At 53.9% G+C, this 118,899-nt stretch overlaps 2 protein-coding genes and 1 long non-coding RNA gene across 3 annotated transcripts; all 3 read right to left on the bottom strand.

Annotated features, from left to right (window-relative positions):
- Nucleotides 1-12,275: 12,275 nt before the first annotated feature.
- PADI3 (peptidyl arginine deiminase 3) lies at nt 12,276-36,927 on the bottom strand. Its single transcript, XM_070403144.1, has 16 exons — nt 36,836-36,927; nt 31,146-31,326; nt 29,149-29,221; nt 25,474-25,535; nt 24,183-24,300; nt 23,729-23,854; nt 21,811-21,989; nt 21,517-21,620; nt 21,314-21,425; nt 19,531-19,638; nt 18,226-18,377; nt 16,487-16,631; nt 16,298-16,400; nt 14,910-14,989; nt 14,220-14,345; nt 12,276-12,509 (listed from the first exon to the last, which is right to left on the bottom strand). Exons 1-16 carry the CDS (start codon nt 36,925-36,927, stop codon nt 12,276-12,278), a joined length of 1,995 nt encoding a protein of 664 aa, XP_070259245.1.
- Nucleotides 36,928-38,944: 2,017 nt separating this feature from the next.
- PADI1 (peptidyl arginine deiminase 1) lies at nt 38,945-67,263 on the bottom strand. Its single transcript, XM_070404197.1, has 16 exons — nt 67,125-67,263; nt 58,153-58,333; nt 56,954-57,026; nt 56,057-56,115; nt 54,209-54,326; nt 53,952-54,077; nt 52,017-52,189; nt 51,820-51,923; nt 50,635-50,758; nt 50,126-50,233; nt 48,734-48,885; nt 46,144-46,288; nt 45,258-45,351; nt 44,118-44,197; nt 43,755-43,880; nt 38,945-41,008 (listed from the first exon to the last, which is right to left on the bottom strand). The coding sequence occupies exons 1-16, from the start codon at nt 67,214-67,216 to the stop codon at nt 40,775-40,777; spliced, it is 1,989 nt and encodes a 662-aa protein (XP_070260298.1). The 5' UTR covers nt 67,217-67,263; the 3' UTR covers nt 38,945-40,774.
- A 420-nt stretch (nt 67,264-67,683) lies between these two features.
- Nucleotides 67,684-68,581, bottom strand: LOC139001632 (uncharacterized). Its single transcript, XR_011470080.1, has 3 exons — nt 68,547-68,581; nt 67,888-67,917; nt 67,684-67,785 (listed from the first exon to the last, which is right to left on the bottom strand). It is a non-coding gene; the product is annotated as an uncharacterized lncRNA (long non-coding RNA).
- Between the last annotated feature and the right edge of the window lie 50,318 nt (nt 68,582-118,899).

Here is a 118,899-nt window from a genome sequence, read left to right as displayed (position 1 = left end):
GAGGGCAGAGGGCTCAGGACGCCTGGAGGCGGGGTCACAGGTCTGGGTCCTCATGTCCGTAGCCACCCCCCCCCCGCGCCCCCACCTGGGGCCGTGAACACCCAGGTGCAGCCAATCTTGCCTAACTAGGCCCAGCTGGGCTCTCAGAGAGGCGAAGGCTAGAACAGGGGGAGGTTTCAAGATTTTAGGCAACAGGTCACAGCCCGGGCTACACATGCAAAGGCCAGCCTGGCGTGGGGCAGGCCTCCCCCAGCTGGGTCACCCACATGGGTGCTGTCTGTGTGCGGGGCGCCTTGCCCTGCACTTGACGTGGAATAGCTCACGGAGACAGCTGTGTGGCAGGTGCTGCTACTCCCTCATCTCATTCCCACGGCAGCTCTCAGCCGTCAGGACGTTCTTATTCCCACTTTACAGAAGCAGCAGCTCAGACAGGAGGAGCGGCTAGCGGCAGAGCCAGCGTTTGAACCAAACATCCTGCTCCAGAGTATGAGACATATTAGCTGCCTGCCCGAGTGGCATGAGTTTTTCTGATTGTATAACATCTACTTTTGTTGTTGTTGTTGTTAATCCTCACCTGAGGATATTTTCCCATTGATTTCTAGAGAGAGTGGAAGGGAGGGGGAGAGAGAGAGAAACATCGATGTAAGAGAGACATTGATTGGTGGCCGGGGATCGAGCCTGCAACCAAGGTACGTGCCCTTGACCAGAATCGAACCCGGGATCCTTAGATCCACAGGGTGACACTCTATCCAAGGCGCCAAACCGGCTAGGGCTATAACATCTACTTCTTACTGCAGTACAAGGTATATAGGAGCTGATTGTGACTACCTACCCATTTTATAGAAGGGAAAATAGAGGCTCAGAGAAGAAAGGTGAGGTGCCCAAGGCGCCACAGCTAGCGTGTGGCAGAGCGGGAAGCCAGCGTTCCCTGCACATTGCAGGGTGCCTGCCTCTAGCCGGGGCCTCTGGCTGTCAGACTAGACATTGCAGGTGGGTCACATCTGCCAATGGGACACTCACTCGGCCACGGAGCTGTGCTTGCACCTGGGCCAGTGGTGGGAGAGGTGGGTGGATGGGCAGTCCCAGCAGGGAGCACCCAAAGGAGGCATCGTACCTGGGGATCAGAGGCTGTGGGGTTAGGCAGGCCTGAGTTCCAATCCTGCTTCCTGCAGCATCCCCAGGAGGTGGGTTCCAGCATGATGCCCACGTTATAGATGAGGTCTCTGAGGCTGATACTCCCTAGGCCCCACAGCCTATAACGTGGGTCCCAGGATCCAAAACCGCTTTCTCCAGGCTCAAATTCCATTTTCTGTGCCAGCAGCTGCCACAGCCAGACCTGGTACCCTGATGCATCCACAGGACTGCTTGCACACAGTAGGTCTTAATAAACCCATTTTTGTGGCTGGTCATATGATTAGGACTTGTTTGAGCTTCTAATGGAGGCTGGAGGAGGGCACCGTCAATTGTCAGAGTTAGGGGCCCTCAGAGCACACCAAGTCCAGGCCGAGTTCTGTGGATGGGAGACGAGGCACAGAGAGGGTGTGTGACACGCCCACGGTCACACAGCAAGTCAGCAGGAAGCCTGGGCTCTCCCCCAAGGCTGAGGTTCCTTGGGGGTAGTTTCCTTTTTTTCTTTCTTCCCTTTTTATCTTCAGCAAGTTGAAGGTTAAATCGGCTGTGAGTAAGCCACAAAGAGAAAAAACCAAAACAGGTTTGTTAATTCAACACATATTTATCGTGTGCCTACTGTGTGCCAGGCACTGTTCTAAGCACGGTGGGTACAAAGTGACCAAAACAGACCAACACCCTGCCTTCATGGAGTTCCTTTTTCTAGAAGAAAGAGGCAGCTAATAAACAGTGATCGTAATAAGGGAATTATATAGTCTGTTGGCTTTATGAAAAATGGCTCTTACCCTGCTCAACTTTTCATTTTTTCAGAGGTATAACTTGAACCCAGGAAAACAATCACCCTTCCAACACAAAGACCCTCCCGGCCTCTCCATAATATCAAGTAGAAAGTTGGGAGTGCATCGAGATTGTCCACATTTTCACATTTTAAGCAAGCGTAAGTCAGTTCTCTCTCTCTCTCTCTCTCTCTCTCTCTCTTTCTCTCTCTCTATTTTCTCTCTCTCTCTCTCTCTCTACCCAAATAAACATTTGCCTGAATAGAATTACTTCCTTGATCATTTTCCTAAAGGTAGAATTTCTAATATTTGAAACTGCTTCCCAGAGGTTTACTGCTCACGTCACCCTGGCCCTCCCAGCAATGAGTTTTCGTTTCTACTATTCTGATCGTGGTATTTGGTGTTTATTTAGTTCCTAATGAGATGAATACATGGTCCCGATGCTGGCCATTCTGTTGCTGTTACCTTAGGGCCATTTTGATCAGGAGGGATGTTAGGGAGGGAAAGGGCCAGAGCCGGTGTGTGGGGCCTGGCAGGCAATTCGGGACTTGCTTTTTCTGGTTGGCTATGGTTACATCTCTCCGGCAGCAACTTGAAGTTGGAACCGGAGCTCTGTTAAGACAACATTGCCACGCAATCTTGAACGTAGGCCTGGTTTAAAATAACACTGACACCCTGCATTCTCCTCTGCCAGGCTGGGGGGAGGACTCTTCCCAGATTTGTTTGCTTGATGGGTTTACAGAGGTCTTGGCAGAGCGTGCCTGCTCCTCCCGGTGCCGCGGGCCTCCCTGTGCCCCTCCTCACCGGGAGGTGGCAGGCATCTTCGGCTGCCACTCCAGGGCCCTGTGGGTCTGCATGAACATGCCTCTTGGCCCGGGAAGGCCAGAGCCCTCGGATGACGAGGATGCAGGATGACAAGGCGTGGGGCGGTCACACACCCTCGCGCTGTAGTGCTCTCCTCCTAGTTTTCATTGATCGGGCGCCAAATGGCCACAGCATTGTTTCTGCAACACCCCTTCGTGCAGTTCACTGAGCCCTGCTGGGTGCCAGACTCTCTCCCAGGCCTTAAGGAACCAGATCTTGATTGTGCTGGGATGTTCTGACTTTGAGGTTGGTCTCCCAACGTAGGGATTCCTTACGTGCCTTTGTGCAAGGAATATTAGGATCCTGTGGTCTGTGTTCCCAACCAGTAACAGTGACTACGGGACCCTGAGCTCTGGGCAGGGTCCAGGCTCAGCTGCTGACACGCACCATCTCACCAGACCCTCTTCTCGACCCCACGGGGAAGGGAGGATTAATCTCATTCTGTAGGCAAGGAAATGAGGCTCAGAGAGGGTGAATGACTAGACTAAGACCACACAGCTGGTAGTGAAAGAAGTCAGGGTTTGAACCCAGATCGAGCTGATTGCAAAGCCTTAACCACAAGGCTTTACCAGCCGATTGGGGAGGGGGGAATAAAAGACCCCAGGCTCCCCAGGCTTCTGATTCAGACTCATTCGACAGACATCTGCTGCGCGCCCCTCTGTGCCAGGCATGGTGCCAGGTATTAGCGACATAGAAGACAGACGTGTCATCATCAAAGAACACAACAGGAAGATCAAAGAAACAGAAGCCATAAGAGTCAACTCTCTCTCTAAGAATGTATACATCTGTGTTCCAACGTATAGATCCTGAGAGGGAGATTTCAAGGAATTGGCTCACAGGATGTGGAGGCTGGGGGTAGAGGGCAGGCAGGCTGGAGACCCCGGAAGAGCTGATGTTGCAGCCCAAGCCTGAAGGCCGCCTGTGGAAGAACCCCCTCGGCCCTGGAGGACGTCCAGTCATTGCTCTTAGCCCTTCAACTGGTTGGACGAGGCCCACCCACACGGTGGCGTCCACCGAGTTAAATGTGAGTCTCATCTCAGAAGCACCTTCCCCGCAACGTTCAGGCTGCTGTTTGACCACATATCCGAGTGCCCTGGCCTGGCCAAGCGGACACATAAAATCAGCTGTCCCAGAACACGCAGCTCGCAGGAGGTGCCCTGAACTCTTTGGCGTCACTCACCCTTTTGGGCACTTAAAGGGAGCAATAGAGATGCCCTTGGCGTTCCGTTCCTTGTGGATGGGGAAACTGAGGCTCGGGAGGGAGCTGTCACTGGCCTAAGGTCACGGGCAAGGTGGTGCAGAATCAAAACAAGTCTCTCCTCGCTCTCCACGCGCAAACCCCGTCTCCTGGGGTTTTTAGTCTGGGACCCCCAGGGGGAGACTCGGAGGCGAGAGTCTGAGTGGACGTAGTTTATCTGGGAGGCAGGGAAGGCAGGAAGCCAGTGAGGGTGTGAGGGTGAGCCCGTGACCACCGTAACCAGCGTGGTGATGAGCGGAACCCACTGGGGAGCACTGGAGAGTGGGGTGGGGCTGCACCCCAGAGCGAGCCGAGCCCAGGAGCAGGGGAGCTGGGCATTTACCCCCCTCCCCCACTGTCATTGCTGAGGGCTGCTCCTGGGGACATATTCCCTGCACTTTGGTCAGCAGGCTCTGGAGGAAGAGAAACTTTGGGCAGGTGCAGGTGCTGGGACAGGGTCCCTGGAACTGAGGAGGGAGGCAATGGGGGACACTGACAGCATCTGTCATAGGACAGGAGGCCCGTCCCCAACCTTCAAGGAGCCAAAGGCAGCTGAGGCCACATTCCCCCTGAAAAATGCACATGAAACATTTGCATGTAGTTTGCTGAGTTCGCTGACCTGGGAGACTGGATTAAGACCTCTACCCCAGTGACCCTTCCTTCCTCTGCCCTCCATGCCCACACATCCCCCTCCACCAGGAGGTAGCAAGGCTTTACTGCCACAGCTGCCCTCCACCCCCAGGCACTCAGGGACTCTTCCGGAGAGAGGCAGCTTGGCCGTGGCATCGTGGTGTGGTCACCGTGTGGGCCCCCTGCTCTTCCCTGAGCTCCCGGACTCCAGAGCAGCTGGCCCCGGCAGCCACCCACAGCAGCCCTCCCGAGGGTCAGCACAGCCTCTGCTCTTTCCCGCTGGAGGCCAGGATCGCCTCTTGCACAGTGGGGTTGTTTATGTATCCTAGATACTGGTCCACAAAGAACCAAATGATAAAGAAAAAGAATGATAAACTGAGCTCTATAGAAATTGAGAACTTCTGCCCTAGCAGGTTTGGCTCAGTGGACAGAACGCCAGCTTGTGGACTGAAGGGTCCCATGTTCGATTCTGGTCAAGGGCATGTACTTCAGTTGCAGGGCCGATCCCCGACCTGGGGCTGTGCAGAGGCGACCAATCGATGTGTCTCTCTCACATCGATGTTTCTCTCTGTCTGTCTCTCCCCCTCTCTTCCACTCTCTAAAATCAGTGGAAAAATATCCTCGAGAGAGGATTAACAAAACAAAAAAAATCAAAAACTTTTAGTTATTAAAAGACAGATTCAGAAAGAAAAAAGATAAGCCACTGCAAGAAAATAAAACATGTAATATATGTAAACGGTGATAGACCTGTATACCTATAGGGTTTATAAACAACTCCTTCTATTCAATAAGGAAATGCCTGTCCCTCTGGCCTATGAAATTGGTCTATTCATCTACGTCTGCTTAAGTTCTCCATTGTCTTCGCTACTACAGCTTTATAATAACTCTTAATACCTGGTAGAGCAACTCAGCTCACGTTTCGTCTTGAAGAGGGACTCAGTAATGTTTGGCTCTTAACACTTCTATATAAATTTTAAAATCCGATTACTATTTCTACATACACACACATACGTTACAGCCATTCTAATTGGGTTCGCATTAATTCATAAGAGAATTGACATCTCAATATTGAACTTTCAATCTAGGAACATGGTCTCTCTCTCCATTAGATCTTCTTGAATGTTTCCAGCACAGTTGCATACTGCACCCCATAAATATAGAGATGCAATTGAATTTTGTGTATTGGTTTTACAGCGATTGCCTTGCTAAACCATCTTATTGTTATAGATTAGATATTCTTTTGGATTTTCTACATATATCATCATTCCTTTCCAATCCTTAAAACTTGTATTTCCGCCATGGCCGGTGTGGCTCAGTTGGTTGGAACATCCTCCCGTGCACCATAAGGTGGCGGGTTTGATTCCCGGTCAGGGCGCACATACCCAGGTTGTGGATTTGATCCCCGGGGTCGGGCACCTGATTGATGTTTCTCTCTAATATCAATGTTTCTACCCTTCTCTCTCTCTAAAAAAAAAAATCAATAAAATTTATTTTTAAAAAAACCTTTATTTCCTTTTCTTGCCTCCCTGCACTGCATGAGCTTTCTGTTCAATGAACTTGCTGTTCAATAGAAGTGACGGCAGTGGGCACCCAGGTCTTGTTCTGATCCTAACATTCCATCATTAAGTATAGTCTGTGATGAGGGTTTCTTGTAGGTCAGTGGATCTCAAAGTCTAGCAGCACCAGGATTACCCGGAGGGCTTATTACAAAGCAGAAAGTGCCCAGCCGGCGGGGCTCAGTGTCTGAGTGTCGACCTATGAACCAGGAGATCAGGGTTCAATTCCCGGGAATCTATTTAATTTGATCTAACATTGTATAATCTGACATTGCATCCTTTTTGAATTTAATTTGCTAAGAGCTTTGCTTAGGATTTTTGTATGCATGGACCCCTTGCTGTGTCTGTGGGTTTTCTTCCTCAAGCTATTCTTGAAGAGTACAGGACCTAGCTCAGCTTAAGTGGTTAAAAAAGGGAAGCTATTGTAGTTACTATTATTCCTCAATAATTGTACTCACCATGCCATGCTGCCTTGTCTGTTTGCCAGCCCCGCTTCTCTACTCCTCTGTGAGCTTCCTCAGGTCAGGATCCACGGGTGCCCATTCCCGACTGGAGCGCCCGAATCCCTCCCTGAGCTGGCCCTCGGCCCGAGTACCTGTGCCGAATCACATAGCATGAGTGTTCCGTGGCCGCCTCGGAGACAGTGAGTGAGGCACCAGCGCTGTGGGACAGGGAAGGAGAGAAAGTGAAGAAAGGAATGTTCGTTGGGGGGCTTACTGTCTGCCAGGCCCCGGTCCAGTTCTCAACAGCCCAGGAAGGTGTGAATCATTCACCTTTTACAGACGAGCAGACAGGGCCCGGCCCCGGGAAACCGCTCATCGGATTCGCCGCTGCAAGGTCGCTGAGGACACTGACCACTCCGCGTCCTTTCACACAGGCTCCTGTGTGGCAGGAATGGTTGGCAGGCTGCCTTCCTCCTGACAGTGAGGGTGACATGGCTAATGCCGGTTCCCTTCTCTGCAGGGGCTGCTGGGAAGCTCAGCTCCTCATTCTCATCTTAACCACATTGATTCCCCCGGCCCATCTTTCCTAGATTCCGCTGCTTTGGTGTCTTTACTTTGCTATACTTTTTAGTCATCAGCTGGCTGACTTTTTATAAGTGGCCTTTTTATAAGTGGCCCCACATCCCTTGGGGATTGTGTCAAGTGAATAAAAAAATCCAGAACTCTAATGACTGAGCTGTCCAGTACCTTCTTGGGCGGTGTTACTCACATAAAAACGCGTTTCTGAACCATGCCCGGCCCCGCCCCGCTCAGGCCCCTGCTTGCCAGAGCCCTGGGAACTGCCTGGGGCAGCTATCATTTCTGTGATTGGGATGTTCCAGATTAATGTAATTAACACTGAGGTGCAGTTTCTCAGGATGCGGAGACTCCTTTAAAGACCCGAGAATGGTTCAAAGAGGAAACTGCGGAACTCACTTTCATGTTGGCCTTCAACTCTTCGGAGTTGCTTCAGAGACAGGCTCAGCGGTGGTTTCTTTTCATCTGGGTCACGGCAGACACTCTGCCGAGCGCCCGCAGGGACAGCGCCCACACTGGGTGCTCCGGGTGTGCGTTCCTTTCTAGGAATTCCAAGGGTGATTCCTGTCCCTGGCATCCTAGGAGCAACCATCCTTAATCCTTGCCACCATCACAAGAAAATGCTGGGAACCGGGAGATGAAGGTCTGGTGCCCAGAACGGGGGTGATTCACTTTGGGGAATGGGGGCCCCGCCCCTCGCCTACCCTGGGCCTGGTGGAAATCTGCCCACTGCTTGTTTGAGCTTCAAGTCGTAGGGGAGTGGCGGCCACGGGCACATCATTCTGGACGAACGGGAGACACCACAGCCCTCCTCCCAGGGGGTGGAAAGTGCCCAGACCTGCTGGTCAAGGCTTTGCTGGAGGCAGATTTCTCATATAAAGTCTATCAGAAACTTCAACTTTAAAAAAGGTCTATCATTAGCCCTGGCTGGTTTGGCTCAGTGGTTTGAGCATTGGCCCTCGGACCGAAGGGTCACGGGTTCGATTTCCAGTCAAGGGCACATACCTTGGTTGAAGGTTCGATGTGTCTCTCTCACATCGATGCTTCTCTCTCCCTTTCTCTCCCTCTCTCTCTCTCCTCCTCTCCTTCCTCCCTCCCTTCCACTCTCTCTCCAAAGATCAATGGAAAAAATATCCCCGGGTGAGGATTAAAAAAATGCTTATTATCAGCCGAAACTGGTTTGGCTCAGTGGATAGAGTGTTGGCCTGCGGACTGAAAGGTCCCGGGTTCGATTCTGGTCAAGGGCATGTACCTGGGTTGCGGGCACATCCCCAGTAGGAGATGTGCAGGAGGCAGCTGATCGATGTTTCTCTCTCATCGATGTTTCTAACTCTCTATCTCTCTCCCTTCCTCTCTGTAAAAAATCAATAAAATATATTTTTTTAAAAAATGCTTATTATCAGGAAAAAGTGTGCAACAGGCTCCTTGGATGGCCGTGCAGAAAACCGAGGCTTCAGAGCCCAGCACGTGGTGGCGGCCTGGGTACACAGGACGTGCTCAGTAAACACCTAATGCATGAAACGAGAGCGCGCGTGGGGGTCGGCTCCTGTTCCTTTCCCACCTGCAGACTCTCACTTCTGAGCCCCAGGCAGGTCCAGCCAAGGTGACAGATGAACCCCAACCTACTTCCACATGGACACATCAGCTGCTTCATCGCCACACACAGGGCAGCAGGAAAGCCAGACACCCACCCCCACACCTTCATCAGCCACCAGGCCCTTAAGGAGGGCCTTGTCTGCTCCCCCTGAAGACTCACTAATCTCTCTCCAGGTAACCCTGTTTACATGGTGAGCCCCAGAACCGCAGCCGGAGTGGGCCGGGGAGTGGGGCGAGGAGCAGGCAGAGAGGGACCTGCAGGGCTTGGGCCAGCACCGTGTGACCGTGACCGCAGCTAGGACTCTAATTCCCTGAAGGTGGGACAACATGAGATGAATAGAAATGCAAGTTGAGCCGAAAACTAAAGGCTGGGGCCGGGGTGCCTTATCCGTGAAAGAGGCCTTTTTTCTTCTTCTCTCTCTCTCACTCTCTCTCTCTCTCTCTCTCTCTCTCTCTCCTGGGTTTGCAGTGGCTGGCAGCCCTAAAGACTTCCTTTGTCTATAACGTGTACTCCACTCTGGGAGGCAGCTGCCCAGACAAGGACCGAATTTCCCAGAGTCCCTTGCACCCACATGTGGCCACGGAGTCCTCATGGTTGCTGATTCTTGATGGAGAAGTGGGTTACGAGGGAGGGGGAAGGAGAGGGATGCTTAGGAGGACAATGTGGGTGGGCCACTGATGCTGTATCCAGACAGAGTCTCTGAGAGCGGGGTCCCCACCCTGCTCGCTTTATAAAGCCTTCCGAGTGATTCTAATATGCAGACGGGCTGAGAACCGCTGGAGTGGCTGGTTAAGAAGCCGGGCAGTGGAGGTTTCCTGTCTAAGCTCACACCTGTCTCCCCCCTTAACCGCTCTGCGGCCCGGGCAAGTTCCTTCATTTCTCTGTGCCTCGGTCTCCTCATCTGTAATGTGCCGGTAGTAATAGTAACGGCCTGTCAGCCTGTTGTGATGAGCAAAGGAGATGATGTATGTTGTGTGTAAAGTGTCCAGCACATGGCCGGCACATGCCCGGCACGTGGCGCACACCCACCGTCATTACGCTGCACCGGCTGTGGGATGACATTGTTTTTGTAGTGACCGTTTTCACAGGCTCTGTGTGTCATCCAGAATTCCTTTCCTGCCATCTGCCCTGAGCCCCAGCCATCCCAGCCGCCCCAGCCTGACACCCCCGCCCTCCGGGGCCGCCGGCCAAGGTTCAGGAGACCAGCGTTGGGCAACCTCCTTCCACGGCCCTGCAGTCACTTATTCCTAATTCTGAATAAAGTGTGAGTCAGGCAGGCCCCGTGCCACCCAGAGCTGTAAATCCTCACAAGAAAGACAGGCCTTTGCTTCCTGCCTAGGGCGGAGCCTCCTCCCGGATTCATCTCTTAAAGCCGAGACCAGCAGGATGCGATCTGAAAGTTGCCAGGACAGTCTTCCCTTCCTTCCCTTCCACATCTGACCTCTGGATCTCAAAGGACCTTTGTCCCCGATTAGAATGCAGGAATTAGGAATTTATCTAAAGAGCAGTGGCTACAGGAGGGTCTGGGGGATGTTACATAGCAATAGTCATCATTTATGGAGCACCTACTATGTGCAGGCACTTAAATCATGTCACTAAACATGTCACTTAAACCTCATGCAAGCTCTGTGGGGCAGGCACAATTATGCTCATTTTGCAGAGGAGAAAACTGAGGCTCAGAGAAGTTAAGTGCACAGCTGAGAGTACCAGTTCAGCATGGGACCATTGGACTCTGAGGCACATGGCCTTTCCATTGTGCCGTGTTGCTTCACCTAGAGCCTGTGGTGTATGGGCAGAGTGCCTGGACATGGCCGAGCCCATCCTGCCCATCCCAGGGCCAACTGTTCTTACTGCCCTGCCCCACAGTCTTCCCAATCTCCCGGAATCCCCCAGATACTCTCATCTCCAAGAAACTCCAAGAAGTTTTTGTTCAAAGCCAGATTTCTGACTGGCAGCCTGATGGGGAGTGGATAAAGCTATCGGGGACGGTAAGAGCAGAGGCAGTGATTTCCTGGGCTCTGTAGCAAGCTCGCCTGGCCTTTTAGGGGCTCCTGAGGCCTCCCCAGGGGCAGGAAGGGGAAGCTGCCCAGGGCCCGAGGCAGGTTGCCCCATGCGCCACACACATCAGCTTCCCCCGTTGCCACACTCACAGCGCAACCTTCCGGCCACAGCCCAGCCCCCTGCCCAGCCATGCTCACTTGGTCCTGCAGCCTCGCGTCTGACCCTGCGCTTGCATTGATGTGTCCCTGCCAGCCCTACCACCCGTGGCCAAGGCAGAGCAGTCTCATACTAGTAGTTTCCTAAAACCTGGGCTTGGCGCCCCAAATTCTTCGGGGGCCAGGCAGGCCAATGCTTCAGCTGCAGGCAACTATTCTTACTGTCCTGTTCTAACCCCAGAGAAGGGCCAAAATTAGACGCAAACCATTTGTGATACTGTAGGTTTATTAGCCAGTGATGGAAACATAGCTGGACCCATACAGAACACATGTGTAACTGACACACATCTGGAGAACACCACCGCTCTCTCTCCCCCTCCCCCTGCACTCAGAGGGCTCATTCCCAGCGCTATCTCTACGGGTTGGACCCCTGTCGGCCCCTTCTGAGGCGTAGCAGGGCTAAATCCTGCCGGGGGTGTCCCCGCCTGCAGAGCGAGGTCCCCGGGCCCACGAAGCACCTATGAGTTAGGAAGGATGTTTCACCCCCGCACCCACAGTCTCCCAGTCTCCAGGAATTCCCCAGATACTTTCATCTCCAAGAAATCCCAGGAGGTTTGTGCACAAAATCGGATTTCTGGATGGCAGATGATGGGGAGTTTATAAAGCTAAGGGACAACTATCATTTCTTCAACCCACACCTAGAGCTCCTTCGACGAGAAAGCTCATGTTGGGCACTGGGCGGGGTAGAGTTCAAGATCTGGTCAGGAGCTAGGCAGTTGGAGTGATGGTCCCCCCTCAAGCGAGTGGGCCCCCAGCGCCTTCTCTGTGGGTGAGGCTATGGGCGGAATCTCTCCGCTGGGGGGAGAACTGACTTTGGGGCTGGTCCCTTGCAGAGAGAGAGAGGCAATCAGACCAGAGCGGAATCATGGGCCCTTCCTTCATCGGACACACAGGCCAAAGGGCAGGTGAGCTGCCTGGATGTTTCTAGACCCCAAAGAGAAGTTGGCTCCACGGGAAGGCTTTGGGGGTGGGGATGTGGGGAGGAGTCCCCATGGGCCCCGTTGATCTGCGTGAGAGGCCACAAGAAATGAGGTCCCCCTTGGAAGGCCAGGAGGCATCAAACCGAGAACCAAATGGGCTGCTGGTGAGGCGTGGACACTTGCAGGAAAACGGCTTCGGAGAGGGGCGGGTCCCGCTCGGCATTCCAGCTGAACACTTGGGGTCTCCTGACACTTCCTTAGGGGCCTGTCTCAGTCTCCATCACCCCGGCCCATGCCCCACCCCAGGGGGAGAGGGCGCCCGGGGGCCAGGCTCAGGGCACCATGTGCCACCACTTGAAGGAGAAGGGCTTCCGGCGCACGTTGGTCCCGCAGTGCACCTCCCCGTGCAGCATGTGGTACGGGGTGAAGTCGTCGATGAAGGTGCAGTGGAGGCCCAGCGGCTCCAGCAGGGACCGCACCTTCTCCTCCAGGCAGCAGCGGCCGTTGATGATGGGCCCGAAGGGCTTGGGGATGCCCAGGTACTTGCCCAGCACCAGCATGTTCACCTGCAGAGCGGGAGGTCCCAGGTCAGGGGCGGCAGTTCATCCTTGGCTCCTACCCCGACACCTTCCCTAGACCTGGTAGGACCTGAATTTGTCTCTGAGACAACCTTAAAAATCACTACTCGCCCTTTGAAGAAGCGGGAGAGGAACATGGGCTGGCAGGAACCCTAGCCAGCTGTGCATCCCCATGGAGCGTCTGCCCGGCTCACAGTCACTTATTCCTCTGGTAACTGCTCTTCTTATTGGGGGACTGTGGTGGCTGCCATGCTTGTGCTACCGACTCCCACCTCCTAGCCTGTGGGTCAAGGTAGACACCTGAGCCCAGCGGGACCCATCAGATTCTCTCTCTCGGACATTTGAAGCTGATGTGGCAGGAACCAAATCTATCTCTGTGCCTGTATCTCCAATGCGTGGTCCTACTCATATTCATCCCCAGGGAGAGAGGCAACAGAAGCCACGCAGGAGGCGGGGAGAGGAAGGAAGAGGGAGGGGATGAGTGATGGAAATGGACGCAGAGATGAGAGATGGTTCCAGGTGTCCTTGTATTACACCGTCCTCTCTGGCTGAGGCTGGCTCGGTGGCCCTCTGTTTCCTGCAAACACAAGTGTCTGAACCTGTGCACAAGCTCTGGGAGCACATACACAACTGCAAGGCCGCCCTGAACGTGCAGGAAGGAAGGGGAGTGATGAGAGGGCTTGCAGGTGGGGAAATGGAGGAAGGCAAAAAGGCAGGAAGAGGAAGGAAAGGGGATGAAGCAATGGCGATGTGGACAGGCTTTCTCTGCAAGGCTCTGATGATGGGAAAGTTGTGCTTCTCTGGAGGATGGGGGTGGAGGACGGAGAGGGAGGGGGTGGAGCGGGGAGGGGAAGGGATGGGAATGGGGGGAGGGGAACTGGGTGACCTCCAGTGGTGCTACTCAATGTGTGGTCCTCAGATAGCAGCATGGGTGGCACCTGGGTCCTGGTTGGGAAGGTAGCAGAGTCTAGGCCCTGCCTCAGACCCGCTGAATCAGAGCCCCTGGGGTGGAACCCCAGTGGTCCAGGCATTCCAGATGCAAGTTCAAATTTTGAACCCTCAGGGCGCAACCAAAGGCCACTTCTTCCATGAAGCCTTCTTGGATTTTCAGCTCTGCCTCTTGGGCTGCAAGTGCTTTGTCCGACCTCTGAACGGCCACATCACTTTATCATACAAGACAGGTCATTGGAACAGGTCCTCAGAGAGGGGCGGTTTCCCGTCTCGGGATTAGCTTGGAAGCTCCGTGAGAGCAGGGAGCAGCCTACATCATCCCCGCCTCTCCCACTGGGTGCCCGAATGTGTGGGGGATGGATGAAGCGCTGTGAGCCGGGACAAAGAGCAGAATGAAACCTCGGCCCAGCTGATGCCGCGGGCTTCACACACAGCTCCTCGGGTAACCATCCGTTCACTCCGCAAATACAAGGGGTCCCTGGGAGCAGGGCGGGGCCCTTCCCTGATGGCCCTTGAGCAAGGGGCGTGGCCAGTGAGCACCTGTCGTGACCATGACCATCAGCCAACTAGCAGCCCTTCTGCCGGCCATGATGGGACCCGGCTGCTCTCCGCCACCCCACCGGCCACCCCACCCCCACCCCCACCCCCATCCCCAACCATGGCAGCGACCATGCAGCGTGCCCCTCCGCAGAGGGGAGGCTAGACGCCCACCTGGAGGAAACCTTAGGTCATGGGGGGCGGCCTCACCAAGTCAGGGAAGAAGGCCACCGCCTTTCTCCTCTCGGTCTTGAAGAGCTGTGGGATGTCCACGATGTCCCGCTCCGTCAGGCCCAGCTCCCGCTTCAGCACCTCCCGGTTCCAGTCGATGCAGCTCTGGGGAGAGAGGGAGGCAGAGTTGCGGGCCCCAGGGGTCATGTCTGGTTAAGGAGAGGCGGGCTGCCCAGGTGCCAGTGGATCAACTCTCCACACGAACCTTATCTTTGCATCCCTTCATCAAATATACTGTCCTGTGTCCCCCTCCTCACAGTCCTGTCCCACTCGCGGGGCTCAACACGAGAGCATTCCAGAGGGTTCCGTCCTTGACCCTCTTCCTTCGCTAGACCCTACCCTCCTCAGGGAACTCCTTCAGTCTCACAGCCTGAACACCTTGGAGACTTCCCAGTGTCTGCCTCTCAGCCTGCCCGCCTCCTCCTGCACTCAGGGCCGGCCCTTCGTCTCCCCCAGCCACCCCCCTCTCCTGATACAGGCATTGTCCCTGACAAAAGCCTTGCTGTCCAACCCCATCTTGGCATCTGTGCCTACAGGGCCCAGGAGATTCTGTGTGTCCTTGCAGACACACTGTACACCTCTGCACCATGCCTGGGAGGCCCATCCTGGAGAATCAGGTCTCCCGTGCCACTGGCTTCCGGTTGGGTTCCGCCAATGGGGACACTGTACCTGCACGAACTTATTGTAGCTGATGAGGTTTTCATTGGAGAGGACCTGGTTGATGGAGATGGTGTTGACCTGGTTGTTACCTGTGAAGGCGAGAGGGAGGATGGGGGGCAGGAACAACGCCAGCCATGAGGGCCCTGCTCTGGGAAGCAGCCAGGCAGGGACCAAGTGCACAGCTACTGGTCTGGCAGAGCCAGCATCTCTCTGGCCTTTCTGGCTGGTGGGCACCAGCCAGCCGAGCTCAGCTTGACCACGGGGGCAAGTCTGGGTGTGGGAGGGTGGGAGGGGCCGGGGGACCACGGCGTTAGGAACTTAGACCTTTACATGAGTTCATCGGAAGTGGTAATGCCTTTAATTGGAAATTTACAAACCCCCTCCCCGCAGGGCACTGGGTGATGGTTCCTCTTCGTTGGTCTCATGGAGGGGCAGGGCTGGGCCACCCACCTGCCCACCACCGAACCCTGCCCCTGCCCTCCAAGGGGTGAAGCATGGAGCTCCCCGGAGGCCTGGCTTTCCTGCCTGCTGGATGGAGTGCCCGAGGAGACAGGGCTGGACAGGGAAGGGGAGGTTAGAGCCAGCAGCGCACAGTTCTCACAGCTGCTATTTATCCAGCTCTTACCTGGGGTCAGAGCTCTACCTTTAGGGCCTCATTTAACCCTCACTGCAACCCCGCCAGGCACGCATTATTGTCCCCCGCCACGTGCCCCATGGAGCTGCCAGTCCAGGACAGGGACGACTGGGGCCAGCCCCTCCCCCAGATGCTGAGGGGACGTGTGCCCAACCCTTCCACACCCAGGCTCCCACAGGGTCGGCAGGCTGCAGCAGTCACCTGGCAGGGGCGGGGAGGGGGAGCCTGGGGCTGGACTCCAAGGGGCAGAGGAGTTGGCAGAAGGGGCTCAACCCTGGGAGGTGGCAGGAGACGGGACTGTTCACGGGGCCATCATGAGCCCAGGCTCCAAGCCCCCGTTAGATGCTCCATCGATCAATGGGATTTCACTCACAAAGCACAAATTATTAAGAATTTCAAGACAGCGGCGGCCGAGCATTCAACCTCAAGGGAGGGGCCCTCTGAGCAGAGGGCCCTGTGGGGCTACCCTGGTCGCATGCCCATGAGGCTGGCCCTGTCTCCATGCTGTCCCTGCCCATCCCAAGCCCATCGTCCACCCGCTGTCCTGCCAGCTCTGTCCCCACCGTGGCCCATGGCAGCTGGAGGAGCAGGGCGAGCGGTGGCAGGGGTGAGGGCTCCTGAACCAGGGGGGGGGGGGGCGGGGGGGAGGCGGGGGTGGGAGGGACAGCCCTGCTTTAACATTTGCCATCCCTCTCTCAAGTCACGATGTGTCTTGCTTTCGGTGGAGGGGTGGAAGGCTGTGAGGAGGGACAGTGGTACCCACCAACAACCCCTTCGAACAGCAGGGCCCTGCCGTGGCCCCACTTCCGCTTTTCCTGGAAGAGCTTGAAGCAGGCGCCGGGGCTGGCCAGGAGCATCCGGAAGCCCTGCGTGGAGAGGGCAGACTCCTCAGCATAGGCCCTGGAGCTCATCCCCTGCCCAGATGCCAACAGTCATGTCACCAAGTCCTTACCTTCCCATCGGGGGCCGGGACGAAGCTCAGAAACTCATCCACGTGGCCCACGGCCAACCAGTCCACAAAGAGCTCCACGGGGGGCTGCACCCTCTGCGCGTGGAGGAAGTCCCGCACCACCTGGGTGACCCTGCGGCCACTTGACCTGGGGCCCAAGGGGTTTAAAAAGGGGTTGCTTAACTAAAAAAAAAATCTATGCAGAAATGGAAAGACAAGAGTTCAAGGTATCTGCAATATCTACCAAAAAGCATGCATTGCCTTTATAAGCAAGAAATACCATACATACATGCATACATACATACATACAGACAGCATGTGATCCCAAGTTTGACCCCAAGGTGAGTTCTCCAGGAGGCACACAGGACAGGTCCTCACACCAGGTCTCGCCATCCAGGCAAATCCTCAGAACCACCCCTGCACCCCATCCTCACATTCTCCAAGAGACTGACTTCACCCCTACATTCCACCCCCCATGGCTGGCGGTCCTTCCTTGAGTTGGCCTTACATTTCTCTCACTCCAGCCTCACGCTCTGCACAGGTGGGCCAGACCACCCTTGAGGGGCCTTTTGGCCCCAGCATTTTATGGTTGTGAATTTAAATCCCGTTCTTCTTTGCCTTCTGAAAAAGGATCTAATTTCCTCTTTCTGTGGGATCATATGTCTGAGGGCAGGTAGTCCCCCAGCCCCCAAAGCTTCTGAGTCACCTGCTATTTGATCCCAAGTCTGTTCTAACTGCTCTGCTGCATTGGGTTCACTCTATGTGTTGGTCTGTTGCGTAGCTAAAGACCATCCTATATAATAAAAGCCTAATATGCTAAGTATCTGACTGCTCCACTGTTTGACCAGTCGTTATGACCCACACTGACCACCAGGGGGCAGATGCTCCAACGGGTAGGTTAGCTTGCTGCTGGGATCCAGCCAATCGGGACTGGGCGAGAAGGGCCAGACACGCCCTAGAGCCCTCCCTCGGTCCCTCCCCAGGCCCCGATTGTGCACCCCAGTGGGGTCCCTCAGCCTGGCCTGCACCCTCTCGCAATCTGGGACCCCTCAGGGGATGTCGGAGAGCCGGTTTTGGCCCAATCCCCGCTGGCCAGGCCAAGGGACCCCATCGGTGCATGAATCCATGCACCGGACCTCTAGTTATCATATAATCCCTTCTGTTTTCCATTGGTACCGAGGTGTTACATTTAAATAAGACATAATCTGTTTTCTGTATGTGTTACTGCCATTTCAATTTTCATGTCCTATATCTCCCTTCTCCTGCTCTCAGGAAAAGATTTTATATTAGTCATTTACATCATAGTATAAACAAGCTCTGACTTAAATGCAGTTTCTCCCAGGACTGTTGAGACTTGGAGCTTTTTCTTCTTTTTTAATTGGTAGCAAAATCTATTTATTTTCTGAATGGGAAGACCTAAGTCTAGTTAAAACTTTGCATTCTGTGTTACCTTCCCAGGTCACTCACCCTCTCTGAGCCCACTTGTAAAATAAAAGGGCTAAATGACCTCTTGGGGCCCTGCTTGAGGCTACTTCTCAAACTCCCCAGATAATTGTGGATAGTGTCTGGTGAACAGCCCACTGCCTCCCCTGCCGCACCTCCCCTCTGCATCCAGGACTACGGTTTTATCATTCCTTTCTGGTTCTCTGTGAGGAGTGGAACAGCCCCTCACCCCCAGCCACCATCACCACCCCCACCCTCAGCCTCCATCCCAGCAACACCTCTCCCTGCTCCTCTCTCACCCAGGCAGGTTGCCCCCAATGAGGATCCTCCCCAGGGGGTACTCTTTCCCGTTGGCCACCACTGGGGGGCTGACCTCCAGGTTCCCGAAGGAGTCCAGGCCACACACAGAGCTGTCTTGCGGCTCCCGAGTCACATAGCCGAAATCTGGACCCTGATGGGGGAAACTGAGTCAGGGTGGCTGAGGCGGGCAGATGGCCATCATGAAGAGCTTGAAGCAACTTTCTGGGTTCCGAATTCCTTACAGGTGGGGTAGGGGTGGCTGCCCATTCTTCAGATGGAAATACTGAGTCAAAGACTGGGATCTGATCTAGTCAGTATTTCCGGTATGCACAAGGGCCAAGGTTGGGACACACACAGGCCCTCTGGCCCTGCTGCCATGTTAGAGCATGTCATTCCCCATGGTCGCAGGGGGACAGCAGAGAGGGCCCTGGCTGCTCTTGCACCCCCCATTAGGCACGGAGCCCGAGGCCATGGCCACCCCCTTACTCTGCACAGACTTTCTGCCAAGTCCAGCCCCAGGGCAGGCATCTGGCTGCTCTAGAGTGGCCTGTCTCTGGGGACCACGAGGCTGGTGATGGCTTTGTGAGCCTCAGCCTTTCATCTGTGGAAGAGGAGAGAGCTTCCTGGGCCACCGCTCAGAAGGATGTTAAGAGGTGAGAGCCCCTGCCACCTGTGTGATCCATGCGGGGGTTGGAGGGGCCCCCATGCTCTAGGCACCGATGGAATCTCCTCTCCTTCCTCGAGGAGATCCTGGTCAGCACCCATCATCCTCACGGTTACCCTGTTACCAACAACACCAGCAGACTCCCTCTGCAGAGAGAGAGAAGCCTCCAAACACCTGTGAGGCCAGGGCTAGCATATCAGTTCCACTGAAGAGGTAACAGGGGCTCAGAGAGGGAAAGTGACTCGGGCAAAGTCACACAGCATGTGAGTGGCAGAGCCGAGTTGTTCTGGCGCCAAAACCTGTGTTCTTAGCAGCTGCACTGCCCTGCTCCCCCACTAGACTGAGCAAATAGAAACACAGGATGCCCAGTTACATCTGAACCCCAGACGTAAGACAAATATATTTTAGTGTAAGTACGTCCCATGCAATGTTGGGGATATACTTTCATTTTCAAAAAATACTCATTGCTTATCTGAAATCCAAATGTAACTGGGCATCTCCTATATGTTACCTGGCAACGCTACTCCTGTTGTTAAAGATAGTGGTTCCCGGCGCTGCCCCCTGTCCTCCACACCCCGGTGCAGCCCTCGGAGTCATGTCCATGCACCCTCAGGGCTGGGCTGCCCCCGGGACCACTCACCAGGATTCTCTTGTAAGGGAAGTCCTGCAGCTCCCCGTTCCTGGGGGAGTCGAAGACCACCGGGAAGGTCTTGTGCGGCGCCTGGACGTAGCCCAGCTCCATCTCGTCCTGCGAACAAGAGAGTCGCCCAGCTGGGGACAGTCAACAACTTCCCACGCTTGCTTGACACTAGGCACGTCAGGGGAGACTGCGCACAGGCGTTCTCTGCCTTGGGGAACTCTGCCCTTGAGGGTGAAGGAGGTGGGGGTCGTGATGCCTGAGGGCTGTAGGAGGTGCTAGAGGCTCAGAGAGGGAGTGCAGTTGCCTAGGGTCACACAGCAAGAAAGACCAGGAATGAATAAGAACATGGACATAACCTTGGGGGTGTCCCCGTGCTGGGTCAGGGCAGAGTGGACACAGAGAAGGACTCAGGGTGGCCCGAGTTGGACAAGGAAGGCGGTGGGCGTCAGCCAGCACCTCTGGCCTCCACATGCAGTCATGACTGCTAGACAGGGCTGAGGGGACCTGAGGAGATACAGATCTGCCTCCTTCTCAGACTCATAAACGTGCCCAGGCCAATTCTGACCCCTTTGGCCCTGGAGGCAAAGATGGCCCAGCATAGACAACCTACAAACCCAATGAGAAGCTCACTGTTATGTGCCCTGCCCTCAGCTCTTGATGGATATTAACTCCATTAATCCCCCTGACACGCCTATATGGAGGCACTATTGTTACCCCGTGTTACAGACGAGGAAAGCAGAAAACGAGGAACAGAGAGGTTTAGTTATTTGTCCAAGGGTGCACAGCCAGTCAGCAGCACAGCCAGAATCCAATCCAACTTGTCTCATTAGATAAACTTGGTTCATTGGGTGAACCTCCAGCCATGACAGCTCCTAGCCTGGCAGTCAAAGTCTCCCTCCTCAACTCTTACCCTTGACAGAACCTTGGCCCTGGCCAAAGTGAGCACGTGACATTCTTTCTCATGCCTCCTACCTCTGGGCCTTTGCACATGCTGCTCCTCGGCCAGGACCACCATCCCCTGAGTCCCAGCATGGCCCTTACCAGCTGTTTGGCCCTGGGCATTTGCACCCCTGAGAGCTCCTCAGGTGGGTAATGACAGGGAGTTGTCAAGAAGATGGAGTGACACTATGGCAAGGACACATGGCTAGTGAGCGCTCACTGAATGGCACAAGTCACTACCCATCCATTTTACAAGTCTGGTCCAGCTCAGATGCCCTTCCTCCTGGAGGCCATCACTGATCCCCCGACAGAGGTGATGCCACCTCCTGCAAAGCCGGCTGGCACTTTGCTGGCGCCCCTGGCGCATATTAGATGGTGAGAGCTGGGACTTTACCACCTTGGGGCTTCTCGGCCTCGGCTCTATTGACATCTGGGGCCAGGTCATTCCTTTCCGTAGGGGCCGGGAGCCAGTAGCATCACCACTCCGTGTGGCCATCTAAAATGCCTCCGACAGCTCCCTATCCCTCAGGGGACAAAATCGCCATCCGTTGAGAACCACTGGTCCAGGCTGCTAAGGGCAGGGTGTGTGTGGCCAACCCAGTGCCTAGCCCAGATCCTGGGGGTGAATGGGTGTTGAACCCAGCGTCAGTGTGTTCCTGGGTCTCCAGAAAGTTCTGGAGAGAAGGGGCAAGCTCTAGGTCTATAGTGAGAAAGAGCGGGGGAGGGCGATCCAGCGCCCAGGTCCTCCTGGGTATTCCCCGTTAGCCCCACCCCACCTGGTGGAGAAGGGCCAGCCTCCCCTCGGGCTGGTGTCCTGGCTGGGCACTGCCCGGTGGCGCGGTACCTGGATCCAGCGGTCATTTCGGTTCTCGGCCTGCGGGCAGATGGTCAGCTTGCAGCCGGCCTTCATGGCCAGCTCCGCCACTGCGTTCACGAACTGCGTGTTGTTCCTCACCCTGCAGACAAGCCCAGGCAGAGTGGCTCAGGACAGAACCAGGCCAGGGGGGCCACCAGGGTCGGAAGGATGCCCTTGTTCCCCAGACTCACTGGCACACGTACACCTCGAGGGGCGGCAGGGTGCTGGGCGTCATGATCCAGGGGGCCACACGGAACACGACCGTGTCAGTGAAGATCGGGGACTCGGAGAAATCCTGCAGGGCAAGAGCAGAGAGGACAGAGCCGGGGCCCCCTCAGACCCGCGGGCCCTGAGCAAGCCTTCATTTCACGTTCTAGAGAGGACCTGGGGAGATGGTGGGGGCAGTCTGGGTCTTTCCCACCAGCAGTGCCCGTCTCTCCCAGGACAGAGCCTTTCTGTCTGCTTCTCTGCCCGGCCACCCCTACCTCATTGGAGTCGTCCAGCAGGGTGATGTGGAAGGAGACGAGCCCCGAGAAGCTGGCGTCGGGGAAGGAGAGGCCCTCCACGAAGAAGCGCTCCTCGTCCCCGTGGAAGCGGGGCACCTCGTAGGACACCTTGTCCCGGCCCAGCACATGCCTGTAGGCCTCGCACGAGTCCTCGGGACCTGGGAGGGGACCAGAGAAGCAGCTGTGGCTCCCTGCTGGGCCCGGGGAGCATGAGGGATGCAGGAGAGCCGTGTGACCTCCCCCAAAATGCAGGCCAGACAATCCCTGCGCCTCACCTCCCACTGGCAAAGGGGGGAAAGATGCTTAATACGCCGTGTGGGCCAGGCTGGGGGCGGCATCGAAAAAAGTCATGTGTTAGATGCCCTCTAACCAGCGATTCCACTTCTAGGTATCTTTTCTACAAAATACACACACAAGGGTCTTCACTGGTTATTCACATGTTCATCGAACACACATTTACTGAGCACCTACTATGTACCTCTGAGGCACGGCTGTGGACTCAGGATACAGCCATGAGCTAGGTCCCTGCCCTCAATGAACCTATTGTAAAATCAGCAGCCGAATGACCCAGGGGACAGGGTGGGTTACAGCATCTCTGTGCTTCAGGATGCTATGGAGCTGGGTAAAAGAATGAAGCAGCCCTAACTGGTTTGGCTCAGTGGATAGAGCGTCGGCCTGCAGACTCAAGGGTCCCAAGTTCGATTCCGGTCAAGGGCATGTACCTTGGTTGCGGGCACATACCCAGTAGGGAATGTGCAGGAGACAGCTGATCGATGTTTCTCTCTCAATGTTTCTCTCTCATTGATGTTTCTAACTCTCTATCCCTCTCCCTTCCTCTCTGTAAAAAATCAATAAAATATATTTTTAAAAAATTTAAAAAAAGAATGAAGCAGACCAGATAAATACACAGAAAGAGGGGTCGAGTATATAGTTCAGTGAAAGAAACAGGTTGGAAAGCAGAATATGCATACCACACACACACACACACACACACACACAGGCACATTTAGTACATACAGAAAGAGCAGTTAGAACACATACCAGATCCTTAACAGCGAACACATTTTAAGAGTCAGGTTTAGGGTTAGGGATAGGGAACTCTTATTTTTTACTCTAGATGCTTTTATATTGTTTGGTCTTTTTTAAAAAGTGAGCATCTTATTACTTGTGTCCATTTGTAATGTTTAAAGGTCTTCTACATCCTTGCTTGGACTTGCGATCATGGCATTGTGGCTACGTAAAGCAATAGTCATGGTTTTTTTCTCCGGGAAATGTCCACAGAATTCTGCAGGGCCAATGCCCGGGTGCCAGGACTGGCTGAGGAATACCTCGGTAAACAGCGAGGAATAGGTGAAGCAAGAAGGACGGAGAGTGACCACTGCTGAATCTGAGGGGTTGGCCTCTGGGGGTTCGTTACACTGTTCTCCCTGCTTTTGTGCACATTTGAAATATTTTGAGAACAAACATTTCTAAACATGCTTGAAATACATTTTAAAAATTCATTCATCCATGCCAAAACCGGTTTGGCTCAGTGGATAGAGCGTCGGCCTGCGGACTGAGGGGTCCCAGGTTCGATTCCAGTCAGGGGCATGTGCCTGGTTTGCGGGCACATCCCCAGTGGGAGATGTGCAGGAGGCAGCTGATCGATGTTTCTCTCTCATTGATGTTTCTAACTCTCTATCTCTCTCCCTTCCTCTCTGTAAAAAATCAATAAAATACATTTAAAAAAAATTTATTCATCCAATAAAACAAGCTTGGGCCACAGCTGTGCTGGCGATGCCAGCTGGCCAGGTCCAGAGCTCACGCATCTGACTGTTCCTCTGGCCCCCAAGGCACCCGGGAGCCTGAGCAGAGCTGTCCCCTGGCTCTGGGCAGCGGGGGAGGGGCGTGAACTCACCGCAGACATGGAAGACCCGTGCCCGCTTAGCGTCGTAGCTGGAGGTGTGGAGGACGAGTCTGTGGTCATCGAAGAGGGCAGCGGGGCCCTGGGTCCGCAGGACCATGACGGACATGTCTTCCAGGTCTGTGGGGCCAGACAGAGAATTTGGGGAAAGGGCCTGGCCCACAGTAGGTGCTCAGATAATGTTAGCATCCCCTGCTCCCCTGGAGGGAGAGGAAGGTGAGAGCTTATTTCTTGAGTTCCATCCTGGGGCGTGCATGGCACCGGGGAAGCTGCGAGGGGCACCTGCCAGCCCGAGGCAGGTTGGGAGAACCGTCAAGGTGTGTCTGGGAGCTGGGCCTCTGGCCCCGAGCTCCGCCTTCAGGGCCGTGCCTGTGGGTTGGAGTCCCTACAAACTAGGTGAGCAATGACCCTGGACACCCTGGGACACGGGCTACGCTGGGCCCCTCACCTTGCAGGCAGCACACGTGCTGGTCACAGTTGTCCCGGTCATCACAGGTCAGATCATCCCTGTCACAGTTCACTAGCAGGATGGCCCCATACCCATCGGGCCCCCAGACCCACTGGCGCTGCCAACGACAAAGCAAAGCTGGTGATGGGGGCCGGGACCAAGCCTGTGCCTCCCTCCCCAGCAACCTCTTGGCTGGCCAACCCCATCCTGCCCGCTGAGAACAGGTCCACTCTCACTGAAGCGCCTCCTGCTCAAGAAACAGCAATGGCCCGGCCGGTGTGGCTCAGTGATTGAGCATCAACCTACGAACCAGGAGTTCACGGTTTGACTCACAGTCAGGGCACATGCCTGGATTGCAGGCTCGATCCCCAGTGAGGAGCACTAGGAGGCAGCCAATCAATGATTCTCTCTCATCATTGATGTTTCTATCTCTCTCTTCCTCTCTAAACTCAATAAAAAAATATTTAAAAAGAAAGAAAATAAACAGCAATGGCTCCCTACTGCCCACACCATCAAGTCCAAACTGGTAGCTGCCTTTCGTGGCTGTCCGTCCTCTTTCTCAACAGGCAACCTCCTAATTCTAAGTCCATCCCTCCCTGCAGCCTTATCTCCTGCTGTTCCCTCCACCGGGAATACCCTCCCTTTTACATCCCTTTAGAGACCAGCTCAAGTGGACTTGCTTCCAGAAAACCCTCCTTGCTCACCCAGCCCACCTTGACCTTCTCCTCCAAACTCCTAACTACATGAAGTGCCACCACAATTCAGCCCAAGTTCTCTCACATTTCATACTTGGTAGATTTCCCTTTACACCTAGGTCAAGGAGTTAGCACACTATGGCCCATGGACCAAATCCGGCCCATGGCCTGTGTTTGTAAATAAAGTTTTATTGGAACACAGTCATATGCACTTGTTTACATACTGACTATAGCTCTTTCACACTACAGTGGCAGAATCAAGGTGCTGCCACAGAGACTGTGTGGCTTGTGAAGCCTAAAATATTTATTATCTTGGTTTTACAGAAAAGGTTTGCTGACCCCCAGCCTAGATGGAAAGTCCAGGAGAAAGTTCCCACAAAGCAAGACCTAGCCCAGGGCTGAGCACATGTGCGCTTCATCGTCCCTGGCGATGACTTTTCTCCTGGAAATAGAAGGTCCCCACCATGCCTGGCTCCCCTGACCTCGGCATCGGCTGGGAGGCAGGGGGATGCCTGTAACAACCTCGCCGCTATGAACCCGGCCTAGGGCAGTTCCAGACTCCACACCCCTTTCTGGGCCCAGGGGATATGTCCTACCTTGTCCACAAAGCTTCCGTTCTGCCTGCCCTCACAGTCCAGGTCGCAATCCAGGGTGATGTCTGCAAGGGAAGGGCAGAGGGAAGTCACCACAGGGTTCCCAGGAGATCAACACCGGCCTACGACCTTCACCTTTTACCTTCTGCTCTCAGGGCCCACCCGGGGCTGGGCAAATGGAAATAATTTCCAAGAAGACCCTGCCCAGAGGTAGGGGCATCCGGAGTCTCTCTCCCTGGGCTGGGGAAAGGCAGTGGCCTTGGGGAGGAAGCAGGTTCTGAGTAAAGGCCCAGGACAAATGTTGCCCCCTCCAGGAAGCCTTCCCTGATCCCTCCCTCTTCTGTATCTCTACAGGCCTCACTGTCTGGGGCACACCCTGCACTGAGCTCAGGTTGCCCTAGACATTCTTGGTCTGTGTGAAGCTGTCTCACATCCTTGGGATGGGGGGGTGAGCCTGGACTTGGGTGTCAGACAGACGTGGATGTGAAGCCAGGCTCCGCCATCTGCCGGCTGTGGCCTCTCTGGGCCTCACCTTCATCCCATACTCTTAAAATCCCAGCTTCCATCCCACCTTCTGAACGTGTCTCCCTAGAACTGGGGGAGATTTTATAACACAAATGGAGCATTCACGGGAGAGAGGTAGGGGGAGGGGGAAGAAGGAAACATTTGAAATAATTTTTAAACTTGAAAAGATGCCCAACCACCATGCAACAAGTGAATGAATGTATCCCACACACAGAATGTGGGCAAAAGAAGCCCCACCCCAAAAATAATATGTACAATGTGATTCCATCCATAGGAAGTTCAAAGAACGGCAATAATAGACTATATTATTTGGGTATGCATAATCAGGTGACAAAACCACCAAGAAAAGCAAGAGAATACTTATCACAAGGTTGTGGCTACCTCTACAGGAAGGAGGCCAGAGATCAGAGAGGGGTATATTTGGGGGAGACTTTGGGGTGCTAGTCATGTTCTATTTCTTGACCTGGGCGATGGCTGGTCATTTGTTTTGTAATTATTCATTAATGTGTGTGTATAAAATAAAGCTTTATTGCAGTGGTTCTCAACCTTCTGGCCCTTTAAATACAGTTCCTCATGTTGTGACCCCCAACCATAAAATTATTTTCGTTGCTACTTCATAACTGTAATGTTGCTACTGTCATGAATCGTCATGTAAATATCTGATATACAGGATGGTCTTAGGCGACCCCTGTGAAAGGGTCGTTCGACCGCCAAAGGGGTTGTGACCCACAGGTTGAGAACCGCTGCTTTTATTGTCTGGCCGGTGTGGCTCAGTGCTTGAGAGCTGACCTATGAACCAGGAGGTCACAGTTTGATTCCCAGACGGGATACATGCCAGGGTTGTGGGCTCGGTCTCAAGTGGGGGGTGTGCAGGATGATTCTCTCTCATCATTGATGTTTCTATCTCTCTCTCCCTCTCTTCCTCTCTGGAATCAATACAAAAATGCAGCTTTATGCACTTTTCTGTGTGATATTTTCCAATGAATGAGGCTGTATTGTGTGGTCAGGGAGGGGGAGGCAGGGAGATCCCCAACCTCAGCCCTAACTAAAGGAAGGCGAATTAAAGCAACCATGAGATACAACCTCTCTGATTGGCACAAAGGGAGAAGGCTGATGGCGCCCAGTGTTGGCAAGGCACTCCCACATGCTGCTGGCAGGTATACAAAGTGGTACTGTCTTTTTGGAGAGCGATTTGGCAATATCTATCAGAATTTACAAAGTGCATTTTCCATAACTCAGCAGTTCTGCTTCTAAAATGCCTCCTGAAGATGGAGCATTTTCAACTTTCTTGCTAATTGCTCTCCACGTGCTTGTAGCACCCATAGTTGGTACAAACTCCCACCCATAGTGCAAGGAGCTCCCCAGCTCCACATCCTTGGCAACACTAAGTTCAGCATCTTTTCCTTTGGGCTCTGAACACTGGGGCTTTCTCTTCTGTGAATTGCTTGTTCATATTTTTCGCCTATTTCTAGTCATTTGTCTTTTTTTTTTTCTTATTGATTGAAGTTTTCCATAATCGCTATGCTCCAAGTAAGCCATATGCATTGCAGATTTCTTCTCCCAGTCCAGAGCTGGATTCCTCTGTTGTACAGAAGTTTTGAATTTAAATACAGCCTAACTTATCAATCTTTCCTCTTATGATCTGTGCTATTGTTTTTCCTTGTTAAAGACACCCTTGACCTTGAGTTTACAGATATTCTCTTCTAAAAGCTCTAAAATATTGATTTCACCTTAAGATTTTGTACCCAGCCTAGCTGGTTTGGCTCAGTGGATAGAGTGTCGGCCTTCAGACCAAAGGGTCCCAGGTTCTTCCGGTCAAGGGCACATGCCCAGCACATGCTCAAGGTTGCAGGCTCGATCCCCAATAGGGGGCAGCCAATCAATGATTTTCTCTCATCATTGATGTTTCTATCTCTCGCTCCTTCTCCCTTCCTCTCTGAAATCAATAAAAAAAAATATTTAAAAAAAAAGATTTTTAACCCATCTGGAATTTATTTTTCAGTACAGTATAGTACGAGATATGGTTCCAGGTTTATTGATTCTCACATGATATCCACGTGAGCAGGGGTCTATGGCCAATTCTCTATTGGTTCTCTGGTCTGTATTTAATCATGCTGCCTCAAGTACTACAACTTGGAGAAAAGCTGTTGGTACCATGTATCCCTTCCTCTTGTTCTTCCTCAAAATTGTCTTGGCTATTCTTGCCCTTGGCTCTTCCATATGAGATTTAAGCTCAGCCCTATAAAGTTCTATTTAGACTGTTTGATACTGGCCCAGAGCTGTTGAATCTCTGTTCTGTTATTTTGTTTGCTTCATTCTTTCTTTCTCTTTGTGTTTCAGTTTAGGTAACTGTTGCCCTGTCTTCGAGTTCACCAGTTCTTTCTTCAGCTGTGCCACATCTACCTATGGACCCATCAAAAACATGTCTCATCGGATTTTTATTTCCAGCATTTCCATTTGAATCCTTCTTATAATTCTCATCTCTCTGCTGAAATTCCCCATATATTCATGCATGTTACCCACCTTTTCCTCTACAGCCTTTAACATATTAATCACTTTATATTTCCTGTCTGATAGTTGCATGGTTTATATATCAGTTTGTGGAGAATTAGTCCCCAAAAAATTTAAGTTGGGAAAAGCAAGGTTTAGTTATATGTCTATATATGCTTCCATTTGCTTACAAAAGGGGGGGGGGGGGGAATAAACATGTATGCATGTGTCTACTTATATGAGCACAGCATGTCTTAGAAGGGTGCTGGGCTTGGGGAACCTGGAGTCTTGGGTCAATTTGGAGGTTAGGGGCACTGACCTCACACATATAACTACAGTCAGCCCTCTGCAGACTCAGATTCCCAACCGTGGAGCTGACCCTTGAACAACACAGGTTTGAACTGCATGGGTCAATAGAACTGCGCAGATCAATTGAAAATAAAAATCCATATATAACTGGACCCATGCAGTTCAAACCCATGTTTTTTAAGGCTCAACTATATACTCTTTTGTTTGAATTTTTAAAATATGCACTTCTTACTTTAAAAAATATAAAACTCATTGATTTCGGTAACAAGACCCTTACTGTCATTCCCAACCACTTCCCATCCTGCCTTTGGCCAACGCCCCTTGGCCACACCCTCACCATGGCCCCCAACTTACCAACACAGGTGAGGTAGAGCACCGTGTATGCCAGGGGCTGGGGCTTATGTCTGGAGTAGTAGGAAATCTGAACCTGCGGAAAGAGGGGCCCAGGGTCATGTCGGCTGAAGCCAAGAGCCCCAACCCCAAAGGGCAGGCCTTGGAATATCTAGCAAGGGAGGGAGGAGATCTCTGTGCACTAAACTTGAGTTTACCAACTCAGCTCTACCTTTAGCCTTCTCTATGCCGTTTATTTGTCCATGCCTCGGTTGGCCCATCTGTAAAATGGGCCTATTTGTGAGGGATTCTATGGAGACCGGGCCCCAGTGCTGCCGATGACTACCGTGTGATATTGGCAAGCCCCTCTCCCCTCTGAGTCTCAGTCCCACCATGTGTACAATGAGGAGTTCAGACCGGGCAGGGTTTGGGACACTCTCCAAGCCAATGTTTTATCTCTGGGACTCAGACAGACCTGGACCTCAGACAGCCCAGCACCTCTGGGTTGCGTGACCTTGGCCAACGCCCTTCACCTTTCTCAGCCGCCTCAGTTTCCTCATCTGCAAACTGGGACCATACAGGTTCCTAGCTCAGAGGACTATGGTGCAGCCTAAAACAACACACGTAAAAGACGGATCCCACAGACAGCGCCCAGGAAACACCAGCTGTTGTAACACCAGGCGGCATTGTGTAAGGGCTCAGATTCTAGATGCAGCCGAGGAAATATCCTGGGAAAGGTTCCTATCTTCTCTGGGCCCCAATTTCCTCGGCTGGAGAGTGGGGATAATGACAGTTCCTACCTGCAGGAGTGATTATAGGCTGTGAGGATTAAGGGTGGAACGCGGGTGACATGCTCAGCATGGTGCCTGGCCCACAGCCAGCACCCAGTAACTGTCCCAGGCGGGGCCAGTGAGGATGACAGAGCAGTTGGAGCCTGATGCTTCAAAGCCACCTTGTTGTGAGGGCTGGATGGGCTCATGGGCAGCGCTCTTAAAGGGACAGTTTTCCAAAACATCGTTGCTGACATGGAGTGTAAATCCATCCCTCCGTACGACAAGTCCTGGTTCCCATCAGCCATCTAAGGTGGCATCGCCTGTGCCAAGCTCAGGGGCCACCCCATTTCTCCCACATTCTAAGTTATTTCCTGCCAGAATGTTGCCTACAGCTGGGGCAGGTGAAAGACACTCTCTAGCTGAGTGAGCCGAGAGGGGAGGGAAGGGAACTCGGACAGGAAGAGAGCAGATTAGAGGAAGAAGAGGCAAGTTGGGGAAATGTCACCTCGGGGAAGGGGTCTCACCAGAAAGAGCATCCCCTCCCCTGTCCCTGCTCCCTGAGCTCTCCTCCACGCAGAGCTGCAGGGACGCCCTCACCAGCCCTCAGCCCACAGGTGGGGAAACGGCTTGCCAGAGGACACACACTTGGCGTGTTGTTGTTTGTTCTTGTTTTTTGTTAATCCTCACCGGAGGATATTTTCCCCATTGCTTTTCAGAGAGAATGGAAAGGAAGAAGGGAAGGAGAGAGAGAGAGAAACATCGATGTGAGAGAGGCACACTGACTGGTTGCCCCGGGTACCTGCCCTCGACCAGGAATGGAACCTGCGGCCTTTCAGTGCGGGGGCCCAATGCTCTAACCACTTAGAAACACTGGCCACGGCCACACACTTGGCTTGCTTGTTTGTTTGTATGTTTTTGTTAATCCTCACCTGAGGATCTTTTTCTATTGATTTTTAGAGAGAGCGGAAGGGTGCGGGAGAGAAAAGAGAGAAAAATATCGATGTGAGAGAGACACAGCAGTTGGTTGCCTCCCACCTGCGCCCCGACCAGGGCGGGGATCAAGCCTGCAACCGAGGTACATACCCTTAATGCTGATGCTCTGTCCACTGAGCACACTGGCTAGGGCCACATTTCCTGTCTTTAAGTGCACTTATCACCACGCTACTCTGTCCTCTGGGTAGAAAGAGGGCCCAGGGAAGCTATTTCACTGCCTCCCCGCCCTGCCCCCAGACCACGGGACCCACTCACATGGCTGTCGTTGACGTCATTGCTGGGAGAGTTCATGACCACGATGATCTCCAGCCCTGCGTTGTAGCGCCACCGCCTGGTGTCCGCCCGCTCCCGGCCCCTCTCCATGCTGGGCGAGATGTAGACGTCCACACCGGGGGTCCCGTAGACCTCGAGCATCTCTGTGCCCTCCGGGACTGACCTGGGAAGAACAGGGAGCCATGGGAAGCGCTAGAGGGGGGAGCCCTTGCTCCGATGCTTGAGCTTTGGTTCAAAGTCTTGCTTCCTCCAGGAAGCCTTCCCTGACCACCCCAGGCCTCTCAGATCCTCCCAGTAAACTCCTGGGAGTCAAGCCTCGACCACCCACAAACGTATACACAGTCTTGCAATCCAAGGCTCCGTGTTCATTCACATTCCCCTGGTGAGTCTCCTGGGCATTAACTGTGGGAGTAAGAAGTCTGTGATGTTATCTGACCCTGGGACTGCGTTTCCCCCGCTCCCGCTCGTCTGGGAGTCCTGTCTGAAATCAGTCTGCTCCTCTTCTTATTGTCTGAGGGGTGCCCACTGTGTACACACGCACTGCTCTCCCCAGAGCCTTCGGTCCCACTGGGAGCTGAGGACAGAGCTCTGCCCAGAGCAGCCAGATGGGGCTCAGGGCCTCAGGGTCAGGGGTGGTGCCTGGACCAGAGGCAGGAGCCCGATACTAGACAGGCCGGCTCGCACATCAGCCGGGTGACCTCGAGTAGTCGCCTGGCCTCCCTGCGCTCGGTCACCTCGCCTATAAAGTGAGATAATGACCCCCCACTTAGCCAAACTCACTGGCCATCATGAGGCTCAAATGTGGTCATGGGAAGGAAAGGCTTGGAACACTGCCCGCCGGGGTGGGGGAGGGGTTCTTAAAGGAGATTAAGGCCCAGGAAGCTGGAGGCGGTTTGAGAGCGTGGGCCGGGGTGTCTGCAAAGGCTTCCCTGAGGAAGGCAGGGGGACCAAGACAAGGAGGACACACCGAGGGGAAGGCATTTCACCAGGGAGCCGGAGGAAGTCAAGTTTAATCAACAAAACCAGCTGTTTTATCCCACCCCTCTGTCATGGGGAGCCAGCGATGGCTCTTGATTAGGAAGCGGTGAAGCCTGTGGACTCTGGGGCCAGGGCACCTGGGTCCAATGCCAGCCTCGCCATTCACTAGGCGTGTGACCTCGAGGGAGTGGTGCGGCCTCCCTCTGCCTCAGTGTCCGCGTCTATAAAGGGGGGATGATGAGGAGATCAAAGGAGTGGGGGGGTGTAAATGCTCGGGGTGAGCGAAAGTCAGGGTCACCTGAACCCGTGCCCTCATTTCACTGCTGGGAAAACTGAGGCTTCAGAGAAAAGGGACTGGAAGGTAGGGCTCCAGGCTCCCCGTGCAGTGCTCATGCCCCGTCCTGGAAGCTGTGTGTTAGGAAGATCAAAGGGGTGGCTGATGGGAGGAGACCTGTGTCAGGTACGGGAGGATCTGGGTGTCCCACTTCCCGGAAGTCATCAGAAATGGCCAGGCCACCTCGAGCTGCCAGCATCCTGCTCTAGCCCGTGCCCCCCGGCCCAGCCCCAGCAGGTGTGTGCGGCTTGGAGCCCCGGTTTCTCCCCAGACGAGGCTGTCCACGCACAGGACAGGCCAAGGCTCCCCCAGCACCAAGCCCTCGCAGCCAGCCTAGGAGGTGGGGGATGGAGGGTGAGGTGCGGCAGGGGGTTTGCCAGGGATGGAGGCATGTCCTGGGGTGCAGGACTCTCAGTGCTGAAACCTAGAAGGTCTTGGGCAAACGGACCACTGGTCACCCTCGCAGTGCCCAGCCTCGGACCCACCCGGTGAAAGCAGATTCCCGAACCAGAGGTACTGCAGGCAGGGCCCTGGAACCGGCACTTAAAACCACCCTGATGCCCAGTGAAGCCAGAATCAAGCTAAGGGTGGGCTGTCTCAGAAATGCTGGAGCCTGGTGCCCCAGGGCACGCGGGGATGACTCAGGGTGAGCCCACCCTGTCCTGGGAAACAAGGCTAGTCAGGTCTCCCCTTGGGTCTCCTGTCTTCCCTTCAATGGTGAGAATGGCGATGAAGGTAGCTCCCATAGCCATATTATCCCCACTTTGCAGATGAGGAAACTGAGGCTCAGAGATGACAGGTGACGTGTCACACAGCTAGTAAGGGACAGCCAGGACTCATGGCCAGCTCTGTCCCGACTCCCTTGCAAACCCAAACCCATCGACCTCTGGGAAGACAAAAGCAGACTTTCCGAGCCAAGTAACTGACAGGAAAGGTCCCTGTAGCTGAAAACACACAGGTTGACAAGATGACCACCAAGGTCCCCACCGAGTGTCCCCCAGGGGCCGGGGAGACCAGGGCCCAGGCAGCTCTGGCTCCAGGGGGAGGTACCAGCTGCTCCTCCCACTCAGTGAGGCTCCCAGATCCTGGCCTCTCAACAGAACCAGGGTCAAGAAATCACTGGCCTCCTTAACCCCATGTCTTCCCGCCCCAGGAAAGTGCGGCCACACTTTTATCTTGAAAAGCTGGAGAAGTGCCGCCTCCCAGGGCCCCGCTCCGCACGGCAGTCAGAGCTCTCGGTGAAAATCCGCTGCAGACAGCGGGGAGCTGCTCTGTCACATCAGGGACGGGGCTCAGAGGCCCCTGGGAGCAGAGCTTGAAACCCAATGCTCTTCAGGGCACACGGGGAAACGGAGGCCCAGGAAGGAGCAGGAGGTTGTTCCAAATGACACTGCGAACGGTGGCAGAGCTCGGACCGAACCTCAGGGTCACTGGCCCACAGGCGCCCAAGCCTTTTCACCCCATTAGACCATCTCTGCTGAGCAAGGGGTGACGTGGGCTGTTTGCCCTTCCACCGAGGGCAGAGGCTCTCAACCCTGGCTGTACGTTCACCCCGGGGGCGTGGCTCAGCACAGGAATCCCTGCTCGGGAAAACAGAACCCCCTCACCCAGTCAGGGCCATCTCCAACTCAACTCGAGGCAGGAAGACAGGATTTAATCCACTGCCTCAGATAGAGCGGCCCAGTGGTCTTGCCTGTGCTCATCCTTCAAGGCCCTGGCTGGTGCCCTTCCTCCAAGAAGCCTGCCCTGACTGCTCAGCCTACGCTAAGGTCTCTTTTCTCATCTCCTCCTTCTCCCAATACAGTTCAGAGGTTGCTCCCCAGTGTACGGCAGGCTTGGGATACTTGAGGCTGTCCACGGGGTCAGGATAAAGCCTTACTATGGTGACGACGATGATAATCATGGTGAGAGTCACCGTAATTGAATGTTCACCACATGCCAGGTGTCACCTGCGTGCTCTGCACGCATAATCTCCTTCAATCTTCCCTAGAGCCCTTGGAACAAAAGGCCAAATGGTTTGGGTTGCATCCGGGCTCTGCACTCCTCACTGGCTGTGTGACATGGGCAAGTTACTTGTCCTCTCTGTGCCTCAGTTTCCCCATCTATAAAATGTGGAGGATGATCATGTCTGCCTCCTAGAATTGATAAGAGAATTAGTTAACATATGCAAAGCGCCAGGCAGTGACTGGGTAGAGCAGGCTCTAAGTATCATTGCTGATATTATTATCATTATTATTATTATTATTATTATTATATCATCTCCATCCTACAGAGGAAGAAACAGAGACTCAGGTAAAGCGACTTTCCTAGGGTCAGACAGCTGCTAGAACGCGGAGCGAGGGCTGAGTCACCATGCCCACCGCCCCTTCTCCCGTTGGCCCACAGTCCAAGCGTCAGGGTTGCTCAGTCCTGGCCTCTCCAAGCGGAAGAGACCTCCACGCTGACCCAGGAGTCTGACCCTCTGTCTGCCAGGCAGGCGTCCCTTCCACAGCCCCCGGGGAGGTGACCCAGCTTCTGCAGAACTGCAGGATGGGCCCCTCAGAGGGCAGGGACCACGCCTGCCTGTTCACCTCTGTGTCCCCGAGCCTGGCACACACTAGACCCAAAAGAAATACCAGGGGGGCTGGTCATCGAGACCCAAGAATCCCTAGTTCGAAGGTGCGGGAGGCTCCACCTACCACCCTGTGGCTATCCCACCGCAGCCTCCTCTGCAAACCTCAACATGGCCCACCCACTCCATTGCCCCAGACACTGCTGCCTTGCCTCTCATGACCCCAATCTGCCCCCCATCCTCTCGGGAAGCTCTTCAGGGGAGGAGCTAGCCCCGTGCTTCCTGGGGCACATCTGCCCTACAGGCAGGAGGCAGGTGGGTGGGGGGGGGGGGATGAGTCACCGCCATGGGCATGAAGTGCTGGAGAAGGCAGTGGTGCCCGGCCTCACAAGTACCCCTCCTCCCTCATCACTTCTGGAACAGTCTCTGTGGCTGCCCCCTCCTCAGAAGCCACCAAATCCCCTTCCCACTCCTCACCGCCCTCCCCCCCAACCTCAACCCGGCTTTAGCTCCCAGTACCTCGCTGGGCCAGGCCTGCTCAGACTTGGTTCCCTCCCATGACCAGCTCCTCACCCCCTCTCACCTACTACCCCAGGACCAACCTATCTCTGCTTCTGACTAAGTTCACTCCAATTTTTAAGTTTTAATCTAGGACACTGGTTCTCACCCGGGGCGAGCCCCTCCACCCCCGGCACAGCTGGCAATGCCTGGAGGCATTTTTGGTTGTCAACAGTGTAAGGTGCTCCTGGCACCTGGTGAGTAGAAGCCAGGGGCACTGCTCAGCATCTCAGGGCACAGACGGGCCCACCGGCTCTCCCCGGCCCCGGGGAACGACCACGTCCCTAGTGCTGAGGCTGAGGAACCTGGTCGGTAAGATGGGAGCAGCGACACCGCTCTGCCTTCTCCCCTCCCAGACCCTTGACTACCTGTGTCCCCGGTTCAGCCTCAGGAGCTGGAGCCCCTGAAGACTTCCCCAAACCCTCCCCAAAGGCTCCTTTTCCTCCTGGGAGAGGGAGAAGGCGGGGTCTCGTCTCCAGCCACGGGCTTTAAGGACATGGGCATACGGTGGGGGCAGAATGCATGGGCATCAAACAGCTGGAGGAGACCCCTCCACCTCAAGCGGCGGACAGCCAGGTTCATAAGACTCCTGACCACGAGGGGGTTTCAATCCTGACTTGGCCACTGAGTCACTGTGTGACCTGAGCAAATGGCTTGGCCTCTCTGTGCCTCAGTTCCCTCACCTGTCAAATAAGATGAAGAATAATGAACTTAGCTCATATGGTTGTTGTGGAAGTTACATCTAAGAGGCTTGTGAAGCTCTTAGAACAGTGCCTGGCACTGAGTGCTATCTGCGTATAAGTAATTGGGAAAAAAAAAAGGTTGACGCTCTGTTTTCAGGCTCATCGGCAGGAACTGGGTCTGGGGAGGGGCGGTGTGTCTCTTCCTATTCCTGTGTGCTCAGCCAGACTCTCAGCCCAGCCTGCAGGGTCCTCCGGACAGAGAACATGCGTAAGCCCCGTGTCTCCAGCACCCCCTCCGCCTCCCTGGCTCCAAGGCCCTGGCCAGAGCTCAGCCGCTATAAGCCTCTCTACCCACCTTCGGTCTCCCACACTTCAAGTTTCCTGGTTAGAGTCTCTCCTCGCAAAAGGTGAGGACCCAAGCTCCTGTGATTGGCTGGTGTGCCAAGGCCAGGGCTCCGGGGAAGGCAGCCAAGCCAGGCCCGAGCCCTGAAGATGCCCTACACGGCTCACAGGGAGGACCCAGGGAGATAACACCGAGGCCTGCAAAGCCCAGGCCTCGGGCTCTTACCCATAAATGTCCACCAGGGTCTCCACGCCAGCCACGCACACGGCACTGGTGGGATGCTCCAGGGACACACGCACGATCCTCTGCAGGGACATGCTGGCCTCGGACTGGGCTGGGGCCACAAAGCCCAACACTGCCTACCTACAGGCCCACTGGGCCAGTGGTTTAAAAGACCCTGGCCCTGCCCCTCCAGTCCAGGGTGCCAGCTCATTGGCTGCTGTGCAGGAAGCCCAGCCCCTTCCTAGAGCCAGGATCTCTGGATTGGCTGGAGGAAACCTGATTTGCATATGAACTTGTTGCTTCCATCCCAGCATTGAGGGAGTTAATTTCTGGCTTTAAAGGGGAGCAAGTCACCACAGGTACCTGGTCAGGGCTCCAGGGCCTGGGGGGGCAGGGGAGGGGGGGAAACAGAGCTGTGCAGTATTGGTCTGTGTCCCTCACTTTCCATCCTCCTCATCTCCTTTTCCTGCATTTTCAGAGATGATTTGCTTTAGCGGGGAGCTTCTCTACCCTGCTGGGGAGTCGGCAAAATGCAGATTTCTGGGCCCGGCCTCCTGTCTGATGCATCTGGATTTTTTACAAGCGCCCCAAAGAATGTTGATGCACTTTGAGGAACACCAGCCTCTTCCTTTAAGAGTGTGGATTTGAGAAGCAGGATTGGATGTCAGCCCTGGCTCAGCCACAGCCTGGCTGGGTGACCTGGGGCAAGTCACTTAATTGTCTGTACCTCACTTTTCACATCTGATAAGTGGCTGTTGTGCGGCTTAAATGAGACAAGTGGGTAGAGCTCTAGTACAGAGCTTGGCATTATTTCATGATGAGCGTTGTTGTTATTGTTATTATTATTAGATACTAAAGCCGCTGGGAGGGGGACGCGATGAGGGTGAAAGAGCTCTCTGACTAGGGGGAGCTCAGGAGGTCAGAGCAGGCTTGCTTTTCAGGTGGGGAAACTGAGGCCAGAGCGGACTTTTCGGCACCTGGAGGAACAGCAGGAGCAAGGGCTCTGGCAGGAGGAGTCTTGGGTTCAGGCTCCACCATGAACAGGGTTCTCGGGCCTTGGTTTCCTCGTCTGTAGAGAATGTGGCTAATCTCCAGCCCTGGCAGAGAGCGTGGCGGGCACACCCTGCCCCCGAGGCTCAGGAGGTGCTGAATGGAGGTTTCCTCTCTTCTCCCTGGTGCTGCTGATGGTTGGGGGCAGGTGGGGACCAGGATCTGCCTCCCAGAGTCCCCACCTAAAGCACTGGCCGAAGTCGGCGACCTCAGCAGGACTCTAAGACTGGCGCTCTGGTCTCCCAGTTTCTGGGGGGAAGTTCTTCTCAGGGAGAGCTACTGGGCTGCTGGGTCCAGCTTCACGTTTTGGGCTGTAAAATGCTTGGTGGCTGACTCCGCTCTGGATAAGAGTTTGAGCTCAGGAGGAAGTCCTAGACAGCCTCCTCAGCCCACTGTGAGCACCGTTGGGAAACAGATACAGGAAGTGGGGGAGGTCCCCCCACACCGGGCACTGGCCCACTGCACTGGGAACAGAGCCCCAACTCTCCCTTTGGCAGCAGACCCAGGCCTTCACCTCTCCCCAGTTATGACCAGCTTTTAGGAACAGATCGGTGGCTTGTTCAGACTAAAGTGCCAATGACGGATGGCAAAAACTTTTTGCCTCTAAATCCACAAGAAAAGTGAATATAAAGTGAATGAGTGGGTGAGTGAGTGAATGTCAAAGGGTGGGATCTGAGGCAGCAACCAGTGTGTGGGATGCGAGGGGAGATACTTTCAGGCCTGAAACCAGACCGCTGAGTAACACAGTGGCTTAGAGGCAGAAATGAAAGGGAATCAGTGGCATGTGGCCTGGGCACCAGTCCCGCTGGGGACCCTCCGGCCTCAGTCAATAGCTCCAGTGGCCTTCCCTCTGAGAGACGGAGGAGGCAGCCCAAGGAAGGGAGACGAAATGAATAGGCGGGGCCCACCTCCGCTGACAGCCATCTCAGCAGGGCCTTGGCCCCAGGACCAGCCCGCCTGGCTGCCTGGTGGTGTGGTGGGTGAAACTTTCTTCCCTCCTCCTCACAGCCCAGCAAACAAAAGCGAAGGAGGCTGCCCCTTGAAGAAATACATGTTGACATTTTTATTAATCAGAAAGATGACCAGTCACCCGGATCATTTTCAGAGGGGACAACAGTGTCCCCCAGCAGCCCCTGCGGCAATCCCAGCGCCTTGCACACCCAGCGCCCGCTCTAGGGACTTGCTCCCCATCTCTCTGCAGTGCCCCCTCCCCTCTCCGCCCTTTCCCCCTGGGGTCCCAGCCCCTGAACATCTCCCTTCTCCTCTTGGCTCAGTCTAGGTTTCCTCGTGATGACGATCAGAGAATGAGCAGGTAAGATGGGGTCCCGACAGAGCCTTCTGGAAGGGGAAGGTTCAGGTACGCCGCCCTCGCCACCTTACACCAGAGCGGTTCCATTTTTATTCGTTTCCTATGTTGGGTTTCCATGTAAGCATATGATTCCTAATAGAGTTTAACAGCAGCTGGCTCAACCGAGGTCTCACCAGGGGCCGCTGAAAACCCCGAAGGTGAAGGCCCAGGGACTGGGGGCCCCCAAGGTGGCCCTTCAAGCAGTGGGAGACAGAGCAGAGGTCTGCTCCCTGCTGCCCAGGCCTCTCTGGGGCAAGGGCCACCTCTCACCCTGCACTGGCCAAGCCTGCCTGCCCACCTTCAGAGATAGCCTAATGGCCCCCCACCCTCTTCTCACATCCGGGCCCCTCCTGTGTACAGCCTGGTGACCTCCCCCGGGGCCGGAGCATTAACCCCTGTGGCAGCTGTATCTTCCCTTCTAGACGGGGGGACACAGGGCCGTCATGGGGGTTTACCCACAGGTGAAACCCAAGCTCCGCTCCGGGTCTTGGGGTTGCTGAGGGAGCCTGGGCAAGCCTTCCCCTCCCACTGCCGGCAGAAGGAAGGGAATAATTAGAGACTATTAAAGGGAATTAAACCCCACCTTCAGAGATAGCCTAATGGCCCCCCACCCTCTTCTCACATCCGGGCCCCTCCCTGCTACATCTGGAACAGCCGGCTGCCCTCACATGCAGAGTCCAGAACCCAAGGCCCAGGAGCCCGGGACTCGGAAGCCCGGCCCCTGCTTCTGTCCAGTGCCTCAGCCCTCTCTGCCAGCCTGGCATCCCCCCTCCTGCCAGGCTTCCTGCCGGGCCTCCTGCCTTTGATGCCCTCCCAGGCCTCTTTTTGACCTCGTAGCCTTTTTGAGCTGGAAGCAGCCAGTACTCGTAATTAAAGGCTTTCCACGCAGATAACAAGCACCCTTCCGAGGAAAGAGTCAGGCATGAAAGGGTTTTTGTTGCCTTTTTTTCCTTTTAAAGCAAACCCTCCACGCTGGCTTCTCCTGTCCTTATTTGCCTATGTAGACCCGGCTGAGGGGGCTGGGAGGTCACAGCCGGGGGGTCCCCTGCAGGAGAAGACAGCCCAGGTCCTCGGTCCTCCAGGAGCCACAGGTGGCCCAGACCCAGGGGCCCTCACGTCGGAGCCCAGGCTCCCTGAGCCCCATTCCTGGTAGTTGGAAGAGAGGACGACAACTGGTAAGCACAAAGGGTCCATCAGGACAGAGGGGGAGCGATTCCAAGGGGGCGCCTGCCGAGGCCACGCATCGCCGCCCTTGAACACGCCAGAGCTGTTGGTCTTCTCCAGGCCCCCTGGGAGCTGTGATGGAGAGGGGAGAGGGGAGACTGAGGGTGGTCCTTCTCGGGCGGGGCAGGCCGCTCCAGAGGTGAGGATGTGTGGTGCCCATCCCTGTGCCCCCGTGCCCACGGCGGCCAGCACGTTTGCAGGCACTTGAGGGATTGTGCCTAGTAGGCCTCCCCCTATGGAGGCCAGGAAGAGGTTCTTCGCTTTCACTCTGGCGGGCTTCCCAACAGGTGGGCCGAGAGAATGGCGGGTAGGGAGCAGGCTCAGGGCACCATGTGCCACCACTTGAAGGAGAAGGGCTGCCGGCGCACGTTGGTCCCGCAGTGGATCTCCCCGAGCAGCTTGTGGTAGGACAGGTAGTCGTCGATGAAGATGCAGTGGAGTCCCAGCGGCTCCAGCAGGGACCGCACCTTCTCCTCCAGGCAGCAGCGGCCGTTGATGATGGGCCCGTAGGGCTTGGGGATGCCCAGGTACTTGCCTAAGACCACCATGTTGACCTGTAGAAGAGACAAGGCAAGAGGGGGGCCCGGCTGGCTGCGGACACCTGGCACATGGGGAACCCTTCTGGCCTGTGGCTCTGGCAGACCCATCCCCAGGTCCTGTCCCACCCTGGCCAGCATCCCTGGGCCACCAGGGCTGGGACTCCCTCAGAATGAAGGTCCTGCCCAGCTGGCGTGGCTCAGTAGTTGAGCATCGACCTATGAACCAGGAGGTCATGGTTTGGTTCCTGGTCGGGACGTGCAGGAGGCAGCAGATGGATGATTCTCTCTCATCGTTGATGTTTCTATATCCCTGTCCCTCTCCTTTCCTCTCTGAAATCAATAAAAATATATTTTAAAAGAAAGAACGAAGAAGGTCTATGGAAGCAAAGAAGAAATAGATTCATGGTTGGAAGAGAGGATTGATAACCAGCAGGGCTGTTAGTAACATACATGGGAGATTTATATAAAGACACACCATCCTCTACCACTTTCTCCCATCCATCAGAAAACTGTCACAACAACTTGGTTAGAATAAGAGTTTACCATCATCTGTCAGAAACGTGTACAAAAAATATGCCATCGCCCTAGCTGGTTTGGCTCAGTGGATAGAGCGTCAGCCTGCAGACTAAAGGATCCCAGGTTCCATTCCGGTCAAGGGCACATGCCTGGGTTGAGGGCTTGATCCCCAGTAGGGGGCATCCAGGAAGCAGCCAATCAATGATTCTCTCTCATCATTGATGTTTCTATCTGTCTCTCCCTCTCCCTTCCTCTCTGAAATCGATAAAAATATATTTAAATGTATACACACACACACACACACACACACACACACACACACACCATCTACACGGTCTATGGTGTGAATGTCCTTATGGGGCTAGAGCATTTGTTCAGTGTGCAGCTTGCTCAGCTGTCCCTGGAAGCCCTGATAATCCTGGATAATTATCACCATGTACTGAGCACCTACTATGTGCCAGATATAGCATCACTAAACTGCACAGCCTTCCTCTGAGGCTGTGATTGGGACAGGTCTGTAACATGCTCAGGCCACACAGAGAAGTGGGAGACTGAAATTTGGTTTGGTCTGACCCATACCAAGACTCACACTCTTTATCCTCTGCCAGAATGGAGCACTATGGCGGCCTGGGGCTGAGGCTGGGGCAAGAGCTGGGAGCCCTTGGGGGCACCTGGGTTAATCTCCGGTGGCATCTCTGCTTCCCTATTTGGGGGCCCTGGCTGGGGGCCTAGAGGTGGGGAAGGGACATCTCCCCAGTGCAGGGTGTGGAGGTTTCTTAGAGGAAGGGTCAGCCCTGGCTTGATGGCCAGAGGAGGGGACATTCTGGACCCGCTTCTAGAGGCCATCTCAGTGTGGGGTGAGCTGCCCTGGACTCTGGCATCCCATTCTCGAAGCCCTAGCCCCTCACCCTCAAGTCTGCCCTGCAGAGCCATCTAGGCTGGGAGCAACATCAAGCTGGGGGGTCTCAGGTCAGCTCCATGGCCTTGGCCCTGAGCGACCCACTTGCTCACTAATGGGCCAGAACTTGCCAGGGAAGGAGTGAGGCCAGGAGACTAAGGGGAGGGAGAGGAGCCAGGTGCAGGGTTCAGGACAGAGCCAGCCAGGTGGGCCCCTCCTGGATGAGGACTCAGGAGACGGGAGGCTGCCCCCTGGCTCGCTGGGGACCGTGAGCAAGCCAACCCCTACCCTCTGTGGCCTCAGTTCCCCCTTCTGACAAATGAGGGGTTAACTCAGCATTCCCTAGGGGCCCTTCCAGTAAACACAGACTGGGACCCTATGGCGTGTGTTGGGGAGTGGGCTTCTGGCAGGTGTGGGCAAGGCCACAGCCAAAGGAGGGCTGACCAAGGTCATGGGCTCTGACCCAGGCCTTACCAGCAACCCTCAGCCAGGCCAGAGCTGGTCACCCCTTAGAACTCCGATGTCCAGTACGGTAGCCACTAGCCCCCTGTGACTGTTAAAATTCAAATTAAAGTAAGAGTTTGGTCCACCACACCAGCCACAGTTGAAGTGCTCAGTAGCCACACGTGGCTCAGTGGCTCCCATGTCATGTTGTGCAAATACAGAACATTTCCATCACCCCAGAGAGTTCTAACGGCACTGCCTTAGGACGGTGGTTCTCCACGAGGGGGGATTTTACCCCCCGGGGCATTTTGATTGTCATAAGGGGGATTGCTGCTGGCATCCTGTAGGTTGGGGACAGAGATCCCCACATCCTTTCCCAAGGGAATAATGGGCACTTTGGCCAGGCCTGTGCCGATAGCATCGCTCAGGCCCCTCCCAGGGGCCAGGCTGGTGAGCTCACAATCTCTCACCTGCTCTGTCAGCTGCCGAGCTAATGACAGCCCGGGAGGTGGCTGCCACCTGCCCCACCTGCTGGGCCCAGGGGCCCCACTGGGGAGCAGAGAAGGCGGCTGAGGCCCAGAAACGGAAGCCCAACACCTTTGGAACCAAACCACACTTCCTTTTCCCATTTGGGGAAAACCACGCCCTGACTCGTGGGGCTGCGGGATGTTGTGCAGCGTCCCTGCCCTCCCCCACCGGGTACCCCTCACTGAGGCAATCCAAACGGCCCGGGTTGAGAGCCCCTGATGGACGGTCTGTATTGGCACGGAAAACACACACATGCTGGAGGCTGCGGGCCACCCCGGCTGTGCCATCTGTCCCTGTACTCGGGGTTGCTCTTCTCTGGAGGCCCAACGGGGTCCCCACCAGGCCCCAGGAACCAGAACAGCCCCCTGCCCTCACCATGTCGGGGAAGAAGGCTTCTGCGTACGGGCCCCTCAGGTAGAAGAGCTGCGGGATGTCCACGATGTCCCGCTCCGTCAGGCCCAGCTCCCGCTTCAGCACCTCCCGGTTCCAGTCGATGCATTTCTGGGGGAGTGAGGAAGGATCCAAGGCTTGCAGAGTTCCTACTGTGTGCAGCCTCTGCGCCTTTTAGCTCCTTTTAGCTCCTTTGATCTTTGTGCCATTGCTACCCGAAGGTGGGAAAACTGAGGCTCAAATGGCCTTCCCTAGGGCCCACCCTACCCTCAGGTCTCAGCAGCCCCCAGCTGCTCTCTCTGGATAATGGGGGGACCCCCAAGAACAGGCAGCAGGCCTGTCCCTCACCTGCACATGGAGACTGTCGCTCTGGAGGCTTCTGTCGGCCAGCAATTCATTAATGCTTCTCTTCACCTTCTCCTCTAACCCTGCAAGAGCGAGAGAGACCGTCCATGGGCTCAGGGAGTCCTGCCCAGGCCACCATGGGCCCAGGCCTTCACGATCTGGGCCAGAATTTCCTCCCCACCTCAGTGCCAGGGCCTGAAGCAAGGATGGAGAAAGCCAGAGATGGAAACCCTGATAGGACCTGGCTCTGGCTGCCAGTAAATCCTGGGGATGGATCACAGACCCCTTGGGAAGGGACACCTGGGCTCAGGGCCTAATCATCTCCATACAGTTACCATTACTGAACACCCACCCTGTTCTGGGACTCCCGCTGAGCTTATTATTAGCCTTCAAAGCACTGCCAGGTAGGGTTCATTATCCCCCCAATTCAGAAAAGAGGAAACGGAGGCACTGAGAGGGTCAGGACGCATCCGTGATGTCACAGCCAGCAAATGGCAAGACCAGGATTTGGACCCAGGTCTACCCAGGCCGCAGGCCACTCCACAGCCCTTCCCAGGCCTCATTCCTCAGGGGAGAGCTCTGAGCTGGGCGGGGGGCGGGGGGGGGGGGGGGAGGTCTGTCAATTCCCAAAGGAGGGTCTACAGAGAGGCCCTGACCATCCACCTGGCTGCTGGGCCCTCTTCCCTTAAGCCCCTAGCCCTGCTGCTCCCTGCGGCTCAGCCCTGGGAAAGCCACTTCCCTCTGAGTCCCGGTTTCCTCGTCTGTGAAAAGGGATAAGGAGGGGGTGTGGGAGATCCGAAGGGGGGAGAACGAGTGCCCGCACAGGATGGCACAGGGGCATGCTCATTGCTTCCTGCTCTTTTCCTCTCCCGGGGTGTGGCCAGGAACCGCCCACTGTATGGAGGAGGTCACCCCCTTGGGTGTGCCTAGGACAGATCACCACCTCGCAGCTCCCTTTCCTAGCCCAAGGGAGGGAGCGCCTCATCCTTAGCTCCCACGTGAGAGTCAGGAGAATAGTGACGTCAGGCTCTGAGTGCAGATCTGCAGACAAAGGGCCTGTAGACGGGGCACAGTCAGGAAAGGCATCAGCGGTGCCCAGGGCTGGCAGCGTCCCCGCAGGACGCCTGGGTCATTGGCACTCACCATCAAACTGGACCGCCTTGCCGTAGCCCTCCATTTTCTTCTCTCGGAACAGTTTAAGGCAAGCCCTGGGGCTCGCCAGGAGCAGCCGGAAGCCCTGGCACAGAGGGAGGGAGAAGAGCTCAGTGCACGGGTTCCCCTAGATGCAGGAGACCCCAAACTCAGGAGGGGCCTAAGTTCAGAGGCCAGACCGCGCACGGGACACTCAATCTCCACCTCAGCATCACCCACCGGCTACAAAGAACTACCAACAGGTCCTCCAAGCTGGCTCAGGCCTCTAGGCCTTTGTCCATGACATTCTCCCTGCCTGGGGGTCCTTCCCTGCTTTACCCACCTGGGAATGCAGCCCCCCGCCCAGGCTGCTTGCTCCCTGAAGGCTGTGCCCTCTGGCCATCTCTGCAAGGCGGTAAACCGAGGGATTAACATATTGGCCCAGAGCCCACTGTCTGGGTTTGAACCTTACCCTACCTGTTAATTGCCCTTCTGAGCCTCAGTTTCCTCATCTACAAGATGGGGGCAATGATAATAGTAGCCACCTCATGAGAATTAAATGAATTAAAACATGTACACAACATAGGTGCTCAGTAAATGTTACCAACTTTTTATCAGTGTCACTTCACAAGGGTCTTGGCTGAGTGGTGTGGATCAGAGGAAACACCCGGTAAGTGTGAGAATGTGTGTGAGTAGTGAGCCACTGAGTGCCCCCCTGACCTGAGCTCTGACCTCCTCCAAGAAGCCCTCCAAGATTAATGCCCCCTGGCCTCAAGGGTACCCTGCCTCTGAGCTCAGTATGGATTAGGTGTTGAGTTGGTCCCAAGTAGCTCTGCCCTGTTTCATCCCCTCAGGTCAGGCAAGGGCAGAGGTGGTTCCCGCAGGAGAGGGGGCACACCTTTTGGTCGGAGGTGGGCACGAAGGTCAGGAATTCATCCACGTGGCCCACGGAGAGCCAGTCAGAGTAGAGCTCCACAGGCGCCTGCACCTGCTGGGCCTTCAGGAAGTCACACAGCACCTTGGCCATTCGCCGCCCATGGGTCCTGTCGGGGGAGGGAGAGAGCGGCCATCACCTCATGGTGACCTGTGGGTTTGGGGTCAGATGCAGGGCCCTGACGTCTTCCACAGCTCAGAGTTTTCGAGGATGTAGCGCATCTGAGGATGTGGAATCTGCATTTTGACAAGCATCTTAGCTGACTCAAGAGAACCGCTGCCCCGCTCAGTTTGTGGTTCTGGAGATGAAGTCTGAGCATTTTCAAACCACCCTTTATTAGCAGAGACAGGGAAGGAGGGAGGGACGAGGGTGGCCTAGAACAGGGGGCAGGGGACAGGGGAGCAGGAGCTGGAGTCCCAGAGCTGTGGGGCACGTTACCCAGGCAACGGCTATGTCCCTGTTTCACAGATGAGGCAGCTGAAGCCTTGTCTAAAGTCAGAACAATATGTTATGTTCCTTGACACAAGTAACCATGTGCAAACACACGGTCAGAGATTTTTTTCAATATGTTTTACATAAAAGGGATCATATTTCTTGCCCTGGCTTGTCAGTGTAAGGACATACGGGTGAACTCCCAGCCCGCATCCAATCTGGTGGTTCTACCTTAAACAGAACACAACCCGGCCTTTCCCAGGCTCCTCCTCTGCCACCACCCAGCCAGTGACACCTCCCTCACCTAAATAATCCCAGTGGCCTGTCCCTTTCCCTATTCTCTTAGCGTTCAGCCTTGCTCCTCCGCAGCCTAGCCAGAGGGAAGCTTTTAAATATGTCAGAGCATGTCCCTCCTCAGGACAAAACCCTCCCATCCCTCCCATCTCACTAACTGTAAATCCAAAGTCTTCACAAGGACCTGCACAGCCCCACCAATGCCAACGTCCCCACTCCTGCCACTCTCCTCTTCAATCACTCAGTTCCGGCCATGCTGACCTCCTGCTATCCCTCGAATATAGCAGGTACATTCCTAGCTCAGGGCCTTTGCACATGCTATTCTTTCTACTAAGAATTGCTGCCCACTCCCCTCAAGTTTAACGCAAATGTTTCCTTCTTACACTATGAGGCCTTTGAAATTAAGACAATCCCTCAACCCTCTTACCAGCTTTGTTTTTCTCTACACCATCCAGAACTAGTTGGCACACTTGTTGTCTTATTGTCTGGCATCCCACTAGGATGCGAGTTCTAGGAGGGCTGGGATTTTTGTCTATGCCCACTCCGTATCTCTTATATAACAGGTGCTGAAAATATGTTTGTGAGTGATATTCATTCCTTTGAACCACCGTGTGCTATATAACGCGAATATGTCATAGACAAAGTCTAGAAGGAAGTCCCAACAAGGTAGAACCACCAGATTGGACAACACTGCTTTGATTTTGGGGATGGGATTGTGGAAAATATTTTTCTTGTATTTTTTTTTCTTAATAGAGTGCTGGTAATTTTATTTTATCTACTTATTTATTTATTTAATCCTCACCTGAGGATATTTTTCCTTGACTTTTTTTTTTTTTTTTTTTCGGGAGAGTAGAAGCGAGAGGGAAAGACAGAGAGAAACATCGGTGTGAGAGAAACACACCCATTGGTTTCCTCCTGCACATGCCCCAACCAGGGCAGTCTGTAACCAAGGTATGTGCCCTTGATCAGAATCAAACCCAGAACCCTTTGGTCCTCAGGCCGACACTCTATCCACTGAGCCAAACCAGCTAGGGCCAGTGTTGGCAATTTTAAAAGACTTCTTACAGAACAGTGAGATGGTGGAGAAGAATTAGACTTTAAAAACTGCACATGAGCAGAAAGTGGCAGGAATCAGACATGGAGGGTTGAGGAAGGGCAGAGTCCCTCCGAGGGGTGCTCGACAGCCATCTGCCTGGAGGCAGGGGCATGGACCAGAGGACGGCAACCCTGGAGGCATCAGACCTGGTCTCTGAGCTACATCAACGCTACCACCAGGAGGCAGGATTGCACAGGGATTGTTCTAAATGTGAGCGCAGGGAGTGGAGAAGCCACGATGAAGCACGGAGTGGCATTTGTTGAGCACTGTGTGCCGGCCTGAGGCTCCTCACACTATCCTAACCAGCCACCCGCTCACCTGCAGTCCATGCCGACCTCTGGGCCCTTTCGAGCTTGGCTAGGACAGCAGATGTTTGACCTCCTACAGGGCGAGGGCAACAGATCTATCCCCTGCCTCTGCATCAAACTGCACATCTCCCCAGCTCTTCGGACTTTCAGGAGGCTGGGAATCTGGCTTTTTATGTGAGGCCTCCTGAGATATAGATATAGACGTGCATGTTTCATTAAGCTCATACAATTCTAGGCAGGCCGAAGACCATGAACATCAGTGTATGAGTTTCCTCCTAAGATTCTGTGACCTTCCGAATGGAAGAATCTAGGCCTCTGAGTCTTTGATTCTAGACTCCACTTCTCAGACTGGAGACTTGTGTTCGTGGTGGACGCTGCGGTCAGTGCCCTCCGCCCTCCGCCTCCCTCCCGCCCTGCCTCTCACTTAGGAAAGTTGCTGCCGATGAGGATCCGGCCCAGGGGGTACTCCTTGCCGCGCACGGTCACCGGTGGGCTGACGTCCAGGTTGCCGAAGGAGTCGAGGCCAGAGGCGCCAGCGAAAGGGATTTCCTGGGTTACGTATCCAAAGTCGGGGCCCTGTGGGAGGACCAGCAAGACATACACCCCCCCCCCCCCCAAAAAAAAGGAAGGGTCAGTTAGAACAGGAAAACCACCTCTATCCACTGTTCACAGAGTCCTTCATTCTCTGAGCGCCCTGCAATTCAAGTCCAAGCCAGTAAGAGAACAACCACTAGAAAAGCCCCCAGTGTTTGGAAGTGAGGCGAGACTTCTGGAGAACCACAGGCTACGTCCAAGTGGACATTGGACAACCCTTTGAACAGAAAGGTGATAAAAACACAGCACATGGAAGCTGTCCTTCTGGGGAAGCACTCAGCTCTGAATACATACTAGGAAGGGAGAAGATTGACAACTCTCAGCTTCTGTTTCCAGCTGGGGGTGGGGGAGATGACAAATTAACCCAAAGAAAGTGGAAAGAAGGGAAGGACAAAGATGAGAGTGGACGTCAGTGGGAAAATGCTCTGGTCAGGTCAAGCCCTTGACGCAGACTCACGCTGCAGGGCTCATTGTCCCTTTGCTGGGTCTCGTCCCTGACCCCGCCAGGCTGGGGTGAATGTCCTGCTCTGTGTGCCTGGGCACCCAACTTCCCCACCACAGCCCCCACTCAGACACCAGGGTTATCCGGGCAGTGGGGCATGGGGGCCAGTAACAGGCAGAGACCCTGAGCCTCAGGACCTTTCTAGTTTAGCCCGGCAGTAAAGCGCAGGAGCTCTGGAGGCAGAGCTGTGTGGCCTTGGGCAAGTAACTTAACCTCTCTGAGCCTCAGTAAGGAGAGACTTTAGGTGCCCCCTGGATTAAATGAGTAACCTTGTCACGTTGAGGAGTGCCTGGAACTCAGTGCACAGTTGCTAGAGCTGTTCTTATGTATAGGAAACAGCACACGCCTGGCACACAGTAGGTGTTCAGAAAATCTTTGTTACCTGAAGAGAGGCCCCAGCTCATAAAAGTAAGAGCCATGGGGATTTAACAAGGGTGCATTCCCCTCAAAAGGCAGTTTGGTTTCCCCAGGGCTGACCCTTCTGTTGGCTCCCCCTTGGGGGAGAAAGGTCCTCAAGAAGATTGTATTAGCTAGCCCCTCCCACATGGAGCAATTTGCATTATATTTGCATATTTGCTCAAACCTCCCACTGACACCCCATTTGCCATAGTTCACCACCTGTGTCCTTTTGCCCCCTAAAGGACCAGGACTCGGCAAAACCAATCGGGTCCTACAGCAGGAGCCACCCCAGGGTTTCCCACTCTGCCCTTTGCCACATACCAGGATCCTGTTATAGGAGAACTCCTTCAGGCCCCTGTCTCGGGGGGAGTCAAAGACCACGGGGAAGGATTTGTGGGGTGCCTCCACATAGCCAAATTCCAACTCGTCCTGGGAAGAGAGACAAAAAGACTCCAGTGACCTCCTCGGTATGGTTTTTCAGAACGGGGTGATCCCCCCAGGCCTGGGGCAGAACGGGGCAGCAGGTCCTCCCCAAGATCTGGGGGGTGCAGGAGAGGCAGAGGTGAGGCCCCTTGGGAGCCTGGTTGGGAGAGAACTCTGTCTGGGACCAGGGCATTTGGAGGGAAACAGGAGAGACTGGGGTGCTGCAGGCAGCGGGAAGCGTTCCGCTAACCTGCATACCCCCACCCCGAGTCCTGGGTCCCAGGTGGCCTGGCTCCTCTAGAGCCGGTTAGGAACCTGTGCAGGCCCCTTTCCCAAAGCCAGGTGAAGGCCGGGCTCAGGCCGCCCGGGCCACCCCACTCTCCAACAGGGTCTGCTCCTGCGCCCACCTGGATCCAGCGATCATTCCGATTTTCAACCCAAGGGCAGATGATCAGCTTGCAGTTGGCTTTTGACACCAGGTCAGACATGTCCTCCAGAAATTTCTCATTTGAGCCATGAGCGTCTCTCACGCTGCAAACAAAGGGAGAGGGGAGGCTGAAACGGCCTCTGACCGTGTGACCTTGGCTTTGGGGCCAGGAGGTGGGGGACGGATGGGGCGGCCTTGATCTAGTCTGTGCTGGGCCCTGTGTGGCCCTTGGATGCAGGGGTTCAAGCAGAGCCCTGCCTTAGAGAGGCTCACAGGCTGAGAGACGGACAATGTCCCACTATCACATCAGGTGACAGGTGCGAGGTGAGGAGCCAGCCCAGGGCTAGGGAGCCCAGAGTGAGGCCCCAGCAGGAGGAGCCGTGGAGGAGGTGACCCACGGACTGGATCTCACTGGTTAAGGTGGTGGCCAGGGGGCAGGTAGCCCATCTCCTCCTGTTCCACACGCCTGACCTGCACAGGGGAGCCAGGGTGGGGTTCGAGAGCCAAAGGAAAGAAAGAATTCCCTCTGAGCACCTGCGCAAGGTGAGCAGAGCAAACCTGTTTGGCCACACCCTTCCCTGCCTCTTGACTTATGTTTCAGGTCAACAGTGGCCCTTTCCACTGGTCTGACCTCAATGCAGGGACCTTGGGTGGCCTTGCCAACCGCGGCTCACCTCACCCTTGAGCGGAGGGGCCTCACAAGGATTCTGGGAGATGGCAGGAGGACAGGGACCTGGGATGGGCCAGGGCTCTCAGTCTACCCCGGAGTCTGGGTTCCCACGATTTCTTCAGGCCCGGGAGCACCCCCACATCAGAGAGAGGCTGGGTCTCCTGCAGCCACCTGCAGCCTGAACAGGCCCTGGTCTCACTGCCTAGACTAAACCCAAAATGTTCTGGGGCTGCTGCAGGCAGGACAGGGTAGAGGCAAGGGCACTGGAGGTTGAGTCCGTGACCTCAACCAGGGCCTTAGCTGCTCGGGGCAGGTGGGCTGACAGGCCCAATCCCACCCGCTGCTGTCCTGCTCCCAGCTTGCGCCTGTGGGAGCCCTCGCTGAATCCATCTGGTCCGAGTGAGGGGCCCACCACAGAACAGCTTCTGTTCCTAGCTCCATGATTCCAGAGGTGGCAGGAGAGCTGCAGGGGTCGGGGTGGGGGTGAGGCCTCACCTGCACACATACAGCTCCAGGGGGGGCTGGGTGTTGGGGGTCATGATCCAGGGGGCCATGCGGAAGACCACAGTGTCTGTGAAGATGGGCACCTCGGGCAGGGTCTAGGGAGAAACAAGGACTCAGTGGTTCTGGAGCCTCCAAACTGGTCCCCCAAGTCCCTCAGCCCCTATCCCAGCCTCCAGTGCCATACGTACCCCCATCTCCACCAGGCTGACACTGAGAGAGACCAGCCCCGAGAAATCAGCATTGGGGAAGGTGAGCCCCTCCACATAGAAGTTGATCTTCTGCTCCCCGGGCTGCCGCTCGACTTTGTAGGACAGATGCTGGGGCCCCAGCACCTGCTTGTAGTGTGAGAGGGAACTCCCACCTAAGGGAACCAGAGTCAGCACAGGGGCCAGGGCTGGGACAGGGGTGTGGGGCTGGAAGGACAGGAGGAGAGGAAACCAGGGGCAGAGCCACCTCTGTGCTCGGTCTACTTGGGCTCCTCTCCAGCTCCGCCAGGCACAAGCTGTGTGACGTCGGCTCAGTGACTCAACCTCTCTAAGCCTTAGTTCCTCATCTGCGAAATGGGCTAACATTATATTTCTCATGAGGTCAATTTAAGCTTCAAACCAGCTGGCACAAGAGGTGAAGACAACCGAAATGTCCATCAACAGATGAATGGATAAACGAATTGTAATATGTCCACACAATGGAATATTATTCATGCATAAAAAAGAATGTAGTACTAATCGATGCTACAACATGGGTGAACCTGGAAAGTGTTAAGTGAAAAGAGCCAGACACAAAGACCACACAGTGTGTGATTCCACTTATATGAACTGTCCAGAATAAGCAAATACATAGAGACAGAAAGCAGATTAGTGTTGGCCAGGAGCTGGGGGTCGGGGGGAATGGGGAGTGACTAGTAATGAGTACAGGGTTTTATTTGGGGCGGGGGATGAAAATGCCTTGAAACTAGAGAGAGGTGGTGGTTGTACAACATTGAGAATGTATGAAGTTCCACTGAATTGTTCCCTTTAAAATGGCTCGGTTTATGCTCTCTGAATTTCACCTTGATTTTTTAAAATTGAGTAGTAACCCTGGCTGTGTGCTCAGTTGGTTGGAGCATCATCCCATGCACCAAAAGGTTGCGGGTTCAATTCCCAATTAGGCACATACCTAGGTTGAGGGTTTGTTCCCCAGTGGGGGCGCATACAGGAGGCAACTGATCCATGTTTCTCTCTCACATCAATGTCCCTCTCTCTCTAAAAATCAATAAAAACATATCCTCGGGTGAGGATTAAAAAAAAAAAAAAAAAAAAAGAGTAGTAAAGTCGAGAGAGAGAGAAAAAAAAGTGGTAGTTCTGCCTGCCGCCCTCTCTCCCGGGAACTGTCCGTGGCGGGTCTGATCTCAACTGGGAAGGCTGCCGGTTCACGCACCAAGGCTTGCTCCTGCTCTGGTGTCACGGTGTGTCCAGGCCCGGCCCCTGCCTAACCTGCCACCACTGATGCATTCAAAGGTTCCTGCCAGGCTCATTTAGCCAGAACAACAAGTTCTGGGTCTGTTCGAACAGAAATGCGTAAAGAGGAAGAAGGAAGGGGCAGGAGAGGCCTCTTGCTATTAATAAAAACAAGTCAGGGCACCTCAGGGTTAAGGATGGGTATCTTTTAAGCCACAGACTTGGATGAATTAAATCTCTGGTAGAGCAGAGCTCCCGGGGAAGGCCTGGGCCTCAGCTTTGCTGGTTCCTGCCCCCCTTCACCCTCACTGGACAGGGCTTGTCGGGGCATCGGGGGCTCATCCCGAGCTGAGGGACCAGAGGGAGAAGGAGGAGAGGACACGGGGGCAGTGGAGAGAGAAGGGGCTTTGGCACTCAAGAGACCTGGGTTTGAATGCTTGCTCCACCCCCAAGTGGTTGTGTGACCTTAAGACAGTAAATTCAAGCATCTGAGCCTCAGTTTATCCTTCTGTATAATGGGACTAGTTATCGAGCCTCCTTCTTGGGTGACATGTTGTGTCCGGATGGAGAGGCTGTTTGTAAGCTGTAATGAGAGTTACGAAAGGTGATGGAAGGAAGGGAGAGATGTGGACGAGAGAAGAGTTCGGGAAGCGGAGGATGGACAGGGCAGGACACCAGGCCACTCACCCCGAGCGCAGAAGACGCCCACTCTTTTGGAATCAGAAAACGGCACATTCAGGACCAGCTTGTGGTTGTCGAAGAGCTTGTCAGGGCCATCGCAGGTCAGCACCATGGGGGACATGTCCTTCAGGTCTGAAGCGAGTGGCACCCTTGAGACAACCCTCCCTCTACCCCGCTGACCGGCTCCCGTCCCATCCTCTCTGACCCTTTACCACCCGACACCGTCACCCTGGACACCACCACAGGTCCCTTCTGTCGCTCACCCTCCAGTGATGTCAGCTGGCTGTCTTCAAGGTCGAGCCCCCTGGACCCGAAACCATCCCGGTCACAGTTCACCAGCAGAATAGCCCCATGGCCCGCAGGGCCCCAGCACCAGGTTTTCTGTGGTGAAACAAGAGACCTTGGGGTCAGTGGGACCCAGGGGGCTCTAGGAAGGGGTTCTGGACATGGCTAGTGCTGGCTGCTTTGTTCGCTTGGAGAACGTTGTATCCTGTGTTTGCTTAAAGAATTACATGCCCGGCCGGTGTGGCTCAGTGGTTGAGCTTCGACCTATGAAGCAGAAGGTCACGGTTCGATTCCTGGTCAGGGCACATGTCCAAGTTGTGGGCTCCATCCCCAGTAGGGGGTGTGCAGGAGGCAGCCAATCAATGATTCTCTCTCATCATTGGTGTTTCTCTCTCTCTCTCTCTCTCTCTCTCTCTCTCTCTCTCTCCCTCTACCTCTCCCTTCCTCTCTCTGAAATCAACAAAAATATATTTTAAAATGTTTTTTTAAAAAAATATTTACAGAGGGCTCATAGATCTGGGGACTGAGCTCCATCCAGGTCTCTAGACCCAGAGCCACTCCACCCTGTGGGGTGAATGACCTGAGCCACCGTACACAGCGGCCCCACCCAGCCATCAGTCACCATACTCAGCACGGCCTTCCCCAGCCTGCCCTTCACCAACCTGCAGGGTGTTGGCCCTGCCAGGGCAAAGGCTGCCTTGCTCTGACCTCAATGGGACTGGAGAGGCCTGGAAGGCCCTCCTCATCCCCACACCCTTCTGGGGCCTGTGCTCCCACAGCCCCGCATGGAGGCCTGAGCCGAGGTGGGAAGGATGGCTGGAGCCCTGCCTCCGTGGTCCATCGAATGATCCACGCTCTTCCTGATGCAACTCTGCGTTCTCCCCGCCAGCCCCGCAGTGCAGGTTCACTCTCCCATCTCACAGGAGAGGGGAGCCTCTGCGTTCTCCCCGCCAGCCCCGCAGTGCAGGTTCACTCTCCCATCTCACAGGAGAGGGGAGCCTCTGCGTTCTCCCCGCCAGCCCCGCAGTGCAGGCTCACTCTCCCATCTCACAGGAGAGGGGAGAGAGGCTGTGGGAAGTCACGTAGATGGGATTCAAACTCTGGTCTGGGGGCCATACGGGGGCACTGCTAGCATATATGGCGCTTGTGTTCACCCCTCTGGGAAGGGGCTGCCCTGCACCAGGGCCCAAGACGTGCCTGGTAAGATCGGCCCCACTCACCGCCTCACCCAGGCCACCCGTGCGGGGAACGGCCTGCACAGCCATCCGCGGCAGCCCTGCCCCATCCTGTCCACGAACCCTGTGGTCCAGGCTTCCTCTCGGGGGTCCTTCTCCGCAAACTACATCTTCCACCCTCCAGGATGGCTTCTGGTACTTCCTGTGGGGTGCTGCCTTGAGCCCACCCCCGCCTCCCCCTCGCTCTTTAGGGTGTAACTGGGCTGCCCACCCAGCCTCCTCCACTGGAAGCCTCGCTTCTCCTCGCCTTCATTCAGTCAGTCAACAACCTTTATGAAGCACCTGCCACGTTTGGGGTTCCAAATGCAGCCCACGAAAGAGAAAACCTACCAAGCAAGAGAACCAGTCCCGAGTCTAAGGCGGCATGAGAGAGACCCAGAGGGTAAGCTGCTGCCCATCACACAGTGTAAGTGACTCCCACTTGGCAATCTGGCAGTCCCCAGCTGGGTCCCCTACACTGCTGGCCACCACAGGCCCTCGGAGTCCATGGCCCTTCTGGAGGGAGGGCCCCCCTTTCCCCACCCCACCCCACGCCCAGCCCCAGGTTTACCTGTCCACCTTGCTGGCTTGGGGTAGCCAGGAAAGTCTCACCTTGTCTTGGCTCCTCTTCGCCTTGCCCTTGCGGGCTGTGTCAACATCCAGGGAGATGTCTAGAAAGGGATGGAGAGGAGTTGCCAGGCGCTCACCGGGCCCCAGCTTCTGCCTATAACATCCAGGTGGGGGGAAGCTTTGCCCCTCCCCAGGCCCCTGAGAAGTGGGAGGCCCTGTTCTGGGGTGCCCTTGCGGCAGCCCCGTGTGGTGCTGGGTGTTGGAGGGACCCACATCTTCGTGTCTTGAGATTCTTGCTCATCTATACTTGCTGAGTTGGAGGCCCTGACTCCCACGGTTGGGGACGAGGCCTAAGGCTCTGGGTGCTGGTTGCGTAGCTCTCGGGGCCAGCTGCCCTGGTGCTCAGGCTGGGGGGGCGGGGGCCCGTGGCTGTCCAAGGTGTAGTGCTGGTCTGGGGGTTCCAGTGGAGGTAACAGCTGGGACTCCAGGTGAAGGGGCTGGTTGTGGGTCTATCAGGGGTGGGCAAACTTTTTGACTCGAGGGCCACAATGGGTTCTTAAACTGGACCGGAGGGCCGGAACAAAAGCATGGATGGAGTGTTTGTGTGAACTAATGTAAATTCAAAGTAAACATCATTACATAAAAGGGTACGGTCTTTTTTTTTTTTTTTTTAGTTTTATTCATTTCAAACGGGCCGGATCCGGCCCGCGTGCCCTAGTTTGCCCACGGCTGGTAGCTGTTGACACAGGGGCAATGCAGTTTCTAGATTCCTGTGGCCCTAAGTATTGCTGGGTCCCCATCTCTGGTGTTCTAGGGACCCACACCCCTCAATGGTGGAGGAAGCTGGCCATGGGCTTGCACTCAGGGCCCCCCAAGACCCTCCACAGCCACCACAGAGGAGGGTGGGGATATACAGAGAGCCAGGGAGGTGGTACGTACCGACGCCAGTGAGATAGAGCTCACTGCGGCCCAGGGCATGGTCCTTGCTCTGCCCGAAGTAGGAGACCTTCACCTGTGGGGACATGGTCAGCCCTAAGCCAGCACGGCTGCCCCTTCAGAGATGGCAGTGAGCAGGGTTTCGGGGGTGACCCACACCTCCCAACACCCCTGCTTAGAGGCAGGGCAGGCCTGGGGTCCCCAGGTCCTCCCTGCTGCTGCAGGCCCATGTCTCACGGGCTCCAGGCTTGGATCCCAAGCTGCCTCCTCCAGCTAGAGAGGCTGTGGGTGCCTCCCCAGCTTCCAGGGCTGGGCAGGGTGAGGGCGGATTCTAGAGGGAGCAGGTGGACCCTCAGGAATTCATGGGGGATGTCAGAGAGAAAGAATGAGAAAAGGACCATCCATCGCCATTGACTTAGGCCAAGTTACTCAAGGCCTCTGTTTCTTCGCCTGTAAAATGGGAACAATGACCTCTATCCCATAATAACAGTCAGTGGTGATGAGCTTTTCCCAGGATCCAGAACCCATGCCAAGTGCTCTCTCCAGGCCACTTCCACTGGCCCCCAGAATGGCCCCAGTACACAGGGCCCATGCGTAATGTGGCCACTCAGGGCCCTGTTGGCAGGCCCATAGCACCTCAGCCAATCAGGCAAGGTCTGAGCCCACGGCAGGCCCCAGGGCCTCTGCTCTCCAAGGCTGCGCAGTCCCTGCGTTGTCCCTGCCCAATCAGGTCGCTGTGTGCTGGGAGGCCGGGGCAAGTGAGGAGGCTGTCATCTGAGCCAGAGAAGACTTCCCAATGTTTTAGGTGTGGGAGATGCCGCACATCTAGGTGTGCACCTGTGTCTGCCCAGGTGCGCGCACAGGTCCTGCCTACACCAGCGTGGGGGACTCGTTAGGGCGTCTGTGTGTAGGTTGAGCACAGGATTAATGCGGGATGTTTGTGAACCTGACGGGAGAGCAGGCAGGCTGTGTTTTCAGGGAGAATTCATTCATGTGGACGTGTCACGTTGGGCATGGGGTGGGCTTGCGTGTTTGGGGTGTCTGCGGAGTTGTATCAGGATGTGTCATGTGGACGCAGGTGTCAGAAGCCTTACGGGGTTCGGTTGAGTGGGGTGATACGTGAATGAGGTATGCTTTGGGGGCTCTTACCTTGGGTGCCGGTGGGGAGGTGCAGCCCCTTCCAGTGGGGAAGGGCCTCTTACCTTGAGATCATTTAAGTCCTTACTGGCTGTGTCCACGGATACAGTCAGGTCCACAGTGGTGTCCAGGGGCCAGTGGGCTTTGTCGGAGGGTGCTGCCACCCGTGTTGGGTCGAAGAGAATGAAGATATGTACCCCGGAGCTCCCAGAGACCGTGAAGGTCTCGGCGCCGTTGGGCACATCGCTGACAGAGAAAGGAGAGGGGCAAAGGTCCGGGGCTCAGGAGTGTGACCATAGCAAGGCCACCCAAATGCCACCCCAACAGCTGGGGTGGGGATGGTGGGGGAGGACCACGGGCCAGGAGGCCAGCCTGGTGGGCACTGGGCAGCCTAGGCTCCATCCAGCTGTCCTCTGACCTTCACGTGACTCACCCGGGCACATGACCCCCTGGCCTCAGTCTCCCCATCTGTAACAAGGGGGTGGAGCAGAGCAATGTGCTGAGCTTTGTTTAAGTCAGTGGTTCTCAACCTTCCTAATGCCACGACCCTTTAATACAGTTCCTCATGTTGTGGTGACCCCCAACCTTAAAATTATTTTCGTTGCTACTTCATAACTGTAATTTTGCTACTGTTATGAATCGTCATGTAAATATCTGATATGCGGGATGTATTTTCATTGTTACACATTGAACATAATTAAAACATAGTGATTAATCACAAAAACAATATGCAATTATATATGTGTTTTCCAATGGTCTTAGGCGACCCCTGTGAAAGGGTCGTTCGACCCCCAAAGGGGTCGCGACCCACAGGTTGAGAGCCGCTGAACTACAGTCATTACCACCCGGGAGAGCCTGGCAGGGTAATTTTCCTGATCTTGATCATCATTTCCAGGGTCATGCTGATGAGTCTGTGACCTCTCCCACCCTCTGCCCCCAGTGCCCTTCCCCCATCTTTGCGGGAGAGGGGGTAGAGGGGATGTGGGAGGGGCCATCTTTTGCTTTCTTAAATATCCACTTCAAACACCCTCTTCGCTGTGGAGCAGGGTGTGGACTCTGCATGGAGTGTGGCCTCAAGTCCCACCTCAATGTTCCTCCTCAGTCACATGGATGTAACCCAAAGAGCTACTTCCTGGGGCTGTCCGGGGAGTCCAGGAATTGATGTATTTAAAGTGTTTGGCACACAGTAAGTGCTTAATAAGTGTTGCGCACCATCATTGTCATTCTTGTAACTCTTCCCTCAACAGCCCAGCCCACAGGAGCTGGAGCCCATGTTCTTTCCTCTGTCCCCAAAGCACTGGTTTAGACCTTCCTGGGGCCCCTTCACAGTCCGTCCGTGTTGGCCAGAGCAGCTCCCTGCCTGACTCACGCTGCCCAGAGCAGGCCCGGTGCACCAGGTCAGTAAAGAGGTACAGGAGAATGGAGCCGGTTCTCAGAGAATCTCAGGAGAGCAGGCACGGAGGGTAGGACAGGGTGTTGCACATCCACAGCCATGCCCACTCGCTTTGGCATAAGGAAAGCATGTTTCACGGGTAATGTGGGGGTGGGGTCTCTTGGGGTGGTGTTTTCAAGCACTTACTCTATGTGCCAGGCACAAGCTCAATTTTTGATACCTATGACCTCACCCACACTTCACAACAACCCTCCCAGGTATGTGTTATTGTCCTCATTTGGCCGATGAAGAAATCTGAGCGGTTAAGGAACTCCCTAGGGTCAGAGAGACGAGGAAGCAGCTTATTTGTCTTCTACTGCCTGCTGTCCTGGCTGACACCGAAATGAGTGTGCGTGCCCCCAGCATGCCCCCAGCGGGACCAGGCAATGTAGGAAGGAGAAAGGAACGTGTTGACACTGCAACACAAATTTCTGCTTCAGGGTCCTTGGGATCTGATAGGAAGGCTGAGGCAGGATATAGGACACCGAGGCAGAAGAGCCATGTTCCTCCCTCCCCATCCGCACACCTGAGCCTCGCGGGAGTGAGGCCGTGCAGGCCAGGGGAACAGTGCTCCTGACACGCGGGGCCCTGCCTGCCCCAGGAGAGTGAGACTGTAGGGTGTCTGCACAGGCCTTGGCTCAGAAAGGACTCTCAAAGGTCACCCGGGCCAGCCCCTTTCCAGCACAGGACTCCAGGCTTGAACACTTCCCATGACAGGCAGCTCACTACCTAACACCCCTCTGTGCTTTGGAAAATCGAGTAATTAGAAAGCTTTTCCTTTTGCTTGGCCGGAACCTGCCTCTCAGAAGCTTCCACTCACTGGGCCTCCACAGGCCACACCTTATTTCACGTTTACCATCTGGTTTCTAGGTAGAGGAGAGATACAGAGGTCATGGCAAAGTTCCTCCCATGACACCCATCCTACCTGCCACTTAGACTTTACCAGCCCCTGGGGACAGAGCTTAGGGTCTGGAAGGGCCCCAGACCCCTGAACTAGGGTCTGGGCAGGGAGGTCAGAAAGGTACTGACCCAGCCTGCCGATGGGTGGGTGGGTAGCAAAGGACCAGTGTGCCTGGAGGGTTGCCCACGGCACTGTGCCAGGGAGAAGCAAGGGCAGGAGGGGAGAATAATGCAGAATTGAATGGAAAGGCTGAAGAGCAAGCCGGTGGGCAGCCGTGGCTCCTCTTCACATCTGGACGGCCGCCTGCAGGCCAGAAGCCCCAGAGGTGTCACCCCCAGGTGTCCTGGACTTGAAGGCCCCTGAACTGAAGCCACAAGAGATACCATGGGACCAGCCAGCAGGTCCCGGCAGGTGGGGTCAGCTCTGTGGGCCCTTGTGCCTGGAGCTGAGACTCACCATGCCCGACTGGCCCCACAGACTCCAGTCCTGAAGGATGGCAGCTCCCAGGGGCACATGGGCCTCCTGTTAGTGCTGCCAGCTGCTCAACACTCATTTCCTGAGCACCTACTGTGCATAGGGCAGTGGTCGGCAAACTGCGGCCCCTTGAGTGTGGCTCTTGCACAAAATACCACGTGCGGGCGCGCACGTACAGTGCGATTGAAACTTCGTGGCCACACTCAAGGGGCCAAAGAGCTGCATGTGGCTCTCGAGCCGCAGTTTGCCGACCACTGGCATAGGGCATTGCACTGGGCACCAGAAAGGATGGATGGTTCACCCCAGGTGACAAGGGTAGGGCCCAGACAGAGCGGGTACATCACAATCTACAACACACTTATCCTCCATTCCAATTCCACCCCCACGGCCCCTGTATGCTGAGCAGGGCGGGGTGGGGGGAATTTTTCCTCTCCCCATTTTACAGAAGATAGACTGGAATTCAGAGGGCGTTTCTTCTTCCCCGAGATAACAATTATGGGTGCCTTATGCCTGCCATTGCTGGTGGGAGTGGGCGGGCGAAAGCCACACTCGGAGCCTGGAAGAAGGGCCCAGGATGGCCAGGCCTTCTTTTAAGGGGACCCCTGCCTGCCCAGGAATGGGGGCTGGGAGGAGGGGGGGGCAGCTTAGCCCAGGAGCCTTCCCAGCAGAGGCGAACAGGGGCTGGGACCAGAATGCCCCTGAGTGAAGGCCCTGAATGGAGTCAGAGTCATGAATCACTTCTCCCCTCTCAGCCGGATTTCCCATCTATACAATGAAGGCAAGCCAGCCTGTGCTCTGGGATCGTGAAATCCCTCATCTGCAAAGTGGGGTCAAATTCACAGGCGAAGTTTATCGCCATCTAGGAAGGGCGGGGCGGGGGAGGGGAGATCCAGAGAAGCTAAGCGATGGCCAAGTTCACACGGTCTGCGAGGACCAGCCTGACCCTGGCCGGTGGTTATGACTAAGACCTGTCCTGTTCTCAGCTGTCATCACGTGACTCTCATCTCCCTCCAGCCCCACGGCCCACCCCCACATCTCTGAGCATCAGGACCACTTGGCAGAGCTGAATAGCTGCTTAGAAGCACAGAGAGGGGCAGAGCAATGGAGAGGACAACACGTCACAGGGAAGGCATTCTGGGATCGAGGAGGAATCTCCATCGCCAGTGAGCGACACCCCCATTCCTTACATCTGGAATCTTCTCTCAGACCCTCCCGCCCACCCAGGGCAGAGGGGCGGGGTCTGGGAGGAGAAGAGAAAACTGGAGGTTGGAAGTGACAAGAGCTAGAAAGGGAAAGGAGAAGGTGAAGAATGGGGTGATGCCAAGACTGGAAATGATAAGGAGGGGGTGGGGCACAGGGGAGCGGCAATGGGGCCAGAAACGGGCAGGAAAGAGGGGCCGATAGGTCTGAAAATGGCGGGTGGCAGCAGGGGTCAGGGGTCAGGTAGCCCCCTGAGCTGAGGGGTGGCTGGCCACTGAGCCCTCCCTGATGAACAGTATTGTGCGTCCCAAGAACATACACTCCACATCCAGAGTCTACAGCTCACAGACCTCCTGTGGTCCCAGGGAACTTAAGGGGGACCCTGGCCTCCTGTTTTCCAAGAACCCTCAATTTCAAACATGAACACGTGCGATGGAATGGGATGCGGAACAGGATGGAGGGAGGAGGAGAGAAGGTCCTCACAAGGCGTGAAACCCGGGTCCCAGCCCGGCTGTCGGAACCTGCCAGTCACTGTGATTAACCCCGGCGTCAATCCCATAATTAAATTACCACGTGAAGAGCACAATTATGCCTCATTGCACTTCTGTGCAAGTTAAAAGCCTTCACTTATTCCTGGATTATTAAGGAATTATGAACATATTGGCCACAAGTTTAGAACTCTGTTCTGGCATTTTCTTGTTTTGAAATAAGGGAGCCCCAGAGAAGGCAGCCGCCTGGGTCCTCTCTGGCTCATCTGAGAGGTCCCATAGCGACCTCCCCCTGCGCTCCTTGAATTCTAGTCTCGGATCCCAAGGGTCTCTTTTGCGTTGATGCTTTTGCAGGGCTGAGGGAGGCTTGGGAAAAATTCCAGGAGAATATCCCTGTCCCCTACCCAGCCAGCCTTCTTCTCCTCCATCCCGAAGTAAATGTTCCCAGCTGTCATCATGGCCTCCTGGGCAGACAAGGAGGGCCAGGCTGGACCACTGATGGATTCCCCATGTTGCCCAGCCCTCTTTTTTTGTATGCGTCCTCTGAGGGCCACCTCCAAGCAAGGATGTAGACAGCCAGGGAAGTCTGGCCAACCTGGGTCAGGGTGGTGAGCTAGCCCACTGGGGTGAGGGGTCAGGGTGGTGAGCTAGCCCAGTGGGGTGAGGGGTCAGGGTGGTGAGCTAGCCCACTGGGGTGAGGGGTCAGGGTGGTGAGCTAGCCCACTGGGGTGAGGGGTCAGGGTGGTGAGCTAGCCCACTGGGGTGAGGGGTCAGGGTGGTGAGCTAGCCCACTGGGGTGAGGGGTCAGGGTGGTGAGCTAGCCCACTGGGGTGAGAGGTCAGGGTGCTGAGCTAGCCCACTGGGGTGAGGGGTCAGGGTGGTGAGCTAGCCCACTGGGGTGAGGGGTCAGGGTGGTGAGCTAGCCTGTTGCAGGAAGGGGTGGGATCTGCAGCACATGCTACAGGGGAGCTCTAAGGTTTTCTTGGGCTGAGACACCCTGGGGCACACGATTACCCAAACACAAATATCTCTCCAAACCCCAGTCCACTCCGCACCTGGGGGAATGAATCACTTCCCGTGATGTCACCCCCACACGCCCATCTCCACGGGCTCTCCTGGAGGGTTCAGACTCCGGGCAGCTGAGGTGACGGCACCCCTCCTCTTCTGGGAGGCTCCCCCTTCCAGCAGCAAGGCTGGATAGAAACCCCTTGCGTGGCTCAGCTGGCCAGGCACCTAGCAAGGGGGTGGGGGAGCCCCAAGTTCATCATCAGCCTCTTCCTCCTGGCTGGCCAAGGCCTTGCAGTGAGCCTCAGGCTCCTCTTTGAACTCTCCCAGGTTGACAACACCATCCCCCTTTGTTCACCTCCCATGACAATGCCGTGTCCCTCTCTGCACCCACGGCAGGCCTCGCCGGCAGGGAGTTCTCACCGCCAACACCGGGGAGAAGGTTCCTGGCGGGCTCTTGAGTGGAGGCCTCTCAGAGTGCTCCCTCAGGATCCCGAAGCAGCACCCCCTCCCAGAGACAAGCAGAGCCCGGCAGCTACGAGCACCCCAGGCAACATCCTCATGCCCTCAGCAGGGCAGCGCCCGCACTGGAGCTGCTAAGGTGCTTGATGGTCCCAAAGGAGACACAGTCAGCATCATCCTCTGTTCCCACCACACGCACCCGGATCTGTCCCCTGTTCCCCATGCTCTGAGGCATGATGGAAAGCGCAGGAACTGGGGGATCCCACAGAGCCGTCACTGCTATGAGCACTCTCCATGCACAGGGCCCTGCAATGCACGTCTCATATACCCTCCTCCTAACCCGTGATGGTGCGTGCCATTGTTTCTCCATTTGTCAGATGAGGACACTGAGGCTCAGAGACGTGCACAGCTTGCCCGGGGGCACTCTGCCATGAATGGGGGGAGCGAGGATGAGAAGCCAAGTCTGTCCAGCTCCGGAGTCTGGGCACTTCACCTCCACGCTGAACTGAAGAGGGGACGCAGCTTGACTCGGGGCTAAGAGAGGGCCAGTGACGTGGCCCAGGCCAGGCAGCAGGTCAGTGGCCAAGGGGAAGGCTCCCAGAGGTCCCTGCTTCTAACTCCGTCGGAGGTGACCTGGCTCCCAGTCAAATGCTCACCAAGGGCCTGAGGTTCTGAAATTACTTCCAGAAACAGCCGCCCCATGGGATGAGAACAGGGGTCTGGAGTCGGGAAGGTGGGGCCCATTAGGGATTTCTTCCCTCCCCTTGGTGTTAAAACAGCGCTGCCGGAGAAAGCACAGGATGCCTCACTCAATTAGAATTTCAGCTGAACAGCAGATTTTTAAAAATACAAGCACGTCCCATGCAATATATTAGACGCCCTTTATCCTCAAGGGATACGTTCCAAGACCCACAGTGGACCCCCGAAACCGTGTGGGTGGTATTTCTACATACCATGTTTTGTCCTACACATACATACCTACGGTCAAGTTTAATTTATAAACTAAGCACAATAAGAGATGAACAGCAATCACTAATAATAAAATAGGACAATTACAACAAGATCCTGTAATAAAAGTGATCTGACTGTTGTGGCCTCTCCTCTCTCAAAATACCTTCCTGCACTGTGCTCACCCTTCCGTTTCTTGTGATGATGTGAGAGGACACGAGGCCTACGTGGTGAGATGCAAGGAGGTGGGTGCTGGACAAAAGGGATGATTCACATCCCAGGCCGAATGGAACGGGGCGGTGTGGTATCTCATCACACTTCTCAGAATGGTGCCCAACTCAAAACATCCGAATTCTTCACTTCTAGAATTTTCCATTTAATATTTTCGGACCATGGTAGACCACAGCTAACTGAAACCGTGGAAAGCGAAACCTCAGATAAGGGGGAACTACTGTACTTAAAAAAAAGTAAAGTCGCTGTTTATCTGAAACACAACCCTCACCGGGAGTCCTCTGTGTTCATTCGCTCAGTCTGGCAACCCCGAGTTAAAAGGGCAGGAGACGAGGGAATAAAGTACAGCATAGGGAATACAGTCATGATATCGTATGGAATAACTATGGATGGTGCAGATGGGCACTAGACTGATCCGGCTGGTCACTTCCTGAGTTCTATAAGTGTCTAACCACTATGCTATAGGCCTGAAACTAACATAATATTGCATGTCAATTGTGACTGAAAAAAATGGACCCACTGACCTTCCCAGGAGCTTGCCTGTGCTTTTGCCTCCCCCCTCTGAATCCCCCGCAGGAGTGCACCTCCTGAACTCTAAGGGACCCCAGGAGACTTGCACCCAGGGGAGCAATGGGCAGCAACAGCGGGTCCCCCGAGCCTGTCCCCAAGGCCCTTTTTCTCTGACTCTCCAGGGAGCGGACAGCAGCCCCGCCTTCGCTCCCTTCTTTTGCAAACATTCCTAGAGCCAAAGCAGCTCGGCCTCGTCTCTCTCCTGTGGCTTCTTCTACCCTAGGCCCTTCCTTGTCTCACTGTCTCCAGCTTTAATAAACATACTCTCAAAAGCAGAAAGAGGGGAAAATTGTGTAAAGGAGCAAGAGATAATGGGGTCTCTGCTGGCCACTTAGTTCTGAGAGAACCAACCCCACTGCAGGGCCCCCCGTGTGACATAGAGGCATGGTCTGACCTCCAGGGTTCCTGGCTCTCCTTCCCTGGCCCTATCACTGGGGCCTCAGGCCGCTGCGGAGAGAGGGCCGGGAAGAGCTCAGGTACTGAGACCCAGGAGGGCCGTAGGAGCTCAGACCCCCACCGTGGAACAGCCTCAGCCCCCTCTAGGAGAGGGTTCCCGCTCGAGCCCCCATCTGCTGGGGCCCCAGCCCTATCCGTACAGCAAGATGGAATCCATAGCTCATCTGTCAGAGCTGGGAAGGCCCCCAGGGATCCTCAAGTCTAACTCCATCAGTGGCCGGGTGGGGAACCTGAGGCTGCGCCAGGTCCCTGGGCCTGCCCCCACTGGGCAGAGCCAGGACAGGGAGGATTTGGGCCGACAGAAGCTGCTGCTGCTGCTGCCCCTCAGATGTCATCGCTGCCACCATTACCCCCACCCCCATCGTGGCCAACACAAGCCCCGGTCTTGTTGCAAGTTCTTTTCTTTTTTTTAACTCATTAAATCAGCCCCTAATTAGTCCCTCCTGATGCCTATCACCCTGGTTAGCCTCCAAGGATCAAGTTGCCACACACCTCACCCCTCCACCTCAGAGAGGCGAATTGTTGGCAAGAAACTGAGGGACGCCCAGCCCTGTTCCCTGGTTTGAGCAATTCGTTCTGATGCTCCACGCAAGCTCCACACAGACCCCAGGACGCAGAGCCCACACCCACAGCCTGACCCCAGGGCTCAGAGCTGGAACCCTTGTCCAGGGGCTCGAGGCCAGGGTCCTGACCCTGCTGCCCACGAGCCAGGGCCCCAAGGTGGACCTGATACCCTTAACCTCCCTCCCAAGCTCTACAGCCAACCCCACCTGCTCGGCTGTCAAAACAGGTACCAGGCGCCCATCCCACAGCCATCCATTGCCTCTACTCCTTCACTCTGCGGCCCGGCGAGCGCCTCTCGGTTCTCACCTGCGAACATCCACAAAGGTCTCGACTCCCACCACACACACCGCGTGGGTGGGCTTCTTCAGGCTCAGCCGCACAGCCCTCTGGGAGGCCATCCTGCGCCCTGGCTCCCGACCTCCTCGCGCCCGGTGGCCCAGGTCCGCTCCCGGGCACCTGGGAGCCGGGAAGAAGTGTGAGTTCTGACGGGTCGTGCTTTCCTCCTCCCTTTTAATTTCACCCTGAGACCTGATTAGCCTGCCTGAGCTAAGTCCCCACCTCCTGGCCCCACGCCCAGTCCTCACTCAGGCCTGTCAATCCGGAGGCCTGGGGAGGAGGCCCCAAGGCTTCTCCGGAGGATGGAGAAGGGAGTTTCAGCTCGTGCCCCTGGTGGGGAGCTCAGCTGCCAACACAGGACTATCGAGCTCCCATCAGCCCCTGTCCCCGTCCCCTGGCTCTGCCTCTCTCCTCAGACTCTTGGTGCCTGACCCCACACGTAAAGATGTCAGCGTCCTTGGAGGGCTGACTATGCACCACGCGCCGGCTAGGCAGTTTACAGAGCTTATCTCATATGACAGGAGGTCAGGCAGCATAAAAAGCCCTGTGAGGTCGGAATGCCTGGGCTCCAATCCGCTCTGCCTCTACAGCCTTGACCTTGGGTAGTTCACTTCTCTGCGGCTCTGGTTCCCTATGGAAGATGAAAGTTGTATGGGGATCGCATGAGCTATGTGTGAGAGGTTCAGTGCAGTGCCGGGCACCTAGCATTCAGTAAAAGAAATGCCAGCCCTACCTGGTATGGTTCAGTGGATAGAGCATTGGCCTGCAGATGGAAGGGTCCCAGGTTCAATTCCGGTCAAGGGCACATGCCCAGGTTGTGGGCTCAATCCCCAGGAGGGGGGCATGTAGGAGGCAGCCGATCAATGATTCTCATTATTAATGTTTCTAGCTCTCTCTCTCTCCCTCTTCCTTTCTCTCTGAAATCAATAAAATATATTTTTTAAAGAAATGCCAGTAATTATCAGTAGTATCTCCATTTCACAGGAGGAGAATCACAGCTGCAGGTCACACAGATAGTAAGTGGAAGAGCCAGAGTTTGCACCCCGGCCCATCCAACTCCAGCACTTCCACCCCCCACAATGTGAGGGTCTGCCCTCCTACCTCGACTCCAGAGGCAACGCTCAGAGAAGGCGCTCAGAGCAATGGCCTGGGGAGGGGTGATTCGTTTCTGAAAATCCCCTCCTTTTAGCATTGGCAAGTGCTGGCTCCCACCTGTGCTCGGGTGTTTATGGAATTTCATTCATTCATTTGACAGTCATTCATTGAGCGCCAGCTCTGTGTTAGGCACTCCTTAGGGCGATGGGGACACGGGCGCTGGGGATGGACAACACAGACCGCAATCCCTGCTCTGACGCATTTGTATTCTAGAGACACAGACACCGGGAATAGAACCTGCTTTGGCCATGCGTTAAAATCCAACTCTTCTCTAGTGAAGCGTGGTTGACGTTAGACGGGGCAGTGAAATTCTTCCAAGCAAAAGATGATGCTGGCTTGGTCCTGGGGGCAACAGTGAAGGTGGTGAGAAGTGGTTGGAGTCTTGAAGCTGGAACTGAGAAGGTTTGCCAATGGATTGGATTTGGGCGTGAGAGAAAGAGAGGAGTCAAGGATGGCTGGAGTGTTTGGGGCCCCAGCAGCTAGAAGGAGTGAGTTGTCATCAGAGAGACGGGGAAGGCTGGGGGTGGGCAGGCTGAGCAGGGGGTTGGCTGCTCCATGTTGGACTTGTTAGACATGAAATGTCTAGTAGACCTCTGAGTGGAGATGATGAATGACATGCTCCCTCCACGTGGGCGGTTGGGGGTGATGAGGAGGAAAGCTCCCTCAGGAACCACCGGACACCCCTCCTCAGCCTCAGGGTCCTTTCATCCCGGGTAGTCATTGCACAGACGGAATAAAGGACGCGCAACCAGAACTCCCTCCTCACAGGTCTGGGAAGATAGCAAAGAGGGAGATGGAGAGAGGAAGGATGCCCACTGTCTGAGATCCAGTCTGATGGGGCCAGAGGGGGACACAGGCTCTGCCTCCAGGAACCCCCAGCCTGATGAGGGAGACGAGAAGCATAAAAACAGCATCAACATATTTTTGGTTACTTTCAATTTTGAAGCTCTTCCTGGAATGATCTTTCTTATCGCCAGCAGATCTCAGTACAAATATTCTTGGTCTACAAAGTTTATTACACCCAAAGCACCAAGACAAAGTCTAGGTTTGCCCATGGATACAGAACCCAGCATAACCGTGTTTCAGGGATGTGAGGCCATTAACCAGGACCAGAGCCATTTTGTTCATATGCAATGTCATGTAGAGTGTAAAATGCAGGTTCCCTAAGGGCACATGGCATATTCCCATTAAAAAAGGAGGGGTGGATGGGTGGGTGGAGGGTGAATGGATGGGTGGGTGGGTGGATGGATGGATGGGTGGGTGAATGGGTGGATGGGTGGGTTGGTGGATGGGTGGGTGGATGGGTGAATGGGTGGATGGATGGGTGGATGGGTGGATGGGTGGGTCGGTGGATGGGTGGGTGGGTGGGTGGGTGGATGGATGGATGGATGAGTGAGTGGATAGATGGTTGGATGAGTGGATGGGTAGGTGAATGGGTGGATGGATGGGTGGGTCGGTGGATGGGTGAATGGATGGATGGAAAAGATGGAATTGTGTACAAAGAACTATCTGCAAAGATGATGATAATGGTGACAATGATGGCAACAATGACAACAATGATGATGATGATGACAAAATGCGAGCAAACACATACAGAGCCCTCACCACATGCCAGGCAGTATTCTAAACCCCTTCCACGGCCTGACTTATCTAATCCTCACAACAATACTAGATGGCAGGTACCAATTAAGCCTGAAATCCCAAGTTCAAACAGACCACAACATGCGTGTGCAGGAGGTGCCTTCTGCAGGTTGTGGGCAGGGCAGGGGCCAGACCAGGTCACTGTATCTTAAAAGAAATGTTCTCAGAGCCGGAGGAAAGAGGAGGCAAATAGCAGAGATGGGCAGAGAGGCTGAGAGGAGCATCACTTTACAAATGAAAACGCCAGGGCACAGAGACGCTAAGGGACCCTTTCAAGATCCGAAGCTGGAAAGTGTGGAGCCAGGATCAGAGCCCAGGCCATCTAACCCTAAATAGGCTCGTAATTTTTGACTAGATCCTTGGGAGGTAGAATATCGGGTCATTCTACCTTCTTCCTCATGCTTTTGTGTATTGTTTGAACAGCTTTGGTGAGCAAAAATGTTTACTCTTGGGGAAAAACCAGAGGCGTTTCCTGTTCTAGCCTCCCTGCCCACCCTCTGCTATCTGCTCCCTGCCTCCCTCCCTCTTTCCTCTGCTCTGAGAACATTTCTTTCAAGACACCATGAGCTGCCAGGGCCACTACCCTGTTCAGAACCCTCAAAAGTCACCTCCTGCACACCCATTCTGTGGTCTACTTGAACTTGAAATTCCAGACTTAATAAATCAAATTTGGGAGGCGCCGGGGCAGCGGAGCGGAATGACATCATTGGCCCCTCTCCCCTCCCGGTAGAACATACCAAACTGCTGGGAGGGCCTGTCCGGGTCAGCCGCACACGCATCCCCGTGCGGAGGCAGGGAGGCCTGCCCACTGCCGGGTGACCGTGGGCTCCAGCTCGATTCCAGGATGTCCCGGAACATCCCAGGGAAACGCGGCAGGAGGGTGTCTGATGCCGGTGCTGCCATGTCTAAGGCCTCATTTTCCCCATTCTTCAACCATTGCTTTCCAGCATCTTCCATGTGCCAGGCATTATTCTTGGCCCTGGGGATACAATAGTGAATTAGACAAACCATGATCCTGCCCTCAGGGGGCATACAGGGTAGCAAGAGAGACAGAATAAACCACAGGCTAGACCAGGGGTGGGCAAACTTTTTGACTCGAGGGCCACAATGGGTTCTTAAACTGGACCGGAGGGCCGGAACAAAAGCATGGATGGAGTGTTTGTGTGAACTAATATCAATTCAAAGTAAACATCATTACATAAAAGGGTACGGTCTTTTTTTTTTTTTAGTTTTAATCATTTCAAACGGGCCGGATCCGACCCGCAGGCCGTAGTTTGCCCATGGCTGGGCTAGAGACTAGGATGTCAGGTGGGGTGAGACACGAGGAAGCGGGGTGCAGGGGCAGACTGGATGGGGTGCTGTACCCAGTGGGCTGATCAGATTAGGCCAGTGGTCGGCAAACTGCGGCTCGGCAAACAGCGGCTCACAAGCCACATGCGGCTCTTTGGCCCCTTCAGTGTGGCTCTTTCACAAAATACCGGCTCTTCCACAAAATAACTTCTGCGCATGGGCCACAAAGTTTCAGTCGCATGTACATGCACATCCACACGTGGTATTTTGTGGAAGAGCCACAGTGAAGGGGCCAAAGAGCCGCATGTGGCTCGCGAGCCACAGTTTGCCGACCACGGGGTTAGGCTTATCTGGGGAAAGACAGTGGAGCTGAGATCTGAAAATAAGACCTTGGTGATGTCATGGGCTCTTCCAATCTCAAAGGATCTAGGATTCCATTGATCTAGACGTACGCCCTCTTCAGTCTCCCTTTTTACAAATGGGGCTGTTGAGCTAGGCCGTTTCCAACCTCAGATGCCTTCAGGGGTCAGGCAGAGCGCATAAATGTGTGGAGCTGCCAAATGCAAGACAATAGGGAAGAGTGGCAACTGTGGCAACGGGAATAGAGCCTGCTCTGGGCACACATTCAAATTCAACATTTCTTACCAACAGAACGCTATGGGTCCAGCAAAACCCATCTGTAAGTCAGACCCGGCCATGGGCAGTTAGTTCCAGACCCCAGCATTGCCTAGGTATGGATTGGTGGGGAAGGAGGGCGATGGAGGGAATAACGCCGGTTGGGGAAGTCATTTGATGCTGATGAGAAGTCACTTGGGCCCAGGTGAGTCTTGCCACCATCGGGCATGGAACTCACCTGCCTCAGGCCTTGTGATCAGTCAGAGTAGGTTCTGGGCTGCTCCCCATGATTGCTGACACCAGCTCTTCCACTCTGGGGGACCCCCCTCCCCAAACACACACACACACACAGTCTGTGCCTGAGCTTGCTTGAGACAGCCATGGAGGAGGGGGGATCTGCAGAGCCAGCCTTGGTCTTAGTCCACTCGCAGCGCCCCGAGCACAGGGACAGTGCTCTGAAGAGTCCCTGACGTCAGCTGGAAGGGCCCCTAGAGACCATCAATTCAGCCCTCACTTCCGGCTGGGTAAACCGAGGCTCAGAGAAGAGCAATGACATACCTGTGGTGACACAGTAAAGTCACAGGAAGCCAAGCCTGGGCCCACTGCTTTCATTCATCCCCTCACTGACAAAACATCTATTGGACACTGTATACAGGTGCTGTTCTAGAAGTTAGAGTTCTCACACCTGTTGAGAACTCTCAGCTTCTTATATTGACTTACTCCCCTGGGGTCCCCTAGGTCATCCCCAACCCCTTCCTGTACCCCTGGGACCCAGGGCAGGATCCTGGCCCCCCAGGTGGGTGGAGAAGGGACTTCAGAGGCTCTGACTCAGCCACCGTGAGAAAACAGGGTACACACTGCTTCCTGCGGGGCTCTCTGCCCGGGGCCAGTGGCTCTAATAGCAGGAAGTAGTGAGGGTCACAAGTCACCCAACTCCATCCACTCGGTGCCCTCAGAGCCCGAACCCCAGGTCCAGGTCTCTGCTGGGCACCATAGACCTTCAGGAATCACCTACTCCTGCTGGGCTCAGGAGCGCCAAGGTCCTGTGTGGCCACATCGGCCGCGCTAATGACACCAGATGTGGGGCTGGCTGGGCACAATACAGACCTGGTGGTGTGTGGGGGGGGAGGGGGACTTGTAGTCAGTGGAATCAGCCCTCCCCCCCCAACACATCACCTCCTTCTCTGCCCCCAACTGGCCTGTACCCATCTCAGCAAATGGTGCTACCTCCACCCCAGGTGCCCAAGCAAGAAACCCAGGCAACCTCTTTTTAAAAAATATATATTTTTATTGATTTCAGAGAGGAAGGGAAAGAGAAAGATAGAGGCAACATCAATGATGAGAGGGAGTCGCTGGTCGGCTGCCTTCTGCACGCCCCACACTAGCGATCGAGCCCGAAACCGGGGCATGTGCCCTGACCGGGAATCAAACGTGACCTCCTGGTTCATAGGTTGATGTTCAACCACTGAGCCACACCGCCCAGGCCCAGGCAACCTCTTTGATCTTCCCCCACCCTCACCCCCAACATCAAAACAGTCACCCCCCTGACCTGTCAGCTCTACCTTTCAAATCTCTCTGCCCCATCCCTTCCTCTTCACCCAACCACCACCCCGGCCATCACCTGGCCACTGCCATCTCTCAGCTGAGACCTGAGCAGCCTCCTGGTCTCCCGGTCCCCAGGCTCACTGTCCTCCACACCACAGGCAGCAGTGATCTGTCAGAAGCATGGGACATCGCCCCCTGAAAAGCCTGCTGCAGCCCCCGATGGCCTCCAGGTTAAAGGAGGGTGGCCGAGTGGACAAAGCCTAGACTTTTGGCCCTACCGTCTAGGGTTTCAATCTGGGCTTGGCCATATCTTGTATGTCAGGACCCTGGACAAATGATTTAACTTCTCTGAGGCTCAGTCTCCTAATTCCTAAAATCTGGAATAGTGTAGAAGTGGTCAATGACTTGTGTAAAGTGCCTGGGATATAGTTGATCCTCAAGAAATAGACATTCAGCCTGGCATTCAAGGCCCCCAGACCAGACCCCTGATGACAGTCCTTCACTCAGCGCCCACCCCCTGTCCTGATCATACTCCTCTGCTTCCCCCACCCCTGCAGCCCCCTCTGGGGACTTGCTCCCTGACTGGGCTTTTCCAGAAGCTTCTGCCCATCTGCAGCCTCCCTGTCCTCCTCTTCCCTCCCTTCCTTGTGCCTCTCTTCCTTCAGCACCCACTCCACGGGAAGACTCAACATCCCTTCGTGAATGTATATCCCACACCCAAATGAAATATGCCCAGGACAACAGTTTATTTTAAGTGAGAAAATTAAGTCAAAGAGTTGGGGGCAAAAAAGACAAAGACTGAGGTGGACATCCTGTCTAGTTGGTGTATTTCCCTCTGAGTTCCCTGGTGGCCCAGGGAAAAAGGGCAAATACAATCTATTCCATGAATCATGGTGCTCACAAGGTAAAACTAACCCAGACAAGGAAGAGAAGCCAGCACTTCCAGGCCCTGCGAGCTGCAGGAAATCCCCCCACCCCTGGGTGGGGTTTAATTAATAGGGAAGCCCAGCTGGCATGGCTCAGTGGTTGAGTGTGGACCTCTGAACCAGGAGGTCAGGGTTCGATTCCCGGTCAGAATACATGCCCGGGTTGTGGGCTCGATCCCCAGCGTGGGGCTTGTAGGAGGCAGCTAATCAATGACTCTTTCTCATCACTGATGTTTCTGTCTCTTTCTCCCTCTCCATTCTTCTCTGAAATCAACAAAAATATGAAAAATAAATGAATACATGGGGCAAGTGTGGGACAATGAACTAAGTGATTCACAACATCCTCAAGATTGTGTCTGGTTGAGCCGCAGGTGTGTTGGGGGTGGGGTGTCTATAAGAGTGTCTACTTGGCATCCTTCAGACCCTCCTCCATGAGCGTTCTTTGCGTTATTTAAACCTTTGATGAAGTAGGGGGAGGCGGGGGAGTAAGGGGTCCCATCTCTGACATTGGCCTTCCTTGCAGCTGCCAGAGCGGAGATCCGGTATTTTCCAATGTCAGCCACCCTGGCTCCAGTTGAGGTCTCACTGTGAGAATCAGCCGGGCCAGCACCTCCTGCTAGCTCACTCAGAGCTGGGGACTCAGACCTGGAAAGGGGGGTGAGGAGAGGACCTCGCTGGGCATCACCTGACTCAGAGCTTCGCATCTTGGCAAGCCCTGCCAGGAAACATGGCCCACCTGCCTCATTGAACACCCAGACGCAAAGAGGCCCAGAGAGGGCGAGAGCCACAAAACACACAGCCTCCTGGAGGCAAAGTGGGATGAAGGACAGAAAGCCGACTCCAGAGTCAGAAACGTGGATTCTTGGGCCGCCCGACATGGTTCCGTGAAAAACTCCTCTTTCTTTCCTCCCGGGCAGCTCTGTCCAATGGGACACCCCACCTGGGCCTGGCCTGTGCAGCCGCTGTTCTCACCATCGATGCTGCTGACGAGGTCTCCTCTGCCAAGACCCCCAAGGGAGAAAGCATTACACAGACGGTCCAACATCTTTCCCAAAACCACTCATTCATTTGTTCAACAACTAGAGGCCCAGCAGGCAAAATCGTGCGAGACCTAGAAACCTGCAGCGCCGCCGGGACCCAGAAACCCGCCACGCTGTGAGACCCATCAATGCACCTCCTGGTGACCGGTCGTCTGGTCGTTACGGCGTTACGGCCACTGGCTTTTTATAATATAGATAATAGTTATTGGGCATTACCATGGACCAGGCCACGGGGGGAGGAACAAGCCTGGCCCCAGCCTGCCTGAGAGGAGAACATTGTTGAGGAGAAGGTGGGATGCGTGAACACGTTGTCACGGGAAGTTTTGGAAGAGCCACCACGGGGGATGCGCGAGGACCGCAGGTGCGGGTGTGGGAGGCAGGGAGGGTAACAGTGGGAGCCCATGTCGCTGAGCACGTCCTGTGTACCAGCTCTGGGCCGAGCACGTGTCAGCGCCGTCTGTCAGTCTTGCATCAAACCTGGGAGGTGAGCTATCATTTCTGCTCTAAAGAGGAGGGACTCCAGGCTCAGCGAGTTGAAGCAACAAGTCCCAGGTCTCCTGCTAATGAGGATGGAGGCAGAGCTGCTGGCCCATCCACAGGAATGGGGTGTTAATTGCTACGTTCTCCTGCCTCCGAGGAGGAGGACGGTGGAGCCAGGGTAGCTCTTACCTCATGTGCTGCCGGTGCCAGTGCTTCCAGGCTCAGGGACCACTTGGCCTCCGCCTCCTGTTGCATCACATACACCCCAACACCCGCCCTGGGAAGGCAAAACTGTCCTGCGTCTGGCCTACAGGAGGACTCACGCGACACCCCTCCCAGCTGCCTCACACCAGTAAGGTCCTTTGGGCACTGGCTGCCCAACTCTGTCACCCTGGCACCCCTTCAAGCCCTGGAGCCTCCAAGCTTTGGCTTGGTCTGAGTCCTGGGGCCAGCCTGGGGACAGAGGCCCACCCCAGGGAGGGCCCTGATGGCTGGGGTGAGGACGTGGGGCACCTACATTCCTAGAAAATCAAGGGAAGAGGAAGCTTTGGAGATAAACCTGGAAGTCTATGGGAGATAAACCTGGAAGTCTATGGGTTCACGTTTAAAACACATAAGAGAAAAGACACTCAGGACCAAGCAGAGTAGGGGCTCAAAGCCCACCCGCTCCCCGCCCCCCGCCCCCTATCAGTCCCTACAGCCCTGTGAGGAGCCTGGCTTGTCATGGGTAACGAGCCCAGAGAGACCAGCACTCGAGCCAAGGCCACACAGCCCATTCCCTGGGGAGAAAAGTAGGGGTACTGGGGTGCAGGTGGTCAGTGGTTGGGCAGGCTGGGCCAACAGTGGTCGGAGCCCTGGCCCATCACTGACTGGCTGTGTGACCCCAGGCAGCCACTTGACCCTTCTGGGCTATCTTGGTCTCCTCTGCCAAATGGGGCTTGCTGTTTTGTACTGGACTTTACAACACGGCCTCCTTGACATCCCCACTCTGCAGATGAAGAAACTGAGGCTGGGAGCCATCAGGTGACTCAGCCCGTGAAACCGGCCCCAGCACTGCTGGGTACAGGCGGAAGGTCATGGACAGGGAGACTGAGGCCGGGAGAGGAGCGGTGAGTGGCTCACATCACACAGCAGTCAGCTGCAGAGCAGAAGCTGGGAGCCAGCTCCCGGCACCTTGCCTGGCTCCAAAGAAAACAAAATAATCTCCTTAAGTCTTTGGCAAGGAAGCCAGGTCTTACCAGATGGGCTGTGGCCAACACCCTAGAAGCTGTCGACACCCCTGCCACATCCTCCTTTCCTGCCCACCTCCCACTGTCTTTTCTGGGAAAGGCAGCTCTTACCACACAAACGTGTCCTTCCTCAGAACCAGGCCCCCGCAGGTGGCACCTCCGCCTCCCCACCCTGGAACCCTGGCACCCTGGCACTCCTTGCAGAATGGACAAGAGGCAGGGTAGCTGTTGCTACACCCTAACTGTGCTGGCATCAGCAACGTGAGAACTCAGGCTCCCCCAAAAGTGCTCTGCCCCCCACCTACAGCAGGGGCGTGGAAACTTTTTTCTGCCCAGGGCCATTTGGTATTTATAACATCACTCGCTTAATATAATTCACTGAATATAAATTTATGTTGCTATGAAAAACGCTCCTAGCTTTATTGAATTTCGAGTCCCACCTGCAGTTGCCTTGGCAGGGCCAGACCAAACGATTCCATGGGCCTTATGTGGCCCTCGGGCCGGACGTTCCCCACCCTGACAGGAAGGGGGGAGGACACACACTGAGCACCTGTTGGGAGCACTCCCAGAGCTCACGTGGTCTCCTGCATCCCAGCAAGGCAGGTACAGGGGAGCAAAGCATGGCTCAGAGAGGGGCCAACACTGTCCAGGGTCACACAGGTCAACCAGACAGTCGTCTGACCCTGAGCCCATGCTCCTCAGCTGCTGCTCTCAGTGGTCTGCACCCACCCCTGTCCTGGGTCAAAGGTAGGTCCCCTAGCCCAGAAGAGGGGGACACTCCTGACCGAGACCTCAGACAAGTCAGAGCCCTCCTGGGCCGTGGTTTCCCAATCTGTACATGTCGTGGGGCAGGAGACAGTGTGATTTTCTCTGAGTGCTTTGGGCACTGGCTGCCCAACTCTGTCACCCTTGCACCCCTCAAGCCTCCCAGGACACAGGCCGAGGCCACCCAGCCCCTGCTGGCCTTGGCCTGGTCTGAGCTCAGGAGCCAGCCTGGGGCAGAGGCCCGCTCCAGAGAGGGCCCTGATGGCTGGGTAAGGAAGTGGTGTGCATACACTCCCCCTTCTGGGGGCCCATAGGTTGCCTCTTCCTGACCCTCACCCTGGCCACATGCCCTCTGGGGCCTGGGGGCCTCACTTCCACCCTCCAAGGTGGCTGTGATGTTTCATGGGCTGATCAGGATTTCCAGGCCTCCAGGAGGCAACACCCGCGGAGATTGGGGGACAGGAGGGCAGGCATGGATGTGGTGATCTGCTTGGTCCCCTGGTCCTACCTCCTGATCCAGGAAGGCCGACATTAGGCAGAGACAACAGGTCACACACTGACCCCAAGATTTTAAGAGGGTGGGGGTGAGAGTTCGGGTCGGCGCAGTCCGCAGAGGCCACGCGAGGGTGACCACCCATCCCCACAGTGCTGCCTGCCCTCCCCCCCATTGACCCCTTCTAGGCCCTCCCCCTCCCCGCCCCAAGCCTTCACCCCCTCTCGTCTGTGTCCGTGGCTTATGCATATATGCATACCAGTGCTTTGGCTGATCTCTGCCCACCCACGGCCTCCTCCCTGAGGGCCTGCAGTCTGTCCCGTGCTTCTGTGTCTCTGGCTCTATTCCAGGCTGGGTGTTCATTCCCCGGGTCAAACGCACCCCTTGCTTCTCTGTCAGTCCCCTGGGAACCTGCTCCAAGGTGCTCACGGCATCTCCTTCCCAGACAAGCTTCAGAGAACGCCTCACAGATCACAACACTGGGGCCCTGAGAGGCCGCCCGCACCCTCTGCCTCTGCCTCTGCCTACAGCCGCCCTCCTGGACACACTGCCCCCAAGCCCGAGAGGCCCTGTCATCTGTGCGCTGACCGGCTGGCTGCGGAGTTCCTGCGGCCTGGGCCCCGCCTCCATGCAGGCCCACCTGACCCAGCCCCTGCCTGGCCCCTTCCCTCCAAGCGCTGGCCTGCGCCCCATCTGGCTCACATCCTCCGAAGTCCCCTTCAGGGTTGGCAGCCCGAGGGGTGGGAGGGGGAGTCTGGCTTTGGCTGACATGGCACACACTGGTCCCAGGACGGGTGAGGACTTCAAAACCGGACCCAGCTCAGCAGCGAATTCCCCAGGCCTGACCCACCCCTGCTCCCCATCAGGGCCCCACCCTCCCAGCTATATGACTCACCTCCACGGAGCACCGGGGGCCAGGTTCCGGGGCCAAGACTTCGACAATGCCCTGCTGGGTCCAGACAGAGCACCCAGACCAGGGTGGAAACCAGGGGAGAGGTCAGCAGGTGAGCTCAGGGTCAGCCAATGGGGCTGGTGGAGTCAAGGAAACTTCTAGAAGCAGTGTCACTGCAAAGGATTTAAAGACTCAGCCCAGAAAACAAACACGGGGAACCCTTTCCTTTCACCCTGCCTGGGTTCTGAACACATTCTTCTTCCCTGACCTTTGTCAAGAAAACATGTGAGTGGCCCTTGTGTCCTTCTCATTGGAACACGTCTCCTCCGTCAGAGGTGAGTTCCCTGGGGGCAGGGGCCCCAGCCATGGACCTGGTGCCCAGCACCAGCGCAAACAGGGCCCGGCCCATCCACCACTGACGCCCGGGACGAGCTGATGATGACTAAAGGAGTTACATTTCCACTTACAGGAGCGGATACGCGTAGCTCCTGTATCGGACAAAGGACTGACACCCAGAACAGAATGAGAAACGCCTGCAAATTGACCTGAAGGGACAAACCACAGGCCCCATAAGTGGAGTGAAGTTCAAACTCCACACGCCCCAGATCCTCAGCAAGACCTTCAGGGGGATCTGCGCCCACAGCTTCCCGGCTGCGAGCCCAGCCCCCCGAGGCATGCACCCACCTGTGCCTTTACTGGGGGTAAACTTTGGAAAGTCTCACGCAAAGTGCCCAGGGGAAAGGCGGAAAGGCGCAGGGAGCCTTCCAGACAAGGCCCAGGCTTTCCCGCTGGGTGAGCTGGGCTCAGTGCTAACAGGGGGGTGAGAATAGGGGTTCTATCCACCCTCGGATGGGAGGGGAAGGCCCCCTAACTGCACAAGCTGGGTCTCCCCAAGAAGTAGGCAACCAGAATGGAAGGGGCACCAGGCCAGGAGTCAGGAGGCCTGGGTTCCAGCCCTAACACCGGGCAGACTGGCTGGGCGACCTTGGGCACCTGCCCGTGACCTCCGTCTTTCCATCTGTAAGGAGAGGATTGGGCAGCTGGTCCTCAGAGAGCTGTCCAGCTCTGACTCAGTGACTCAGCCCGCACCTCCTGCTACCCCTCCCCCACTGCCCCCCTGCGTCAGTCAGCCCAGCTCCCCCAGCCTCAGTGACCCCACTCCCCACGTGACCCACAGTGAGGCCAATCAGGGTGGGACTGAGTCTGAGAACCAACCAGCCCCAGCCCAGGCCTGAATCACCCAGCCCGACCCTGGCTCCCTGCCCTGGGTGCTCTAGTTGCCAGCATGGCCAGGCAGGGCGGGCACCTCGTTCCAAACCACTGCTTTCCTTAGCACCTGCTTCCTGCCCCACTTCTCCTGAGTGCGGCCTCCTTCCTCCCAGAGGTCCAGCACAGCTCCCCAAGCGCCAGCCACACACAACACCTGCCTCCTGGCTGCTGGCTCTGAAGGAAAAAGACAGAGGAGGACAGGCAGGTGTGCAGAGCCCATGCTCTGTGGGAGCCCCAGACTAAGTGTAGACCAACTGCCCGTCCCTCAGAAGCTTCCTGTCTGATGGGGGAGGCACAGTCCTATCCTTGGGAAGCTTCCTGTCTGATGGGGGAGGCACTGTCTCTGTCCTGGGGAAGCTTCCTGTCTGATGGAAGAGACACAGTCTCTGTCCTGGGGAAGCTTCCTGACTGATGGGGGAGGCACGGTCCTATCCTTGGGAAGCTTCCTGTCTGTTGGGGGAGGCATGGTCCTATCCTGGGGAAGCTTCCTGTCTGATGGGGGAGGCACTGTCTCTGTCCTGGGGAAGCTTCCTGTCTGATGGGGGAGGCATGGTCCTATCCTGGGGAAGCTTCCTGTCTGATGGGGGAGGCATGGTCCTATCCTGGGGAAGCTTCCTGTCTGATGGTGAAGGCACGGTCCTATCCTTGGGAAGCTTCCTATCTGATGGGGAGACAGAGTCCCTATCCTTGAGAAGCTTCCTGTCTGATGGGGGAGGCACTGACTCTGTCCTAGAGAAGCTTCCTGTCTGATGGGGAGACAGTCCGGCCACACAGGTCATCTAGTCTGCTATGTTTGTCCCTCATAGGAGTTAGGGTTAGCAAAGCCCCTCTCTCCCTTTTGCAGATCTTCTGATCTGATGGAGGAGGCGCAGCCCCTGTCCTGGAGGACTCTCCAGTCTGATGGAGGAGCCTCAGGAAGCTCTCTCCCTGTGGGTGGAAGGGACCTGCTCTCTCTCATGCACACTTGCTTACTTCTGGCGAAGAGCTCCCACGCGCTGTCTCCCTGGAGCCTCGTCACCATCCAGACGGGAGGCCAGCCAGAGATTGGCCTCTCTGTTTGACCACTCGGACACTGAAGAAAGAGAAGCAGCGGGGGTGAGGCCCTACAGCAAGCAGGACTAGAGCCCGATTGTATCTCCAGAAGGAAGGAAGGAGGAAAGCGCAGAAGAGGGGTGGATGACTAAGGAACCTGGTTCCCCAGGCCCTTGATCCAGAAAGGCTGGGCAGCCGGTGCCCTCTGCCCCATTGGCCCTGTGGGGGCCTGACTCAGGGCTGCCAGAGCAGGCCTTTCTCAAGCGGGTTTGGAAGACATTTTTTATTTGAGGGAGGCTGCTGCCCTGCCAGGCATTTACGAGCCCAGTTTATTGATCTGGCCCAGGGAGCCTGAGGCACAGCTTTTGCATGAGGCAAGTGAAATGCCTGCCCGGTACAGCCCCGGCCCAGGCCATAGCTTCTCTGAAAGCCACAGCTGGGGGAGGCTGGAACTCTTCAACGGTCAGAGCCAGAGGGACCCCAGGGCTGAGTTGGCCAACCCCTGCCTCTTACAGAAGGGAATAGTGAGGACCAGAGACGGGCAGTAACTTGCCCAAGGTCACACAGCACATCAGCAGCAGAGCTGGGGCCTGCCACTGGCCCCTTGGCCCATGGGCTATTATAAACTGTTACGAACGTTCATATTTAAGTCTTTTCCAGGACATATGCTTTCATTTCTCTTTGGCAAATACCTAGGTGTGGAATTGCTAGCTCGTATGGCAAATACATGTTTAATTTTATAAGAAACTGTGCCTGGTCATTTTAAATAGTCTCATGTCCCGTGTTCCTGCGTTCGATCCTTTCTTTTATTTGTTTAAGTTGTTGAGCGCCCTTATTTCCTAATACGCATGCTCTAATTCCAATGCCGGGAGTATTTGCAGGCCTGAGCCTCCTGTTTCTTGTTCTGGTAAAACGTGTTCATGGAATCTTGGTTTTTGTGGTTTTTGATTTTTTATTGTGAGCTCATGGCCATTAGGACTCAATCTGTGGGGATGATAAGAGGCTTTCATTGCTTTGCTTTCCTCCAGAGAGGACTTTAGTTTGTTTTATACTGGACCCTGGGAGTGCTAGTCGCCAAGGACGACCTTAAACTAAATTCTCAGCTCGAGGTCTCTGAACAGAGCAAGAAGGAGGGGCCGGGGCTCTAACCTCACTGAGGGGGGGCAGGGGAGACTTATTTCCCCTCCATCCTGAGTCAAAGCCACGGCCAACCATTTTTCTGGCCACCTCCTTTGGGAAGACAGATATGTTTCAAGTTTACCCCCTCATTAGTGGCGATGCCCAAGGAGGCTCTGACCCGGTGGGGAATCTCAGATCCCATGCTCGACCTGGTCGGGTCTTGGGCGATGCCTCCCGTCTCACGGTACGTCAGTGAAAAGCAAAGCTCCACGTGGCTGGTCGGGGAGGCGGGTGCCAAAGGGCACAGCCTCTTTAGAAAACTGTGGCAGTTTCTTCTAAAGCGAAGAAGCATGCACGTACCATACGACCCGACAAGCTCACTCCCAGCTGTTTACCCAAGTGGACTGACACCAACAGACACACCATAACCCAGCCGTGGGCAAACTACGGCCCGCAGGCCCGATCCGGCCCGTTTGAAATGAATAAAACTAAAAAAAAAAAAAGACTATACCTTTTTATGTAATGATGCTTACTTTGAATTTATATTAGTTCACACAAACACTCCATCCATGCTTTTGTTCCGGCCCTCCGGTCCAGTTTAAGAACCCATTGTGGCCCTCGAGTCAAAAAGTTTGCCCACCCCTGCCATAACCTGTACACAATGCTCAGAACAGCTTTATTCATGACCGCTGCCAACAACCCAGCTGTCCTGCGACAAGTGGGTGGAGAGACACACCGTAGGACACCCGTGCCAGGGCACAGACTACTGACACACACCATCACACCGAGGACCCGCGAATGCCTCTGCTAAGAAGAGCCAGACACAAAAGGTGACATGTGGCATGGATCCATTTAAATGACCTTCGGGAAAGGGCAAACTAGATGAGGATAGAAAACAGTTAAGTGACTCAAGAAGCTTTATACTAAAAGGGGTGAATTTCACTCTCTGTAAACTTGGCCTCAATTTAAAAACCGACATAGGTCTGGTCTCCGGGAATCTTTTAAGGGGGTTGGCAGTCCCGGGCTCCCTTGCCTCTCTCTTGATTTGTGTACACATTCGTCTTCGGTTATTATTTTCATTATTACCTTTTTGCGTTTAAGTGCTTCGTCTACTTTCTTGCCGGCTCGATCATGCATTTTAAAACCTTCTTTTAGCTCTGTGCCCAGAGCTCCAGACTAGTGAGCGAGACGGCATCGTTATCCTCAAAGGCTCCTGGTCCCACGGAGAAGGCCAAGCCAGGCCAGCAGGGAGGCGCTCCTCCCCAGCTCCCCAGGGCCTCCCAGATCACATAACTTTTTCATAACGACAATAATGGCGATAATTAACTGGCATAAAACTGTGATGCACAGAAGGCAGCTGACTGGGCTCTCGGCCAGGAGGCAGCGCTGCGTGACTCACGGCCCGGCTGCTGGTAACAGCGGGGCAGCCAGAGGGGCGGCCGCCTGACCGGGCTCCAGGATGTCCGCTCACGCACATGGGTGGGCGGGCCTCGAGCTGCAGGACTCTAAGGATGGGCCTGGCTCGGTCCTGTCAGCGTCCAGAGGGTTCCAGGGCCTGTGCTCCCTGAGACAAAGGCGTAGGGTGGCTGACTTCAGAGGGGACCTGTTTCTTCCGCAGGTCCTCTTAGAGTCCCCCCAACAGAGACCGCAGCTCCGGATCCAGAGGTTGGCCTGGCTTTGCAGACGACAGAACCTCCCGGAGGCCAGCCTAGGACTTTCCCTACGCCCACCCCACCGTTGGGGCCGGTCTTGATGACTCTCCCTCCAAAAACCTCACTCACATCTTTCCTCTCCTCAGCATCCCTGGCTTGGACCTCGCTTCCTTCATTCTCTCAAGAAATACTGAGGACCTACTGTGTGCCTGGTTCTGAGCTAGCCATGGGGATCGCATTTGGCACAGATACAGCTGTGCCTCAGGGTTCAGCCTGGGAAAGGCAGGTGGGCAAACTGAGGATGATGGTGGTGACGGTGGAGATGATAGGTCCCAGGTGTTGAGGGCTCACTATGTGCCCAGCGCCGTGCTAAGCACTTGACACTCATTAACTCATAATCTTCATTACAGCCCTATGAAGTCACAGTCATTATTTTAATAATGGGTAACATTTACCACTAAGTGCCAGGCACGGCTCTAAATGCTGGACCAGGGCTAACCCATTCAAGGTCGGCACTGTGACTGCCCCCGCTTTCACAGGCGAGGAAACTGAGGTCCGGAGACATTTGATAACGTGTCCAAGGTCACACAGCCAGCAACCGGCAGAGCAAAATGCATTTGCTATGATGGATGAAGACAGGGTGTGCTGTGGGACACAAAGAAGGGTCCGTCCCTCCTGAGCAGATCCAGGAAGACTTCCCAGAGGAGGCGACATTTAAGCCAGGTCTTAAGGGATCAGTAGCGCTTTGAGGGGATTGGAGCAAAGGCCCAGCAGCACATTTAGGGACAGGGCGTAATTCGCGTGGGGATGCTCAGGTGGGAGAGGTGGGAAGAGCGAGGCCACAAAGGGCCTTGGGGTAGGCGGAGGGGCTTGGGCTGACCCTGAAGGCAACTGGAGGCTGCACACCCCTCCTCTCTTCCCTGAGCTGCTGAAACTAACTCTCAGGGTGCGGAACCGATAAACACCTTCCTTAAACCAGGCCCCGCAGCAAACACCACCTGCTCCAGAAGACTGTGGCCCTGCCTCCTGCACCCTTCTTGTTACACCCCCTAAACCTTGTTCCCGTGACCAAATGCCCTCCATTCTCCCACACGCCTGTTCTTCCCCTGGCATTGGATCAGAGGACCCCTCCTCCTCAGACCCTCCCAGAGTCTAACCCAAGTGAGTTTCCACCTTAACTCTTCCCCTATCATAGCTCTTGGAGCCCATATCATGGCTGGAATGAGGACTCCCGGCTTGCTTCTTACCATCATGTCTTTCAGCTGGGATGTAAGATCCTTAAGGGCTAAGACCATATCCTCACAGCACGTGTGAAAGGTAGGCGCTGTTTTCTGAATGCTATATACTGTGCCAGCAGCATGACTGTGAGCCTGTGTTCTGTGCTCACGCAGTCACTTGCAAATTGAGGAAACTGAGGCTCAGAGAGGTGAAGGGATTCCTCTATGGTCACCCCCATTAAGATCTGACCCCACGTCTGCCTGACTCCAAGCTCCATATGAGCAGCTGCCTCTCACCTCTTACCCAGATCCCACCCTCCCCGGGGGGAGCCTCACAGCAGGTGCTCAGTAAAGAGACAGAAAGGGACCCCAAGGCTGGTCCAGCCCCGGAAGTCGCCCTCTGTGCGGGGTCTTTCCTCGCCTCCTGCAGGATTGCTGGCTGCCCCCTAGTTACTGCCATGGGCATGAGCCGATAACAACACAGGGGTCTGGGTGGCCCACCGTCCCCAGCGGCTGGAGACCGAGACTCAGAGGCTCTGAGCTCCTCCATCAGATGCTGGGCTGGACTCACTCCAAAAGGCCACGGGCAGGAATCTGAGTCCAGGCCCAGGAGAGACCAGCAGAGTGACATGTGCAAGTTCACATCACGTTGCCCTGCCAAAGGGCAGCCAGATCATAACCATCTCAGTCACCAGGCCCTGGGTGGGCACTTACCGTGTGCCAAGCCCCTGGCAGGCATGTCCCATTTCTCCTCCCAACAACCTTACGAGGTCAGAGCCAGTACCGTCCCCACTGTACGGAGGAGGACACGTTCATGCATTTGCTCCATCATCCGGTCACCCATATTTACTAAAACAGAAATGTATCGAACACCTACTACGTGCCAGGTCTAGAGTCCAGAAATGGGGTATAAGAATGTGCAACACATACACAGAGCCATCTCCATAGAGCACACCATCTGAGGGGTGCCCGGCTTGGGGGTCCCAGCCACAACCCCTGGGTGGGGGGATGCAAAGGCCTCACTAACTCGTTACTGAGTGTGGGGAAGGAAATAATGTATAGCACATCCAGAGGGAACTGCAGGCAGCGTCATAATCACTTATCCTGCTGGGCCGCATTGGGGACACCCCAGAGGGAAACCCCACGTGCAGCTGGACGTGCCCCTGGGAGGTGCTCTCCCAGAGGGACAGCTGAGTCTGGCTGAGTGTCCCCCGTCCCCAGCACGCTGAAAGGGCCCAGGAAAGGAGATGGCAGGGACAGGGCATAATTCGCGTGGGGGTGCTCAGGTCAGAGAGATGGGACGAGGCGAGTTCGCAAAGGTCCCTGGGGTAGGCTGAGGGGCTTAGGCTGACCCTGAAGGCAACTGGAGGCTGCACACCCATCATCTCTTCAAGAAGGAGGGGACCTGGGAAGCTGCTATGTCACCCATTGCAGGGGCGGGGTAGGTCATAAAGTCAAGGCCACTAGGCGGTCAAGGACTGACCCCTGGCTTTGAAAGAAAGGACTTCCTCCGGAGGGCCCTGTGGGGGCGCTGGGAGCTGAGAAGGTGTGAGGAATGACGCAGCAGGGACAGGACCAGGGGAGGGGTCTGCAGCACCACATTTCCCAGACTGAGGACTCCTGGTCGGTCTGGCCTGAGATGACTGAGCCGTAGAGGGACAGAGCTGTGGAAACTGAGGCCCAGAGAGAAAAAACAGTGCCACCCAGCAAGCGGGGGAGGGGAGCAGCCAGGGGAGATGGTGGCGCTGGCCCAGGCACAACCCCGAGGGGCAGCTCCTGAGTCACCAGCCCCACACCGGACTGACTGTGTGGCTTCCTCGTGAGGCCCATCACGTCCTCATGACTGACAGCCCAGCCACCGGGCAGTTACTCACAGGCTTGTTTCAGAGGCTGAACAGATGGAGGAGCAGTGAAGCAATAGAGATTGGCCTTGGCCTTGGCCTCTGGCCAGCTTCCTGCTCCAGCTTCTCCCTTTCCTTGGCCCCTTCTCACCACCGTCTCCTCTTTCCTGGGGCCTCTGAGCCTGCCCATCAAACTGGGGGCTTCCCCAGGGCACCTGTGTCTCCCCATCCCCTGGGAGTCCCTGGACCCCTGGCTCTGGGAAACTGGCCAGCCCTGGGAAACGTATCCTCTCTATTTGGGGTCTATTTGGAGGCACCCACTCAGAGCCTCACCCTGCCGAAGGCCAACAACTGAGGGACAACCTCCAGACTCACCCTGACCTGGCTCTGCATCCGGCATCGCCACCCCCCAGCCCGGGGACCTGAGGCCATTTACTCAACCTTCCCAGCCTCTATCTCCTCACCTACCAAACACAGTCAGTAACAGCCACCTGCCTCGGGGGTTGATGAGAAGTAAATGACAATGTTTGCCAAGGGTTTAATGCGGTGAGTGTACCGTAAATGGGCACAATTAGCATTGTTAGGAAAAGAATCACAGGAGATGGCCACGCTCGGAGGTGCCCACTTCCATCCGCAGTCTCGTGGGAGCCTCCGTGAGGTCACGTGGGTGGAGGTCCTCAGTAGAGGCTCCAGAGGTCCAGGCTCCTGGCCTGGAGTCGCCGAGCCCATCCTCCTGGCTCTGACGTCATAATCCGGACCCACCAGTTGACAGGAATCTGTGCTGCATCTGAGTATTTACAGGCTGGTGCCTGGAGCACATTACTTAACCTCTCTCGGCCTCAGTTTCCTCATCTGTAAGGTGGGGATAATAGTAGCACCTCTCTCATAGGCTTGTTGTGAAGAGTAGATGATGTTATGCGTGTACAGGGCGTAGAAAACCCTCTGGCAGAGTCGGGGCTAACCATTTCAGTGTTCGCTAACGTCATGATTTACTGAGCACCTACTATGTATTTAAAATATCACATTTAACCTTCATGACAATATTGTTCCCATTTTACAGAATGAGGGAGCTGGTTTGAGTGTCCTACATTCAGAAATGTCCCACTGAGGTGAGGGGTCACCAGATACTGGCAAGGCAGAGCTCCCTTTGGCTGAGGGCAAGTCCTGGAGAGAAACTGACCTGAGAGCCGCCAGCCATCACTATTCCTCCAAGCTGGAAAATATGCTTCAGGAATTTTTTTTTTTTTGGTGGGGGGAGCATCCAGTAGCATATGGCAACATCCACCAGAGTTTAAATGGCTTGCCAGCTAGAAAGTGACGAATCCAGAATGTAAAGCCCCTCCTCAGAGCTCATTCTTCCTTCTGTCTCACTCTGCTTCCCATCAGAGAGGGAAGGAAAAAAACGCATAAAATGGAGTCAGCAATTTTCCATGCAGAAGACTGCTGGATGCCCGTCCCCCAGCACTGTCCCCTCCTTTTTTCATTTTTTAAATATATTTGTATCGATTTCAGAGAGGAAGGAAGAGGGAGAGAGAGATGGGAACTTCAATGATGAGAGAGAATCACCCATCAGTCGCTTCCTGCACGCCCTCCATGGGGATCCAGCCCACAGCCCAGGCACATGCCCTGACTGGGAATGGAACCCTGACCTCCTGGTTCATAGGTCATGATCAACCACTGAGCCACACCAGCTAAGCCACTCCCCCCTTATATAATAGTAAAAGCTTTAGCTGGGCACATGGCCACACAGCTTAGGACTCCATTTCCCAGCATCCTTTGCAGGTGATGTGACCATATGACCAAAATATGTCCAAGTCATACAAAAGGAAGTGATAAATGAAACTTTTAGATTGTGCCCTTAAGAAACAAAAGAAAGGCTCTCCTCCCCTCCTCCCCGTCAAAAAGCTCCCCCTCACCACCTTCCACTGGTAAGAAGAGGTATGTGCTCAGGAGCATGGGGGCGGGGCATGCTGAGGAGAGCAAGGCCTAAAGAATGGTGCTGGGACCCTGGACCAACGAGTCACTGGGCCTCCTCCTCTCCTCCCTCCCCCTCTCCTCCCTCCTCCTCCTCACCTCCCTCCTCCTCCTCACCTCCCTCCTCCTGGGCCTCCTCCTCTCCTCTCTCTACTCCCTCTTCGTCCTCTCCTCCCCCCTCCTCTCCTCCCGCCCAAAACTCTCCTCTCGCTCCTCCCCAGCGGTGCTCCTCCTTTACTGCCTCGTCTCTGGGGAGGAGGGAGGGAGGACAAGAAGCAGCGCCTCCTTCCCTCCCTTCTCTCTCTCTCTCTCTCTCTCTCTCTCTCTCTCTCTCTCTCTCTCTCGTCCTTGGCTGCATTTGAACCTTAGGCTCTTCAATCCCCGGGCTGAAGCTCTATCCAGTGAGCCAAACCAATCTGCACTCTTCTCTCTTTTTTTTTAGGGCCTAAAGTAGAGGGTTTCAATCACCTTCTTTTTTCTGGGAGATTCAACTGAGACCACTTGTTGAGCTGAGAGAGCTGAGGCACTCACATTTGCCTCTTGTTGATCACCGAGAGAGAAAGAATTCGACAGGGCCCCTGCAGTTCAATTGTGAAATCCCTACATGAGGAAAGAGAAAAGGAGACTATGTCATTTTTTCCATGTCTCTAATATTCAGAAATATTTCCCCGAGAAAATTGGCGAGAAGAGACAGGGAATAAGGTGATGTGTGCCTAGCTCCTGAGAAGCCTTCTCAAACTCTGAACGAATAACAGGATAACTCCCTGTGGACTAAAAGACAGCTCTGGTCAGCCTCGGTCTGGAAGAAAGCCTTGGCTTAACAGTCCTTTTCCAGAGAGCAGGTTGCCTAACTTAGTGAAGAAGTTGCACCATGGGTATGTTTTCCATCCCATTCCTCTGACCTCATCTTCTTGGATTTCTTCTCCGCAAAGCCAATTGAACAGTTGTATCTCAGACTCAGGCTCAAAAACCTCTCGGATGAGTTGTCACACCTGTATACTACTCTCACCTCACCCTAGCATAACCATGTGTACATGTTTATCTAGATTAAAAGATGGTGAGAACATCAAGAGAGAATATTGGGAGAGCTATGGGTATACTGACTACTTATTATCTCATCCTAATCTCTAATTTATTGTGGCAGCTCTTCCAGAACACTAGTATTTTGCTGTGCTTTTCTCTGAAGTTTTCCCTGCCCCTTTACTTCACCATGGACTGCACCCACTCTACAGGGACTGTGTAACTAATAGAAATAAAGAGTGCAATGCCCCCTCCCCTAAGGTACTCCTTCTAGATGGAGTCTCTCACGGATGGTCAAAGACAAACAGGGTAGATGGATGGTAGAGGGTTCAGTGCAAATGGGTAGCAATTGGAGAAACAAAACCTTAAAAGAATGGTTCTTTCTCTGGTTCTTTTCCCTTTCTGTTTTTGGAATGACCCACCTGTTGCAACTCCAGTGTGACTGGTTGAATTAGAAGGGACTGGGATCTTCTCTCACCTGTAAGAATGAGCTTCCCTTCTGAAATGCTCATCTACTAAGACTTTATGAAACGCTGACGGTGGGGTGGGAGGGAGAAGACTGCTTAGACCTGCCAGTAAGGAAGGGAAATCATGTGGAAAGGGAGAGGAAGGTGACATTATGTCCTTCTTGTGACAAAGTCAGCCCTTAGATTCTGAGAATATGGGGTTCTCTTAACAGAATTAAAGTGGATGAACAGCTTGGAAAGAAAGGTTCTGAGTTGGATTATATATATGTTGATTTTATTAATCTTTTTGCTGGACATAAGTAGGTGGATTGTTGGTTCCCAGGAAACTTCTCATTGAAAATACCCTTCATAGCTCACCCCATTCTCTGGGGAATCCTTTTTCTTTCCCCCACCTTCCCCTCACACCTACACATAAAGCAAAAATGCAGTCATGTGATTTGTCTGGAAGCAGCCATTCTCTTACTTGACCCTGTCTTCTTGACTTTTATAATGGAATAAGAAGAGCACTTGACTCATGCGGGACCTCTCTTGGTCTCCACAGTGATTGGATCTGGGATTGACACATGACTCAGCCTGAACCTACGAAATAAGGGTGTCCCAAAATTCACCCAAGAACTAATTTTGATAGAAAACACAGGTTTATAATTAAAAATTGTAAATTTTTTATTGATTCATAAAGTATATAGTATAGGGTTATGTATGGAATAGCATATCAGGTAAATGGATTATCATGTCGTGATAGCGAGCACCATTATCTGTTATTGCCTGATCAGCCGCATTAAAGGGTGACGGCATTAGGGAGGGGGAGAAGCACTGTAACTAGAAAAGAGGATCAGAGTGGTTATTTCCATCCAATATGACTAGAACCATGACAGAGATAAGCACAGGATAGCACCGGGCCCCAGGGGAGAGGACCTGGCACAGACAGGAAAAGGTAACTAGAAAGACTCTCCTGGAGTACATGCCCTTGACCAGAATCGAACCTGGGACCCTTGAGTCCACAGGCCGACGCTTTATTCACTGAGCCAAACCACTCAGGGCTCTTCTCCTCTCTTCTTTTTCCCTAGAAGAAAAGCGGAAAGGCAGAGGGTTTTGAATCCGTACCAAAAGGAGGTAAAAAGAACTCTACATGGACACAGAGCAGTCCAAGTAGGACCCCAGAGCCTTGAAATAGTGTACAACTTGGGGAATTAGGATGTGTTCCAACCATAAAGTGAAAGAAAGGATGGAAGGAGATGAGGTAGGAGAAAGGGGGGTCCCAGGCTGTCTTCACGTGGAAGTCATTACAAAGCCTCTCTTTCCCACACTCCATCTTCACTCTCTTTCTCCCTTTCACCAGGTCATCTATTTGCTTTCAGATAACCCCTCAATAGAAAATTGAAAACAATTCAGGCCTTCGTCAGGATTTTCACCTTTATCCTGAGAACAATAGGAAACCATTTGGCAGACTTAATTAAATGAGTGGTCAGAGCAGGTTTTCTTTTTAAGTTTATTCTCGTTGCTGCATTGAGAATGGTCTGAGAAGGAATGGACAAGAAAAATTTGGACAGTCAGATAGTGATAGGTAAGAGAGATCATGGTGAACTGAAGTGGTGGTAGCAATAAGATAGAAGGAGTATGGGACAGGTGTGGAAAGTATTTCCAAGGTAGAATTGATAGGTCTTGCTGATGGGTTGAATGATCTTTTACCCTCTCTGCATCTACCCCCTTGGGCATTTAACTTTGAAGTGTCCTCTGCCTCTGTCTCCTGACTTGACCATGTGCCCCGCTTTGGGTAATAGAATGAAGCAGAGGTACAAGTATGGTGCTTCTAAGTCTACAACTCGAGAGGCTTTGCTCTTTCTTGTGCTTCTGCCATCTCCATGAGGACATTCCTGAGGTAGCTACTGGCATGGAGCAGATACGTGGCAGAGACTAGAAGTGCCCAGTCAACCCAGTTGAGACTCGTCTAGATCAGTGGTCGGCAAACTCATTAGTCAACAGAGCCAAATATCAACAGTACAACGATTGAAATTTCTTTTGAGAGCCAAATTTTTAAACTTAAACTATATAGGTAGGTACATTGCTATTAACTTAATTAGGGTACTCCTAAGGCTTAGGAAGAGCCACACTCAAGGGGCCAAAGAGCCGCATGTGGCTCGCGAGCCGCGGTTTGCCGACCACGGGTTAGGCCATCTTTAAAGCACATTTCTTACTAAAGTAGGAGAAAACAGATACAGAAGTGTTTAAAATTTACAAAAACATTCCGAATTCTAATTCATATAAAGTAAAGTATCAGAAATAGTACAACGTAGTAAAGGGGTATCTAGAAAAGCAATACATAGGGTTTAAAGTCAAACATGTTTGAATTAAATGGATAATCGGTACAGCTCTCTCTTGGTCAATCAATGGCATGACGGAATGTACTGTGAAACAGGCATGTTTGACCTGTGCCTGGTATTGTCACCCCATTACTTACCAGGAATATGATTTGACCTGTGACCTAATCACTTTCTGTGGCCTCACTAATTTGATGGTTTCTTTAAAATGTAGGAATGTGAATCTGGTGATGTTTTGTTCCTATAATCTTGTTTCCTGGATTATGATCCTATAATCTTGTGAAGGTTTAGTTAGGGAACAAAATTAATACAGGAGTCCAGAGCCACATTGAATGGCAAATCTATAAAGAACAATGAAAACATCCCTATTCACTGACATAAAATTGGAGATGTCAGACACAGGGGGACTTTGAGCTGAGAAGGGAGGCAAGTATAGGCAGGAGAATGACCATAAGAAAGGTTTGCAAGCACTTGGAAGTGTGAGAACTCCGAGGAAGTAAACCAGATTAGAGATGAGGTGAAATAAAGGAGTTTAGATTTGATGATGTAATCAGAGAGATGTTTCTTAAATAAAAGAGTAAAAAAAAAAAAAAAGAAACAAAAGAAAGAAATCTACCCTCCTTTTCCCTTTTCTCCCTTCTCACTAGATGGAATACAGATGTAATGGAGCGACCTGTGGCAGCCAGGTTAGATCATGAGGTGGAAGCCAAGTATTGAGGAGGGCAGAGCAACAAGACAGAAGGAGCCTGGAATCCAACATGACAGTCAGCTCCCACATCACTCTTAGATGGTATATGTCCTGCATGTTCTTCTCGTCTCTTAGGAAAGCCACTACTTTTCTGGCCTTTGTTTTGGTTGCAAAACCCGTTTGCCAACTGAATACAAACCAGGGTGGCCCCATCAAAAGGGAACTTATGCTAATATTTGATGTTTCTCTTTTGATTCTTTCTCCTACTTATATCAATATGTGCATGAATGATCATCTGTTTATACAGGCACATGTATCTAAATACAGGGTGGGGCAAAAGTAGGCTTACAGTTGTACATATGGAAAATAATACAATAATTAGTACATAATAATACAAGGATAAATTCTGTATCTCAGGTACTCACAACTGTAAGCCTACTTTTGCCCCACCCTGTATGCAGTGGGTGTGAATTTCCCAGGCCACAAATTCAGGTCTGCAAGAAATACGACTTTATTTTTCTGCAACCTGTTTCAAGCTCCTTGTTTCCTGCGTGTGGAAACCTAAACTAGCCAATGGGTAACTTTGGTCACTTCAGATTAATTTCATCCAATTAAGATTTGTTTGCCTTATTTACTTTTTAATATTTATGTAATGGCCAAAAGGCTTGCAAATCTGCATATAATTGCATTTCAATTAATTGCCATATTTACAAGCAGTAGTTGAATTGTCCAGAGAAAATGCACTTAAACCAGTTTCTAAATTATATAGTGCAGTTATGTCTTATTTGGCTTTATGATACACTTAATAATTTTTACTTTTGGCTTGGTTCTGCATAAAATTTTGTTGTTCAACACTCTGAACCTTTTGGTATTTTATATAATGGTCCAAAACATGTTTTGAAATTTAACACATTTCCTCTTGATGTTGTCTGGGTTTAAAAACACAAACATTTCTTTTGTATGAAATGTTTTTACTTATGAATAATTTTATATACTTTTTCTACCTGGGCTTTTAACATTGACAATGTATGTTTCATCTGAACCGTGCACAGATTTATTTAAGTTGATTCTAAGTATAGTTCAGTAAGCCTCATTGTTTGGAATTTGAGAAGAGGTGTAGATGATTGGGTATATTTCATATATAAAATTCCGAGTTTTTAGAACTAGTGCAGTTCCGTTATTTTCTGGGTTTCATCATTTTGCCTAAAATAGGATATAAAAGGGACAAAAATAAATAAAATAGCCTCTTTTTGTATGTGCGCATTCAATTTGTAGTAAATGCTTTTGTATGACCATATTGTACTTGATAAAAATACATATATATTTTTTAAAAAAAGATTTGTTTGCCTTGAGCAAGTCAGGGTGAGTATCATAAATGTAGGGTTCATCCTCCCCATCCCTCGCCCCTTCCTCCTTTCTCAGTTGCATTTAAGTTTCAGTTAATAACTTAACCACAGCATCAGAATGTTACTGATCAGAGCCAGGCCATCTAGCATTCGGGCAGAATCAGAGGTGGACACTGTGCCATATGGAGTCTGAAGTCTGCATCCCTGCCTGGTTTGCAGTTGTGAGTCTCGGGTGCCCTGCTTGGCCTAGAGTCACCTGGTCGGGACCCCACAGTGCCACCGCACACCTTCGTTGGAAGTTTTGGCTGCTCTGCACCTCACCTGAGGTTGGAAAACTCAGGACACTGCCTGGAAGCCCTCCCATCATCACTGTTTCTAGGGAAGACAAGGACCAAGGTAAGGATTATGCACATTTTACAGCTTGAGGCCAAGAGGGGAGAGGTGACTTGGCCCTAGTGACCCAGAGATGTTACACACACACACACACACACACACACAGAGCTGTGTGTAAGCACCCAGACACACGTACACGGAGCAAAACTGGCCTGACCTCCTCCCCATGGCTTCATCCCAGAACAAAAAATCATTACCCAGCACTCACACTCTGCTTCCCTCTCTGGGCAGCACTGCCAGGCTGCCCCAGGGGAAAGTGGAATACAAAGCCGTGATTAACTCTCAACCTCAATTACCTGCATTCATTTCGGACGGGCCTGTCCTCTCCTGGAACGAGGAAGAGCAACATCAAACACCGGCTCCTAAGTGCACCAGAAGCAAGTCTGGACCATTAACCAGGAGGTGGTTACCATGTGGGAGGGGGAGAGGTGTGGATGGTGGCAAAGGGAGCTGAAGGCTCCAGGTTCAAGTCCCAGCTCCACCAATGTGTAGCCTTGGAAATGTCACTACCTATCCATGACTAGTTGGGGAGTCTCCTCTGATGTTAGCATCTATACTCATAAAAGGGTAATATGCTAATTAGACCAGACATCTTCCAGACAAAGCCACGGTGGCAGGGGCGAGGCAGAGGCGGTTAGGTGAGATCAGGCTGGCAGGGGAGAGCAGTTAGGGGTGATCAGGCCAGCAAGGGAAGACAGTTAGGGTGATCAGGCCAGCAGGGGAGCAGTTAGGGGCAATTAGGCAGGCAGGCAGGCAGGCAAGCGGTTAGGAGCCAGCAGTATCGGATTGCGAGAGGGATGTCAGACTGTGGGATTGGGCCTAGACCAGCAGTCGGACATCCCCTGAGGGGTCCCGGATTGGAGAGGGTGCAGGCCAGGCTGAGGGATTCTTCTCCCATGCACGAATTTCATGCACCAGGCTTCTAGTTTTTTAATGATAAAAACAACTTCTTACACTTGGAAAACTCTGGACCCTTTGGATCAGGGAATCACATCTGCCTTGTCCATCATTAGATCCCCATCATTAGATACTATAAAGATTAGTATCCCCACTTTATAGGTGAGGAAACAGGCTCAGAGAACCTGGGACAAAGGACAAGCTTGTGATATTAATTTCTCCCTGGCTTTATTCTATCTGAACTTTATTTTATTTTCTCCCTAATTTCTTTTTCATTTGAATGCCACACACACACACACACACACACACACACACAAGTGTCATGACATCCAAAGGTATAAACATGCCCATTGCTCTGAAAGAGCAAAGCTGTGTGTCCTCACAAAGGGGCCATGATGATGACTGGAAGGGCCATGCCATAGACGCCCCAGCATCCATTCTCCCTTCCTGATGGGGCCTGGAATTGCCAACCTGGTGCTTTGGAATGAATTGACTGCACCCCCAGCTTTACAGGCAGGCACCAACTGGCTTAAGTCATTCAACATGTCCTCCTTCTGGCTGCAGTTATTGATTGGAAGATGGACAGATGACCCAGGGCAGACCAACAGGGGCCAACAAATCCCATTCCAGAATTTCTTTGAGCCACCAGGGAAGTGAACGTTCTCTTTTCTATTGCATTTGTCGCTAGAAACAGGGTCCTAAAAACTTCTTGAGCTGTCTTAGGAACACAAGGGTAAAGTTTGACGGAGAGTGGAGCTTGTATTGAAGCTATAGAATTGAGCATTCATGAGCTGCTGGATCAAGCCGTACCTGAAGGTTAATCTGCTTCTGGCTTTTCAGTTCCATGAACCAACAAATCCCCTTTTATTGCTTGAGTTGGGTTTTCTACAACTTGTACCTGCTGAAAAGTAGACCAACAGATAGAAGCAGTTTCAACGATATCCCCATGATAAACACACGACTGTTTTTATAGGGCTCTCTTGACCCCAGTTGTTATGGAGGTAGATTGTAGGAAAGCAAGCAGCAGGGGAACTGCTACTCACCTCCAGCTCCACCCATACTGCCTCTTCTCTCCACAGCTTTTGCTAAATAATGACCTCAAGGTTCTACCCCCAAATGCCAATCTAGGATGAAGCCCTGGAGGCTGCTGGGTAAGTGGGGAGGCAGTCCGAAAGAGCCCACCGTGGAGAAAACGGGCCAGGACCAGGCCAGTCTTCCCAGTCCCACCTTAAAGGAGCCACATCTCACAAACAAGTTCCCGTCTCTCCGCAGCCTTGGCAGAAAGACTGACTTCCGAGGACAGAAGTGACAGTTGAGCAGTCCAACTCCTCCATCCCACCTTTGGCATTTCCATCCTCCAACTAATCATATCTACCGAGCACCTACCTACTGAGATGTCTTAGTTTATAAAATGTTTTATTAATTTAGAAGGTTCCTGAAACCTTTGTGTGAACATCACCCGGTCAATAGAGGTTACAACCAGAGAGACAGAGGAGCAGGGTGGGAGAGGTCACTGGGATTTGGGGTCTGGGTTTAGGTTCAAGTGCTGGCTCTGCTGCTTCTGGGCTGTGATTTTGGACAGGTCACTTAAAATAAATAATGGCCCCCCAAAGACGTGCACGTCCTAATCCCCACAACCTGTGGTCATAGCAAAAGGGATTTTGCAGACATGATTAAGATTAGGGATCCTGAGATAGGGAGATCTTCCTAGACCAGTGATGGCGAACCTTTTGAGCTCGGTGTGTCAGCATTTTGAAAAACCCTAACTTAACTCTGGTGCCGTGTCACATAAGAAATTTTTTGATATTTGCAACCATAGTAAAACAAAGACTTATATTTTTGATATTTATTTTATATATTTAAATGCCATTTACCAAAGAAAAATCAACCAAAAAAATGAGTTCGCGTGTCACCTCTGACACGCGTGTCATAGGTTCGCCATCACTGTCCTAGACTGTCCCAGTGAGTCCAGTCTAATCACATGAATCCTTCAAAGTTCAAGTCTTCCCCAGCTGTGGTCAGAGGTGACGTGGCCACGGGAGAGGAGTCAGAGAAATGCAACATGGCTGACTGAAGCAGGAGGCTGGAGGCTCGACGCCAGCAACTGTGGGTGGTCTCTAGAAACTGGAAAGGCCAGGGACGTGCATGGGCCCAGAGCCTCCGGAAGGAATGCGGGCCTGTCGACACCTCGATTTTTGCCCAGGGAGACTTAACTTGGGAAATCTGATCTCCGGAACTAGAAGATGATAAATGTGTATTTTTCGGCCGCCCACTGGTGGCAATTTGTTACAAGAGCCACCGGAAATGAATGCAGACACTGAGCCTCAGCTTCCTCATTTGTCAACTAACCTCCACAGCATCCTGGGAGAGCTAGAAGTTGAGAGCCCAGCCCTGAAATCACAACGTCCAGGGTTCAAAAGCAGACTCACAAGAGTCTCTGTCGTCTCCAGCCAGGCCCCCCAGGGGCTCAGCCCTCTGTTTGCCCACCTCAGTGAGGCCTTTGGCCTAGCACCACCCCAATCCTTTCGGTCCTTTGATCCTCAGCGGTCTCACCTGACCAGGTCAAAGCAGAAGGGATTAAGGGAGAGGCTTGGGAGAGGCTGCAAGATGCAGGGGCAGGGCCCAGGGCCCAGGGCCTGGCCCAGATGCCGGGTGCAGCCTGTGGGTTGAGAGAAAGGAATAAGCCATCAGCTCCTGATGAGGGATTCTCAATCGCCCCTCGTGGAAATGGGGAGGGAACGTTGTAAAAGTAGCCAGCTCCCACCCGCATGCACTGCACTGGGGAGCACAGACTCCTCCAGGTGCTGACCTGGTGGGTGTGTGCTAGGGACCACGTACTTAAGCCCCATCTGGCTCTAGCTAGTCCCAGGGAGGAGGCAGGGAGGAGGTGGGGCCTCCACAAATTTGGAGCTGTGACACTGCCAGCCAATGAGCTTCCCGGTGAGACCAGGCCTAGGACTGGAGTCAGGCGCCTGGGGCTGTGGCTCGGGCTGCTTAGTCAATAATTCGTTCGCCTCCCGCCCTAATCCCGGGCTAATGCCTTCCTAAAACCTTGCTGTGGGCTCATTCCCAGGCCTTCCGGGCCGTCAGGGGTCGGGTCGGGATCTGCAGGGCACGCCTCTCTGGCCCAGCTCACAACACGCTGTTCACCCCTTCGCACCCTCCACCTCCCAACAGCCGTAGCAGCCAAGCCCGGCCCCACGCCACCCCGCAGGACAGAGCCAGTAGGGTCCCCGCAGCTCTGGTCCAGGCTGACGTACATGTCACAGATGGGGAAACTGAGGCCCAGCAGGAACTTGCCCAGGGCCAGCAGACCTGGATTTCCCTGTGGAAGTCATTGTCTGTTCCTGGGGGCCTGGCATAGAGTCGATGTTGAGTGAACAGAGAGAACTCCACATTGAACTGGTGAGAAAGACAAGATTGTGCCCTGAAGACTAGTGGGAGGCGTGAGGGGATGGGATGTTCTGGAAGGCGTGGAGCAAACCAGTAAACGGTGCCTTCTTGTACAGATATCTGCTGGAAATATGGACCCTCGTGCCTGTGGAACCAGAATTTGCCCATTTTTCTTCTTCTTCTTTTTTTCTTTTACTTTCTAAAAGGGAAGCTCCGAGTTTCAGTGGCAAGCACTGGGCAGGCAGCCTGCTTGCATATTTCATTTCACCCTTTGAGTTGGAGATTATATTACCCCGGCTCTACAGATAAAGAAACTGAATGGAATCAGACAGGTTCCGTCACTTGCCCAAAGTCACACACCTAGGAAGAGATGGAGCTGAGATTTGAACTCAGGTCTGTGCCTTTTTTTCCAGCTGAATTGAACTAAAAGTCTGCCGAGGGCCTTCACACTTGGGGTGGTGCCTCTGCTCTTACATTTAGTGTTTTTGAATCGATCTTTCTTGAAAAGGCAAAGTCGGCTCCCCTGCACCCTGGTGCCTGGGTCTGTCCCCGGCCTCCCTGCCCCCGGCAGCCTGCAGTTGCCAGAAGGGTGTGTCACTCTGATTCCCCAGCCTCCTCTCGGGGCCCCTCCTTTGCAGACAAGCTCCCTGAAACCTGCAAGATTTCATGCACCAAAGAGCCACATGTCCAGTTTTATTTATTTATTTATTTATTTATTTATTTATTGTTAATCCTCACCCAAGGATATTTTTCCATTGATTTTTGGAGAGAGTGGAAAGGAAAGGGAGAGACAGAGAGAGAGAAACATCTATATGTGAGGGAGACACATCGATTGGTTGCCTCCTGCACGCACCCCAACCAGGGCTGGGGAACCTGCAACCAAAGTACATGCCCTTGACCGGAATCGAACCCGGGACCTTTCAGTCCACAGGCCGACACCTCTATCCACTGAGTCAAGATGGCTCGGGCCACTTACTTGTCCAGTTTTAATAGAGAGAATGGAAACGGAGACTTGGGAGAACGGGGCTGTTCGTCTCACGCGAGTCACATGCATTGAGTTTCCCTGACACTGTGTGACAGGCACTGTCCTGGGACTGGAAGTAGGGCGCTCCCACTCCCTCCTCCTCCGTCTCCCTCCATATCGGTCACATCACTAGATAACAGGTGGCAAGTTGCATCACACGCGGGCCTTTCCCTTCCACCACTCACGGCAGACACTGCTCACTAATCACAACACACTTTCCTGCTGACACACATCTCAGCCTCCAACATACAACTCCCAGCAGCCACCAAGCACCAAGGATGGGGGTGCCAGGGAAGACGCAACATTTCGTCCTCCCTGGACTAAGGTAGCTCAGGTTCTGCCTGGCCCTGCCACTCAGCTCAATATCTTCCAGTTCCCTTTGCCTTGTCCATGTTCTTCTTGCCTTGTCCAGCACCCCCGAGAGTACACGGTGGAGGGATCCTCTTTGGGACCGTCTGGAAGCCCCATCCCGCCCCTGAGTTCCTCCTCTCAAATGCCCTGTGTGCTCTCTGCTCCTGGGAAGAGGGTCAGCCCGAGAAGAATCCCACGAGATTGTAGTTTCCCATATCCATCACCCTGCAGCTCCCTTCCAAGCCTTTCACCTGCCGTTCCCTCTGATCTGACTGCCCTGCCTGACAAACTCCTTCCTGCGCATCCCTCCAGCCCCTAAGCAGGTATCATCTCCCTTAGGAAGCCTTCCTCGCCCTCCCTCTAGGCCAGCGGTTCTCAACCTGTGGGTCGCGACCCCTTTGGGGGTCGAACGACCCTTTCACAGGGGTCGCCTAAGACCATCAGAAAACACGTATTGAATATATAATTCCATATTGTTTTTGTGATTAATCACTAAGCTTTAATTATGTTCAATTTGTAATAATGAAAATGAATCCTGCATATCAGATATTTACATGACAATTCATAACAGTAGCAAAATTACAGTTATGAAGTAGCAACGCAAATAATTTTATGGTTGGGGGTCACCACAACACGAGGAACTGTATTTAAAGGGTCGCGGCGTTAGGAAGGTTGAGAACCACTGCCCTAGGCAGCTACCTCTCCTTGGGCACAGTGTCTGTGCTTGGCACGCACACTTAGCATTTCTCCTAAGTGCTAAAGGGATTTGCATGCTGTCGCTCTCCCTCTCCGGGCTGCAAACTTCTTGAAGGCCGTCTTATCCAACAGGGCTGTGGCAAAGAAAGGGAACTCACTGAATACTTGGGGACCTGTTGCCCCAACCCCAAACTTCCCCCCCGAGAAGTTTAAAACACCCTAGTGAGCCAGGTGCTAGCACCATTATCTCCAATTTGCAAGTGACTCACTCAGACAAAGCGACACGCCAAAAACTCACTGGCTCACGCCACGAGCTAAGTCGGGGCCAGGATCTGGGAGTCCAAGCTCCTCGGCATTCCAAGGCGGGGAGGTGGTCCCTCCCTCTGATTCTGCGTGCGAGTTGGTCAACCCTAAGCGTCCATTAGTATTTTTTCACTGTTTATATTCTGAGGCTGGAGCAATTAATGCAAGTGGATAGAGCTAGCTACCACAGCCAACAGCTCGCACCATTTGTTTCAGCCAACACCACTTAAGAAACCAAAAGACAAATTAGTAAGATCCTTAAATAAACAAAGAGCTCTTACAAATAAATAAGAGTAATAAGTCAGTAGTAAAACGAAAAAAAAAGTCACATGATTTAAAATCAATTCAACAATTACTCACTGAGCAACTACTGTAGGGCAGGCACAGTTCTAGACACTGGGGGTGCATGGTGAACAAGACTAGGTCCCTGCACTCATGGAGGGGCCTAGTGAAGGGAGAGAGGCGATAGCAAAGAAACAGGCAAACCTATATCTCACACAGAATGCAGTGAAAAGTACTATGCAGCCAAGTAAAATCGGGTGATATGATCAAGGTGACAGAGCTACCGTGGGTGGGACGGTGGGGGGGGTCTCCCCAGGAGGTGCTGATGTCTAAATGACAAGAGCAGGCCAGCCGTGAAGCGGTCAGGGGGAGAGCGCTGCAGGGGGGGACCAGCGAGGAGGCACCAGGTCTCCACGTAGGATGCGCTTGAACATTCAAGAAGCCGAAGGAAGGCCAGTGTGGCCAGAGAGACGCGGGCAAGGGAGAAAGCCTCTAGTACGGAGGGACCAGACCATGCAGGGCTCTGTAAGCCCGGGAGAGAGTTGAGATTTGAGTGAGGTGAAAAGTCATTGGAAGATTTTAAGCAGCAAAACGACACGATCTGGTGACATTTAAATGTTTTATTTATTTATTGAATTTAGAGGGAGAGAGGGAAGGAGGGAGGGAGGGGGAGGAAGAGACAGAGAGAGTCCCCAGTTGGAGTTCCTTGTGAAGCATAGTAACCTCCATCTTGTATAAAACTGCTGTTTGAATTCTCTGCTATTGTTAGAATTCAATAAACTCTGTAAGTCAATAAAGTCCTGTAAACTCTGTCAGTCATTGTAAACTCTGTCACTTTAAGACAGTCTCTTATTCTATAAAATGACTTTGTTTTTAGTTCAAATAATAGAAAAAGATAAACTTAACTGTCTGACCTTGCAAGCTAGCCATTCAATGTAATAGACTAATTCTGATAATAATTCCCATATTCGTATGCCAAGTACTAACTTACTATGTATTCAAGGTTACAATGGTCTGTAACAATAACTCACACAGAGCTCTTTGTAATATCTGCCAACAAAGAGGCTCGAAAAGTATAAATACGGGAAACTTCCTGTATGTGGTGCTCAGAGATTTGGAAGAGACACCTCCCTCTGGCCCGCACGCAATAAATGACTCCTAATTAATTGGTTCATGAAGGCGTCTTGTATCTCATTACTGATTTATGATACAACACTTGAAGCCATAGCTGCCCCTGTTTATTTATGTCTGGATCGCCGGTTCAGCCCCCCAGGGACTTGGGTCTTCTGCCAGCATCCACGAAACTGTGGCAGGAAGCACATTAGCATAAAGGTTAGATCTCTGACCCTTCACAGGGTCCACCCAAAGACCAGCACAGCGCCCAGCACATAGCAGGTGCACCCCAGGGTCCAGCCCATGAAAGAGTGTTAACTGAAGGAACTAGAGTGTTCTCATGATGATGATTAGTTGTATCCTCAAAGGGGACTGAGAAAGCAGACTTGAATCCTCCCAGAGCTCAGGAGCAAGATGCAGCTCCCTTAGGGAGAACCTGTCCCCGCCCTCCCTCCCGGAGGTCTGCACCCACAAGCATCATGTCACTCTTAGGAGAGGCAATTCGTCGGGGGCCCTAAGCATCTCCATGCCTTCTGGCCGGGTTGCCTCAAATGCCAAGTCCCCACTGCTCTTTGCCGAAGCCATTTCTCAGGGTTGCGTTTGCAGCAAGCAACCTGGAGGGGCAAGGTCGTGGCCAGCAGGCTTGCTTCCGCTGGCAGTAAACGCAGTGGGTCCCTCTGTCTCAGTGTTTGTCCACTGAGGTGTATGCCCCTCCCACTTCTTCTTGGGCCCCTTCTCCAGCCCTCCTACCCCCGATTCCCCACCTAAAGTGCTCCTCCTACCACCGATCTCCTCCTAGGACGGATCTCTCCCCTCCCTTCACCCAACCGCTCTCACTGGGAAGGAACCTAGCCCTGGAGTTACTGACCCTGGAAACAGCTTGCTCCACTCTTCCGCAATGCGTCCCTTTTCAGTGGTTCTCAGCCTTCTGGCCCTTTAAATACAGTTGCTCATGTTGTGGTGACCCCCAACCATAAAATTATTTTCGTTGCTACTTCATAACTGTAATGTTGCTACTGTTATGAATCGTCATGTAAATATCTGATATGCAGGATGGTCTTAGGCGACCCCTGTGAAAGGGTCGTTCGACCGCCAAAGGGGTCGCGACCCACAGGTTGAGAACCGCTGCTAGTTGGCGCAGCGTTGGGTAGCATGGGATCTCCCTGGAGCAGGTTATTCCTTTCAGAGTGCTCTGTCATTCCTCCTGATGACCTCTAGGAGGCGGTCTCAGGTGGGTGTGGTCTCTTCTTGAACACTTGCGAGTCTCCCCCTCCAGTGAAGGGAGACAGGCTCAGGCTCTCAGAACGTCCGCCAGGCTAATACCCCTGCGTGGCTTTAATGAAAGCGATTTCACTTCCCTTATATGTATTTTCTAGGAATCCATTGAAGACAATGGATTTTCATTTATGGCTGTGATAAGAATGTCCCTTCTTATCTGAAGTCTAAAAAGTGAGTTAACTTGAGGACACAATCTTCCGTAAATAACAATTCAAGAAGAACGTGGACCAGGCAAAGGTTGGAAAGTTGAGACCATGCGGCAGTGTGGGGGATGTAGCACGAATAGTGGAACTTCAGGTCTCCAGGGGTGCAGGTGGGCGCTCTTTGGGCAGTGACACCTCCAGCCCCTGTGATCTGTCCCGCGCTACCCCTCACCTTGATGTTGCACCTGAGCCCAGGAAGCAGAGGAGTGTGCACCTGGCAGGGAGGTGCCACCTGGGATCTCCGCTGTCACTGAGTCTCCAACTTAACCCTCACATAGGAGGTTCTCTGCTTGAACCATGAGATGGGCCTGCCCAGGGGAACGTCTCCCCAGGCCCCATGTCACAGCTGAGGCCACTGGGCCTGGACTGAGAGACTCAAAGCCACTGCCCTGGTGAGGGGCACCCATGAGCTCTGCCCCAGCACCCCCGAGAGTAAACCGTGGAGGGATCCTCTTCGGGACCGTCTGGAAGCCCCATCCTGCCCCTGAGTTCCTCCCCCAGGGAGCTGATCTGGGCCTCAGCGTCCCAGCCAGACACTGGGAGAACTCCTCTCTGAGACATGTCAGGCACGGTGGCATCTGATGTAGCCTGTTTCTCCCCTGCTCACTGGGAGGCAGGCCAGGTCATCTACATCAACAAACTAGAAGTCAACTCACCCCACAACCAATTCTGCGAGGAAGCCATGAACCAAATTAGGGAGCAATGTGATGTTTTAGACCAGGGGTTGGCAAAGTACAGCTCATGGGCCAAATCTCACCCGTGGCCTGTTTTTCTGCAGCTCACAAACTAAGAATGGTTTTAAAAACATTTTTAAATATATTTTGATTGAGTTCAGAGAGGAAGGGAGAGGGAGACAAAAATATCAATGATGAGAGAGAATCATTGATCAGCTGCCTCCTGCAGGCACCACACTGGGGATCGAGCCGGCAACCCAGGCATGTGCCCCGACCGGGAATTGAACTGTGACCTCCTGGTTCATAAGTTGACACTTTACCACTGAGCCACACAGACTGGGTGGTTTTTTTTAACATTTTTAAGTAGCTGGGGGAGAAAAATCAAAAGAAAAATATACCAGGACATGTGAAAATTAATTGAAATTCCGTTTCCACGGGGAAGTACAGTTTCACTGGGACATGACCACACCCATCCCCTGCCTGCTGGCCAGGGTTGAATACTTACGACCCTCATTGCTCTCGTCACTTCGCACGCTGCTCACACACGTGGCAGGGGCACAGCTGTGCGACGACGGCATGTATACCACCGTAGGGCAGCCTTTTATTTTTTACGACCTGTGCACAGCCATCATGTCAAACAAGAAAAGTGGACTTCAAATGCTGCGATGTTTATTGTGAGGAAATAACACAAAACATAAAATCTGCCACTGCAACTATTTTAGGTGTGCAGTTCAGTGGCATTAAGTACGTTCAATGGTTGTGCAACCATCACCACGCCCCACCCCCAGGACTCTTCATCTTGCAAAACAGAAACTCTGCCCCATTAAACAGGAACTCCCCATTCCCCACCCCCACCCCCACAGCCCCGGGCAACGCCATTCTATGTCTGTCTCTGCGAATCTGACTACTCTGGGTGTCTCATATATGTGGAATCATATCTGTCTTTTTGTGACTGGTTTCTCTTAGCGTAGTGTCCTCAATGTCCCCCCATGTTGGGTCCGAATGTCCTTCCTTGTTAAGGCTGACTAATATTCCATTGTATGCAAGCTACAATTTGTTTATCCTTTCATCCACTGACGGTCAAATGTTGCACTTTTTTGTTGTTGTTGTTAATCCTCACCCGAGCACATTATTCCATTGACTTTTATTTTATTTTTTTATATTTTATTGAGAGGAAGGGAGAGAGATAGAAAGCCAGAAACATCGATGAGAGAGAAACATCGATCAGCTGCCTCCTGCACACCCCCCACTGGGGACGTGCCCACAACCCAGGCACATGCCCTTGACCGGGATCGAACCTGGGACCCTTGAGTCCGCAGGCCGACGCTCTATCTGCTGGGGTCCAACCCCAGCGGGTCCAGAGGTCCCCAAAGGTGTGGACGGAGTCGGCGAAGAAGGAATGACACGGAGACAGCCTTCAGTTGATCAGCAGCCTAGTCAGGACCTCTAGCCAGGATCTCCAGCCAAAGTTCTGGTCGGAGTTCTGGTTAGGAACTGATCTCCATTGACTTTTAGAGAAAGCAGAAGGGAGGGGGAGAGACAGAGAGAGAGAAACATCGATATGAGAGAGACACATCGATTGGTTGCCTCCCGCAAGTGCCCCAACCAGGACCGGGGGTCGAGTACGTGCCCTTGACCGGAATCGAACCTGGGACCCTTCAGTCCACAGGCAGACGCTCTAGCCACTGAGCCAGATTGGCTAGGGAAAATGTCACACCTTTAAGGCACAGTGGAATGTGTATCATCTTGTTATCGATTTGGATGGCAAAGCGTCATGCTTATCATGCAATGACACTACATCTGTGCTAAGAGAATACAATACAGGTGTGAGGCCACAGCTGTGAGGCCACAGCACCTAAATATTTACTGCCTGGTGGTCTATGGAAAAGGTTGGCTGATCCCCGAGTTTGGTTCATCCTGACTTCACGGCAGCCAAGGGCCTGGACTGCAAATCTGACTCCATTGCATGCTGATGTCGGCATGGTTTCCATTCAAATACAAGCTCCAACGCTCAACCTTTTATCTGCAACTTGGCGTGGGCTCCCCACACGTGCACCTGACTCTTTCCCCTTCGCTCTGCCCACACCAGCCCTGCACTCAGCCCAGAGCCTCCCCTGGCCCCTACCCCCACCCCAGCCAGCCCTGTCCTTTCCTGCCCAAACAGCCCGTCGCTCTGCAAATATTTCCTGATTCCTCTTCTGTACCCAGCCCTCCGGAAGTTGACATTCGAGGCGGGTGGGGGCAATGCTTATGCACCAGACATGCCTTGCCTTTCTCACCCTCACACTCAGCCATCTTCCTGAAATTAATCACAGAATCTGCAAATGACAGGGTGTAAAACCAAAGGCTCCTCAGCAGGTGTGAATTACGCAGCCTCCGAGCTTTTAAGCGCTTGGGTTAGAAGCTTAGAAGGGAAGAAATGCAGGACATTGGACCATTAAAATGTTAGGATTGGGAAATCTTAGAGTGTTGAATTGTTAAAAATGAAAACATTACAATGTTGAAGGACTTGTTTAACCTGGGCATGCTAGAATCGCAGATTCTTACGACAACGGAATATCGGAGTGTCCTGGTGGAGAGACCTTCTGGGTGGTCGGGAACCCACGTCCTGCTTGGGGCAGGAATGCCTTGCTGACCCCGGCAGCCGTCCTCTCCCTGTCTGACTTCGGTCCCAGGGTCTCATTGCCCAGTCGCATTGTGAGCTGCCACCCAGAGCTGTCCAAGTCTCCAAGCCATCATCACACGGTCCCCTCTGCCCGGCTCATCCTTCCCCTCTCTCTCACCTCCCTACCTCTCCCTCTTGACAGACTAGCCACCCATCAAGGGTCTCCCCAAATGTCACCTCCACCAGGATGTGCCCCTTCATTTCCCTGGGCAGAGGTCACAACCCCCCTCTATCCTCAGGTTCATCTTAAGACTACAAGTCACTTTCATTCTCAGAGCCTCAGTTTCAACATCTGCAAAATGGCCAGAATGAAAGTACCCCGTCCGAAAGGATTGCTGTGGGAATGAAATGAGAGGAAACACGTAGGCCACCCCTAACATTCGGTGAAGGTCCCAGGAGGACACTCTGGCTCCAGAGCCCTTGCCGGGTGCTCCAGGCACAGCTCCCCAGGGGCAAATGCCAAATCGATTGAACACGGTGTTGAACCTGAGCCCAGGAAGAAGAGAGGTGTGCACCTGGCAGGGAGGTGCCCGGCCAGGAAGACTTTCTGGCGGAGGATGGCTTGCCTTTTCCAGGAACCATTTAGATGGTGGTGGCAGATGAAGGTCAAGTGTGGGGTGAGGCCAGCATGTGACTTCATTCCAGCATTGCATGAGTGACAGGTTAGAGGGCAGGGCTGGGGTAGGAATGGAGGAGTGTTTTGAGCAGATCTGGCTAGAAATGCCTGGGGGTGCTCACCTGTCCCCTGTGAGCTCCCCACAGACACCTCCCTCTTCCTAAACAAAAATTATGACAGGATCAGCCCTGTGGTTCTTCTTTTTTAATTTTTTTTTATTGATTTTAGAGAGGAAGAGAGAGGGAAATTTTAGAGAGGAAGGAGAAAGAGAGAAACATCAATGTGAGAGAGAAACATTCATCGGCTGCCTCCTGTACACACCACAACGGGAGCTCAAACCCCAGGCATGTGCCATGACCAGGAATCGAACCGGCGACCTTCTGAAGCATGAAAGGACATTCAACCAACTGAGCCTCACCGACCAGGGCCCTGTGATTCTCGTTACAATCACAAGACGCCCTTCAGCAATAACCATCAGGAAACTGGGGGAGGGAAAGCTTTATTACCTGCAGGGCCTGGGCCGCACAGCGAGCTCACAGGCGCAGAGAGCGCACATGGGCCTGGGGTCTGCTTTCACTGGGGTGGAGGTGGGGGGTGGGGGCCTCGGGTTTCACAGGCCCACTCTTGGTGAAGTGCAGGAAGAGAAAGAAACAAGTAGCCCAGACAGTCAGTGGTGGAACCAACCAAGATTTCTGAAACAAAGAAGCCTCAACACCGGGAGACGCCTTGGCTCTTTACCGAGCCCGGTGGCTGGCCCCAGTTTAATCAGGGTACGTAGCTATCCTTGAAGTGGCTGCACTCAGAGCTTCTGCCAGCACTTGCTTTACAAAAAGGAGAAAACCCACCTGTCAGGGCTACACTACAGGGTCAGTCATCTAGCCCGGTGGGGTGCTAAGGGTGTTAAGATTTTAGCTCTGACAGAGGCACCACAGCAAGCAAGGAAAGGAGCCGTGCACGTATTGAGCACTTACTGTATGCCCAGTGCTATGTTAAATATTTGCTGTGGGCTGATTTGGTCACCATCAGGCCCGCTGTTCCGATTCAAAGTGTAACAGAAGAGCCAGGTGTTCTGGGTCCAAATCCAACTCTACTGTGTGACCTTAAGCAGGTCATGGCCCCTCTCTGAGCCTCAGTTTCCTTATCTGTAACACAGGGATAACAATATTAGGCTTAACCAAATAAATGTATCAACCTTTGACAATTTTTGGCCTATAAAAATGGCAATTTCACATAGTTCAACCTGAAATCCACCCTGGTAAGTTATTGGGAAGATTAAATGAATAAATTTATCTAATTTCCTTGGCCTACTGTCTGGCACATAGTAAGTGCTCAGTAAACAGTAGCTCGTCTTATTTAATTGTTCTCCTTGTTCTCATGACAACATTGAAGCTCAGAGAGGTTAAGGAACTTGTCCAAGGCCACCCAGCTGGCAGGCAGCAGAGCAGATTCAAACCCAGAAGCAAACTCACTCTTCTCTGGAGCAGGCAGGACAGGGAGCAATGCCCAAGTCTTCTCTGCACACCTGCTAGCTGGATCCTGGGGCTGGGGCCCATGTTACCTGAATCACAACTGGCTGAGGCTGAGAAACGGGTGACAACCCAACCTGGAGGGCACCCTGGAAGAGCATGGGGGAGCGGAGAAGGGTCAGGAGAACTCAGCAGGCAGGGATGAGGGGAGAGTGGGGTCAAGGTCAGAGCCGGCTACAAGCTTTTCTAGACTCAGCTTCCTTTCCTGGCACAAAGAGCATGACTCTGTACGTGGGAGTCTGGGAGAGTGAGCCCATGCCTGTGCGCACACGTGTGTGTGTGTGTGTGTGTGTGTGCGCACCTGTGTGAGGATGAGTGCCTTGTGGAGGGGGCCTGGGTGGGTGGGGCACGAGTACATGCATGAGCCTGTGTGTGAGAGATGTGTGTTTCTCCTGTGTGTTTCGTGTGTGTGTGTATGTGTTTGCGTGTGTAGGGCGTGTGGGGCTATGAGGGCAGGTCTGAGGCACAGAAGGCCTGGGTCTGAACCCTGACTCTGCCACTTGCTAGCCATGTAACCTTGAGCAGGTTACTGCCAAGTAAAACCCAACAATCCCAGACATGGAAGGAGAGATGGTTTCAAAAGGATGATTGCCCCTCTGCCCAGGGAAAGGATTCCACTTTAAGGGACCTGACTCACAAAAACTGAGTCCCTGAACCCCGCCCCCAACTACCTTGGGGGGCCGAGGTCCCAAAAGCTGAAGGAAGGCGCTAAGTGAGGTTAGACAGAGACAGAAGTCATCCCTGATCTCTCAGGATCATGCGGGCTGGCACCTTCTCAGGTGAGAAAACCTCCAGCCTCCTTGCTGCGAAGATGGGTGTCTTGCGCCACCTTGTGGTCACCGCCTCTTCCACCGCCCACCACCTTTTCCTTCTGTATCTTCTTGCCATTGACCCCACTGATGCCCTCTGAGCACTCCAGAGCAACTCCAGTCTCTTCACCAGATATTTATCTCCGGTGCCCAGGCAGCAAGGCTCAACCAGGAGAGAGTATTGTGAGCAAGAGGCCACAGTCCCTGCCGAACAGTGCGGAAGAGTCTGGACCAGCACTTCCAATAGAAATATAACACAAGCCACCAGGCTTTTATTATATAGGGTTCATCTAGGCCAGTGGTCGGCAAACTCATTAGTCAACAGAGCCAAACATCAACAGTACTTCTTCAAAATAGACTCGCCCAGGCCGAAAACCGACTTCTGCGCATGGGCCACGAAGTTTCAATCGCACTGTATGTGCGTGCCTGCACTTGGTATTTTGTGGAAGAGCCACACTCAAGGGGCCAAAGAGCCGCATGTGGCTCGCGAGCCGCAGTTTGCCGACCACTGATCTAGGCTATGGCACCCAGTCGTTTCGCCAAACACCAGACTGGATGCTACTGTGAAGGGGTTTTTTAGATGTGATTCACATTGGAATCAGCCAACTCTGAGTAAAGCTGATGGGCCTCCAGACCGTGGGTGGGCCTTATCCAATCAGTTGAAGGCCTTAGGAGCAAAGACTAAGGTTTCCAGAAGAAATTCTGCCTCACAAATGCAATATAGAAACCCGGCTTCTGGGAAGGCCGGGGAGGGTTGGGGGACAGGAGGGAGGGGGGTAAGAGATCAACCGAAGGACTTGTATGCATGCATATAAGCATAACCAATGGACATAAGACACTGGGGGGTAGGGGAGGCCAGGGGATTGTCAAGGGCGGGGGGGAAAAAAAGGACACATATGTAATACCCTTTGTAATACTTTAAGCAATAAAAAAAATTTAAAAAAATAAAAATAAATAAATAAAAATAAAAAAAATTTTTTTTAATTAAAAAAAAAAAAAGAAACCCGGCTTCAGTGTCTAGCCTGCAGATTTCAGACTCAAGACTATAACATCAACTCCTCCCTACTTTCCAGATATGGAGAAGGAAAGGAGGGAGGGAGGGAGGAAAAAAGACCCATTTCTGTGTAGGCGATGGTAGCCCTGGAGGCTTTGAAGGGTGAGGACGGAGCAGGGCACACCTCCTCGTTCTGAATACCTCCGGTAGAACTACATTGCTCACTCTGCATAAATGCAACAGGCAGCCCTCCCCTCCCGCTAAGGGAAAGGTGCTGCAGGACAGAGGGCTGAGGCAGGAGTGGAGGTAACAAAAACAGGCAAACAAAAGAAGTAGAATGAATGCCCCCATCCCAGAGCCCCTCCGTCTTCAGCTGGCCAGAGACCCCCGGGATCAGAGGGTGGGCTTTGCTGGGAGAAGGGGCTGTGAGGGAGCAAGGACAGGCCTGGGTGTGGGGCTGCTCTGAGGGCAGGCCTGCCAGGGGTCCTGGGACTGCGGAGTGAGGTTGTGGGTAGGTTCCTGGGCACAGAATGGCTGCTCTGGGGATGGATGGCCCGGGCCCCCAACACCTCACCAGTCTGTCCTCCTATCAGAATTCCTGCCAAGTTCGGCTCCACCTGGCAGCCAGAGAGATTTTCCCAAAGCGCAGGTGGACGAAAAGCCTGACCAGGCAGGGGAGGCCTGCACGGCGGGCCTTACAAACGCAGCGACCGACAGCAAGCACATAGGATGGTCTGAACATAAACATTCCAACTAAAATCGGGCCACGGGGTAGTCACATTGAGGCCTGTAGCTTCCTCAGCAAGGGCCGGTCTTGGCCTTAATCGAGCCTGTCTGTTGTCTTCTTTGCATCTGGGGTAACAGGCCTTTCAAATGCCTCAAGGTACAGCCTCCGCGCAGAGCAGGAGACCACAGAACCCCTCACTGTTTTCTTGCTCCCCGAATACCGTCTCTACGTGCTGTAAATGAAGTATGTGTCTCTCTGTTTTCCTGGGAATCCAATCCCAGAGATTTCCTCACTTTGCTTTCTCCCGCCCCCTCAGTCTACCGCCCAAGGATTTCATGTAACCCTCCTTTCGTCTCCTCCTTTGGTTCTAATGTATAAAGTAAGCCGCCAGCCCTGACCAGTTTGGCTCAGTGGATAGAGCGTCGGCCTGCAAACTGAAGGGTCCCGGGTTCGATTCCGGTCAAGGGCATGTACCTTGATTGCAGGCACATCCCCAGTAAGGGGTGTGCAGGAAGCAGCTGATCGATGTTTCTAACTCTCTATTCCTCTCCCTTCCTCTCTGTAAAAAAATCAATAAAAATATATTTTAAAAAAAAATAAGCCGCCAAACCGCCATTCTCCAGGGACTTCACTCAAGCCATTTAGACCATTTAGATTGTGCTTCTCAGGAGTTGACATCAGTGTGGCTCAAATAAACTCATAAAAATTCTCTACCGGTTTGGACATTGCTTGCATCAGGACAACCATCACATGCATCATTGCCATGTTCAAGGTCACTTCGTGGCTTTCCTGTGACCTTAAGATAAAGCCAAACGTTGTTCCTATGACTTACAAGGCATTGCGTGACCTGACCACGGCCAGGTCAGCCTCTCCCCCACCCACCTGCCTCATGGCTCTCCACTCTGCTTCCCTACCTCCCCCCGCCACCCCCACCTCTACCCCCTTCCCTGGCCAGATGGAACTCATCTAGCCCTTGCACATGCAATACCCTCTGGAACATTCTCTCTCCCTTCCCCAGGCTCAGCCCATCCTCTGGGTCTCACCTTAGACACCCGGCTCCCTCCCCTCATTCTACATGGCAGTCCTGCCCCCCTCTTCTGGGTCCCAAGGCCCTGGCCCCTCCAGAACTTCTGTAGAGAAGGGTGTTAGGCACGACCATGTGCTCGGGTGGCTTTGCGGGGCCTAATGGTGATCACAGGGCACGCCCCTGTGCCCACCCTCCCCGCCCAAAACTGACCACAGCTTCACTGAGGCCGCTGTTTTCACATCTCAGTCCCCCTGGCGCCTGGTGCAGCCTGGCACACAGTGGTACTTACTCAACAGCAGCCTCTCCTGCCCGGCTTCCCTTCCTTTGCTGTCGGGCTGGGGCCCTTGCACAGTCCCTTCCCCTCGCTGAGTCTCCTTGGTTAATTAGAACCTTGCTGGGACTTGCAAATCCTGAAGTTCCGGACAATGGGAAGGGGGTGGTGATGGCACCCTAGGAATGCATGCTCAGAACACATTGTGGAGGTTTTTAAAAACATGTTATCAAATAGCGTGCACAACCGGAAGCCTGTTTTTACAAAACTTTTAAGTAACTGCACATATGTGTAGGAAATACCTGCCATTTACTGGGACTGAGTCTACGCCAGGCCCTGATACGCTGGGCGTTATCCTGTGTTATTCCTTCCCTCCTGGGGGCTGGGGCTGCTGTGACAGCAGTGCCCCTTACCTGCAGTGTGGCTTTCCCTGGGTTCAGTTACCTGAGGTCAACCATGGTCCAAAAATATTAAATGAAAAATTCCAGAAATAAACCATTCATAAGTTTTAAATCGTGCCCTATTCTGAGGACCTGTGTAGTAAGGGAACCAGTCTGCCATCCACAAATATGCCTTTTTTGGGATATTTGAGCTGGTTATTTTTAAGAAACAAGAGACTCGGGAAAGACCTTTGACCTTCCCCCTAACTGCCTAAAAGAATCTAGATAGAGGACCTGCTTCGGGGAGGAAGCTATAATCACAGATCATTACAGTTTCAGATGAACTAGGTGTGACAGGGAGGAGCCTAGGAAGGCCTATTTGATCAAAACCCTCCTTATGTCCCATTATTAAAGACTAGTGGCCTGGTGCACAAAATTCGTGCATGGGCGGGGGGGGTGGGGGGGGGGAAGGTGTCCCTCAGCCCAGCCTGCACCCTCTCCAATCTGGGACCCCTCGCACATCCCTCTCACAATCTGGGACCGCTGGCTCCTAACCTCTCAGCTGCCTGCCTGCCTGATCACCCCTAACCACTCTGCCTGCCGGCCTGATTGCCCCCAACTGCCCCCACCCTGCCAGCCTGCTCAACCCCAACTGCCCTCCCCTCCTGGCCTCATTGCCCTTAACCACCTCTGCCTTGTCTGGAAGGACGTCCAGAAGGTCTCCCGGTCTAATTAGCATATTACCCTTTTATTAGTATAGATGGCCCAGCAAACAGTTATGTACCAAACATGTGCTTCTCTCTCTCCATGTGAATTGCCTTTCTGCCCTTTGAAGTCCCAAACCACTGTCCCACCCCTTTCTCCTTAGGTCAAGATGGCATTTAAGCTTCAACTGCCCCATTTGTCCTGGGGCCCCAGATTCTGATGGGACCTCCATATGTGTATACGTAATTAAATTTGGTTATTTTCTCCTGGTAATCGATCTCATGTCAATTTGATTATTAGACCTGCCAGGAGAACTAAGAGGGGAAATTTTCCCTGCCCCATGGTAGCAAGATGAAATGTCATGCCCTGCCGCTCTGCCCTGCCTGGTATGGGAATCATCCCTTCGTCCACAACATCCACGCTGTACAGGGTACCTGCCCATTAGTCACTGAGTAGCCGGCTCTGTTATCAGATTGACTCGCAGTATCACAGTGCTTGTGTTCAAGTAACCCTTATTGTACTTAATAAAATCACATTCACGTAACTTTTATTACAGCTTATGGCTATAATTGTCCTATTTTATTAGTTACTGTTGTTCATCTCTTACTGTGCCTAATTTAAAAATTAAAACATAGTGTATAGAGGGTTTGGTACTCCCCATGTTTTCAAGTGTCCCCGGGGGGTCTTGGAACATATTCCCCCAAGATAAGCGGGCACCACTGTATCCCCCATACGAAGGAAAAAACTGAGGCCCAGAGATGTCCCCCAGCCAGTTAGGGGCAGAGCCGGACTTGACCCCAGGTTAGCCAAGTCCAAAGGCCATGTAAGCTCTTTACCACCCGGCTGCTGGTGCCTCTGCACAAATTGGGGATAATAATAGCTCCCACCTCATAGGGTTGTTGGGAGGATTAAATGAGCTAAGACGTGTGAAGCCCTGAGATCAGCTCCTGGCACAGCCTCGGGGCTCAGTAGGTGTGGTCCCCCACAGCCCCCTCGCACTGGCACTGCCTCCAGCCGGCAGCCCCTGCCAGGAGGTCATTCTCAAAGAGGGGGGTCATTCTCAAAGGCATTAGCAGTGATCATCTGGTCCTGGGGTCACGGGGCAGGAGATTTTTTCAATGTTCCCAGCGATCAGGTATTACTTGTGTTTTTCTTTCTTTTTAAATTCTTGCTCATATGATGCCCCCAGTGAGCTGTCAGGCTCCTCGAGGCTGGCCAGGGAGATGTCTGAGTCACCTTGCAGGTTCCCCCAAGGCCTGGCCCAGACAGACCCCAGTCAAGGATCGTAAGAGCCCCTCCCAGCCCAGGTTCTGTAGCCACAGGCCTGGCAGGAGCCAGAGTTGGGGGTTTGGGGTGCAGATCTGTGCCAGGAACCTGCCCACGCTAAGCCTGCCCTTTGCTGGCATTCCCCAAAAGGCACCATGAGATCATGAGATGCCTCGGGGCTCTTCCGGGCCCCAGGGGAGCTGTGGGAGCAGTCTGATGCCTGAGACCTCCGGCCCTGAATCCACCAACAGCTGTGGCCACTTCAGCTATTTTAAACCCTTGGGCACCAGGAGGCTCCCATCACACCGATGAGCCCTGCGGCCCAACATCAAGGGCCCCGAGCCAGGAGCAGGAGCCCTGAGTGTGGGTCGTAGGGCCAGGCGGGATTGTAAAAAAGAGGAAAATTTCTTTCTTTTTTTTTTGAGCTCTCCCTTTTTGCCAGACATGCACTGGTGTCTCCCATAGTTTGTCTCATGTAATGTCACCCTTACATCTCTGCCGAGAGACCAGTCGTTCACAGATGAGGGAAGTGAGGCTGAGAATGGCAGGGTGAATTGTCCGAGGCCCCACAGGACCCGGGCCAATCAAAAGATAGCATTCCTCCTCTGTTCTTACCGCGTTGCCCCCCTCTGTCCTCCCCCCCATGTCTGTGCAAGTTCCTACCCTGGCTCTGCCGCCCTAAGGAGTCATGAGGCTAAGGGCAAATTCCTCAACCTTTCTGGGGCTCACTTGTTTCATCTGTAAAGTGGCAGGGTTACTGGGAGGGTAGAATGATCTCATTCCAATACATGAAAGTGCCCTGGAACCGTGCGTGGCTCACAGGAAGAATGCAACGAGGCTTACTTTCCTTCCTTGCCTCCTGGCAACCACCTGTCCATCACTACCCCGCTCCTGCTGTGACCTGCCCGGCTGGGCTTCCGTGGGAGTGCACTGTTCCTCCCCGACTCTGGGCCCACTTTCCCAGTGGGTGAAATAAGGGTGCCATGCTCTACGGCCCCCAGGAAAGTGGGAACCCTGGCATATACCCAGTAGCTGCCACACAGTAGGGGCGCAAAAGTAATTCCTGGCAGAGGGGTGCCCAGAAGGGAGCTCGCCTCAAAGGCCTCCAAGTGAGCTCTGAGCTGCACCTTTGACAGGCGGCCACCGGCTAGCTGTCTCCTGATTGGAGGATGCGCTCCAGAGCCAATCAGAGGTTACCAGCATCTCCCAGTGCTGAGTGCCTTTGGGGGGTTAGGGGGGAGAGACACGTGCCTGCCTAGCCTCACTCAGGCTCTTCCCCTTCCCCACCCACATTCCTTCCAGATCCTTGCCCCCCGGAGCAGCTGGGCTCTTCACCATCTCCTAACTTGGGCTTCTTGAGGAGGCTGAGGAGGCCGCTGGGGTCAGGGGTGTGTCTGAGCTCTTCATCCTTCTGAGTCTCCACCCTTCAGGGCTCCCATCCTCCCAGCAGACCTTCTCCAACATTCATCCCCTCCAACCTGTCCCTCCCCTCTTATAGCCCATTCACACTGCACCCACCCTCGGCTCCGGTCCCCAGCAAGGACTTGCTCACACGTGGCTCAATTATTGGAACAGATTTGGCGTCAGGGCTGGAGGGTCTGGGGCAGGGGTGGGGGCTGGACTGGATGTCCCCCTGCACCTCAGCCTCCACAAGACACAAACCGGTGTCGGCAGCGGCACCTCTGGCGCCCTCCTTGGCCCAGTGGCCCGGCCAGAACGGGGCCCCCTCACTGTCCCTCCACTGGAGCATCAATATTTCAGCTCACCAACACTGGCCAGATCAATCCTGTTCTCTGCATCCCTCACGCAGCCCCAGCAGGGGTCTCCATGGACCCTCCCAGGGGCACCTCCACGCACCGCAGCCAGAATGGCCCCTTTTACTTCCACACCTAACCACTCCTCGCCAAACCGAGGCTCCCAGCGCCCACCCACCAAGGCACTGGCTTGGCATTGTGGCCCTGTAGGCTGCTGGGGTCCCACTCCCCGTTCTCCCCGACCTGATTGCTGGGGGGTAGAGGAGGTGTCATGCTGTATCTGACTTCCCGCCTCTGCTCAGCTCCCTCTCCTCCCTTCCCTACTTTGCAAAGGCCTCCTTTAAAAAGGCTCTGGGCCCTGACCGGTTTGGCTCAGTAGATAGA

Source organism: Myotis yumanensis, unplaced genomic scaffold (assembly GCF_028538775.1).
Source record: "Myotis yumanensis isolate MYYU_CA2020_CCGP unplaced genomic scaffold, mMyoYum1.0.hap1 SCAF_2, whole genome shotgun sequence".
Classification (NCBI taxonomy): domain Eukaryota; kingdom Metazoa; phylum Chordata; class Mammalia; order Chiroptera; family Vespertilionidae; genus Myotis; species Myotis yumanensis.
The sequence above is the reverse complement of the archived record's forward strand: the minus strand, read 5'-3'. Positions and strand labels throughout refer to the sequence as shown.

Excerpts from the sequence above, each read along its gene's own strand:
- PADI3 (XM_070403144.1), bottom strand. The coding sequence starts at position 36,927 with ATGTCCCTGCAGAGGATCGTGCGTGTGTCCCTGGAGCATCCCACCAGT. Across the intron at positions 29,222-31,145 it reads ATGACGTCAACGACAGCCAT|GTTCAGATTTCCTACTACTC; the intron begins GTGAGTGGGTCC and ends CTCTTTCCGCAG. Across the intron at positions 14,990-16,297 it reads GCTGTTCGAAGGGGTTGTTG|GTAACAACCAGGTCAACACC; the intron begins GTGGGTACCACT and ends TCGCCTTCACAG.
- PADI1 (XM_070404197.1), bottom strand. The coding sequence starts at position 67,216 with ATGGCCTCCCAGAGGGCTGTGCGGCTGAGCCTGAAGAAGCCCACCCAC. Across the intron at positions 58,334-67,124 it reads ACCTTTGTGGATGTTCGCAG|CGATGTGCCCAACGGCGCCG; the intron begins GTGAGAACCGAG and ends TTTCTCTGTCAG. Across the intron at positions 44,198-45,257 it reads CAAGGCGGTCCAGTTTGATG|GGTTAGAGGAGAAGGTGAAG; the intron begins GTGAGTGCCAAT and ends TCGCTCTTGCAG.